The following is a 144,179-nucleotide window of genomic DNA, read 5'->3' as shown; positions in this document are numbered from 1 at the left end:
ATCTAACTTTTGTAAGTTACATGTGTTATATGCATTTATCACTATTGTTCGGTATATGGGGGCCCTTATAAACTTTTCGAATGGTGCCTACAAATACGCCCCTGCTCCAAACTGTCCCACTAGCCCTCAGGAAACTGCAGGTGAGACAGGGTCCAATTAGTGGGACTGTCCTGCTGCAATCGGGACAGTTGGAAGGTATGACCATACCTCTTGCTGCAGATTCCCTAACCTCAGAGCCTCATAGTCACTTGCTATGTCAATGATTTTCAACCTTTTTACCTTGCAGCATACTAAATAAGATTTTAAAATTGCCAAGGCACACCATGAGATCCCCACAGGGCAAAACACATTGGCCCCCACAGGAGAAAAAAAAAAACCTATTGGCCCCCATATAAAAAACGATCACACTGGTCCCCACAGGTAATAAAAATAAAATACATTGGCCCTTTACATGAAAAGAAGAGAGCAGTAAATAACTGTTGAACTGGGGGTGGCTGTAAAATGGGTTGGGCATCTCTAGATCTGGGGGCACACGTGAGAACAGCTCAAGGCACACTAGTGTGCCATGGCACAGTGGTTGAAAAATTCTGTCCTTGACTAGAAATGTATCTACTACACTTCTGCTCAATGATAACCAAGGCCAGATTGACCTTTTCATTGAGAAAAACTTTATCACCATCAAATAAACCTATGCTTTTAAGGTCTCCACTTCATTGAACAAAAGCACCTTATGTGTACACCGTGTCTGATGTAATCTAGACCTGTTCTATCTAATCTTTATGACTGTGTAATTATACAGGGGTACTTAAAGTGTTAACCATACTGTGCATTCTTCACATGTGCTGTGCAGTGTAGTTTTTTTAGCACATGTACTGTAGGATGTGCAGTGGCAACTTCAAAAGCAATTTGTTTATTAACTTTTTATCTGCAATCAGCTAACAGTATGAACTTTAGTCACGCACTTGTAGGAGGACACAAGTCTCATGCAGATAATTCATACAGGATGTTATGAGAGGAAACTGGTTCATTCATGGCCCTCTTCCATCCTGTTCTCACAGCACTCTTCTTGCATTTCAATTGCTGCTCTCTTAGGGGCCCATTTATCACATTTACAATGCGATCTGGGCGGAATATTACCGCCCAGGATCGCATTGTAAAATGCGATGCTAGAGTTGGGATGTATCATTCCCTTGCTCGCAGGGACTGGGCTCCGAAAAGAAATTAGCATCTGCCACTAAAAAAAAACGATATTATCCCTATGGATATCTCCCGATACCCTGAAGGGCCCCACACACAGCACAATATTCAGGCATTTTCTGAGCGATTTTAACAAATTGCTCAGAAAATACCTGAAAATGCATGTAAATCGCTGTGTATATAGCCCACACAGCGATTTACATGCGCGCCCCCGCCGTTCTGAATCTGCACAAGATTCAGAACGGACCTGTCTGTCAATTCAGAGCAGTCGCTGAGATGCTCCTGCATGTGTGGCGCGGGGATGAGCAGGCCCATCTGAGCGACCTTCACTGAAGACGCCGCCAACAAGAAGCCCCGCTGTCACTCACCGCCCCACTGAAGCCGCTAGTCCAAGCAAGTATTGGCTTCTCTCACTGCACTCACAGCTCCCTGCAACGCTCCCCCGGGTCTGACACCCAGCACACAGCAGTGCATAGGCGCCGATTCTGGACGGAGTGTATTCCGGCGTACGCATGCCGAGCCCACGCCGGGCGTTGCAGCTGCAAGCAGGGTTAGCCACCCGGTGCCTCCCCAGTCCCCATCCAGAACACAGGCTCACTCCTGCAGCGGGCAGCGCTGGCATCTGACATTAGATGCCGGCAGGCTCGGACTCACAGGCAGGGAATCCCAATAGCTATCAGGGGACAGGGGTCGCCGGGCTCTGCATACACATATAATTCCCCTCCCCTCTCATGTGACATCGCACATCGTGACTTCATATAAGCGCCACAAAATAGGCCCTTCATTCATTTCAACTCCAGGCCTCTGTGTACCTTTATCTGGCACTGCTTGCAGCCTGCGCTTTATGCGGGATTGGGGAGGACGTCACCGGAGGAGGAGTGGAGCTGCAGCCGCTTAGTGTCTCTCCCTGCACAGAAGCGGCGGGCTCCGTCAGGGACAGTCAGTAAAGCATCACTGATTTCACTTCAGTGTGCTGACGCCAGCAGGAGTCTAATGAGAGAGAGTAGCTGCGCACAGATCTGCACAGAGATGCTGGGCAACAGGCTCTGTCAGAGCACATCATTTATCAGTGTAGCTGGCCCACACAGGGAGGAAGGGGGTGGGAGGGGTGTGAGTACCTAGAATGTGGAACACATGTTTTTTTTAATGCTGACACCCAGGCCCCTTCCTCCCTCCATGGCACTTTACCAGAAATATGTACGAACGAGAGCAGCAGTACATGTATAAATGGGCATGTCAGTGTATGTATGAATGGGAGTGTCAGTGTATGTATGTATGTATGTATGAATGTGAGCAGCAGTGCATGTATGAATGGGAGCCTCCATATATGTATGAATGCGAGCAGCAGTGCATGTATGAATGAATGGGAGAGTCAGTGTATGTATGCATGTGAGCAGCATTCATACATACATGCATGAATGCTGTATGTACGAATGAGAGCGGCAGTACATGTATGTATTGTGCATAATATGTGTCCTTTGCGGATATGCTCCTCACATTGATGACCACACCTACCAGTGGTTGACCACACCCCTTCAGTGGGCCCCTGCAGCAACATTTCCCTGGTGGGCCCCAGTCCGACACTGGATGCCGGTGCCGCACAGCGCACTGTGCACTGACTGAGCAGCCCAGCAGCGGCTCACCCACCCCTGTCCCACCGCACTCCCCTCCCTTGACGCCGATGCCGGCAAAGGTACTGTGGGAATTTATGTACCTGGCACTTTGGGGGCATATATGTACCTGGCACTGTGGGGGCATAAATGTACCTGGCACTGTGGGGGCATAAATGTATCTGGCAGTGTGGGGGCATTTATGTACTTAGCACTGTGGGGGCATTTATGTATTTAGCACTACTGGGGTCTAGACACCTATGTTTAGGAATGGGGATGGGGACCCCTATACCACATTATATATATATATATATATATATATATATATATATATATATATATATATATATATATATACATATACACATACACAGTGCAGTTTGATGGCATGTGCGGCTGTGACAGTCGTGACAGATTTGAAATCTCCCGTGCTGAATCTCCCAATTGGAATCTCTGACACAAATCTCTCTGTATGTGGCTCATTGTCTGAAATGAGCCACAAGAGTGAAATCTCTTGTGCTGAATCTCCCGTTATGTATCTCTGGCACACATCTCTGTGTATGTAGGGCCCTTAACAGTCATCCACAGCTTTTCCAGGATGACCATTAGCAGCTGAAAATCGTGTCCAGCATACGACATTAGCATAGCCTTTGTTATATTGCATCTATAGAAGAACACAAATGTCAGCAAAGTATAATGTTATCATAACCTTCTTAGTTTGCATAGTTAATAACATGACATTAACAAAGAACATTAAGCTGTCAAGAGCATGTGTAGATAAGCAGGCAGACATGAAAGGTAGGGTCACAGAAAGCCTTGTAGAATAACTCAATTACAGTAATAAAACAGCCAACTGTCATATTTGCCAATCAGATATGGATTGTACTTTCTGTAATTCTAAATACACCAAAGGGTTGTGTGTGTGTGTGTGTGTGTGTGTGTCAGTGTGTGTGAAGCAGTCTTATCAAAGGAGGTTAGGATATTCTACATAAAAGAACCCAGCAAATGAGATTTACTGCACCCTGAACTAGATTTCTACAGTACCTTGCCCGAGAGAGGAAATCCAGAAAAGGGTCCGGTAAAGGTACGTACCTCTCCGTCCGTCACCCAACCAGAACGCAGCCTAACTCACCCACTGCAACCTAACCCTACTCCTCTACATTAGTGTTTAACCCTAATCTTCCTACAACACAGCCTAAACCTAACCCTTCTATCCCACACCCTAACCTTCCCTCGCCACAGCCTAACCCTAACCTCCCTCCATCACCCCCCTCCCCAGCTTAACCCCAAGTCCTACAGTATGATAATGCCTCAATCTAAAGGCCCCCTTACACTTGTCCAACTTATTGTCCAACAAGTTGGACCTGATTGACTCAAGATTTATCCTATGTGCAGGAGGATCAATCTCTTGCAATCTCTTGGTTATACCCAAATGGCACTGGATTGTGCATTGGGTCCTACACATCAGGCACATACGATTTTGTCAGATAAATTGACCCAATCCACCTGAATTGGGTCAAATCTGACAAAATCTTACAAGTGTAAGGGGCCCTTAACTGAAGTTACTTGTGCAGTCACCCCGATGGCTCATTTCAGGAGGCTCCATTACCAAGCCTGCGGTCAGTCCGGAGGTTGGGAAGGGGGCACATACAGCCTCTGCTGCTGTCTGCTGTACTATGAAGACCGCAGTGGAGCCAGGAGAAGGTGAATGGATTTCTGTGTGCGGCATCCATTCACCTCATGATCGGTGGCTGGGAGCATACATAGGCTGGGGTTAGCATGCCAATGACATTGTGGGGGTCCCAGCTTGCATATTTCCAGATGCTTGGAGATAATGTCCTCTCCAAGGACTGGCTCAGGACCCGCCTACACCGACATCAAGCGCCCGGCATTACGCAAAGTTGGTGCAAAGTTGGTCTAATTGTACTCCTCTAAGCATTGTTGCTATAGGCAACGTCTGAGCTGTCAAAACAAACAGAAATATTTGATTGCTTCCCTGTGTGATAGTAGGTAATGAGTCAGAGAACATTGTATAGCTGTTGAAGAACAAAAGCTCCCCATTCATAAAGTAACATGAAGGGTCCAATATGGTCTTAAGCTGGCCATACACTTGTCTGATTTGGCCACTTTTCACCCAATTCTGATGGTGTTTGACATCTGGTCCGATACAGTATGCAGTTCAGTGTGCATCGGATTGGAGTTGGAGATCGGACCTGCTTGTACGGCCGACCTCTGACTCGGACATCCTCCCGGCAGCGGAGAATGGGATTACATGCAATATATCACATGCAAAAGCTCCTGGGCGGCTCAAGGAGGATCAGCTGCAACTTCTTCAGGGGAGAAGTCTTGGTAGTGTATGTGGGGCTTTAGGACCTGATTCGGTATCGGTTGCAGAAGTGTTAAGATCGCAATCATTCTGCATGTCCAGAGTCAAACTGCGATCAGATCCCAGAAGGATCCCATCATTGTTTGAGTGATGGGGGCGGCGATGCAGTGTTTAAAGGGCGTGGTCCGGACAATGCATGTGTGTTTGGGCCGCTTTCGGGGTGGCTGCATGATGTAACACGCAGCCACTGCGATGCGAAAAATGGTGCTGCCCTTCCTTTCACAGCCAAGATTGTGAGGACATGGGTCTACCATAATGGCTGTAGCGATTTCTGCAATGCAATAACAATCTAAATACGAAGCGCAGGGCAGATCTTTTCATGCTGGGCGGCCCCCAGCATGTGAAAGAAAGCAGTGACTGAAGCTGAATTGGCCCCTTAATCCGATAACTGAACATGCAAAAATAAGGTGCTGAACATTAAACAATGGCTCCATGTAAAACTGCTGAAACATGTTATTACTGGCAATTCCTTAAAGATATTAGATTCTAACAAACACAGGGAGTTTCCAGAAAGGAAATGCGACTGATATGTGTTACTCTTTACAAAACAATAGTCAAATGAATATAGTTAACACATTTGACTGGGAATTACAGTATATATACATAGAATATATCAATACATATACAGGTAGAAATATAGCTTTATATGAAAGAGATATACAATCGCCGACGTTCACAGTTTATGTCTATAAGGTATACAACATGTAAAGAAATATGTAATGCTTATTCAAGGTTGCCTACTTTTAAGGCTTCCCTCTCTGGAAGATGGTAGCCAGTTCCTTCAGGCAGGGGTCAGGCTCGCTGAAGGGATAAGAAAGGGGCAGGATGTGGGCGGGGCTACAATGGTACATCATGTTTTGGGGGCATGACCCGCGTGATTGCGTCATTGTACAGTGGGGGGTGGAGCTACAGTGATGCAATATGGATCATTTGGTCGCACGGACCCCCGCCAACGGGGGAGGGGGCGCAGGAGAAGACCAGCATTCCGTGAGGCTTGCCTCCCTTTCCGGGGGGCCAGGAGGGAGATCCGATTACTTTACGGGTAAAGGTCAATGGCGGATCTATAATGGGTGCAGGCCCCTGTGTCCTAGGTGCTGCACACGGGACTCCTCCTCTCTTAAAATGCCCCCAGTAAGGGTTTTCATTTTGGAGTATGATGTCATAGCTATGCTAACATTTTTTTAAATGATCCCTGTCTTCTACAAAGCATCCCGTATAAGAGAGTATAAAGGGTCTGATTCAGACCTGTTCGATAGGCTGCGTGTAATCACAGTCTTGCGAACAGGTAAACTCTGCCCAGCAAAACGCCCACCTCCCTGGCACCCAAATTCCCTCACTAGCATGTAAGGGGATGTGCACGGGAACACATTCAACTGAGGAAGCCGCTGACATTATATACAGGCGGAGAAACGCGTATTGTGGCTGCACGAGCTGTTGACTAAGATACCGCACTGAGGAAAAACCGCAAGGACTGTTATTAAGGAGCGGTTCTACAAGTTAATCATCTGTGGCTGTGGACACCTCCCTCCTCCATAACTGCCGGAGAGTACCTCTGGTAATACAGAGGGAGGATTCTTGAATTTGGACCCTATACATAGTGGATCGATATCCCAGGGGAGCACAATCTCCCAATCTCTATTGCCACTAAAGACGACCCAATATGAAATGCGCGACTGGTAATTATGTTATATGCCTTGCTAAAATTAGATTCTTATGCCTATAAATCCAAGCCATATTTACAGGTCTTCTGAGGGAATTAGAATGAGAGAGTGCGATCAGAATCTGATTCTGTACACACAGACAGATTTGCAGTCACTTGCTAAGCAATTTGACTAGATTTTGACTGCATGCACTGACTTAGTTAGCAGGAGATATTTAATCTCTCGGGGCATACACATGGAGAGATCTGTGCTTACTTTCTAAGCAATCTAGTCAGATTACTTAGAAAATAGCAAAAATTTGCTCGGTGTGTATGCCCCTTAACTCTCTCTGCACATAGAAAACAGGGGGGTACACTGCGCTAAAAAATGGGGGGGGTAATAAACAAAGGTGTGCCAATGGAATATAAAATTGGTATATTTAATTAAAAAACATATAGAAGAACAAAGGGTTTGACTTATGGATATAGATACAACACTCGTTTTTATATCTATGTGTTATATTTACTGTCAGCCTCTCCTGCTCATGCCCCTCATATAGATATTAATATGTTTTGAATGTCTAGTTAATTGATTACATGCACATGTGCCAATAGGAACTGTGATAAGCCAGTGGGTATATAAACCCCTCAGTGACAACACCATGTACACCTTGATAAAGCCAATCCTTGGCGAAACACGTTGGTGAACTAAGAGGGTGCTCAAATCCAGTTTTGGACCTTTGCCATTTACAATGGCTTTGATCCGGACCAGTCTGCTTGTTTATTATCCCAAAACATCACGGATATCTATTAGGAACCTAACAAAGGACCCATCCAGGATTAAACCCGAACGGAGGACATCTATTCTAATAGGAGATTAACACTCCACATCTATTCCTACCGCGGGTGACTCTGGACACTTGGTTACCATATGACCCAGCTACTCACAAGGAGACATTATAGGAACGGACCTACCTATCAGTGGCTACACAAATACGGTACCGTATCTACTGGACAATTTTTAATACCCATCTATTAATTCTACCTGGGGGATTTTTTATCTATATCCATATGTCATACCCCTTGTTCTTCTATATGTTTTTTAATTAAATATACCACTTTTATATTCTATTGGCACACTTTTGTTTATTACCCCCCCATTTTTTGGCGCAGTGTACCCCCCTGTTTTCTCTGTATTCTATAGGAGGTTGACTACCCCCTACCCACACTGCAGCTTGGCGAAGCACCCCGTATCTCCTGCGCCCCCTACACGAGGCGGTAATTCTACCCCCTCTCCCTCCATCTCTCTGCACATATTACATCTGCCTCGCCTGCAGTGCACATGGCTTTGCCCATTTTGAGAACAAATTTGTCCTGCAATCAGGTCTGAATTAGGCCCATTATACATTAATGGATTAAAATGTTTAGATTGATCAAGTACAAAGAACATGTTTGCAGAACTATTGTAGAAACAAGATGGGAACGAAAGGAGCAGATTACCCTTTAGGGTGCTGTTATAATGGTAATCTGCGCTCTGTGCAAATGCCTGAGGTGGCTCTGGAGGGGGCAGAGGCAGCTTCCTGGCTCAGCGCTGCTGCCTGCGTGGAGTGCCAGATGGAGCCGGTGGTCAATGCAAAATAGACTTTGGTATGAATAACCCCCTACAGTATATCAAGTTCCAGAAAACAAAACTTGTACACAATACCTTATAGATGGCTTTGCTATAAATGATAGGATCTTTGAGAAAGCTGCCGACGCACTAAGGCGGGGAAACGCGTCAGTCACAAAAAACTGGATTGTGGCTACAAACTACTGCCGGCCGGCACCCCGCACTAACGGACCTGAGACCTAGCAGAGAACCAGAGAGGCGGGCATACAACAATACAGCGGAGACCGCAAGTATACCACTCTCTGCTATACAAATCGGAGACCGCTAATTACCACCCCCGGGATATATCTGGTTGCCTATTGTCTTCCGTCCGTGACAGCTATCTGTAGCTTCAGAGATAAGGCGATTAAGTCCACTGTGATTGGATGAATTTTATCTTAATAACTAGAAGATTGACTGCTTACTAATGTTTTAACCACAGAGGCTGACTATATGTGTGCAATAAGCAGATGGTCTGGAACCTACAGTATTATTAATATATTGGTTATAACCCATTAACCAGTTATTCTAGAACCACCGGCCGGTGTGTATGAATGTATTTTTTATTTTCTAAAGGAAATTAATTTTTTCTTTATTATTGTTTTATTTCTTTTCTTTTTGTTATTTATTAAATATAGCTTTTAATTATTGCAACTGGCTATTGTTTTATACTAAGTTGTACCTGGTTCCAAGCGCTGTCTTTTGTCTATCATTGCTATAGAAGCCTATGGGCTTTCTTTTTGCATAAATCCATAAGAGGGATGTGATCTGATCCCTTACAGCAGTGATTTTCAACCAGTGTGCCGCGGCCAGTTGACAGGTGTGCCGCGGGACAGTGGGTCACGGCGCCAAACCGGGACAGGAGAGAGAGGGATGCCTCTGTGAGAAAGGTGAGGCGGTGTGTGAGGAGAGGCGGTGCGGCCATGAGCAGGCTGCGAGGAGACGCTGAGACACAGAGAGGGGTCACGGCACGTCGCGGCACGTCGCGGCGTGTGTGGTGCCTGTGTGAGAGACAGAGGCAGCCGGCGAGTGAGCAGGAGCGAGGTGCAGCAGGGACAGCCGACGCTGGGACTGCACACCTGACAAAAAGCAAAGCTAAGTAAAGGATAGTGGCCCTTATTCTGGTTGGTGCGGTCGAGCCGCATATGCGGCTCCGACCGCACCAGACGAATCCCCGCCTACAAGACGGATCGGCACGGCCGTCCGTACACGGACGGCTGCCGATCCGCATGAAAATGGTGGAGGCGTACGCCTCCACCATGGTGGGAGCTGCCCCCTGCATTCGATGGTCGTCGACCATCGAAGGCAGGTCCGCACGCCGCGGCAGCTCCCGCAAGCTGAGACCACACGGACAATCGTCCGTGTGGTAGCTTGTATGGGGGCTGAAAGCTGACATCCGGCGACGTCAGCTTTCCGCCCCCATGAGTTGCGTCATGGCCTCATTACCATGCGTACGCCCCGCGTTTGCATGGGAACGCCCATGAAACGCGGGGCGTATACATAGGGAAATGAGGGCATGAAGCCCCTCACGCCCCTATACGCCCCCTTTGCGGCGTACAAACGTTATGTGCGGCGAATTCGCCTGCACATGCGCAGATTGACCTCTGCGCATGTGCAGACGGAAAACATCGGCGGTACGGCCGCACGCGGGCCGTACCGCACGAACCAGAATAAGGGCCAGTGTCGGGAGTGTAGGGAGTGAGGGCGCTGGGGTAAAATTGTGAGGGCAGGACAGGTTTTAAAAAAAAGGGGGCTATGGACTTTGTGGTGGTACATTGTGAATCTACTGTGTGTGTGTACTAGCTAATAAACAATAAACAGGGGCTAAGAGGTACATTGTGAATCTACTGTGTGTGTGTACTAGCTAATAAACAATAAACAGGGGCTAAGAGGTACATTGTGAATCTACTGTGTGTGTGTACTAGCTAATAAACAATAAACAGGGGCTAAGAGGGAGTGTGTGTGTGAATTGTAGGGGCTCTGTAGGGTCCAGACTGCTCCGAAAGGCAGTGGTACACTGAGCATTGTGGGCATATCAGCAAATTTTTAAAATAGTTTTTCTCTTGAGCACATTGGTGTGCCTTGGCAATTTTAAAGTCTTGTCCGGTGTGCCGCGACCTGAAAAAGGTTGAAAATCACTGCCTTACAGTGTCCTCCACAGATTGCGTGTCTGCTTGCTGATGGCCTTGCATCTACAATAGGACTCTCAGGCCATAAACCTAGAGGTCTCCACAAAACAAAGGATATCGGATATCGAAAGAACCGTTCTTTGCATAAATATTTGAAATTTTGCATGCATACGGCGTAAATAAATGCTGCTAAGCATGTGATAAGTGGCAGGATGGATCATATGAAATATAACACACCCTGCCTTATGTCTGTACAACATTACCATACAACAGCAGTTTTGGGTTGTTGATTTTTCTGCATAATAATCATCATTATTACTCTTGGCATTGATCTATAAAGGCAACACACAGTAAAAACAGACATACACAAAACAGCGACGAGCAAGGTAGGCAAAATAAGTGCAGACATGAAAAGAAAGAGGGTGAGATTTAATAGGATGAGAGATTCAGAAAGTGAGAGATTTGGTAAGAAATCTCCAGTTTTTTTAAACTTCAAAATCAAACTGGTGTGGAAGTAAAATGAACACTTTTCAACTTAAAGGGTGATTTTAGTGATGGAAACAACAATATTTCTGGTGCATCCATCATTAATTAATATGGCAAAAATTAACATAAACATTGCTTTTGCTCTTTAATTTAATTATTGCTATTTCATTCAAAAATAAGAAAGTCCTATTCTGATCCTCTTTATCTTTGATTGATATCCTCGAAGCATAAAAGAGACAAAGAAGCAAAACACACAGTATATAAACTGGCATAGAACACCTTAAAGTGATGATGGAAACCAGTTGTGAGGGTACAAATTCCCTTTAACCACTTAACGAACTAAGGTTTTTTTGTAAATAAAAAACAACTCAAAAATTTATTTTTTTATGATTACATTAGGTTAAAAATCTAATTATAAAAAAAAAATAGAAAACTTTTTTTACATTTTGAAAACATTGAAGGCTCAGACCCGTTTTAAATACCGTTTAAAAATACCGGTTTTTGAAACGTTTTGGCAGTGTGAAAGCGGTATTAGAGGTGTAGCTTCTGGAAGATTATCTACCAGCAGCCACACGGCCAGCATTTAGGATTGGTCACATCAAATGTGACGATGTCAGGGATAGCTAGGGATATGATTGTGAGCATCTGATGTGACCACTTCTAGGCAAGTGATAAACTACTGAATAAATTGTGCAGGGATTCACTTATTTGTTCCCAATAGAAGAAATACATTTACTAGAATTCCATTAATAAATGGTATATCAAATGTTAGTTTTCGTTAATAATTATTTCTACTTAGATGAAGTCCAGCACCCTGTCCAGCCAAACACTGCAGCAAACCCAACCTGCAAATTATCCACTGTTGTGGCCCTACTCCAAACTGGATGCTATTGTATTTACTGGGGCTTTGGCCTTGACATCAGGCCCTTCCTCCATGCTAATGGAGGAAGGGCCTGATGTTCTTATTATTCTTATCATGTTCTTATTATTATGCTACTACTCACAGCTCCTTTTCGGGCTACATACTGTCATAGACACATTTAAACCTCCGCACATTCTGGCTGTGTCACAACTGAAGGGCTGGATGAAGTTGTGTGGTGTGTAGCAACCGGAGACGGACCAGAGGAGGAAGGATTAAATCGTGCAGGTTTAATAATAGAATTCATAAATGGAACAATACACACTTGAATACTTTCTTTAAGTGGCAGTTAGTGGTAAATAATAATTGAGCCAGCACGGCAATTTGAAAGAAGAAAAGTTCATTTAAATAATGACAGTTCAAGGCACTGAGGACGGCAGGCTAGGGTCTTGAAGAATGAGAGGATCCGGAAAGAGAATGTACTTGATGGTATGAAGGATCCTTGAAGACTGAAAGAAGCTGGATGATGACTGAAGAATGAAGAATTTGCTTGGAAGCAGAAGACTTGAAGAGCGAGGCCAGGGAGCTCAGGGATGCAGGCAGGAATCAGACTGTGGAGAAAACTGGCAGCGATGGGGTTAAGCAGAACCTGGATCAAACACAGAGCACTGGAAGCAAGGCACCAAGTCAGGAGAGGTGAGTCAGAGAGCCGGAGTCAGCTGGGAGCTGTGAACGCCTCTGGAGACTCTTTGTACTGACACTGAACAGGCCTAGGCAGATCCCCTATATCCCTAGAGGGCGGCTGCTATTGGCTGTCAGGTCAGTATGGGCGGAAACCTCAGACATGAGCCAATCTGCTATTTGCCCTTAACCAAGATGGCGGCGCCGGCCTCCCGGCGCGCCTACAGCACACACCGCTACACTTGCCGGCGTCCCACGCTGCCTGCTGCCCACCAGACTGCCGCTGCCTGCTGCCGCTGACCTGGAGACCACTACACGCTAGCCGACGGCGGGCGCGGACGGGTGAGTAGTATGCCCGCCGCGCACCACCGCGGCTGCGTGTGACAGTACCCCCCCTTTCTGGGTGACCCCAGGGCACCTACGCACCTTGTGTGGATTCCTTTGAAAGTATTGTCTCACCAGACGGGGAGCATGGAGGTCTGCAGCATCAACCCAGGAATTCTCTTCAGGACCGAATCCAAGCCACTCTACCAGAAACTGAAGATGGGTATTGCGACAACGTGAGTCGATAATGCGCCTCACCTCGAACTCTGTCTCTCTCTCTGAGCCAATCTTGGGTGGCTTAGGCACCTTCTTCTGATATAAGTTCAATCTCAAAGGCTTCAGAAGAGACACATGGAAAGAATTCGATATCTTCAAGGAAGAAGGGAGCTGTAGTCTGTAGGCCACCGGATTAATCACTTGAGTGATTGGGTATGGCCCGATGAACCGGGGAGCCAGGTTCATGGAGGGTAACCGAAGACGTATATGGCGGGTAGACAGCCATACTCGATCTCCAACCTTCAATCTAGGAGCCGCTCTTCTTTTTCTGTCCGCCATCATTTTATATCGAGCGGATGCTTTGAGGAAAGCGGTATGAACGTCTGACCAGATTTTTGCAAACCGTTGTAGAGAAGAAGCAGCTGCAGGGACATCGGACAACGATAAATCTGAGAACTCTGGAGATCGGGGATGTTTGCCAAAGACAGTAAAAAAGGGAGTGGTGCCGGAGGATGAATGATAGGAATTGTTGTGCGCAAATTCCGCCCAAGGCAGAAGGTCTACCCAGTCGTCTTGAGAGGAAGAGACGAACAAACGAATGAAGGCTTCCAAGTCCTGGTTGACACGTTCTGTCTGTCCGTTGGTTTGTGGGTGGAAAGCAGTGGAGAACTTGAGCTTGACTTGTACAGCGGAACAGAGGGCCCTCCAAAACTTGGCGACGAACTGTACTCCACGGTCGGATATAATCTCTTTGGGCAACCCATGGAGTTTGAAGATGGTGGAAATGAAGAGCTGAGCCAAAACTGGAGCGGATGGAAGGCCTTTCAATGGGAAGAAGTTGACCAAAAACGGTCAACTACCACCCAGATTACCGTATGCCCTTTGGAGGGAGGAAGTTCGCAGATAAAGTCCATAGACAGGTGGGACCATGGTTCTGTTGGTATGGCTAGAGGTAGAAGAGGACCGGCAGGGGACGTTCTGGAGGACTTATGCTGAGCGCATTTTACACAGGAGGCAACAAAGCTGGTTACATCACGACGAATGGTAGGCCACCAGTATGAACGCAACAGGAACATTAAGGTCTTCTGTGCCCCCGTATGCCCTGCAAAACGGGAAGCGTGTGCCCAGGACAGCACTCTCTTGCGGAGATTGAGAGGAACGAAGGTCTTGCCTGGTGGGGGTGAAGGCTGGACTGTTACTTGAGCAAAGACCAGCGGATCGAGAAAGAGCGTGAAAGAGCATCGGCCTTGGCATTCATCGTCCCGGGTCTGAATCTGATTTGAAAATTGAAACGTTCGAAGAACATGGCCCAGCGGGCTTGACGAGCTGTAAGACATTGGGCGTGCTTGAGGAATGAGAGATTCTTATGGTCGGAATATACAGTGATTTTATGTCGTGCCCCCTCCAGGAGGTACCGCCACTCCTCCAATGCTGATTTGACTGCCAGTAACTCCTGCTCCCCAATGGGGTAATTCTTTTCCGCTGGAAGAAACTTCTTGGAGAAGAAGGCACATGGGTGAAGTTCCTGGTCCTCCCCTCTCTGCGACAAGATTGCCCCTACCCCTTCTGAGGATGCGTCCACCTCGAGAATGAAGGGTTTGTCTAGGTTTGGCTGGAGAAGGATTGGGGCGGAGATAAAAGCATTCTTTAGTTGCTGGAAGGCTTGAGAGGCCTCAGGTGACCACTGACTTGGATCTGACCCCTTACGGGTTAGAGCAGTAAGAGGTGCAGCAAGGGTGGAGAAGTTCCGGATGAAGCGACGATAATAATTTGAAAAGCCCAGGAACCTCTGGATGCCTTTGAGCGTGGTGGGGGCTGTCCAGTCTAAGATGGCTTTTACTTTTTCTGGATCCATCTCTATCCCAGTGCTGGAGAGGATGTGGCCGAGGAATGGAATGGAGGTGACCTCAAAGACGCACTTGTCTAGCTTGCAGTATAGTTTATTTTGGCGAAGACGCCGCAGGACTTCAGATACTGTTTGACGATGGAGATGGAGGTTAGACGAGAAGATGAGGATGTCATCGAGATACACCACAATGGAATGATACAGCAAATCTTGAAATATGTCGTTTACAAATTGTTGGAAGACGGCTGGAGCGTTGCAAAGACCAAATGGCATCACCAGGTATTCGTAGTGGCCGTCTCGGGTGTTGAAAGCCGTCTTCCACTCATCTCCAGAACGGATCCGGATCAAGTTGTACGCCCCTCTTAGATCCAGTTTAGTAAAAATAGAAGCCCCTCGGATCTTGTCAAAAAGTTCGGTGATAAGGGGTAAAGGATAGCGGTTCTTGATCGTAATATCGTTCAGACCCCTGTAGTCGATACACGGCCGGAGAGTTCCATCTTTTTTCTTTACGAAGAAAAACCCCGCTCCGGCTGGCGAAGTAGATGGGCGAATGAACCCTTTATTCAAGTTCTCACGAATGTAGTCAGACATAACCTTGGTCTCAGGTAGAGACAAGGGGTAGATGCGGCCCCGAGGTGGAAACTTCCCAGGCATCAACTCAATCAGACAGTCCCAGGGACGATGAGGTGGCAGGGTATTGGCACCTCCCTTGCTAAAGACGTCAGAAAAAGAAGAATATGGTGTGGGTATCGACAAGGGTGAAGCTGGTGAAGACGAAAGACTGGGACCTCCCTCTTCTTGAGGATTAGTTTGATGGAGTGGAATGACACGAGGCATGCAAGTAGTTAGGCAGTTCGTACCCCAGGCTTTGATCTCCATACTGGACCAATCAATATGAGGATTGTGTTTAGCAAGCCATGGTAGGCCCAGGACTACCTGGTGTGACGACTGAGGAAGGACCAAAAACTCTAGAGTCTCTTGATGTAAAGCACCCACGAGAACCATCACAGAATTGGTTTGAAGAGTGATTTGCCCACTGCTGATGCGACTCCCATCTACTGCAGTGAGGACCAAGGGATGGGCTAAAGGTTGCACCGCCAAGGAATGTTGAAAGACGAAAGAAGAAGAAAGGAAGTTTCCAGCCGCTCCGGAATCTAGTAAGGCCTGAATCTTGATTTTCCCCTGAGGGCACACGAGGGTAACCGGAATGGTGGAAACAGTTGAGGAGGGAGATGAAAGCAGGACTCCTAACCTGACCTCCCTCGGGGAGGTTAGGAGCGGTCGTTTCCCGGACGCAGTGGACAGGAAGACAGCAGATGAGCGGAAGAACCGCAGTACATGCAAAGATTCTCTCGACGTCTACGGGATTTTTCTTCTAAGGAGAGCCGGGAGCGGTTGATCTGCATGGGTTCATCTGGGGATGTAGTTGTGGAGGAACCTGGTCTAGGAACAGGAACAGCGTTGGTGGTGAAACGAGAGCGGAGACGATCGGAGCGATTTCTCTCTAGTTGACGCTCCTGCATCCGTAGATCTACTTTGTTGCACAAGGAGATGAGTTCAACCAAAGTAGCAGGAGAGTCACGGGTGGTTAATTCGTCCTTGATACGACCTGCCAGCCCATTCCAGAAGGCGGAGACGAGAGCCTCTTCGTTCCATTTTAATTCCGAAGCCAGAGTCTGGAACTGCACAACATATTGTCCCACTGATCGACTACCCTGGCGAATCCTCAGGATCTCAGTAGCGGCAGAAGACACTCTGCCAGGTTCGTCGAAGATGCGACGGAAAGAGGTAATGAAAGCTTCATAGTCATTGAGCAGGGGATCAGCGCGTTCCCAGAGAGGGGACACCCAGTCCAGAGCTGACCCTGCCAGGAGAGACACAATATATGCCACTTTTGCCTTGGAGGTAGGGAAGTGAGATGACTGTAAGGTGAAATGAACATCACATTGGTTCAGAAACCCACGGCATCCCTTCGGTGAACCATCATATTTGCTGGGGGTTGGTAATTGCATATGATGAGGAACTACGGGTCCAGGTATAGGAACAGGAACTGGAACCTCTGGTGCTGCAGTCACAGAAACTGAGGGAGCCGCCTGGGGCGGAGACAAGGCCTGAAGAAATTGAGCCACTTGGCATTGGGTAGCCTCTACTTGCTCCAGACGAGCCACGATGCTGTGAAATGCGTCCGCCATGGAAGCCTGTTCTTCACCCGACTCCATCGGGTCAGTACAAACTGTCACAACTGAAGGGCTGGATGAAGTCGTGTGGTGTGTAGCAACCGGAGACGGACCAGAGGAGGAAGGATTAAATCGTGCAGGTTTAATAATAGAATTCATAAATGGAACAATACACACTTGAATACTTTCTTTAAGTGGTAGTTAGTGGTAAATAATAATTGAGCCAGCACGGCAATTTGAAAGAAGAAAAGTTCATTTAAATAATGACAGTTCAAGGCACTGAGGACGGCAGGCTTGGGTCTTGAAGAATGAGAGGATCCGGAAAGAGAATGTACTTGATGGTATGAAGGATCCTTGAAGACTGAAAGAAGCTGGATGATGACTGAAGAATGAAGAATTTGCTTGGAAGCAGAAGACTTGAAGAGCGAGGCCAGGGAGCTCAGGGATGCAGGCAGGAATCAGACTGTGGAGAAAACTGGCAGCGATGGGGTTAAGCAGAACCTGGATCAACCACAGAGCACTGGAAGCAAGGCACCAAGTCAGGAGAGGTGAGTCAGAGAGCCGGAGTCAGCTGGGAGCTGTGAACGCCTCTGGAGACTCTTTGTACTAACACTGAACAGGCCTAGGCAGATCCCCTATATCCCTAGAGGGCGGCTGCCATTGGCTGTCAGGTCAGTATGGGCGGAAACCTCAGACATGAGCCAATCTGCTATTTGCCCTTAACCAAGATGGCGGCGCCGGCCTCCCGGTGCCCCTACAGCACACACCGCTACACTTGCCGGCGTCCCACGCTGCCTGCTGCCCACCAGACTGCCGCTGCCTGCTGCCGCTGACCTGGAGACCACTACACGCTAGCCGACGGCGGGCGCGGACGGGTGAGTAGTATGCCCGCCGCGCACCACCGCGGCTGCGTGTGACAGGCTGAAGCTTCTCTGCATCGTATTTCTCCTAATTTTCCAATTGTCTCATATTGTATTTCATTATCTTTTCCTTGGTATGTAAGCTTTTACATTATTACTGTATGTGATTAAATTGAAATGCATCCATTCATTTTATTCTGCATAACTGTTCATGCGTGTCCTGCTTATCTTGCACATCATTTGTTGAATTCTCCAGTCTTACATGCTCTCTGTGGAATCTGGTACCAACTCTCACCGCATGCGCTTTCTGGTCTCAACTGCCTCATGCCGTGAAGATTATAATAATCAAAATCCAATAATAAATAGAATCGACTCAACTCGTCTCCGACAATATCGGAAAGGCCCATACACACTGGGCAACTTTCACGTGAAAGCCGCTCAGTTTTCTCGTGTATATGGCCCGGCAATGAGCGGTGATGCGCACTCCCGCATCATCGCCGGGAAAGCCTCTTATCTGCTGGTATTACCAGCAGATGAGTGGCTTTGTGGACGGCTTTGCATAGCATTGCGCTATGCAAAGCCTTCAACCCCCACTGACAGCGCCGGGCAGGGCGGAAAGCCACCCAGTGTGTATGGCCCAGCGATGAGCGCTGCTACACACTCCTGCATCATCGTCAGGAAAGCCTCTCATCTGCTGGTATTATAGTGGCTTTGCATAGCATTGCGCTATGCAAAGCCATCCGGCCCCCGCTGAGAAGCGCTGGGCAGGGGGAAAAGCCACTCAGTGTGTATGAACTGAGCAGCTTACCCCCCCCCCCCAGCGATGACAGCAATCATCACTGTCCATACCCGCTGGGCAAAAACACCCAGTGTGTATGGACCTTTAGGTGCACTTTCCACTAAGACAGATTCCTTGGGCTCTAGCAGTTCTGTAATACACTAGCAAATTATTTATGTTAACTACCATTAAATGTTGAGGCAAGTGAAAGATTCATTGTGCATTTTGCTTCCTAATGGACCATAACTTTGACAGCACTGCTCAATGTCTATCAACAACAGCAAACTAGAGAAGGTGTCCACACATGGATTTTTGGTTGGTAAATTTGACTAAATGCTCATACACTACATTTACAGTATATGGAATTTGGATTAGGAGAAACCAGTATATAAATACAGTACATGAAAGGGAAGGCAATTAGGAGAGTGCAATATGAGAACACAAACATTTAAAAAATGTGTCTTTGGTATGGATGTTAATAATACACAAGAAAGATTCAAAAGCCGTATATAAAATATGATGAATGATGTAACTAATGACCCTATAGATCAGTGGTTCTCAAACTGTGTGTCCTGACCCCAAAGTGGGTCCCGACCTTCTCAGCATGGGGTCACGACTCCATGTTGCTGACCATCAGGCTGATGACTTTTCTAATCTCAGTCAGTGATTCAAGGGGTCTGGAAAGTCTGTTGAATTGTCTGTTATTTTAGACTCCGCCCATCATTTTGTGCCTCCACAATGCTGCCATGTTTGTGCTGTCTGCTGACTACATGTGTGATGTGATGACCTTCTGCAGTAACTTTCTGGGGTCCTGTAATCATTTCTATTATCTGATGGGGTCCCAGAGCAAAATAGTTTGAGGACCCCAGCTATAGATTATCATAAGTAGTAACAGTCATTTGCAGCATGAATAAGAGTATTTATTAACATGTGCTGTACAATTTAATTAATATACTATTATTATTTATTGCTTTACGGAATACATTCTAGAATGTCTAGAGTTTGCATAACATAATTACTATTCCATAATATTTCAGTATATAAAATTGGTGTTAAATCAAATTAAGCAATGATCACCAAAGGAAAAAGTAAAAGGAACTTAATGTTATTAAAAAAGCTTTACTAGAACATTGTCCTGTCTGTATCTAGTATCTAGTTTATTTTACTAGCAGTTAGGTCACAAAAAGATTTGTGCTATACTAACTCAAAAGTGGATAAAATACATGAAGGCGTACATGTCATATAAAACACTGATCTAATGTAGATCTAAAAATAAAAAACAGGAATTCACAGATGTGTGCTAAGTTCCAGAAGAGCAAATTGGTGGTGACCTGAGGTCTTTTTGGTTAATTTCTTACACATAAACAGCGTTTTCCATTATGCTTTAAACTGTCAACAGACATTGGTAGTAGATAACGTAATAAAATAAAAAATGTGCTAATAAAGAAATTTCACCTGAAATGTAAAATTCAATTCTAGAGGAATATCCCTGAAGGTCCCCTGTCTGCATTCAGCATTGTGGCTTTCCTGAATGCTGTCTTTGGTGGAATTATTTGCTGTTTACAATTGTTGTATTTTCAATATAAGTACATTTCCTAAACTTGTTACATTTTTAACTGTGACCAAACTGTTTTTGACGTTCTACTGTTAAATTTCAATGCAAATGTTAAATTTGGATAACAACTAAGAGGTTGCAGAATATAGTCAATGCTTTAATGTTATTGGAATATAGTTTGCATAGGACTGATAATACACTAAATGTGCAGCTATCACATATATACTGCTATATTAATTGGGTATGGGTCATAAGGTGGCGATAAATTTTTCTGATTTGGGCCAATTTAGCCCGATTCCAATGGATCGGGCCGAGAAATGTTTGTGGGATGTGTGTTTGACATCCCCTCCGACCTGATGCGCGGTACTGTGTGCATCGGAGTCGGGAGGTCGGACTGCACATAAAATCTATTGGATTGGACCCATCAATGGCACATTTTAGCACCAACTATGATCCGTAGGTGTGTGCCAGTGGTGAAGCACTGCTGGCGCACTCCTATGTACAGCGGTGGGGTCTGGGCATTGGTGACCGGCGGGGTCCAGGCACCGGTAATTGGTGGGGTACGGGCAGCGGCGTGGAGCATGTAGAGGGTAGCGGGCATGAAGCGGGAGGTCACTGATTGGATAAGAATTCTGTTAGCCAATAAACGGCCAGCCAGTCTTTTTAAAAATATTTTTGTTACCAGCAGCCGCTTCTCACCCCACATCTGCTGCTATGTGCTCCGCACCGCTGCCCGGTCCCCGCCGATCACCGTTGCCCAGAGTTTTTTTACATGCAATAAATCGCATGTAAAAATGGCACATCGAGTGCCAAAACATAAGTGAGCCTCCTCGGGAGCTTCCAAGGGAGCTCAAGGGGAAACTGGTCCGACCATAGGGTCAACTCAATTATGGTTGACAACTGAAGGTCAACAGGGCTTAGGTTGACACCTGAAATAGGTCAACTATGTTGGATAGTTGACACAAGCATTAGGTGGACAATGAGAAAGTCGACAGTCAAAAGGTTGACATGAGGTTTTCACTTTTTTTTATCCCAAATGCCGACATGGACACCATCTTTGTGTACCGCGTCCCCTCGCATGGCTCGCTGCGCTTGCCAATGCTTTAGGCATTTTATCAACACACCACACCGTAGTGGATGGGGTAGGGTATGAAATACACCCTGTCGGTTCAAAAACAAAAATAGGTACAAAACTCATGTTGACCTTACCATTGTTGACCTAATGCTTGCGTCGTCCTTCCAACCCCGTCGACCATAGTTATGTTGACCTATTTCGCCCTGTCGACCTTCAGTGGTCAATCCAATGCATGTCGACCTTAATTGAGTCGACGCAGTGACCATATCCCCATTGATCATACACATCATAGCTTAAGAACAAGTCCCCACTTCTGCAAATGAATAATCTGCTACATTTTCTCCTTTGGCAGCATTCTCCATCATTTTACCCCTCAAGTATGGTCCTTCTAACTTACTGTTCCATCACAAATGTTGTGTAATATAGGTACTACTCTGTTAGCAATACCCATATGCATGCTTATCAGCCTGTAAGTATTATCAGGTATACATATGGTATGGAATTCTCTCTCACAGCCAGCACTCCTACATTGATGGCTCATTCTGGAGCATTAGTATGTGAACCTTCACTGACCAATCACATGAGAATCCTCTTGAAGCTTTTAAGTCTTATTTGCCTATAGGGCCATGAACTCACTCTTTATGAGTAACCCACTTCATAAGGGGCATGTGTGAGTTCCACAGATTATGTGTAGGGCAGAATGAGAATAGGTGATGTGAGAACCTCATCTTAAAAGAACATCTCAAAATCATTTAATTGCATTGCTGAAAGCGAGCTGCGTGGATTTGAAGGGGTGTAAAACTTATGGAAGTGGTGACAGCTTCAGGAATGGCTGAGCTACACCAAGGCATTGCTAGTTGTGTAATTCCACTGTATTAAATAAAAGTGATATGTATTAAGGGGAAGATTTAGGGGGGTATTCGGTACTTATGTATTATCTGGGCTCCCATGTTAAATGCACCCCATTCTTTCATACCCCTACTATCCAACTACGCATGGAGTTGATTTTATATAGTGTGGCGAGCGCAGCGAGCCACCGTGCCCGAAGCGTGGCGAGCGCAGCGAGCCCCGCGAGGGGATGCGGTCTCATAAGAAAAACGGGAGCCCAGATATTACATAAGTACCGGGTATTCAATCTTCGGGTCACGGCAGACGAGCTTGCTCGCCTGCCGTGACCCAGTCCCGTTCTCGGTCAGCTCGACCGAGAACATGCAGGCGGGATTCAATGTCCCGCCTGCAGCGGGACGAGAAGGGGGCGTGGCCGCGAGTTGCGGCCGGGAAGTGACGAGATGCAGCCGGCAGCTCGTCACTTCCCGGCTGTTCTCGGCAGAACGAGCCCGACAGCTAGAGATGTCGGGCTCGTTCTGCCAGGAAACCCTGTTCAATGCTGTCGGGGAAGACAGCATTGAATAGGGCCCATCGGGCATCTCCCCCACGGGAGATGCTCGACGGCGATTGAATATCCCCCTTAGTTTTTATGCAGTGGCTGCTCCGGAGGTGGGGCCAGAACAGTTCAAAATTTAAATAGGGGAGCTGCAGCAACTGCCAGTGAGTCCATTTGGAATGGCAGTTGGATGCAATGGGTGTGGCTTCCTTATTTGAATTTTGAACATTTAGCTATATGATTCCACAACTTGCCAATTCCTAAGTGTGCATAATTAGGAACATTCTTGCACCGTATTATCAGAAGATGTATGGCAGTGGCTCTTAACCTCGGTCCTCAGGACCCCCCAACAGTTCACGTTTTCCAAGTCTCCACACAGAATCACAAGTGAAGTAATTAGCTACACCTGTGATCTTTTAAAAGGTATCAGTGAATAATGAGTGCACCTGCCATGTGAACTGGAAATGTAAACTGTTGGGGGTCCTGAGGACCGAGGTTGAGAGCCAATGATGTAGGGAATGGCACTTTCTGGCTGCTGGGCTATTATTATAATAACTTCAAATATACTTTACTGGTTTTAAAAGGAAGACAGTATGTACGATTTTCATGTACAGTATAACTTACATCGTACTTCAGATATAACCAAAGCTTATTTTTATCCTCCACACTTAAAGCAGCAGCATGGATAACGGATAGGCCTTTTTTTATGGGTATACCGATGCTCCCAACACATTTGCAATGTAACACTTTTCTTGTGACGTGCCTGGCTCAGACTGGCAATCCAGTGACTACAGCACTTGCCATAAAGGCTTGCGTTCTAAAGCATGCAGGCTGGCTATAATTTCCAAACTCTTGTTACAATGTTTCCCAACCCTGATTTTACTAGCCCCAGAGCACCGTCGCTATATACTTTTCACTCAGCACCCGCAATTGTACTTTCTATTTACTTTCGTGTCAATGTAGGGACAGAAGACGACATATTGCATGGCTTTAGGAATGTGCATCACTACGGTACACTCTCTTTTTCTTTACAAAGCTGCCCTGCCCCCATTCCCAATTTAACCCTTTGCGGGCCAAGGAAATTTGTCAAAATAGGTGTAAAAATTGCCAAGCAAACCTTTTTATTAAACCCTTCCAACATTTCTGTGAGAGATCCTTAAAATATCCGTTAAAAATGCCAGCGCTGTTCACAGCGACTGTTCTTCTTTGAGTGCAATATTGAAATAAAATTCAATAAATTTACTTGGCTGTAATTTTATTTCTGCTATAAGAACGGTCGCTGTGAGCGATGCTGGCATTTTTAGCGGATATTTTGAGGATCGCTCACAGAAATGATGCCACTCAAAGGGTTAAAAGAACATCTCTCCTTCGGGACCTCTGCTGTTCAGCAGAAACTATGTTTACCCGCTTTGATACCCTAATACAATACAGCAATACATGGGGAGAACATTTATTATGTCTCACAACAGAACTTGTCCAGAGAGCGGAAACCCACATTAATGCTGGTGGAAAGGGTCTTAAAAAAACAATTGATGGATTTCACCTTCAATGACTGTCGGTAAGTAAGGAAAACTTGCATTTTGTTATATATTCCCTCTTTAGCAACATTTAGGAGCTACAGATGGTGTAGGTCTCATCTTGGCAGGGAATGGCGCTGGCGTCGCCAGCCGCCATCCCCCGCCAGCGCCATGGCGATGTCGAGAAGGGGACGCGCGCGCACGCAAGGCGCGCGCGTCCCCTTCCGACGGTGCTACCATCGGTTCCCCCGGGTCCCCGCCGGCTTGCCAGCGGTAACCCGGGGTCCCCGCCGCCTGCCCGCACCCCCCCCCTAACCCTGTCTGTCTCCCTGAGGCGGAGACGGACAGGGTTTCCATCGCGCTGGCGACGGAGACTGAGACGCGCGTGCGCGTGAGACGCACGCGCGTCTCAGTACATTCGCCGGCGGGGCGCCAGGACGTCCCCTTTGGCGACCCGCCAGCAAGGATGGGGCCTACCCCATCTGTAATTACCATGCCATGCAAGAAAAACCATTAAATGTAATAGCTTTTCCACCATTCGGTAAATCAGGGGTTAATTCGCACTAACCCACTTATACCGTATATAGGCCCTTATTCTGGTCCACTCGCAAAGGCAAATTCCTTCTCTAATGGACAAAACCATGTGCACTGCAGGGGGGGGGGGCAGATGTAACATGTGCAGAGAAAATTAGATTTGGGTGGGGTTTGTACTTCAAAGTGAGATCGATATTGCAGTGTAAAAATAATGCAGTTAGTATTTTCCCTGCACAGAAACAAAATAACACACCCAAATCTGATTCTCTCTGCGCAAGTTACATCTGCCCCACCTGCAGTTCCCATGGTTTTGCCCAATTGAGAAGGAATTTGCCTTTGCGTATGAACCGGAATAAGGGCTTCAGTGTGGAAGTGGTTTCCCAGTGCATTAAACCCCTAATTACGCCTTTTCCTCGCAGCTCTGCGGGTTGTGAGGAGTAGCACAACTTCAGCAAATTAACTTGTGACACATAGGCATTCTAATATTAAGAACAATAATATTTTGTTATATAGACAGGTCTTTGTTTTCAGGGGAATTGTTATGGTTTGGATTACTCAGTTAAGGTGCCCATACACAGAGCGATGTACTCTATACTTTTTGTACTAGATAGCATTGCATCTAGTACAAACAGTGTGCAATGTGCTACAGCAGCGTACTTTTATACTAGATGCGATGCAATCTAGTAAAAAAAAAGCATGGGCTGCACTCTCTGTGCTGTGCGATGTGATGAACGCACCGTGTATGGGCACCTTTATTGTCATGGGTTGTTGTTTTTAATGTTTGGCCAGTTAATCTTCATGTGATTGTCAGAAGTCACCATTAATTTAAGGGTCAGAAATGATGACACTGGTGGCAATCAGCAGCAGTTTCATCAATTAACCCTTTGAGTGCCAAGTGATTTTGTCAAAATAGGTGTGAAAATTGGCAAGCAAACATTTTTAAGGAAATATAATCTTTTTTTATAAAACATTTTTTATTTGAATTTATATAACAAATGTGGGCAATGCTGGCATTTGTAGCAGATATTTTGCACATCTCTCACAGAGATGTTGGCACTCAAAGGGTTAAAATGACACCAATAGTGCACCATTTTGGTCCCGGTAATTAAAGTGTGTATAGAGAGCCATAAGTATTTCACGCCTCTGTTTCCATGCTGAGAACGGTATTGTCTAGCAAGTCCATATTTCCATCTCGAAGGTTCATACTAATAGTAAAAGGCTTTGGTTTGATACTCAAGCCATAGTCGCATTGCTGGTAGAGGTCCTCTGTTGGATTGGCGGCGAATGTGCACTGATGCGCCAAAAGAGATGCGAAAAGAAAGAGTTGCATCTTTGCTAGCTCTTCTCCAATGCATCTCCGTTTGCCCACTGAGAAGATCATCACATTGCTCGCTATGTCTTTGTTGATAATCCCATTTTCATCCAAGAATCGAGACGGGTCAAATTCTGATGGGTTTGACCATTTCACCAAATCATGGTTGACTGACCACTGATTGACAAATACCACTGTGTTTTTGGAAATATTGTAGCCCATCAGGGTGGTATCTCTTGTGGTTGAATGAGGGATGGTGACAGGAACAAAACTGCTGAACCGCATTAACTCATAAAGAAAGGCCATGATGTAGGGTAAGTTGGCCTGATCATCCACACATGGTAAGCGGTCTCTGCCAATGACATTGTCCACTTCATATTGCATCTTCTTCTGAACCTCAGGATATCTGTTTTGGGATGGAAAGCACACTGTATTTAGATTATTTACAGAATGGACGACAGTTACTTCTATATGGTTTACTACAAGGGTACTAATAAACTAGGGATGTTTGCAATAAAAATCTGTGCATTAGATGTCACAGATGGTGTTTTCATCAGAATTAATAGAAGATAATTGAAGATATATGATAAGTGACAATAAGCACTTCATGCCCAAGTTCAGTGGTTACCAAACTGTCTAGTCATCCTGGGATGCTGTGTGACACTTGCAGGGGTGCCTCAGGTTGGTGGTCCAGGGCCGCAAAAAAATTAATTATGCTCATAGTGATAGATATAACCAGTGCTGGTGGCTGCCAATCATAAAATATGTGGACAATTAGAACCACAACTATGTCCATTACCACATAACTGAACCCAAGGCTGACAGTTAAGCACACTTTACTTCATTTAATATATATTTACTTAATTTATCAATAAAAACATTGGCACCATGATTCAAGAAAGTTTGGGAACCACTGCTCTAGATTTACACTAGAAGCATTTCTCCCTTTATAGTTAAAAATAGTGTGGCAAAACAAAGTGTAGCTTAAATTGGATAAAGTAATAAAACAATACTTTCCTTAACACTCTTATATGAGTCTTTCATAGATCCTTTCACACAGATAAATGTCACATATTAAAAAAAAAAACATAAAAGAACATCATGTATAGTCATTTTAATGATTATACAATATTTACTTTTATCTTTTTTTTTATGTGTGAAAAAAATTATAATATAAGAGAATAAGGAAAGTACTTGTTTTATAAGATGGGATGCACCAATAAGAGCTGTCCTTTGCCATACAAGGACTTCCAGTTTTATGACCTTGGAGTCCTTCTGCACATCCGTCGGATGACATGAGTGCTGCAGGAAGGGATCAGAATGGCTACAATCATTATGCAAATCATCCTTTCGCAGCCGTGATAGCGGCCAGCAGCGTTTGGTCCACATGCAACTCTGCGAAATTTGCATGTGGACCAGAATAAGGTCCATAGATCACATTGAACCGTGTGTACGGGGCATTACTCTCAGGCTACTCAGAGTTGCTGGGGATTTTACACTGCAGAGGCCAATAAATCTGAATCAGAATATGTAAACACTGGCCCTGGCACACCCACAAAACTAGGCTGACTCACCTCCATGTTAGGAAATGCTTCACATCGCTGCCCCCAGAATGGAAACAGCCTGTCATTTAGGGGGATACGGTCATTTGGTCTACAGCATGTTGGTCGACAAGCATTGGGTTGACACCGTTAGGTCGACAAGGGGATAGGTGAACATGGTTCTAGGTCGACAGGTCATTAGGTTGACACAAGCATTAGGTCAACAGTCAAAAGGTCAACATGGGGTTTTTCACTGTGTTTTTTGACCCGACATGTGCCTACAGGCAGTATTTCATGCCCTACCATCCACTAGGGAGTGGTGGGAGAATTAAATAGTGTGCCGAACGCATCGAGGCACCATGCCCGAAGCATTGCGAGCGAAGTGGTGCACTGGAAACTGTGTCCATGTCATCTGTGTCGACATTCGGGTAAAAAAACTGTGAAAACCACATGTCGACCTTTTGACTGTCGACCTAATGACCTGTCAACCTAAACCCATGTTGACCTTGACCCATGTCAACCTAAAACCATGTCGACCTAACGGTGTTAACCTAATGCTTGTCGCAGAGGGTCCAGGTGCCAACAGCATTCTGGGATGGCAGTAGCCCATTGTAGCCTATGGGCTACAGACTGCACTGCCGGCACGGCAATGCGGTCATCCGGGGATAAGCGGTGATCGCTATGCGCAAATCCCCGGCAAAGCACAGCGCACTCCCTATGTCTGCCCATTTTGCCGCTGTGAGGGCATGGCGAGCGGCCCAGCAGCGCTGGGCAGGGCAAGCGGGGGGGTCTCCCAACTGCCCCCCCACCACGGAACACTGTCGGCCCCGGGCGGGACTCAGGACCGCCCCAAAATAACAGGCCAGTCCCGCAAAAATCGGGACGGTTGGGATGTACAGCTTACGGGGCACAGCATCTGTCTATACGGTAGTCTCCCTGCACTTACAGTAAACATTGGAGATGTACGTAAGCTATTGGTTTGCTTACATCTCTGAATTAGACCCATAGTCGATGAAAATCTTTTACCTGTTTTTTTTTTTTCCACTTGAAATTAAATGAATCAGTGGTGCTGCCTTGTATAATGTGTGCATTTAAAAAATGTCAGTGGTGTAGTTTATCTGTCTAACAAGAAAGTTTATAGCTGAGTTTCTTTGAACAGAAAGATACAAATAAAGACTTGCTCAGACAGACCATAAGTAATACAGCCCCTGGCAGTATAAATGCCACTTCCACTCTAAAGTCAACATAGAGTTGAGTACTACATGTGCTTGTGTGGAAGCACGCTTCCTGAGAGGGTGTGAAGTGTACACAAGCTGAACAGTAAGCCTGCCCCTTCTCAGCAAGTCATGCAATCTCTGACAGAAAACACTCTCAGTCTCGCAATGAATATTACCTCCAAAGTTGATATACTGTATATTTTTTTTATTGCCCGTTAAAAAGTGGATCCTTTCCATTACCACATAACTGACCCAAATGGTATGGTAATGGTGCATATAAACTGTCACGTTATTCAAGGGAACGTCACTTTCCCATTGAGAGGTATGATTTACTTGGTTTCCCTGTTTGTACAGTAACCATTATACTAGGCTTTACAGCGGAACCACAGATTCCAGGCAGCCTGCCCCAGCAGCCTGGAGAACAACAAGTGTCAGCATGCCCAGACAGTTTCATACGCAAAAAAGTAGTAAAATCGGGCGCCTTATAATTGTGTGTTGTATCAAACCGCTAAAGTCAAGGGGAAGGTCAGTTCCCCAAAGGAAATGCAAAACAATAGACTAGCGCTAACAGTAAGAATGGGTTATTGATTGACTGTAACTTACAAAATGTATTTATACATGATAAAAATAGATTGAAGTACCATAAAAATGTTATATCATAAAGACATAAGAATGGGACATGCATTCAAATCCTATGAAGTAGTCCCAATGAGCCTTCTGACGCATCTCGTTTGAATAAGTTGTCCCAACTTATGCTTCAGGTGACTCATTGGGAAATGCTTCAGGTGACTCATTGGGTTGTATCCTGTAACCTTGCTTGAACCATTCCACACCAAGAAACTTCCAACTTGGCCAACTTGCACATTGGACTCCACTCTATGGGCGAGATGTATCAAATGGAAAATGCGGTAAAACCCCGGTTTTACCGCATTTTCCTATGTATCAAAAATGATACCGCAGTGGGTGGTGCCAGTCATCTTTGGCGGATATTTCATAATTTGGTTGAATAATTTCAGCAAACTTGCGCAATAAAAATATTATGAACAGCTGATCACTTTTTGGATAAAAAGCGTGTAAATGGCATGAAAAGCTTTTTTATGGCTCAAATTAATATTATATATTTAACTCACTGGACCACTGACATGAGCCGGGCTGCCATCAGGGAAGTGCTGTGGGTACAGCTGTCCCAGGCCCACGCTCTCTGACAGAAAGGGAAGGGCCTGGGCCGCTCTCTGAACCCCATACCCGCCCGACTGTCTCTGCTGTGCTGCCTGAGCTGAACGAAGCCCACTGCTCCTGGAGCGCAGTCTTCTTCACCTCCGGACACTGGCGGCCAATTAAAATGTGGCACCGACTGGTGAGCCAATCAGAGCTCACGTACCGGCAGCCACTCTGATCAGCTGCCGGGCCGCGAGCACCGATTACAAGTCGGTGCCATATTTTAAATGTCTGCCATCTCCCGGAGGTGACGAAGCCTGCACTCCGAGAGTACTGGGCTTCGCTCAACAAATGCAGCACAGCGGAATGGGGGTGGAAGCAGGCGGTAAGTGATTGAAGGGAGGGAAGGGAATGTTTCTTGTGGCAGCCCTGGACATAAGCAGGGGGCGTAGGGAGGGCGGAGCCAGCTGAGAAAGAGCTCCGGGCGACAAAATAACACAGGGCACCAGAGACGTGTAACTCAAGCTCTGCCGCTGGCTCACCCTCCCTGCTCGCCCACTCCCCGCAGTCCGGGCTACAGTCTGCTGCTATTTTCAATTAAAGTCTCCCGCTGGACCGCTAGCCAATAGGCGCTTGCGGTCCAGCAGCCAATCAGAAGCAGCATTGGCTGCTGGACAGTGAGCACCTATTGGCTAGCGGTCCAGCGGGAGACTTGTGAATTCAAAATAGCAGCGACACTGGCTCAGCCGGGCACATCGGGGAGCGGCGAACAGAAGAGCTGGACAGATGAGAGAGCATGCTGCATTCCTCATTGGCAATGAGCAATTTATGCCACCATTGGCAACAAGCATTTTTAGTCCCCCTTGACAATGAGCAATTTCAATCCCCCTTGGCAGAGAGCAATTTCAGTCCCCCTTGACAATGAGCAATTTCAGTCCCCCTTGGCAACGAGCAATTTCAGTCCCCCTTGGCAATGAGCTATTTCAGTCCCCCTTGGCAATGAGCAATTTCAGTCCACCCTGGCAACAAGCAATTTCAGCCCCCCTTGGCATGGAGCATGAAGCCCCTTGGCATGGAGCATGAATCCCCTGGCAAGGAGCATGAAGTTCCTAGCAATGAGCATGTAGGTAAGTGGCACTTATGTGTCAAATGTGTAATGGGCATTACGGTTTGTTATATTGTATGTAATGGGCATTACTGTATGTTATATAGTATGAAATGGGCATCATGTGCGGCATTACAGCAAATCGGGGAGGAGGGGGGGGGGGTTTGCTAAACATGCCCTTGCACCGGGGCACCTCGCTACACCACTGGACATGAGAATGTGAAATGTTTGCAGAAGGACTTCTTCATGCAAAATAACTTTACATTTGTAATTAATTTGGCAGCAATATTTGTTTTATCTATTACCCAAATACCATAATATGCCTGTGTCACCATGTAGACTTTTACTATTGTGGAAAGTTTTCGAACCATGTTTAAATAGGTGTTGTCATGTCTTGTAGTGCTTGTTTCTTTTTTATTTTTTATTACTATTAATTACTGTTTAATCTTTTGACTTTTGCTTAAACATTTTTTTTTCATTGGCACAGATGTGGTTGTTTATTTTACCAATTATTCCCAGGGTTAAACTTTCAGAGTGTGCCCAGTTTGCGGTGAACTTTTTATCCTCGGATACAGCTCTTGGCATCTTTCCCAGAGCATGGCGTTACCTAATACTTAATTACTGTAAATGCAAGTTCTATCAGCATACCACAAAACATAACCAGTACCGCAGTCTGTGTGCGCACAGCAGACCCCTTTAACACAACTATGGGGGGTTACCAATTAGCCCTGATGAATTTTCATCTGATGAAGGATACCTAATAATGGATATTATAACCAATCCTCATAACCGTATTACCCTGCTATGGTCATTTTTATCGAACAACAAAAGACCTGTGATCCCACGAAACACATAGGATCAGGCATAGGTTCCTGCTTATTGGGGATTATGCTTTAAGTGCTGGTATGGAGGTGTAAGGATGCCGTCAATGGAACAGCCCACATTGTGTTAATCTGGCCACATGCATAGTTACCACGACTGAGGGTGATTAAATATTTTATTTTGGATGCTCAATGTAATGGGAGTCAATCTGAGGAATTCAGTCATGTATCTGATGGTGTCCATTACGTCTGACGCACCCTAAAGTACTAAGTTTAGGCGGGCTAGGCGGCTGAGCTCCAGCCAGCGATGTGGAAAAATTACATCCAAACAGGACACTTTCAGCACATTTCTGCTTACCACACCAGGTGGCGAGTCAAAATATTGGTGCAGAATTGCTGACTCTCTAGTGGCAGGTGCTCAAATAACACTCTCTACGTTACAAATGTCTAAACTATCTAAGGGTATAGGTCATAGGGTCGAGAAAAGCAGGGTCGGCATGCATTAGATCGACCACTGATGCATCAATGTTGACATGTCTAAAGGTCAACATGGGGTTTGGTCAACGTCAGCAATAGGTCGACATGGGCAAGGTCGACAATCAAAAGGTCGACATGGGGTTTTTCACTTTTTTCCTCCCGAATGTCAACACGGACACTAAAATAGTGCAAAGCTGCGCTTGCCATTCTTCGAGCACGGTGCCTCGCTACGTTCAGCACACCATTTTATTCTTCCACCACGCCCTAGTGGATGGTAGGGGGTGAAATACTGCCTGGCGGCACATGCCAGATAAAAAAAAGTGAAAAACCCCGGGTGACATTCTATGTGTAGCGGTAAAAACCGCATGATTTTTACCGCACCTAATCACACTTTTGAAAATCGCAAGATTGGGCCGTTTTTCGCATATTTAATGAGATGCGAAAAATGGCCCAAATAGTGCGACTAGGTGCGATTTGATGCAATTTCTTTAGTCCTGAAAATGTGCGATTTTCAGGTCTGGAAATCGCACATTTGCAGGAAATCGCAATTTAAAAAAACAAAAACAACTGCGCGGGGTCCCCCGCCAGAGCATAACCAGCCCCGGGCTCATTGAGCCGGTGCTGGTGACATAAAATCACGGTCCCAGACAAATAGGGGTCCCCTTGATTTAATGAAACCAGCACAGGCTCAAGGTCCGGCGCTGGTTTCCAAAATACGGGGGACAAAATGACTAGGGGTCCCCCGCATTTCAAGAACCAGCACCAGACCCAACCAACCAGCAGGGTAATGCCACAGCCGGGGGACACTTATTATAAAAGGTCCCGCGGCCAAAGCATTATCCCCCTGGCTGGTCAGCATGGGCAGGGGTCCTGGGGAAGTGGGGACCCCCCCAAAGAAGGGGTCCCCCCCTCCAGGACTTACCAGCCCATGCTGAAAGTCCGGGGCTGTCCCCGATGCCCCTGGGCGGTGGGCATCGGGCTGCTGAAAAGTGTAAAAAAAAAGAATAAAAACGATTGTCTTATACTGTAGAACTATGAGTCCCAGTAAGCCTAAACCACAAGTCCCAGCATGCGGGCATTAAAGGGCCCGCTGGCACTTGTAGTTCCACAGTACAAGAAATAGTTAAATAAAACACACACTGACACCCAGAAAAATGAACGTTTAATACATCCACAGCCCACACATACTGATACTTACCTACCTTGAGCCCCTGGGTCGGTCCCTGGATCCGGGGTCCTGGCTCCAGGGCTGAAGAGTCCGGTTCCGGAGCCTTGGTCCTGGTTCCAGGGCTGGTCTGGGGTCCGGGGTCCTGGATCCGTAGTAATCCAAAGGGGTACCTGAGGAAGGAAATCCTACTCACCTGGTCCCCGGCGACGACCCCGGCATCTTCAGCTCCAGACGCGCTGCTCCCGGCTAGTACCCGCTCATGGACTGGAGAGACGCAGAGATTTTCATCTTCGGCGCCTCTCCTCCGGATGATTCTATTGGCCGCCTAGCGGCCAATTAGGAGCCGAGAAAGTCGGCTCCTAAATTGCTATTTTATAAACACTTAGCAGTGAGGGGGGTGGTGTGGGATGGTGGCGATTGAATGCGCCCATGGAAACACCCTGCTTTTTTGGGGCGTTACCATGCAAATTGCACTGTGACGCGGGTGCCAGCAGCTGACATCACTGGATGTCAGCTGCCCGCCCTCTTCCCGTACAGGGAGCACGTAAAGCTAAGGCACCAGAGAGTGTCTTTGTTTTGTATGCGGCCTCCAAATCATCTGATGGCCCCTGCACCCAAGGCTACTTGCAGGGAACTTCAGGAGCGGGGAGGGGCGGCATACAGCCGCGTGGGCGGCGATACATCCACAGGCAATGATGCAAATTTCACAGCGTTGCGTGTGGACCAGAATAAGGTGCACAGTCTGTAAGAGGACAAGTAGGTGCTGATTTCCTCATACTTTATCTTTCTCCACTTTATCACTCCCTAAGGCCTACAGCAGCTCCCCATTATGAATCTTGATTGTGCAGCACACATATCCACTATTCCCCAAAAAAGTGACAGTAAAATCCATTGTGTACACTGGCTGTGTGGGTGTGGTACAGGGTTCCGACAGTCGGGATCCCGACAGTCATTAGCCAGACATCGGGATCCTGACTGGCCAGACTCAGACTCAGACTTGCGGGCTCGCTGCGCTCGCCATGCTGCGGGCACGGTGGCTTGCTACGCTCGCCACCTAATCTATTTTCCCTCTATGGGGGTCGTGGACCCCCACGAGGGAAAATAGCCGGTGGCCGTCGGGAACCCGTGCATCAGTATTTTAACAGTCGGGATCCCGACGTCGGGTAAATGACTGTCGAGATTCCGACTGTCGGGACCCCGTCTGGCACCTGGCTGTGTTCTACAACTACAATTAAGAACATCATTTACTGTAAATGAAAATTTGAATACGTTATAGTCATATTTTAAATGTATCAGATGCAAAACCAAGTATCACATGTGTGACTGGCATGCAAGGATAAAGCTTGGACAAACATGAAACGATAAAATCAGTGTAATCTTAGTCATCTCCCCTGGATTTTTTTTTCTTAGGGTTAATTTAATTAAATTAGGTCATTTATCAAAGTCTTTAAGCAGATACCAAAGCAATTATTTATGAACATAAAATGAGTTTTCATGTGGATTTACAGCCTATGGCTAAAGTTGGCTATGGGAGATTCCCGTTAACAGGGTGACTAAAATGATCACTAAAATAATGAAAGCTCCTTACTGGTCTGATGGAAATGAAAGGGAGTAGTACAATTGTTTGTTCTAAAAGAGATCTACTCCAGAGATAAAGTGATCGCTACCGGGATTTATATTTTTAATCTTTGGGGGTACAGTATTCAATGTTACCCCTTATTTCCAATTTTCGTAAATAAGTGGTTTTCACTATCCAATCCCGTCAGTTTTCGCCGGGGAAACGGCTGGGATTAGTGTCTGCAGATCGAGATTCGAGGAAACGGACGCCAAATTTTTTAATTGACGGCAGTTTCTGAGGAAAATGATGTGGATTTGTGAAAAAAAAAAAAAAAGAAATAAAAACATTGAACAGATCAAATGCGAATTTCATTTATTCTTTTGTGGAAACGGACGTTATTTCTGTGTTGTTCTGCAAAAAAACTGACAAAGAAAGGGTATGGGCCATTGGGTCGACCAGTATCAGGCATCGACATGCTTTGGGGTGACCACAGAATGTCGACATGGCTTAGGTCAACAAATGAAATATGTCGACATGGCTAATTTTGAAAGAGTTGGAGGGTCGACATGTGTAAGGTCAAAAGGTCGACATGAGTTTAAAAAAAAATCCGAATGTCAACATAGCTTCGGGCACGGTGCCTCGCTACACTCAGCAAACTATTCTATTCTCCCACCACGCCCTAGTCGATGGTAGGGCATGAAATACCGCCTGTCGGCCCATTTTGGAAAAAAAAAAGGTGACAAACTCACGTCGACCACTGACTGTCGACCTAGCAATTGTCGACCTGATGCTTCTGTCGACCTGACAACCCTGTCGACCTAAGACATGTCGACCTATTTCATGTTTCGACCTAAGCCATGTCGACTTTCCATGGTCGATGCAATGCATGTCGACCTAATACGGGTAGACTTAATGACCGTATATCCATAGAAAACGCCCCTATAGGTGTTTTCTATGGGTATACAGTATTTTTAGGTATTTTTAAATGCAAATCCTCCGCTAAACCAGTGGTTCTCAAACCAAACTCTCAGGTATCCCCAACATTTCATGTTTTCAGGAGTTCTGTCTGTGAAAACAATTGGGATAATCACTAACCTGTGGGATGACAAATGGGGTGATTCAGGTTGGTTTGCAAAAGCAAACTTTTTCTTTAATGGACAAAACCATTTGCACTGTAGGTGGGGCAGATGTGAATCGCTGCTGCCCTATGTTGATACATTGGGCAGCTTTGCATCCCCCATAGAAACCTATGGGGGATGCGGCCGGCGGCAGTACAGGAGGGATCGCAGCAGGGATCGGAGATTCCTGATAAGGTCCCTCCTGAGACATTTGGGTGATACTGAATATTTGTGGCTAACGCCCTAGAATGGGTGTTTTCTGGGATTTAGCTGCAAATATAGATTGATAAATGCGGCCCAAAGTGCTCCTGATTGTTAAGTTACAGGCTGGGTTTAAAAAGGAACAGTTAGGAGCTGATTGGCCGGTGATAAAGTACCAGGCACTCTATCACTTCTCCTCCCTTATCACTGATTCATACATCTACCCCATATTTCTTAAGTATCCACTTCTAAATAATATTTACAATTGGGAAGATATTGACGAAAGATATTGACGACAGACGAAAGACGAAAGATCTAGCTACAGTTTATAGGCACTTTCTGAAAGATATCCAAATTGAGCTGCATGCACAGTTGATGAACAATCTTGATGAACAACTGGCGGGTACGCTCATCATCATTCGTCGTTCGAAAGATATTTTGACCAATTTCGCTCAGAATGGCCGAAATGAACGAAATTGGTCAAAAAAGTTGGTCAAAAAAATTGTACAGTGTGTATGCACCTAACAGGATCCTACACCAGTGATGTGTTAACTGTGATGCCCAATGCAATTATTTCTACTTCTGGCTCTCTGGATGATCTACTGACCTATATTCCATTACATGCTGCCTTCAACTAGACCTCTCTGAGAATGGCAGAATCCAAAGATTTTTACAGCTAGCTAATTATTTTATCTAGCATAGCCAGGTAGACTTTGCAGATTTCCTGGCAGGTTAAACAACTATATGTATGTAAATCCTTCATCCTCACATGCACCTTACTCTTTTGTGTGCCTCAGGTTGCCAACGAACAAGAGAAGGAGTACCACAGGTAAGGCAGATATAGGGATGTAAAGTTCTATGCTTTGGAGACAGATAAAGTGGATGGTGCTAAAAGTACCAGCCAATCAGCTCCTAAATATGAAGTTACAGGCTGGGTTAAAAAAACAAGTTAGGAGCTGATTGGCTGATGCATTATCACTGGCTACTTTATCACTTCATCAGGGTTAAAAAACAAGCTGCCCATTTATCTCCATCCACTTTATCCAAAGCTAAAGGTGCCCATACACGTTGCGATTGTCAAATGCGTTTTGAACTTTTAAGTTCAAAACGCATCGCATGTGGTTAGAATCGCACCGTGTTTCTGCGGGGATGCGATGCGCGTCCCCGTGAGTGCGATATTGTATAGCACAAAATGTATGTGCAGGCAGTACTTTTTGTGCTACATCGCATCGCATCACTTTTGTAGTACAGTGCGATGCGATGTACCCAGTGACCATAAGGTCACTATATAATAATTAAAAAAAGCTAAAATCGTATCGCATTGCACAAGACAGTACAGTACATCGAATTGCATCCCATACAAGTGACAAAATCGCACAGCACCAATAAAGTTCAAAACGCACAGCACACTAAAATCAAAACGTGTATTGGCACCTTTAGTAAATAGACACCATTAGCCGGTGATTGCTGCACATTAGCCAGTGATTGCTGCACATTAGCCAGTGATTGCTGCACAGGTGAGAATTGATGAATTCCAGTGTCAAGCTGCCCATACACGCTGCGCTCCCGGCGTGCGTTCTGGGCTTAAATAGCATCCATCACATCGCATTGCATGCCTTGTGCATGCAATGCGATGCGATGTGATGAAAAGCAAGTACAAAAAGTATGTGCAGCACATACTTTTTGTACTGTGCGATGAGGTGCCGCGGGAGCGCGCACCTTAAAGCACACATCGCACCGCGGGGAATCGCAGCGTGTATGGGCGGCATTACTCATATTTATATTGCTCTGAGCAGCAGTGTGATACAAATGTAAGGTACCGCTGCAGGTGGATTAAACTGATAAATAGCTTGCAGTGTGTAAAATAAAATAAAATAGAAACACTGAGTTATTAAGCTGCTGAGACTGAGTGGGTGATTTATCCATGAGGGAACATGAACTAAAGACATAACTATTATCTAAGACTGAAATGATTAAGGGCGAGATTCTCTATTACAGAAATGCGGTAAAAACCCCGTTATCGGGGTTTTTACCGCATTTCTGTATTCTCTAACCCCCCTTCGCAGTGTCACCGCTGCGGAGGGAATCGCCAGCAAAAGCTGGCGGTTCCCTGCAGAAGCCTATGGGCTTCTTACCGCAGCGGTGTGTGAGGGATCCGTCACGGATCCCTCCCAGCATGCCCTGCGGCCGGCGCGTCAGTCTGCGCATGCGCAGATGGACTCCCGGGTCATAGACCCGGAAGTCCAGCAACGGCGCCGCATCGCAAGGGACAGCTCTTACCGCAAGAGCTGTCCCTTGCGTTAATGACCGCATATTTTAGAGAATATGCGGTCATTAGAAATGCGGTTGCCGGCGAAGAGGGCTGCGGATTTTAGAGAATCCCGCCCTAAATAAGGGAAAAGTTTTACCTCAGACGGAATAAGTTTTTTTACTTAAGATGTATAATTTACTCAATACTGAGATGATATAATTACAAAGCTGTGTTACCCATGAATGAGTGGGTGATTTATTATAGGTGTAACATCTTACCAGAGTGTGAGGACACTTTGCCACTTTGCTCAGATGGCGGTTTTATAAAACCAGGACTTTTTCTCCAGACTAGGAGGTATATTTAGTAGTGTCGGTTTATCGGAGATGTTACCCATAGCAACCTACCAGACTCTACGGGGTGGATTTACTATGATGGGAGTTCTATTTCAGATGGGATGTTGCTATAGACAACCAATCAGATCTATTATCTTCTGAAGGTGCTAAAAAAAATAAGTAGATTCTGATTGGTTGCCCAGAGCAACATCCCATGTGAAATAGAACTCCCATCTTAGTAAATTCCCCCCTAGGTATTATCTTCCAGAAGGTGCCACATAAATGACAAGTACCATCTGATTGGTTGCTATGGGCAGCATGTCTACTTCTATAAAGCTTTGCCAGAGGGTTACGTTTACTAAGATGGGAGTTCTATGGAAGATGGGATGTTGCCCATAGCAACCAATCAAATTCTATTTAGCACCTGAATCTAGAAGATAATATATAAACTCAGATTGGTTGCTATGGGCAACATCCCGCCTTAGTAAAGACCTTAAGCTTTGCCAGAGTGAGAAAGGTATGGAAGAGCTGGATTGATACATCTGCTTTAATAATAAAATAATTAATAATTAAATAATAAAAAATATAAAACAATTATTTAAATACTTTTTGGAGACTGGTTGTAGCAAACTGATCTGCAGAGGTGGGGTAACCCTCAGGCACTTGGCATGCTCCAATTTGTATATGCTTTTTTCTTATGGTTATTCTATTAATTGCACAGGAATTTTTGTGTTATAAAACGTACTTTCTACTGTATGCTGCTGCTTAATTGTGTAATATGATTACAGGATAGATGGGCACAGTTATAATGCCTCCGGGGATGGCAAGGCAAATAGGCGGTAGCACAGTATATGGCAGGATGCATGGGCAGCTATAATGCCTCTGGGGAAGACAATACATTCGGGAGGCAGCACAGGATATGGGGAATGCTTGGGTATATGGCAGGATGGATGGGCAGAGCTGTAATGCCAGTGGGGATGGCAGCATAGTATATGGCAGGATGGACGGGTATATGGTATGATGGATGGGTATATGGCAGGATGGATGGGTATATGGCAGGATGGATTGGGTATATGGTAGGATGGATTGGATATAGTGTATGGCAGGATGGATGGGTATATGGTGGGATGGATGGGTATATGGTAGGATAAATGGATATATGGCGGGATGGATTGGGTATATGGTAGGATGGATTGGATATATGGTGGGATGGATGGGTATATGGTAGGATAAATGGGTATATGGCGGGATGGATGGGTATATGGCAGGATGAATGGGTATATGGTGGAATGGATGGGTATATGGCAGGATGGATGGGTATTAGGCAGGATGGATGGGTATATGGTAGGATGGATGGGTATATGGCGGGATGGATGGGTATATGGCAGGATGGATGGGTATATGGCAGGATGGATGGGTATATGGCAGGATGGATGGGTATATGGCAGGATGGATGGGTATTTGGCAGGATGGATGGGTATATGGTAGGATGGATGGGTATATGGTAGGATGGATGGGTATATGGCAGGATGGATGGGTATATGGCAGGATGGATGGGTATATGGCAGGATGGATGGGTATTTGGCAGGATGGATGGGTATATGGTAGGATGGATGGGTATATGGTAGGATGGATGGGTATATGGTAGGATGCACCCTCACCTGATGAGGAAGAAGATCAGCCACTGCAGGGATGTGGAAAGAGTGTCCTGGCTGGCCCCGAATATATCACAGACTGTGGCCGGGACATGCTCAGCCTCCAGCAGGTGGTTCCCCGGGTTACCGTTCTTCCCCTCGTCCCCCCGTTCTGCACCAGCCCGGGCAGCGGCTGCTTTCCCGTTCGCCCCCGGAAGGATGTGAATGAAGGCGTCCATCATGTCCCGGGTTACGCTCCATACAGCCGTGTCCCGGTGCTGCAGGAACTTGCTATGGACAAAGTGGTAAAACTCGCGGTTGACCTGCTGGAAGTCCCGGAACGCGGTCCGGACGGGGTTGGGGAAGCGCTGCAGCCAGGGCATGACGTCCACCAGGCTGCCCGCCCCCACCGTGCGGCTGAACTTGTCGTTGTTGCTAAGCAGCGCCTGGAACTCCCGGTCCGTGTGGCTGTAGCGGCGGCCGAAGCACACTGCGCTCATCACGTTGGCCACCACCACCACCAGGTGCCTGCCCGGGGCAAAGTACGCGCCCTCCGGGCCCAGGGCACGGAACAGGCCGAGCAGCTCCCGGGTCTCCCGCAGCACGTGCTGGCCCAGGCTGCGCTTGGTGTGCGGGTTGTTGGTGGAGAAGGCTCTGACGGTGGACTGGGCGATTTTGCGGTGCACTCTCCACCTCTCGCTGTACGCCCCGAATGCCAAACTGCGCCCTCCAGATACGTAGCTGAAGGACGGGAATGCGGGGCGCCCCGCAAAGTCTCCCCCGGTGTGCAGCAGTGCTTCGCGGATGGTGCGGTCCCCGTTCAGCACCAGCACCTTCTGGCTGCCCAGCTTTATCTGGAAGATCTCCCCGTACGTCTTACCCATAGCCACGAAGGCCAGGTGAGGCAGGCTGCCCAGCTGCAGGGCATTGCCCACCAGGGGCCAGGGGAAGGGCCCGGGCGGGTGCTGCGCCCCCCACCATCTGGGCAAGATCCACAGCTGTATCCACCTGTAGGTGTAAATGGCGAGCAGGGTGCAGAGTGCGGGTAGCAGCAGGCTGCGCACATCCTCATACAGACACAGCATCTCCTGGGGGACCTGGGGGCAAACACAGCAAACAGGGGGGCAATTAGCAGCGAGCCTAATGCACATTAAATTACAGTATGTAAATATATATGTATTTATGTATATATATATATATATGACACTGGCACAACCCACGTTACACAATGCACTCAACCTGCGTAATAGCGGTGCGTGGGGCAATGTGGCCATGCTACAAGATGCCAGATATATATATATATATATATATATATATATATATATATATATACACACACACACACGTGTGTGTGTGTGTGTGTGTGTGTGTGTGTGTTTATATATATTTATTCGCTCCACACTGCCCGCATCTAGCTACCTGGGCAGGTGACTCCAGCACTGTCACCACAATGACACGGGAGTCCCCCCTGTCCCGCACCCATCCCGCATCTAGCTACCTGGGCAGGTGACTCCAGCACTGTCACCACAATGACCCTGGAGTCCCCCCTGTCCCGCACCCATCCCGCATCTAGCTACCTGGGCAGGTGACTCCAGCACTGTCACCACAATGACACGGGAGTCCCCCCCTGTCCCGCACCCATCCCGCATCTAGCTACCTGGGCAGGTGACTCCAGCACTGTCACCACACTGATGGCACCGGCTAGCGCATTCGGGAAGCCTCAGAGGCAGCAGTTTCACATGGTCCCAGGCACTATAGGATGAGGCTGAGGGGCTGTAAGTTATATAGAGGATGCTGCTCCTAGCAGTGCACAGTGGAAGGTACTGCAGGAGGCTGCTCAGCATTGCCCTTATATATATGAAGCCTCCTCTCGGACAGCTGTGTGACTGGGCTTCCTCCCCGAGAGGCACCGTCTGGTCACCGCCCAGCTCCTCACCATTGGACCCTGGCTGTTCAGCACCACGCACCGGGGATCTCAGGATCATACTCCTGAGCTTGGAGGGGAGAGCTGGCTCCATCACAAACTCTCCCTCACTTGTCATTGGCTGCACGCACAGGTCTCATTATCAGCCATTAACTCCTGCATTGCCCCAGGGGATGGGGGATCTCTCAGTTTATTCCAAGCCCTTTTCCAGCCACCTTGGTTATCCTGGATTTCATTCTCCTTTTCCCCAAATGCTGCAGGACCTGCAGAGACTGGGGAATGGTTACATGTCCCTATTGTACTGGAGCTGGCTTAATGCTGTAATGGCTGGGAGAAATCGGATCAGGTGTATGTTAGGGTGTGTGATGCCCAGATACTGTATACCATGGGTCTTCAACCTGTGGCCCTCCAGATGTTGTGAAACTACATGTTCCAACATGCATTGCCAAATTTTTTCCTATGAGAGCATGCCAAGATTGTCAGGGCATGCTGGGACATGTAGTTCTACAACATCTGGAGGGCCACAGGTTGAATACATGTGCTGTATACTGTATGTGAGTGATCGTGTGCAGGCAGCCTGTACATGAACAGACAGTTTTCCCTTGATGTAGTACTACAGACCCCAGCAGTCTATGCTGCCTGTAGGCAAGTGATATACTTATTGTATTAATTGTATGAATGTATTCCCCATCTATAGTATATATATATATATATATATATATATATATATATATATATATATATATCAATGCAATAACTTACATGGAATTAACATTGATAATCATACAAAGCACATGTTGTCATTTGTGTAGTACAGAGGTCAGTTGTGTGGGATCTCTACACTGGTGACACCTTCTGACTAACCACAAGTACTAAGAACTTCTTTCTGTATTTACAAATGTGTCACTACTTGTATATTGGATAACATTTTAACAAGACATTTATTTAAACATATGAATATCATTGAGAAAAATATAAATAAAATGGTTGCAGTGCAACATATATATATATCAGGAAGATAGAGGATTGCTGGGCGCCACTTGTGTGCAATGTTTAGTTAGTATGCTGTAAAACAATGATACTTGTTTTTTTTTAAAAATCAGTAAAAAAAAAAAAGTATATGTTTAAACGGTACTTGTGTAGTATCACGGCGCCCATCGCATCACAGACCATAAGGCATGCAATGGTATGCAATGGTATGCAATGCGATATCGCGCGATGTTCATACAATGTTAAAATTGTATGGCATTGTATATGGTATACAATGTGATGCAATGCGATTATAAATTTTATAAGCACCCTAATGGGTGCTTACAATGTTAAATGCACCCCCACGCCACCCCCACTATTAACGTGAACCTGAAGCGTGGTGAGCGCAGCGAGCCCGCTAGGGGCGGCGGTACGCGTCCTCCGACCTTTTCATACCCCCACTATCCACGTCGTCGGGGAGTTGATTTTATATAGTGTGGCGAGCCACTGAGCCCGAAGCGTGGCGAGCGGAAGCGCATTACTTCACACGTATATGCGTCCCCTCGCGGGGCGCGCTGCGCTCACCACGCTCGCCACGCTTCGGGCTCGGTGGCGAGCTGCGCTCACCACACTATATAAAATCAACTCCATGCCGACGTGGATAGTGGGGGTATGAAAAGGTCGGAGGACGCGTACCGCCGCCCCTTGCGGGCTCGCTGCGCTCGCCACGCTTCGGGTTCACGTTCATACTGGGGGTGGCGTGGGGGTGCATTTAACATTGTAACCACCCATAAGGGTGCTTATACAATTTAACATCGTATAGGGGGCTTACATCGCATCGCATTGCATCGCAGTGCATCGGGTGTATGGCATGCGATGCGATAAGAAATCGTACGACTAAATATCGGGGGCGCCGTGATAATACACAAGTACCGTTTAAACTGTCCTTAAAAGCGATAAACCGCAAAAATAGAGATGTCAGCTCACCCCCTAAGAAGGAGCCTTGGTAGAATGCTAGATAAATAAAATACAAATAGATAGGGTTCTGTGCTTAAGCGTGGATATCTACAAAACCTGCAATGTTGGTGTGCCTTGAGGACCGTGGTTGGGAATGCCTGCTCTAGAAGGTGCTAAATAAATAATAAGTAGATTCTGATTGGTTGCCCATAGCAACTTCCCATGTGAAGTAGAATTATCATCTAATGCCGTGTTCTCACTGCGCGTAAGAAATACACGGCTTTTCCCCGGCATTGAAATGCCGGGGACTGCCGCGCTGGACCCCCGTTCTCACTGCAAGGCAAATTCCCGGGTGAAGAAGTTCTACCCGGGAGTTTGCCTTTAAACACAGGTTTTTCTACAGTGTGAACGGGTCAACCCGTGTCTGCATATCCGTATCTCAGACACGGGTAAAAAGAAGGGTTTTACCCGTGTATGAGATCCGGGTATGTGACCCGTTCACACTGCCAAAAATCCCGTGTTAAAAGGCAAATTCCCGTGTCGACATGCTAGACCCGGGAATTTGCCTGCAGTGAGAACAAGGTATAATAACATGTTCTCGTTGCCGCCCCTGCAAAAACCCAGGTTTATGTTGCCGGGTTTTTGGCGGAGCACAGAGCATCTCAACTCTTTAGACCCCGTTCATACTGCAACTTAGACCCGGGAAATTCCCGTGTCTGACCTGTTCACACTGCTTCCCCTGCCAACAAGTGTGTGGAATATTATAGCAGCTTTGATTGACTGTTGGAACACTAGCTGTGATTGGCTGTTTAGAAAGCAGCTTTTATTGGCTGGCTGAAGATGATGTAATTTAAAGAGCCCTTTTTTTCCAAGCACACTGCATTGCTGGAATCATGGATGACGAGATACTGCTGAATAGTGGAGTCCCTGATGTTTTGCACTATTTTGCTGGTTCATGCACCAATCGACAGCTTGCTGCAGCAGCTAACATTGTGCTACCTTGCGCAGTGTACTTTGAAGAGGAGGAAAGCGCAATTTCTTGCTGAGAGAGAGAGTGCTCACCTTCATTATGCATTATGTGCACAGAGAGAGCTTTCTCTGCTCGCCTCTACGCAGCATTAAAAGGATGTCACATGTCACCTGATTTCATCCCCCAATGAGCTTGATTTTTTGCATCTTGTGTGAAAAACCCGGGTCTGTGCTGTTCAGACTGCCGTACACCCGTGTATTTCCCTGGAAAAACCCTGCAAAAAACCTGTGTGTAATTTCTGGGGCATAACACCTGGGAATTTCACAAAGACCCTTTCACACAGAGACGCGACACGGGAAATTACTGCTCGCCCTGGCAAATACCCGGGTTTTTGCGGCAGTGAGAACGGGGTATTATACCATGTTCTCATTGCCTCCCCTGCAAAAACCCGGGTTTTTGCCAGGGCACAGATCATCTCAGCTCACAGACCCCCTTCACACTTTACTTTGGACCCGGGAAATTCCCTGGTCTGCCCCGTTCATACTGGTTTCCGGGTCTGCCCTGCCAACAAGAGAAAGGAATCTAAGAGCAGCTTTTATTGGCTGTTGAAAGAGCAACTTTGATTGGCTGTTCAAAGAGCAGCTTTGATTGTCCATATGGGCACCGCCACTCTTCCTCTGCTTGAGATCATGCACCTTGAAGTACTTCTTACTAAGGGGCACATTTATCAAGATCGCATTTACAATGCGATCTGGGCGGAATATTACCACATATCACCTGAATGTATGTAGTTTGAGGGCGCAGGGACAGGGCCCCGAAAGGAGCCTGTCCCTGTGATACCCGGAGCCGGAAGCCGGGGGGTCTGCGCATGCGCGGTTACGCGCTGACCCCCCCCCTCCCCCGCGACCCCGCTGACCGCACTGAAGCTCGGGCAGTGCGATGTGTAGCCATAGGCTACAATGGGCTATCGCCATATCAGAATGGCGATAGCCCAGGGGTGCGAAGCCGGGCTGCCCGATGTTGATACATCGGGCAGCTTCGCATCCCCCATGGAAACCTATGGGGGATGCGGCCGGCGGCGCTGCAGGGGGTAATCGCAGCAGGGATCGGAGATTCCTGCTGCGGTCCCCTTTAATACATTTAGGTGATAATTAATATTTACGGTTAACCTTTCGGGGATTTAGCCGCAAATAGTACTTGATAAATGGGCCCCTTAGTGCCCCCGTGTTTGAGATCTGGATATGCAGACACGGGTTGACCCGTTCTCACTGCATAAAAACCCGTGTTAAAAGGCAAATTACCAGGTAGAACTTCTTCACCCGGGAATTTGCCTTGCAGTGAGAACGGGGGTCCGTCCCTGCAGTCCCCAGCATTTTAATGCTGGGTAAAATCTGTGTATTTCTCACTCGCAGTGAGAACACGGTATAGTAAATTTCCTCCTAAGTGCCAGTGTCTTTTAATCTAACATATTATACAATATTAACATACAATATTGGTGATACAGCAGGACATGCCTACTGACTACCAGAATGTAACCGTATCTAAAGGATGAATAGGTGCATCCACATGCCCTGTATATACTGTACTAGGCATAAATTGATGCCCACTTATCTGTCAAATCATTATCTTAATTAGTATTACTCATATCATTGTAAGGAACATTTATTTACAGTACATGCAGTCTAAAACTAGTACCGTAGTTTATTATTCAATAATAGTACATGAAAGTAAACACAGATAATGATTTATTGAATTAGATTTCCTTCCGAAGCGCATTCATTTAGTGGAACGTATAGCTTTTGATAGAAAAACAGAAGCACTAAACTGGAATCACAAGTATGAAAATAACTGTAAGAAGCCAATTTATTGGTTTGACGTTTCTGAGGCAATATCTACTGATGTATTGGTCTATTACCTAAATTAATGCATTACATGTGAAGATAATATTCATGCATTGAAATTCCAAGTATACATTTTGGACCTTTTTCAGGTCCATTCGCAACTGCCGTTTGTTCACATGGGGACCTATGTATTGTTAATGCGCATGAGCATTTCTGCGCATGTGCACACGCAGCGTGCATGCACCCACTGCAAATACATGGATCGTTGGGTGCACGCACCCAGGACAGCGGGTGGGGGGCGGAGAGGGGCGTGGAGCGTTCCCATTAGGATGAACATCCATTTGCAGGCAGTGTGAACGCGCCTTGCGAATAGTGGGCTGGCGTGCCACTATTCGCAATGCAGGGTTAGGTTGTATCGCAAGGATGCATATACACATCCAATCGAATCAACCAGAATAACCCCCTCTGTGACTCCTCTGTGATGGTATCCAGGGCTCATAATGTAGGTGTTAAAAAGGTTATGGTATAAATCATAGACTCATATGGTCAACAGTCACAAGGTGAACAGGGTCTAAAGGTCAACAGGTAAAATGTTGACATGGTTAAATGGTTGACATGAAAAAACTTCGACATGGTCAAATGGTCGACAGGTAAAAGGTCGACATGGTTAAAAGGTCAACATGAAAAACGTCGACATGGTCAAAAGGTCGACGTGGGAAATGTTGACATGCTGTTTTAATGTTTTTAGGGTGTCTATGTTGACATAGGTCGACATGGACACTGTCTGAGTGTACCGTGTCCCCTCGCATGGCTTGCTGCACTCGGCACTATTTTATTCTCCCTCCATGCGGTGGATGGTAGGGCATGAAATACCGCCTGTCGGCACATGTCGTCTGAAAATTTAGTAAAAAAATGCACGTCGACCTTTTTCAAGTCAACTTTTTGACCATGTCGACCGTTTCACCATGTCGGCCTATTGCCTGTCAACCTTTAAACCCTGTCAACCTTTTCCATGTTGACCTTTAGACCCTGTCAACCTATTATGTGTCAACATTTAAACCCTGCCGACCTTTTGACTGTCTACCATTAGTGGTCGACCATATGACTGTCTATGATGAGTCAGTCTATGACCAGTCTGGATACCGGTAAAAACTAGTAGTTTTGCTCTCAGGGTCCTATTAAGGGATGCATACGGATGACCAGCAGTGTGGATGCAGGCGTTAAGAATAACTATGCCGGCACCCTAATGGCGGGAATCCTGACAGGGGTGAGATAAACATACTTACCTTCCCCTTTCTCCTCCTAACCCTCGCTCCCTCCCAGCAGCCTATCCTTTACCCTCCCCACTAGTGCTTAACCCCCTCCTCTTAGTGCCTAATCCCCCCTCCCCATGGCATAACCATAACCTTCCCCCTCCATAGCCGAACCCTAAGTCCTCATGACTAAACCTCAACCCCCACCTTCCCCCCTGTAACCCATCCTGCATACATACGTTCGGCATCCCAGCAGTCTGTATTCCGGTATTGGCATTCTCATTGATGTCAGGATTCTGGTGTCATTATCCTGGCATCATCATGTCAGCATCAGTATTGTGAATACCGGCATCCCAACCGCCGCAACGCTTCAACTTGTCCCCTTATTATAGGGCCCATTTATCATTGATCACGTTTACAATGTGATCTAGGTGAGATTTAATTGCCCAGGATTGCATTGTATCATCTGGCACAGGCAGGGACAGGGGCTCAAAAATCCATCTCTGTGATTTGTTGAATACATGCCGAGGCTACTGCACTGTACCACTGACCGCACATGCACAGAGGCACTTTCTGGTGAGAGTTCCAGGGAAACCCTCTGCTGGCTACAAATAGAAACTGTAGCTCATAGCAGTGGTGGAACTATGGGCCTTATTCTAGTTCACTCTTAGATGTACAAAACCATGTGCACTGCAGGAAGGTAGATGTAAAATGTGCAGAGAGAATTAGATTTGGGTGAGTTATTTTGTTTCTGTGCAGGGTAAATACTGACTGCTTTATTTTTACACTGCAATATAGATCTCACTTTGAAGTAAAACCCCATCCAAATCTAACTCTCTCTGCACAAGTTACTGCCCCACCTGCAGTGCACATGGTTTTGTCCATCTAAGAAGGATTTTGTCAGAAAGAGTGAACTAGAATAACCTCCTGTAACTCTTCTCTCCTCTCCTCTTGCCCCTGTTGTTTGCCCTAGCACTTGAACCATTGGCTATAGCCCTCCGACAAGTTCCCATCTTTCAAGGCATTTGGATTGGATTGGTGGACTTGTTGTGGGTATCCCTATTCGCAGATGACATGCTCTTATTCCTCACTGCCCCTGAGCATTTATTACCAGCCGCCCTTCAAATTATCCAGCAATTCAGTTCCTTTTCGGGGTACAAAATTAATGTAAATAAATCGGAATTAATGATATTGAGGGGATCACATCCGCACTTCCCAGATGGAGACGAACTAAGATCTATAAAGATATAGACTTCCAGGGTTAAATATTTAGGAGTGCAAATTCCTACGAGCCTTTCCAAATTGTATTCTTACAACTATAACCCTATTATTGACTCCTTGTTTAAATCCATGGACACTTGGAAGGATTTACCGTTGTTCCTACTGGGAAGGGTGGAGGTCATTAAATCTATGTTATTACCCAAGCTACTTTATATCATGCAAATGCCTCCCATTAGACTTACCAATAAGGACATAAGTAGACTAAATTCCCGAATGACTATATTGTTATGGAACGGTAAGAAAGCCAAAATAGCTTTCCATAAACTGCACCTTCCTAAATCCTTGGGAGGATTAAATATCCCTGACTTGAAACAATACTCCAAGGCACTGTTATGCAGATTCACACTGAGTTGGTTAGGAGAGCTTAATTTATATTCTGATTTCTCCATCAACTGCGCCATGTTTGCCCCATACTCCCCGGTTGCCCTACTATAAACCCCCAAGTCTAATATTCCCCCCACATTTTACAAAATACACTATTCACTGCTATATACCTGGTGGTCTGTCTCAGCTGCTCTGGGTCGCGATCTGCAGGTCTCTCCGTGGCTGCCCATCTGGGGCAACACAATGTTTCTGCCAGGGGTGGAGAGCTTGAGTTTCCAGTGACTTCGTTTTAAAGGCCTTAAGCCATCTCACAAGTTTTTGATCCAGGAGGCAGGCTGATGACTATAGCTGATTTTAAAAATGCTCTTGGCCTTCCCACAAGCAGTTCCTTCTCGATGTTTCAGCTACGCCATTATATCCAGTCTCTCCCCAATCTATTTCCATACTCGCATGCGCTGCTGTCACTTAATAGTCTAATGACTAAATTCTCTACTGGTAAATTTAAAACTAGATACCTATATGAGCCCCTATCGTCACTCCCAGCAAAGCAAATACAAAATCAAATCATGCTCATATGGGCGGTAGACATTCCTTTATTGTCCAACCTTATTTTGTCCAACCTTATTTTGAACGTATTTATTGTATCTGCCAACACCACCTCTCCAGGAAGAGAGTTCCAAAGTTTGACTGCTCTGACGTAAAGAAATTTTTTCTTTTGAGGGAACAAAATTTTTTTTCCTCTAATCTAAATTCGTGCCCTCGTGTCCTAGATTCCTTTCTTGCAGTAAAAAGGGTGCTTGAGAGTTCCTTATATTTGCCCCTGATATATTTGTACATGTTGAGCATGTCCCCCCTTAAACGTCTCTTCTCTAGTGTAAATAGTCCTAGCTTGCTTAATCTCTCATCATAGCTTAAATTCTCCATTCCCCTAATAAACTTTGTTGCTCTTCTTTGGGTTTTTTTCCAATTCCATTATGTCCTTTTTATAGTGTGGGGCCCAAAACTGTACTCCATATTCAAGGTGTGGTCTAACCAATGCCTTGTACAGTGGCATAATTACTTTTGAGTCCCTAGATTCCATGCCCCTTTTAATACATGCTAGAATTCTGTTGGCCTTTTTTGTTGCAATGTGACATTGAACACTGCACCCCAGCTTATTATCTATATGGACTCCTAGATCCTTTTCAAGTGCTGAAGTACCTAATGCCTCCCCGCTTAGGGTGTAACTTGCACACTGGTTACGTCTCCCGAGATGCATAACCTTGCATTTATCCACATTGAACCTCATCTTCCACTTTTTAGCCCACTCATCTAGTTTGTTAAGATAATTTTGAAGTATGTTCATATCCTCTGTTGATTTAATAACTCTACTCAGTTTTGTGTCATCAGCAAAGATGGATACATCGCTGAGAATCCCCATCGCGATATCGTTAATATAAATGTTAAACAAGATGGGCCCCAGTACCGAACCCTGTGGCACTCCACTTAGTACTGGTACCATAGTTGATACTGCACTGTTCACAACCACTCTTTGTTCTCTGTTACACAGCCAGTTCCCTACCCATCTACAGATATTTGCACCTAGTCCCAGGTCCACCATTTTATTTATCAACCTCTTGTGTGGTACTGTATCAAAAGCTTTTGCAAAATCAAGGAAGACCACATCTACTGCGTTTCCATTATCAAGGTTTTTGCTGAGATCCTCATAGAAGCCCAGTAAATTTGTCTGGCAGGAACGATTTTTCACAAACCCATGTTGGTTAATACTAAGTAAACTATGAAGGTCTAAGTATTCAAGGATACCATCCCTTGAAATTCCTTCAAATATTTTACCCACTATTGATGTTAAACTCACAGGCCTGTAGTTTGCAGGGTCATCCCTTTTACCTTTTTTAAATATTGGCACTACCTCTGCTATTCTCCAGTCTTTTGGTACCGTACCTGTTGATAGTGAATTTTCAAAAATGCAATATAGAGGGGTCGCTAGTTCCTCCCTTAATTCCATTAGTACCCTAGGATGTATCCCATCTGGCCCTGGTGATTTGTTAGTTTTTATTTTGCTGAGCCTCAAAATTATATCATCGGTCGAGAGATCCATATTGGGATCCGGTTTGTTTGTCCCAGTTGTGGTATCTGTGCTTTCCACTATCTGCTCTCCCCTACTGATGAGAAGAACTTATTTAACAGTTCCGCTTTTTCATTATCTTCTGCAAAAATTTTACCGTTGATATCTGTTAGTGGGCCTATGTTCTCTTTAATTATTCGCTTACTGTTTATGTACTTGAAAAACTTCTTGGGGTTAGTTTTGCTTTCTGTGGCTATGCGCTCTTCATTTTCCCTTTTAGCTACTTTGATTACTTCTTTACAAGTTTTGTTTATTTCTTTATACTTGATGAACGTCTCCTCATTTACGTTATTTTTATAGAATTTAAACGCTTTTGTTTTATTGTTGATCGCTGTCCTTACTTTTTGTCCAACCATGGTGGCTTTTTTTTATTAAATTTACCCTTGTTGACTTTAGGAATGTATTTAGTAGTTAGTGATTCTAGCACATTTTTAAATGTATCCCACATTTCCTCTGCATTCTTACCTTCGAATAACTCTCCCCAATTAATTTATTTTAGAGCTTCCCAGAATAAAATGAAATGAGCTTTTCTGAAGTTTAGTACTTTACCCGGTCCTGTATTATATTGAGGTTTTCGGAAGTTGATTTCCAGTGAGACCATGTTGTGGTCACTGTTCCCTAGGTGTTCAATTACTCTGGTGTTTGAAACTAAATCTATGTTATTTGTTAATACTAAGTCCAATAGTGCCCCATTACGAGTTGGAGCATCTATCGTTTGAGTGATAAACTGATCCTTGAGCAAGCTTAGGAACCCACTGCTTTTAGATGATTTACATGTCTCATTTTTCCAGTCAATATCTGGTAAATTAAAATCCCCCATTATTAGTACCTGCCCCTGATCTGACGATTTTTTGATTTGGTTTAGGAGTAGAGACTCGTCCCTATCGTTACATTATTTGAAGCTCATATTGATGATTATGCATTCTAAGGATGTCTGCTAGGTTTGAAATGGTATCATTGAAATAATTGCACCCCCCCCCTCTCCTCCTCCCCTTCTCTTTCCTCAAACTACCCAAACCCTCTTTGCTAATTATATGGAAAATTAAGGTTCATGGTTTCTTATATGTGTTACTACAATACTGATAGCTAAGATTAGGCATCCCTTGGTGTGGATTCTATTTACTAATGTTTGATTGTAATTGTTGAGCCACGATCTGGCACCTTGTTACCTCCCTCAATGCACAATATTGTTTGGAATTTATTTTGTCTATTGGAATTGTGAAGAAAAAGTGACTGTGTGACAGAGTTCGCAAACATACACTTAAAAGCAGCTGGTGGCAATTAAAAGGTGTTATTCTAAACCACCTTAACAAATAGACATGTAGAAAAAAATATGATTGCTAATCAGCGCATACAGAAGGTCCTCCTTTTATAATCACCATACAATCAACTGGAGTCCAAATCAGACATTTTGAAGATGATGTGCTCCTCCAGACATGTAATAGAGAAAAGTGCAAAAATAGTGCATAACGTTTCATAAAACAGAAATTTATTACAGATTTGCACTTACAATAAAATTGAAGGTTAAAAGCATGAATCAATATCCCGGGGCATAACAGGAATAACAGCCGTCCAAGATGGATAGACAGTCCAGCTCCGGAAACTGGCGATGCCGTTAAGATGGGGGTGAAAGTTTCTGAGGTCCAAACCGGGTGATAAAGTCCCAAGTGGCAAGGCACGCCAAATTAGTTTCGGATCACCTGGATCCTTCTTCAGTAGCATGTCTTGCCTTACCACTGACTGGTTTAAATACCGTTTCCAGTCCATCCCTAATTACCTCACTTCCACTCATTTGCCGGGGGTAAACTGATTGTGCGTCTCATAAGCCCTGCCGGATTGCGTTCCAGCTCCCCTGGCATGTGGACTTAATCTCCGCCGGACACAAGATGGCTGTGCATTCCAAATCGCGGCCATCTTGTGTTCCAGCGGCGTATTTTGCTCGGATACAATCTAACATAGATAACAATTCCAAACATTAGTTCAAACTGATAAGAGCATAAAACATTAAATGATCATATAAAATCAATTTAAATCAGATGATCATCACGCACAATAATGGGACATAATAAAATGAATAGATTGATACAATATAAAAACAGTTAATACAATATAAGAACATGGAGAGACGATCATGATGAAATTCATATGCATAATTAAGATAAAAAATGTTTTAATCCAAAGTCCCCGTTTAAACCCTTGGGAACATGGGTGTTTAAGCGATGGATCTACCTCATCTCGTTCTGTGCCAGATGCTTATCAAGATCTCTCGTACGCCATTTTGGAGAAATTAATTGGATACCACAAAAATTAATTATGCAACATTCTTTTGAGTGGTGACAATTTTTAAAATGATTAGAAAAAGTGTGAGTAACAAGGCCTTTGCGTATATTATAAATATGCTCCGCGAGGTGTATTTTTAAAGGACAAATTGTTCTTCCAACATAAAACAATTGGCAGGAGCACTCCATTAAATAAATAACATATTTTGATTGGCAGGTTATAAATTCATTAATTTTAAAAACTCTCCCATTAACCTTAAAATCTGGGATTTTTTTGATGGTTCCCTTAACTGTTTTACACATGAGGCAATCACCGCATCTATGAACCCCCTTTGTACGTATACTTTGCCTAGGGGTCTCATCTAAAGTGCTTTTTACTAGGTGATTCCTCAATGATGCTGATTTTCGATATATAAAGACCGGTTTACTTGGTAGGAGATCCCCCAAGATCGGATCTTGCTTAATCAAGTGCCAATTGTTTTTAAAAACTCTTTCAATTTTAAAATGGAGATTATTAAATTGGGAAATGAAAGCCCATTGATATTTGTTTTCGTCACCTCTTTTCAGTGATTTTTCTTTCATGAGTTCTGATCTTTCTATCTTCCCTATTCTTGTTTTTGCAGAATCTAAAATCTCTTTATCATAGTCTTTTACTGATACTCTTTCTACAATATCATCTATTTGCTGGTCACAAATTACTGGGTTTGAACAGTTTCTCTTTGCCCTAGTAAATTGTCCAAAGGGTATCCCTTTTAGCCAATTCATATGGTGTTGGCTGTTCATATCTATGTATCCATTGGAATCTGTAGGTTTTCAAAATATTTTAGTATTTAATTTTCCATCCTGGATATAAATAGTGAGATCTAAAAACGATATTTCTTGATTACTTGTATTAAAAACCAATTTAATTGAAAGATTATTTTTGTTAAGATTTTCACAGAATTTTAAAAGATCATCATGTCCGTCTTTCCATATGAACAGAATGTCATCAATAAAACGTTTCCAAAGTACCAGACCCGCCCCCAGCCTACCGTCATGCCAGACCTGCATATGCTCCCAATACGACATAAACAAATCGGCATAACTGGGGCGAATCTGGTACCCATTGCTGTTCCCACACACTGCAGATAAAAACAACCATTGTGATAAAAATAATTATTGGACAAGATAAAATCAATACTTTTCATAATAAAATCTTTCTGTTTCTAACCCTGATTGATTAAGAAAAAAATAAACAGCTTGGAGACCCACTTCTTTTTGTATAATAGTATAAAGTGTGCTTACGTCAGCACTACATAAAATGTCTCCCTCTTGCCATTGATATTCATTTAAAATCCTCAAAACATCTCCAGTGTCTTTCAAATAGGCATTTGTTTTAGATACAAGAGGTTGCAAATAAAAGTCAACAAATGCTGATAAATTGCTTGTCAGGCTATTACAACCCGAGACTATTGGTCTACCAGGAGAATTTTTTTTCGTCCTTATGGACTTTTGGTAAAATGTATAAAGAAGGGACTGATGGTTCCTTGATGTTAAGGAATTCAAACTCTTTTTTTGAAATGACCCCTTTAGATAGAACCTCAGAAGTTAGTTCCATTAAGGCTTTAATTATACGTAAAGTGGGATCACTAGCCAGTAGTCCTTCTCCCATATGGTGCTTTTCTGACAGGTTTGATGTAAGTGATCCGATTCATAAGGACAAAGATAACCCACCAGGGAGGCCCATCATTTCAGGCATCGGATCACTTATATCAAACCTGTCAGAATACATCGACACAGTACTACAACCACACGTTCAAAAACAACCATCCTACCTTAGAGACACAACTCACATTCTCAACAAACTACAATGCACCATAGGGGAGAAGGACTACTGGCTAGTCACCTCAGACGTGACCTCACTGTACACAGTAATCGATCATGAACAAGGCATATCAAGCATACAATACCATCTGGAAAAGGACACCGATAACACCACCCCCGAACACTGCAAATTCATCCTAGAAAGCATAAGATTCATCCTACAACATAATTATGTCTGGTTTGAGAACCAGTTCTACCAACAGACCACCGGGACAGTGATGGATATGAAATTCGCACCAAGTTGCGCAAATCTATTTATGAGCTGGTGGGAGGATAACTACATTTGGATAAACAGCAACTTCATGGACAATCTAATACTATGGACAAGATATATAGATGAGGTCCTGTTCATCTGGAAGGGCACAAAAACCAAACTACAAGAATTCCTGCAATACTGTATATAAACAACAACAAGAAAGACCTCAAATTCACATCGGACTACAGCAAACTACAGGTGAATTTCCTAGACCTACAAATCTTCATTGACAATCAAGAAATTCACACAAAAACATATAGAAAAACAGTAGACGTCAACAGTTTCATCACAACATCCAGCGGACACCACCCACAATGGCTCAAAGCCATACCAAAAAGCCAATATCTGAGAATACGCCGCAACTGCTCACGCAAAACAGACTTCCAAAAACAAAGCAAACAACTCACCACACAATTCAAAGAGAAGAAATACACGGACGAACAATTAAGAACAGCATACGAAGAAATAGAAGCACAGAAAGGAAAAACCTCTTACAATCCAAGAACAGAGGAAACAAACAACCACCAACAGAAGCCCTATTCATAACAAACTTCTCCAAACAAGCCACCAACCTACAGAAAATACTACAAAGACACTGGCCACTACTACAACAGGACAAACAGCTGATTGAACACATCCTAAAAAAACCATGAATCATATTCAGGAAGGCGCCCAACTTGAAAGACAAGCTAGTTCATAACCACATCCCACGAAACAAACCTGCCAAAAACAATCACATATACGACCCCGAACAGTGGATTCTACTACTGCAGAAAATGCACAGGATACACCGAACAAAACAATCGCAGCACAAGACCCATCAAGAACTTCACCTCAGCAACCACAGGAACCACATACCCAATAAAATCCCAAATTACATGTGAAAGCAAAGGATTAATATACATCTTACAATGTCCTTGCAACAAACAATATGTCGGCCGCACAACAAGACCACTGAAGACACGAACAAACGAGCATATCAGAAACATCAAAAAAGGCCTGGAAGATCACAACCTCTCCAAGCAATACAACGACCACCACAACAGCGACCAAAGATCACTACACTTCATAGATATCGAAAATGTGAACCCAAATTGGAGAGGCGGCGACTACACACACCTGATAAACACCTCAGAACGTTGGATGTATGAACTAAAAACTTTCAACCCAAGGGGTTTGAACTTGGACAATGAAGTCAAATCAATAATAGGAAAATGCAAATAAAATCCAAAACCACAATGGCTCAGAAATTACACAAAAACTGACAACCACCAAAACTCAACACAGAGCACCCTGCCCCAATCACCAACACCTCATACCCTCACATCTCCCACATTTCCTTCATGTCCCAATGCACAGCGCAATAACACAGCCTAATAACATATATTGCTACTACCACATGCTGGAATGTATAATTGTATATATATATTTATATGCACAATGCAAATGACTTTGCCCAACAACATAGCTATCTACACCGACCTCCAACAAAGAACTGAATCAGTGATTGAGAAGTGACATTAACGAATGATAGACTACCCACGCCCCAACAGCCGCCATCCACCAATCAGATGACAGCACTGAGCCCCAGAACACCCGCCTCCAACAGACTTAAACCCATCCCGGCACAACAGCTGTAAACTCCCAAGAAGAAGGCCAGAAGGCCGAAACGCGTTGGAGCACACACAGCGAACCGACAAAAAAGCACCCACAGATTGGCAGCAACCAGAAGGGAAATCCCCAGCATCCCCGGCATCCACGCAACTGCACTGTGTAAAAACACCAGCGCAGCAGAAGAACAACGCCGCGAGGAACGCGGGATAAACAGCACCCAGACAAGCCAGAAGCAGAGACACCTTCGGACCAGTCCACAGCAAGCCCCACACGCCGAAGCCCAGGAAGGATTGAGGGTAGGTGAGTACTGACAGGTCCGTTGGTAGAAAAGTACGGGCGGCTGATTGCGATCAAAAGCATCACCCGCCCGCGACCCCCGCCAGACACGCCACGTTAGCGGTACCCACGGTGGGCAACACCGGAGGAGCCAGGACACCATCCAGCCTCCGACGAGGTACAACCCACCCGCGGGGAGGCATCACATGGCGAGCCCAGACCAGCCATACACACCACCCTGTCCGACTACAGCAAGCCAGTGCAAGCTTTGACTGAAGGACACCCCAGACGGCCGCTCACAACTAGAGCATCTAAGAGGAACAGCACCATCACCTGCTCCTTCCCTGACTGCACTCCTGCCTGCGAAAGCACACCCGTGCACTGCAAGGCAAACCAAGAACTTTTGCCACTACCCACCACCGAACCAGGGATATCAAGGACACCTAGGGCACAGGCCAGCTGGACGCCGGTACCTGACCCACCCACGGGTGAGCCTGACCAACATTGGTCGCCGCCACGCTCCCCAAAGGATCTCTGGACATAACCACTGCCCACCCACATTATCGTACATCATTCTGCATATGTTTTAATATCTGCACGTTATGTAAAAATTACAATTTATGCACTTTGTATAACCTTTTTGCACCTTGCTTAAATAAAAACATAATTTCTAACCACCCAGCAAATACCATTCATTATTACACACACCACCCTAAGGAGCAAAGCGCAGCACTCCCGACAGAAAAAACAGTATAAATTCTATATTTGTCACTATTTTGGGTTTTTTTTTCTGCTAGAAAGTCATATTCTTTTTGTTGATTATGCCCAACTGAGGTCCTTCATCTTGTTATCAACAAAAAAGAATATGACTTTCTAGCAGAAAACAAAAACAAAATAGCGACCAAATAGCGACCCAAAAGATTATTCATGTTATCTATCTACATATAGATAGATAACAAGAATAATCTTTTAAGATATGACTCTGTATATTATACATCAGTCAGATCCGTGCAGGCTGCAAGGTGTAAAAAAAAATAGAAAAATAAATAAATAACCGGCGTGGGGTCCCCCCTACAGCCGTAACCAGCACAAGGCTGAAAGAGCCGGGCTGGTAATAAAAAATCAGGAAACCCGACAAATAGGGGTTCCCCGATTTTTTTAAACCAGCCCCAGGCTCCAGGTCCGGGGCTGGTTCCCAAAATACGGGGAGAAACCAGCCAGCAGGGTAATGTCACAGCCGGGGGACACTTATTAGATAAGGTCCCGCGGCCAAAACATCACCCTACTGACCAGTCAGCCTGGCCAGGGGCCCTGGGGGAGTGGGGACCCCCCAATAAAGGGGTCCCCCCCTCCAGGACTTACCTGACCAGGCTGAAGCCTGGTGCTGTCCCAGGTGACCCTGTGCGGTGGTCACTAAAAAAATAGCATAAAAACTATTGTTTACTTTTACTGTAGAACTATGAGTCCCAGCAAGCCTACCCCGCAAGCTGGGACTTGGAGAACCACAAGTCCCAGCCTGCGGGGCATTAAAGGGCCCACTGGCACTTGTAGTTCCACAGTTAATAAAACAGTCAAATAAACACACACTGACACACAATAAAAATAAAACTTTAATACATCCAAAACCCATACATACTGATACTTACCTATCTTGAGCCCGTAGGTAGGTCCCTGGGTCTTGGTCCACTGTCCTGTCCTGTTCCGGATCCATGTCGACATTCGGTTCCATGTCGATGTCCAGGTCCATGTCGGCGACGTCTGTCGGTGTCCGGTCGGGGTCCGAAGAAATCCATGGGGGACCTGTGGAAGGAAATCCAACTCACCCAGGTCCTGTGAAGATCTGTTGTCTTTATCTGCCATAGTCCTGGTTTTCTGGCACCTGCCGGCGATTCCTGCAGTTCCCCGCATCGGACTGATGAGAGGCGCAGAGATCTTTCAACTTCCGCGCCTCTCAACTGAATGATTCTATTGGCCGCTAGGCGGCCAATCAGGAGCCAAGAAAGTCGGCTCCTGATCGTATGAAAATACGATTTTTTTTTCATGTTTTTTTTTTTAAGTAAATTTCCCCCAAAGAGTCTGCTGTTCCGAAAATGTGGTCTTTTCCCCGTCGGTCCAAAATATCTTCCCCTCCCTCTTTCCTATATACTTTTTAATAATTCTTGTAGAAACATCTCTTCTTCACGTCTTGTTCGTTAGACCGAATTAAGGATGATAAAAGAGAGAACTATTAAGTGAATATTGCTTCATGTATATATAATGGCGACATTTATTTTTAGATATAAGTTATTTACGTAGGTGTAGTGTGTGTGTATCTATCGATTTAGTGTTTTCAAAGTACACTATAGCTTCTTGCAAAAGGAAAAGCTCTGTCTATTAAAATGTATCCAGAATGAGCCAATATAAACCTGTCACAAAGAACAGACAGATTGTGCATATGAATGGAGGCACATGTGATATAGATCCACCAATGAGAGCCTTTTGAAATTGAGAGCGAGACTTGAAATAAGGCAGAACGCACTCTATGCGTTCCAAATACAAAACGAGGCTTGACCATGACAAATTGCACAAGCGCACATTGGGCTAGAGACGCCATTTAAACCAAGCACTGGAGGCACACTACATCTATGTCCTTCTGATAAAGCGGCCGATTTGAAAGGCTGAGAAATGTGTAAAGGAGTCCACACAGGTGCTGACCCCACCGCTATTGTGCCCCCCTGCACGACCCTATTGCCATCAAGACCTCCTAACACCTCGTGGAAGTAACCCCAGAGTCTGCTTTGCATCAAGCAAGGAATCAGCAGCCGGGACGCCACCACCACAGAGAGAGTGACTGAGTCGGGAGGCTGGCAGGTTATAGCTCAATTGAGCACTATTAATCCTTGTCTGCTTTGCAAATGATTATATTTCACCTTACTTCTAAAAGCATGCATGCTATTTAATAACTAACAAAAACGGAGCTGTGAGAGAGATTGTTTTTATTGTACTGCTAACATCTGCATACTAACAAAGAAGTACTAATTAATGCAATGAGTTGGAATACAAAGCAACGGCTATAGTGTGAACTGCAGTAGTTTTTAATATTTTATTCTGAATTACCGGTCGGTTATTTGTGTGTAAATTGTTTAATTGAAATATTAAAATAATTTTTTTTATTGAATACCTGGATCAGCGCTGCCTCTAAATTTCTTTTTCTTTTTGTTCCTACAAGACTTGGTACACAAACAGAAAAGTTATCTACAGGACACCACCAATATCATACAGTTATTAGACAATATAGAATGGCAAGATGACTACATCCTGTGCACTGCCGATGTCAAATCACTATACACTTCAATCCAACACAAATTACAGAACAATCAGCACTAAAAAATAAGCAAATCAATTTCATCATGAAAAATATAGAATTTATACTCACACAACTATTTTTAGTACAATGAAAATTTCTACCTATAGATATGCGGTACAGCCATGGGGACACCCCTGGCCCCCAGTTACGCCAATCTATTTGTCGCTAAGTGGGAGGATGACCAAATATGGAAGAAAAACATATATGAAGAAAACATAATACTCTGGTGCCGCTACATAGACAACGTGTTCCTCATATGGAAAGGCGAAGAAGAAGATCTGAAGAAATTAATTGAATATATAAACTCCAATACATTAAATCTGGAATTTACTACCTCAATTAGCAAGACAGAAGTCAATTATCTGGACCTGGAGATATTTATTCAAGACAAGACTATAAACACAAGAACACATGTAACCCCTTTAATCTTTTACTATGTAAAGGGTACAATTAAGTAACTAAGTGCCTCCACCCAAACTTTATTTAGTTAGTGTCGTCCGGGAAACACTCATCTAATTAAGTATCTGCCTATCCTATAATGTTACTCCCTAATGAACTTGGCTAACCCGTCAATAGAATAAGTAAGTTTAATACAATTTATATTTATCAATACATAAGCATACAGGAACATATCAATAATAACATACAATACATTTTCATGCTCTTAATACAATACAATACAGTACCCTCTAATCCTCCCAAATCCTATACAGAAATACTTGCATGCATTACAAAAAAAAACACCTTAGCTGGCCAGCATTAAAGGAATAATATATGCGCATGTTGGGGCCCAAATGTAAGCATACAGTTCGGTCTTGCTTTGAACTAATGAAAGTGTATTTATCTGAATGTAGTAGTTGAAAAGTATTAGTATTGGATACTAATGGATGTATCCAATCTAATCAAACCCTTTCTCTGTCTCTGAGAGTTCTTTCATATACAATGTTTCCAGTTACTTAAATCTGGCTGTCTGTCCAGACTTTGAGTGAAATGTGAGAGTAAGACAAGCTGTCTTTATTGTGAAGTGTGAATTAGTCTTATCTCACCCTATGTCTGCTGGCTCCTTAACTCTTTCTCTGCTGCACTTGAGTGGGATATGATGATGTTTTATATTTGCGGCTCAGCGGCTCCTCCTTTGCTGGCTAGGCGGTGCTGCTGCTGTGATGATGTGAGTACCTCCTGCATTAGTGGCTCAGCAGAGGCTTGGTGACCTGATACTCCCTCCAGGCTTTGGCAGAGCAATACTGTCAGTCACCGCTCCGCCTCCTCTGTCTTCCCCAACTCGTAGCACTAGGCCGCAGTCCTCCTGCCTGCACCGGATGATAGATGGTGCAGCTTGCGTTTTAGTTGGATGGGGAGCGGGGTGCTCTGCTAAGTAGTAACTCCTTCCTGGCTCACTTCCCCAGCCACATAGTATAGCGCCTAAATATCTACAGCTCTCAATGTTTACAGCTATGCAGCATCAGAGAAGGTAAGCGCTGGATAAGGGAGACTGTCAGTCTAAAAACCAGCAGCGTTTCTGCAGCCCTTCACAGAGTCAGCTGACTGGTCAACTGCCTGATCAACTGACTGGCTCAAGGACAGTCCTTGTTCTCACTGATTGACAGCCTATGGAGTCTCATGGGGCTCTGGAAATTTCCAGTGCTGTGCTCATTGCTCTACAAGTCTTTAAGCCAGCATGGCAGTATACCATACATATAATACATGTACACCATTAAATATATTCTATATACATACATACATATACATCACTTCAATGAATATATTAACACTACAATTTCATTTCTATACATGTATAACCTAAAGTAGGGTTACATTCTCTTCCCCTGGCGGTCTAACTAATTCATCAGCTTAGATCGCCATATCCTCCTATCTACATACATATAGCAGATTGAAAATATGGCCAAGTACACATGGCAGGATAAATTATTTGGGGTACTATACTAGGTTCTCCCATTCTATCATAAGTGAGAATAGAAGGGGGCCCACATGTCCTTTTTGGCCTTCCAGCATACTGTACATCACCTTCCTCATTACACACTTCACTACCCTCTTGAGAGCTATTAGTGCTATTTATGTTGGAATCGTCATACATCTCAATTTCTGCCCTATTTAGAGGTTCATAACTCCCTTCATCTTCCCTCTGTTTATCCTGGTTACTTCTACCACACTCAAGTTTAGGAGTATTCTTATCTGCATCTTTATAATATCCCCCTAGGCTCTCAATGTCGTCTCCTTCTTTTTTTTTTAATTGCGTTTTTATTTAATTTTTCCGGACATACAAAAAATACAAAACAATCACAAAGAAACATCACAGCAAGAAATTAATATCACAAGACTTTTTACACGATCCACTCTATTAGGATTAGCTTCCCCATACTGGCCGACTCGCCCTATACCGACCCATAATGTTGACACCAACCCCGCTCCCTGTCCCTCGTCCTTTCCCGAAAGGGATCCTCACAGCACCCTCTCCTCTTGTTACGCCCGGCCCTTTCCTCCTCCCATTCCCCTTTCTAGACTTGCAGCCACCTATTCCCGAACTCCACCGCTCTCCTCGACCCCCGCGTGACCCGGTTCCATAGTTCCCCAGGTCGTCCCTGCCACCAATTTCAGACTTTATACCCTGTAGTCGCCCATCTTCAAAGTTCCCCGCATGTTGGAAGTCAGACTTCCATAACTCCATGGTCAGAGCACGCGCATGGGGGAAAGGAAGAAGAGGAGAGGGAAAAAAAAAAAAAAAAACCCCACCAAAACAACCCCGCCTATACTACTAGTGTTGATCACACACCGCCACAAAAATTATATTAACCTATTTTGTATTCCCATGTGACCGTGAGACCTTTATCTCGCTCAGAACGCATTCTATTAAGACCTTCTGAGCTCACTATGTGAAAAGTGACTCATATACGACCATACTTGTTTCCACTCCCTCTGGTATGGAATAACGTGCAACTCTAATCTCGGTGCCTTCCTCCCCCCCCCCCCCCCCCCCCGTCAATAAGGCTCCAAAATAGGAGCACCCCCACCCAAGCACTCATACTTATCATCCTTAATTCCCTACTGCCTCTACGTATATCCCTGCCATCTTATCTATGGCTCTAAGCAGTGCCAACATAAGTGTCCTTAACCCTTATTTACCCCCTACTCCTACAAACTATCTTACCCTACAGTGTTCTTTATTCTATCTAGCGTGTCGCTTGTAGTCCCATATCCTACTATCCCTTAAAAAAAAAAAAAAAACCCTCCCTAATTTTCCCCCTGCTTATCGATTTGCCCCCTCACAGTTAGAGACCCTAAAGTAGCCTGAGTTATTCCAGGGGCCCCATATTCCCTGATACTTTACATAGGATCCTCTGGATGCAAATACATATTTTTCATGTTCGCTAGTCTGGTTAACCATGTTAACCCATTCTCCATGATTCGGAGCCATAGGGGACATCCACCTTCGAGCTATTAACACCTTGGCTATGGCCGCGATGCTTCTTGCCAACTGCCTCAACTCCCCATTTATTGCTGCTTCCTTCCAAATACCTAAAAGCAAATTTATTTTAGTTAAAGCAGCTCTCGGTACCCCAATCTGAGCTAGGGTTTCCCTTACCTCCCCCCAGAACCTACTTATATCCCTACAGCTCCAGAGTAAATGATCAAATGTAGCCGGCCCTTCCCCACATCTAGGGCATCCATCGGATGCTGACCCTGAGAATTTTTTCACTTTGACCGGAGTGATATAGATCCTATGGAGGATATTAAATTGAACCTGTTGTGTTCGCATTAAATTAGTCGATTGACGAGGACTTGCCAGAGCCGATCTCCACCCATTTTCGTCCAGCTGAGGGATATCCTCGTGCCATTTGGCCCTCAAGGCCCCCAGCTCCTCGGTTTGAGAGAAAGAGTGAAGATACTGATACATTTTAGACATACGCTTCCCTTTTTCAAGTTGTTTTATAAAGATTTTACATGGGGCCTCCTCCACCTCCCAAATTTCTACCTTGTCCCCTAGGGTCAAGGCACTTCTCACTTGCAGGTATCTAAAAAATACTTCTTTAGGCAAACTAAATTCTACTTGCAGCTGGGAGAAGGATTTCACCCTCCCGTCTTGGCACCATTGTCCCAGATTCGTGATACCGTACCCCTGCCACACTTTCCCAGCCTGTTGTTTTTTAAGTTCCCTCATTCCCGGCAGGGACAGGATAGGGGTGTCTGGGTCCAGGCCCTCAGCTTTCGTTAGTTTGCATGACCATCTCCAAACCCTAACCGCTTGACTGATCAGCGGAGGGAGATTTCGACGAAGCCCCCTCACAAACAATCTTTGGAGAGGAGAGAAGTCTGGATCCACACACTCTACCAGACTTTGTAGTTCAGAGGGTACCTCCTCTGGCTTGACCCACCCGCAATTTTGCACCATCTGTGCGGCCATATAATATAATTTAAAGTCAGGAAGGGCCAAGCCCCCTTTTTCCCTGTCCCGGCAAACAATATCCATTCTCACTCTAGGCAGTTTATCCCTCCAAACGAATGAGGAAACTATACTCTTTATCTTCCTGAAGTATTTATCCTTTATGAAAACAGGAGAGTGTTGGACAATATACAGGAATTTGGGCAGAATTGCCATCTTAACCAGGTTAACCCGGCCAAGTTGTGAGATCTGGAGTCTTGACCAGCTCCTACACTTTAACTTAAGATCATTAATAAACGGGATAAGATTATCGGAGATAAAATCGACTGAGTTCCTGGCCACCACTATTCCCAAATACCGAAATTTTCCCACCAATTTTAACTGGGCATCTATCGCAGGGCTTATCCCCCCGTTCTTTCCTAGCTGGATATAGTTGGATTTATTCCAATTCATTGTAAGCCCGGAGTATCCCCCATAATCCTGGATGTATTTTATCACCCTTACTAGATCTCCAGGTACTGCCAGTCCAACCAGCAGGTCATCTGCATACAATGAAACTAAGTTTCTACTGGGCCCTCCTCCCCCATTCCCTCCCCCCAGGGCCGCCCTCAGGACACACGCGAGCGGCTCCACCACCACCGCAAACAGCAGCGGGGATAGAGGACATCCCTGGCGCGTACCCCTGGAGAGAGAGAAGGAGGGAGACGTGAACCCATTTATGGTCACTCTGGCCTTAGGGTTTTGATACAACAATGATATCCGTTTAATATACCTTTCCCCAAACCCAAATGCCCGTAACACCCTCCATAGGAATGGCCATTCGACTGAGTCGAACGCCTTGTTCGCATCAAAAGATGCGAGCAAAGCGTCCGCCCCCCCCCAGTTCAACTCCCTGAAGATAGGTATATGCCCTTCTAAGATTAATCATAGTGGACTTCCCAACCATGAATCCAGTTTGGTCAGGATGAACCACTTGGTGTATAACTGACTGAAGCCTAGTTGCCAATATTTTAGCATATATCTTAGCGTCAGCCGTTATGAGTGATATAGGCCGATACGAATCGACACGAGTCGGATTTTTCCCACTTTTGGGGATCATTATTATTGCGGCCTCAGTCATTGACTGAGGAATACACTCCTCGGCCTCCATGTGCTGAAATAACTTCAGCAGACGCGTGCCTAGTTTATTAATATATTTCTGATACACCTCACCGGGAAGACCATCCAGCCCCGGGGCTTTACCCCCTGGGAGGGAATTAACTGCCTCTTTCACTTCCTCAACTGACAGAGGGGCCTCTAATATTTCTCTAGAATAGGGCAACAAATTTGGGAGATCAAGCTTTGCCAAGTACTCGTCAATTTCTTGGTCACTACTCTCTAATTTGGATTTATACACTTCTACCAGGTGTGTAGAGAAGAGCTCTGTAATTTCAGGGGTCTTAATCACCACTTCGCCTGTTTCTAGTTGAATCATGGGGATAATATTAGATGGGCTATCCTGCTTCATTAGGTGGGCCAAAAACTTCCCTGTTCGATCGGAATTCGCGTACCACTTGTGTGACCCGACCCCCAGCCTCCGACAGGTCACCTCCTGCAGATGCTCCACCCATTCCTTTTGGGCAGAACACCACAGAGCCCTGGCTTGATCGGATTTACTTAATAGAAAGGCATTCTCCAACTCCACCGCTCTTGCTTCCAGTTCCTTAGCCCTTTTTCGATTCGAGCCTTTTAAATATGCTATCCTTTTAATAAAAACCCCACGCAAATAGGCCTTGAACGCGTCCCAGACAAACATGTTGGGGGAGGACCCCTCATTTCCCTCAAAAAACTCCTCTATCATTGTCTCGGTCCCCTCCTGTTCTCCCATTTGCGCAAGCCAATACGCCTGTAGTTTCCAGTATCTGAACCCTATCGGGGTCTCAAGATCCACCTCCATTAGAACCGGGGAGTGGTCAGAAATCCCTCGAGCTTTATAGTCTACATATTTAATTATGGTAAGAGTTTTATCTGAGACAAGAATCAAGTAGATCCTGGAGAATGCTTTGTGGGAGGAGGAATAGCAGGAAAACTGCTGTGCCTCGGGATTTCTCATTCTCCAAGGGTCCTTCCATCCTATCTCATCTATTAGCTCAGAGAACTTATTACCCTCGCTACGGATTTCCTTCTCAGTCCTATTCCATCTATCAAGGCGCGGCTGGAGAACCTTATTAAAATCCCCCAAACATATTACCATATTATCCGGAAAGGAAGCTGCAAATTCCACAGCCATTCTTACTACGTCATAGGAGAATGGGGGTGGAATATACACTGTGAGAATACAAAACCGCAGATGTTCAATAGCGCATTCTAAAAATATATATCTTCCCCCTTGATCAATCTTTACAGTTCCCACTTCGAACATCACAGACTTTTTAATAAGAATCGCCACCCCACGGGACGAAGAGGAGAAGGGTGCATGGAAACTATGTCCAATCCAAGGTCGTTTTAACGAGCCCATACGATCCTTAGTTAGGTGTGTCTCTTGTAAACAAATAATATCAGAATCCAAACTCCTGCATTGCTTCATGACAAGAGCTCTTTTTACTTTGCAGTTCAAACCTCTAACGTTCCAGGTCAAAAATGTAACCATTTATACTGTAAAGTGAAGCGGGGAGGAAAAAAAATTTTTTTTTACATTTATCCCAACCATTCCGATTGGAACATCCTAGCCTTCTTGGACTAAGCGAGTTATCCAGGCCCTTTGGGGACAAACTCATACTGGATCTTATCTTAATGCTGCTGTGAAATACTAAAAACAAACACAAAAACACATACACCCACATAGACGTACGCCCCTTCCCCCCACCCCCACCCTGTGTACCCACACCCCATGGTATACCTATACCCCTTCCACCCATCCACATACAGATCCCTTACACTAACACATTCACCCCTGAGGCAATTTACTAATGACCACCAAAGAAGCCTACCCCCATCCCCCTCCCCCCTGCACACCACCTCACCCTACTCAGGTTCTATCTTGGTGGAGAAAAGAGAGCCAAAACAGCAAGGAAATAGAAAAAAAATAAAAAAATACACACAGAAATTAATAGCTCGGTTTCCCCCAACAATTCCCCTTAACTGGACCCCAGGTGCCCTCCCCACGTCAGATATCCGGAACAAAATATCACACACTATAAACAGCCCATATTCGGGGCCTAATACATTTCATCCGAATACCCAGGTCAAACCCTGCCACCATAGCCGTAAGGCTTTTATCGGTACCAAAACACATTTTTAATTTGCCAGAACCTGTTTCCTTCCGGGGTAATTGGCATCCAACCACCTAGCTGCCTCCCCGGGAGTGAAAAAATTTTTCGTAGCCCCATCCACCACCACTCTCAGTTTTGATGGATAGAGCATGGAATATTTCAATTCCAACTCCCTGAGACGGCTCTTTATTTCCCGAAATTTTGCACGGTCCTTCTGGACTTCTAAAGGGAAATCCGGAAAGGCAGAAATCCTGCTGCCATTATAGGCAAATTCTGCCTTATCCCTAGCCAACCTTAACACAGTGTCCCGATCTTTAAAGTTTAGGAACTTCGCGATCATAGTCCGGGGTGGTCCTCCCGGAGGGGGGGCCCGACCAGGAATACGATGAGCTCTCTCGATCACAAACTGAGCTGAGAACGCCTTGTCACCAAATATCAGAATCAGCCAGTCTTGCAAAAATTTCTCCGGGGTATTCCCCTCACACCTTTCTTCGAAGCCAATAAAACGGATATTATTCCGCCTGAGGCGACCTTCCATATCTGACAATTTATAACGAATTTCAGACATTTGGCCACTCATGGTTTTAACCTGGGACTGTAGTGGGCCAACCAGATCTTCCACAGCTGAGATTCTAGTCTCAGCCTCCGTGACTCTCTCGCGTAGCAATTGAGCATCATTTCTAAGCAGAGAGATATCGGACTGAACTTTATTAATCTGCTCAAGAAGACGGGTCTCACATGTATTAATCGCCTCAAGCAATTGTTGTAACGTTACTTCGGATGCCGGTGGATTTTTAGTTTCTTTAGTGGGGGTAGACAATGGGGTACTAGTCTGTGTGCTGTTGCCTGCCTGCGACCTGGCGTATTTCTCCAGCCTGGCCGCGGCCGCTGTCTGGCCGGTTTTCCCCATGATCAAAGCAGCAGAAACAGGAGAGAAACAAACTGACACCTGATTCTGTCTGTCCCTGGCCGTTTACCAGTAGACCAGCCCCACTACCTCTCCCAGCAAGGTTATACAACACAGTCTTTATACAGTTCTCTACTGCCAGAAATGTTCAAAAAAAAAAAAAAAAAAAAAGGTAAAAAAAAAGTCCCGGGCCACGGAGTAAGTATGTCCCCGGATTCCTCTTGAAAGTGGGCAGAGGTTTCAACTGTGAGCCCTACCTTACTCTGTTTAATGTTGTTTTTAGAGGTTTATACACACGTGGTGCCCCAAAGCCAATCTTCAATAGCTGTCCCGCTATATGAACCACGCACGGGCCCCAACAGTCACTTCCCCCCAGAGGGTTCCAGTTGGGTCCTTTTCCCGGCAACCTGCCTCACACCCAGGGCCGGGGAGGGGGCCACTTGATTCCAATTGAAAGTGGGCTGGAATTAAAACTGTGAGCCCTGCCTTGCTGTTATTTAGTGGATTATACACCCGAGGTGCCCCAACGCCAAATAACTTTTACTGTCCCGCTGTAAGAACCAAGCAGGGGCCCCAGCAATCACTTCCCCCCAGGGGGTTCCAGTCGGGTCCTTTTCCCGGCAACCTGCCTCTCACCCAGGGCCGGGGAGGGGACCGCTTGTATTATTGAGAGTTCACACTGGTCCCTCTACACAGCAGGTTACCTCAATGCGCTCCTTGTGGACCCTCCTGTAGCTCCGTATGATGCCGGGCAGATCTGTCGCTTCTTACAGGTGAATCCCTCTGCACCGCTGGGCTCTCAAGCCGGCTGTAACAGCGCCTCCGTCCGAGTGGCTGTTGCCGGGGGGAGGCAATCCCGGATCACTGCGCCTCACACCCGCAGTTTCCGGGAGAGCGGCGCCCGCTGGATACAGTAGTCAGCCGTCCTCAGCAGCTGATGCGTCTGCCACCGCAATCCCCCGCCGAGCACACCGGCGTTGTATCTGTCCACCGTGGACCGGCACCGCCTCGGGCACTCTCCCAGGCCCCCACTCCTCGCGTCACACCACCAGGCGTCCTCACTCGCTTCCGCCTGCGATACTCGGCGCCAGGGACTCCTAAAGACGGCAGCTACACATCGGCTGTTTCAACCAGGTACACAGCGCTCGCTGGGGCTTTCCTCAAAGCGTGGGGACAGGCACCATTAGCGTGGTGTGCAGGAGAGAGGGCAGGCGCAAACTCTCACTCACGTCCTGCCGTGGTCACGCCCCCCATTCAATGTCGTCTCCTTCTAATTCATTTAAATCGGGCAGCTTATTAACTTCAGTGACCCTGTCTTTATTTCCCTCCACTATACCAGTGCTAGGACTTTCAGTAAGGTTTTCCAATCGTATTTCTTGACCTATTGGTAACAAATGCTGCCTATGGTATGTTAACACAACTCCCTCCCCTGACTCTGGCTTGATCTTATACACAGGCAGATCACGAAACTTTTCAATTATTACAAAAGGATCCTCCCTCCACCTGTTAGAGATTTTAACCCGTTTAGGTATCCCAAATTTCCTCAACAGCACTCGGTCACCAGGGGCAAGTTCTTGTTCCCGAACTTTCCTATCGTATATTCTCTTGTTTTTCTGCCCTAGCTTTTCTGCTGCTTTAGTCGCAATGTCGTAGGCTCCCTGTAGTTCTTCTCTTAATCTTTCTACATATTTGCTGTGGGATACCGAGGAGATATGACTATTTGGCACCCCCATACAAATGTCTATTGGGAGCCTAGCCTCTCTCCCGAACATTAAGAAATAGGGAGAATATCCAGTGGATTCGTTTAGGGTACAATTATAAGCATGGACCAATCTGTCAAGGTGTCTTTTCCAGCTCCGCTTATCCAAAGGACTCAAGGTTCCTAACATATTTAGCAATGTCCGGTTAAATCGTTCAGGCTGAGGGTCCCCTTGAGGGTGGTAGGGAGTGGTTTTAGATTTTACTATTCCACATTGGGAACAGAGCTCCTTAATTAAACGACTTTCGAACTCTCTGCCTTGATCAGAGTGTAATCTATTAGGTAACCCATAATGAATGAAAAATTTACTCCACAAAGTGTTTGCCACCGTCAGTGCCTTTTGATTGGGAGTCACATATGCTTGCGCATATCTGGTAAAGTGATCTGTTACTACCAATATGTGACACTTTTTTCCATCTCCTACATCCAGCGTTAAAAAATCCATACAAACTACATCCATAGGACCATGACTTTTGAAGGATACTAAAGGTGCGTATTGAGTGGCTACCGTCTTCCTCACTACACAATTCCCACAAGTTTGGCAATAGTTTTCTACCTCTCGTCTCATTCTGGGCCAGTAAAACCTATGAGCTATTAAACCTAATGTTTTCTCAAACCCCAAATGTCCATGATCATCATGTAAAGCTTTTAATGTTGTTTTTCTATGGATTTCAGGCAAGACAATTTGGTATATAGGCTTTCCATCCTTCTGTTTTGTAATTCGGTACAATATTCCATTCCTAATTTGTAACAGCTTCCTTTGCTTTTTTAAGATCCTTGCTTTTTCAGTACCCAATGGCACCTGCGGATTCCACTTCCCTCGTTGCACCAGGTAGTATACATCTTTAATGTCTTTATCAGATAATTGGTCTTTCTTCATTTGTGTATATTTAATTTTAGGCAGTCCTTCTAGCTCTATACTGCCCAACCAGCAATAAGAGAGGGGTAATGCATCAGAAGTAACTCCCAAAGCACTTATGCGTTCCCCTGTTAAAGATTCTTTTATTTGCATTTGATGACACATCCCTTTCACATCTCCCATAGGAACTTCAATCCACTCTTCTTCTTTCTCATTCTCCTGAGCCTTTTGACCAGGTATCCTAGATAATGCGTCGGCATCTATGTTGCTTACCCCTGGGCGGTACTTCAAAGAGAAATTGTATAAAGCTAATGCAGCTAGCCATCGATGTCCTGTCGCATCCAGTTTAGCAGTAGTGAGAATATAGGTTAAAGGGTTGTTATCCGTGTGTATTTCAAAATTCACCCCATATAAGTAGTCGTGAAATTTCTCTACAACGCACCACTTCAAAGCCAGAAATTCTAATTTGTGAGTAGGGTAATTTCTCTCACTACCAGTCAGACCTCTACTCGAAAAGGATACCGGTTTTAATTCTTTGGTAGCTGAGTGACGCTGATATAGCACTCCCCCTATCCCTTCTTGAGAGGCATCTATATGAAGTATATATGGGATAGTTGGGTCAGCATAGGCTAACACTGGAGCGTTAGTCAAATTTTCTTTTAACATTAGGAAGGCTGTCTCACATTTATGATCCCACCTTTCACCAAATAACACATCTGGCTTGTACCATTTTTTATAAGCAACAATGGTCCGAGTCTTAGCTTTCTTCTGGTTTGGGGGAGGGTACCCCTTTGTTAGGTCTGTCAAGGGTTTTGAAACCTGAGAATAGTTGGAGACAAATCTTCTATAATACCCACAAAACCCTAAAAAAGATCTTAGCTCTTTGAGTTTTGTGGGCCTAGGCCAGGTTTTGACAGCCTCTACTTTGGCCGGATCAGTAGCTATCCCTTCTCTGCTTACAATGTGTCCAAGATATTTCACTGAGGATCTGCAAAGGATACATTTGTCTAAGGATAATTTCAAACCTCCTTCAATGAGCCTGTCTATGACTTTCAGGAGACGGCTATTATGCTCAGAAAGTGTGGTGCCAAAGACAATTATGTCGTCGAGGTATACTAATACTTCCCTATAATTCATATCCCCAATGGTTTTTTCCATGGTCCGCTGGAATGTGGCTGGGGCTCCCTTGATTCCCTGTGGCATCTTCAAAAACTCGAAGAACCCCAGGGGACAAATGAAAGCGGTCTTTTCTTGATCTTCACGTCTCATGGGGATCTGATAGAAGCCATTGCGTAGATCAAGGACTGAAAACCAATTACTCCCCTGTAAACAATCCAGAGCTTCATCTATTCGGGGCACAGTGTATTGGTCGGGTATTGTTCGGGCATTCAGGGTTCTGTAGTCGACGCACATTCTAATTTTACCGGTTTTCTTTCTAGCAATCACTATAGGTGACGCATACTGACTTCGGGATTCTATGATCATCTGATTTTCTAATAACCCCTTTAAATGTAATCTGACATCTTCGAAATCTGCAGGTGCAATTCTGCGAGAACGCTCTCGAAAAGGACTATTATCCGTAAGATTTATCTGATGTTCCACTCCTTTTGCAACTCCTAAGTCCCATTCTCCCGTGGAAAATGCCGGCCCCTTAGATTCTAAAGCCTCTATCAATGTTTCTTTTTCCTCATTTGAAATATCACTTCCTCGAAAACACAATTCAAATTTGTTCTCTGACTCGACTGCTCCTTTTCCCGCCGCCTCTACATTAAAAGAATAGCTTAGATTTGAAATTTTCTCTTTTTCTTCCAGACACCATTCAGATAAACTCTGGTATAATTGGGTGTTAGTCCCTACGATTATAGGCAATTCATTCTTTTCCCCTTTTATCTCAGGACAGATCAATGCAACAAAGGGGATCTGCAATGAGTCTCTATCGCCCTTATTGAACTCTAAGACCACCTCCACATAGCCCAAATAAGGGTACTTATCCACACAATCCCCATATAACCAATCCACTAATAGGCTGTATGGGTATGTCAGGTATATTTTTATGGTACCAGGGTTCAAAAATAATGGATACCTGTGAGCCACTGTCCAACAATACATTACACTCTCGCCCATTTATGTTAGCCGATACAAGGGGAACTGGTCCCATGAGTCCCTCTGGGATCATCCTACCATTCCACCATGATCTCCCCATTGCTGTATTTTCCACTTCTAGGGGGACTGAGAGGGGCTCACAGTCCTCCCTTACTCGTTTCCCTGTCCTTGTACAGGGTTGCTGTCCCCATTGGGATCGGTACTAGTATTATTACTCCTGTTCACAGGTCGATTGCTAGTGCACTCAATAGCCCTGTGTCCCAATTTACCACATTTAAAGCATCCTCTATTGGCATTATTGAATCCTCTTCCCATGCCTCTAACGGTCATGTTGGAATTTAACCTATGTGTGCTGTTAACAGGTCGCACAGTACTATTTTGAGCAGCTATGACTTGTTCTATTTTTTTATTTTGCTCCTCCATCATTTTTAATATTTTATCTTCAAATGCATTTGTCTCAACTGTTGGCAGTATCACTTTTACCTTCTTCACTGTTTTTTCTCTCATCTCTATTAGTACTTCCTCTTGCTTAATTTCTTTTAATAGCTCATTGAAAGTAGGGGAGGGTTCTTTTAACCCAGAGCACCTTAACTTCTGTGCTACATAATCAGTCGTCAAAGCTCCTCGCAATAATTGCTTTATCCTGCTCTTATCCACATCTCCTTTCGGGATACCTCCTTTCTCAACTATTTTGTACAATAGTTTGTCTAGCCTTATTATGTAGGTGCTCAGCTTTTCACCTGTTTCTTGAAAAGTGTGATGGAGTCGGGATAATAACTCCCCTATGTCTTCTAATGTGCCGTAAGCATAATCTAATGCTTCAAGATATGTCTCTAGGGTAGCTTGAGGATTACTCCTCCTAGCAGCCTGAATGACCCCCATTGCTGGCCCTCGTAGGCTTTCTACCACTCTCTGCCTTTTAATTCTATCTGGACACTGCCACTCTTCTGCTTGTTGCACAGCTGCTTCCCTCCAGGCCTCATACGTTTCCTCTCCTACTGGCACAGGAGTTATCCCTGAAAAAATCCTCAATCTCCTATAACTTCCTTCGTAGTGCCATCGTTCCAGTTGTGACACTACTCTATCTATTATGGTCTCAAATTGACTTCCCCCTATATTAGTACTTCGAGCAGTGTCTCCTCTCTCATCATCCCCAGTATCTTCTAATGCTGGCATAGAAGCACTGGCAGCTTCCTCATCAGGGGCTATTGGCCACATGATGTGCCATCGTCTCGCAGTCTCTTTATCAGCAACAATCATTACAGGAATCAAATTACTGTCCAAATCTTCCTCAGTTTCTAATAAATAAGCGACAATCCTTCCCAAGTCTCCTCTCCATCTATCTATTATCTTTGGTCTAAGTATCCCATACAACTTGTTTACCTGCTCTACTATATCTTTATCTATAAATTCTGCAAAATTTCCTCCTATGGCCAAACATCTAGGTATTTCTCCCTTTCTTTAAACACCACTCATAGATATCTTTCCCAGATAAGGCTTCTTCCATGTGTCCTTCCATCTCAGCAGTGCCTCCACTTTGTAACCCCTTTAATCTTTTACTATGTAAAGGGTACAATTAAGTAACTAAGTGCCTCCACCCAAACTTTATTTAGTTAGTGTCGTCTGGGAAACACTCATCTAATTAAGTATCTGCCTATCCTATAATGTTACTCCCTAATGAACTTGGCTAACCCGTCAATAGAATAAGTAAGTTTAATACAATTTATATTTATCAATACATAAGCATACAGGAACATATCAATAATAACATACAATACATTTTCATGCTCTTAATACAATACAATACAGTACCCTCTAATCCTCCCAAATCCTATACAGAAATACTTGCATGCATTACAAAAAAAACACCTTAGCTGGCCAGCATTAAAGGAATAATATATGCGCATGTTGGGGCCCAAATGTAAGCATACAGTTCAGTCTTGCTTTGAACTAATGAAAGTGTATTTATCTGAATGTAGTAGTTGAAAAGTATTAGTATTGGATACTAATGGATGTATCCAATCTAATCAAACCTTTTCTCTGTCTCTGAGAGTTCTTTCATATACAATATTTCCAGTTACTTAAATCTGGCTGTCTGTCCAGACTTTGAGTGAAATGTGAGAGTAAGACAAGCTGTCTTTATTGTGAAGTGTGAATTAGTCTTATCTCACCCTATGTCTGCTGGCTCCTTAACTCTTTCTCTGCTGCACTTGAGTGGGATATGATGATGTTTTATATTTGCGGCTCAGCGGCTCCTCCTTTGCTGGCTAGGCGGTGCTGCTGCTGTGATGATGTGAGTACCTCCTGCATTAGTGGCTCAGCAGAGGCTTGGTGACCTGATACTCCCTCCAGGCTTTGGCAGAGCAATACTGTCAGTCACCGCTCCACCTCCTCTGTCTTCCCCAACTCGTAGCACTAGGCCGCAGTCCTCCTGCCTGCACCGGATGATAGATGGTGCAGCTTGCGTTTTAGTTGGATGGGGAGCGGGGTGCTCTGCTAAGTAGTAACTCCTTCCTGGCTCACTTCCCCAGCCACATAGTATAGCGCCTAAATATCTACAGCTCTCAATGTTTACAGCTATGCAGCATCAGAGAAGGTAAGCGCTGGATAAGGGAGACTGTCAGTCTAAAAACCAGCAGCGTTTCTGCAGCCCTTCACAGAGTCAGCTGACTGGTCAACTGCCTGATCAACTGACTGGCTCAAGGACAGTCCTTGTTCTCACTGATTGACAGCCTATGGAGTCTCATGGGGCTCTGGAAATTTCCAGTGCTGTGCTCATTGCTCTACAAGTCTTTAAGCCAGCATGGCAGTATACCATACATATAATACATGTACACCATTAAATATATTCTATATACATACATACATATACATCACTTCAATGAATATATTAACACTACAATTTCATTTCTATACATGTATAACCTAAAGTAGGGTTACACACACATAAAAGAAGTTTCAGGAAATAATACCTTACATGCATCAAGCAATCATCACACAAAATGAAGCAATAACATTCCCAGCGGACAGTTTAGAAGAATAAAACGAAACTGCACAGAACAAAACACCTTCCTGGCACAAAGCGAGAACATGATGGAAAACTTCAAATAAAAAGGATACAACGAGCAAAAATTAAAACAGCAGTTAGAAGATGTGAAGAAGATTGACAGAAAAGAGTTAATACAATACAAATGTGCACAACCTCATTGTTGGTGCTGCATCTCCCGCTGTTTATAGGTGCTTCTTGTCAAGAGCAGACATGTACCCAAACAGTTGGCATGCCACTTAGTGTAGGGTGTATAGCCCAGTGGCCATATGTACCCTGCAATAAGTGGCACAGCAAGTGTAGGTATGAACATGGGGGTGTACCAAGGAAACAGGTCTGTCTTTCACAATTTGTTGTTACAAAAAAATATATAGTTTTGTATTGCTCTTTGCACTTATAATGTTATGCTGTTTTAGGCATACGCCTATTGTTGACCAAAAATATAAAGCACTTTGAAAGTGTGGGTAAACGTTTATATATATATATATATATATATATATATATATATATATATATATATATATATATATATATATAGGATCCCCAAAGCACAGCACTCCACTTAGATGCAAATATTCTTTATTTTAGCAACGTTTCAAAGCCACTGCTTTGTCCTCAGGCGATACAAAAAATGATACAAACACTCACATTTAAATGTCTCACCCGTGCTGGCGTCCCGCCCGGAGTCCCGCTCACTTCCGGGTTGGCGCAAGGGCGATGACGTCACCGCGCTGCTCAGACGACTTCGTCGGCAGTGGGGGCGTCATCCGTGAACCGTCACCAAGGTTACCTTGACACGGGTGAGACATTTAAATGTGAGTGTTTGTATCATTTTTTGTATCGCCTGAGGACAAAGCAGTGGCTTTGAAACGTTGCGAAAATAAAGAATATTTGCATCTAAGTAGAGTGCTGTGCTTTGGGGATCCTGTATTGAATATTTGGCACGGGCACCCACGCAAGGAACCTTACAAAGTGGCTGTGCTGGACATCACGCTTTATATATATATATATATATATATATATATATATATATATATATATATATATATATATATATATATATATGTATATAAAAAAGGTGACCCATGTGAGGTAACATGTACCTACCAGTATATAAAAACAATAAAACAAAACTTATAAATAAAATGTTGAAACGTCCCAAGGCGCTATCAGTCCTTGCAGCCACAAATCCAAATGGAGGACCACTTTTTAATCCTCTCTTGCAGATACTCCGGAACAAATGTGGAAATTACGGTGCTCAACTTGTATGTCCCACAAAACAATTTCTTGTGATATGAAGAAATGTGAAAAAAATAAAAAAAAGTGTGTAACTGACACAATAATGAAGTAAAAATAGTGCTAGGAAAACAATCCCAAGAAAGACTCGTACCAAAACTCACAATAAAGTGGTGTTATACAAATGTATAAAGGTTTCTTTATAGGTTCACCCGTGTAAACAACATATGATAATATACCGATAGGTAAGAGCAATCTCCAGGTGCATACCGTACTCACTGTAATAACAGGAGCTTTAAAGCATATCAAGGTTTCTTTAATGGGGTATAGTAACTTATCCAGGAACCATCACATGCAACCACATCAATCCAATTCCCAGAATAGCTGTGTACCGTACTCACTGAGGCTATTGATGTAATAAGCACATAGCAGTCTCTTTAGAGAGCAGGTATATATGGAGGTGTACTGTATATGCAGAAAAAAAGGGGATGAACTGTCTCAGTAAAAAACATTTAATAAAAGTACAACTGAAAAGCACTCACTTCTCTGCCAACATGTTTTGGGCGGTCACAGCCACATTTTTCAAGGATAGAGAGTGAGTGAACTGGCAGTAGTTCATATAGCAGCATGAAGGAAGCACTTCCGGGTCATATTAATTAAGTGAACGGGACTTAACGGTGTAACTTAGCACTCCAATAATATTAATTTCATAAGGCTAAAGTAGCGAATAATGGCCCTTATTCAGGTTCATTCGTTCGCACGCACGCACGCAGTGTTACACTTTATAACAGCACATACACATCTTGCAGAGTCACGCCTATAGGGCTTGCGAACTCATGCGTTCGCACCCATACTAAAAAGGGTGTGGCCTTTCATTGCGTGCAATTAAAACTGCTTGCACGCGCCAACACATTTTCACACGCACACGCACCACAGTGTGCGTGCGAACATGCTCTTGTCCGTAATATATATGTTGCATATGTGAGTTGACACATGTCGACTAATGTTGACAGTGCAAACATGCTACACATGGCAGAGTGAAAATGTACATAAAGGTATGTTATATAAGGGCAATTAATAAATGTGTTAAGTGCATTTGCATTTGTGGCCTACAATTCACCATACCATAATAATTTAAATGTGTCTGCTAACACTTGTTTGGTTTTGTGATACAAACTAAAGTGGAGCAGAGTTAAATGATTGTCACAATCAACCAATAATTGGTCACAATGGTGTTCAGGTGCTATTGTTTTCCCCATTTCGCTACTGTGTTTTAAGCGTACGAATGAGCAGTTCACAAGAAGTATGGTGTGCGAAACTGAAAACCTGCTTTGAGCTTGCGAAAGTTTGGGAGTTTGTGTGGGAACAATCCCTGTTGCAGTCATGCGAAAGCAAACCCACCACTCGAAGTGAACGCCCACGTGTACGCCCATGTGTACGCCCGGTTTTGCTCATTATACTGAACGCGCCTAAACAAACGCCCACATCACGCCTACTGGCTAAACCTTCGCTTGGAAGACAGAAACCGCTTGGAAGATTGCTTGCAAATAGGAATTTAGCAGTTTGCACATGCGCATTGCGTACACTGCACATGCGCAATGGGAGCAGTTGGGTGATTCATGCGAATTCGCATGCGAACGTGTCAATGTGAATAAGGGCCAATAAGGGGTATAATAATATACAAGTCAAATGACTACAAAAGTACCAACAGCGGACTTCGCAGCTACTGTATGAGCCGCATCCACGGGTTCCTGCTTCCGGGATATGGAACGCACACCCGGAAGTCAGGTGACCGCTATCGGCTATGTGGTATTTTAAAAGGCGTATAATATAACGAATAGTCATAATATAAAAGTCCAGTGACTATAACCAAACGGATTTAGCCGTTATGCGCCACATATACAAATTCCCGTTTGAGCGCCGTTAAAGCATATCAAGGTTTCTCTAATGGGGTATATTAACTTATCCAGGAAACATCACATGCAACCACATCAATCCAATTCCCAGAATAGCTGCGTACCGTACTAACTGAGGCTATTGATGTAATAAGCACATACCAGTTTCTTTAGAGAGCAGGTATATATGGAGGTGTACTGTATATGCAGAAAAAAAGGGGAGGAACTGTCTCAGTAAATAAACATTTAATAAAAGTACAACTGAAAAACACTCACTTCTCTGCCAACATGTTTTGGCCGGTAACAACCACCTTTTTCAAGGATAGAGAGTGAGTGAACTGGCAGTAGTTCATATAGCAGCATGTAGGAAGCACTTCCGGTTCATATTAATTAAGTGAACGGGACTTAACGGTGGGTGCTTGTGACTTATCTTGGCGCCCGATGTTGAAATTGTATGCCAGTACCCTAAGCATGCAATTTGATGCGATTTCCCTTGAAATTCATTGTATGCTATTGTATTGCATGCGATTTGATGCGATTTTAATATGTACAGGCACCCAGATGCCTGTTTCATATGTGAAATGGCCCCCCAGACCCCATTTTTAATTGTATACCCACCCTGATGGCTAAATGACCCCCATTGTTAAAGCCACCCCACTATCAACGCCAACCCGAAGCGTGGTGAGCGCAGCAAGCCCGCGAGGGGCGGCGGTACGCGCCCTCCGACCTTTTCATACCCCCACTATCCACGTCGTCGTGGAGTTGATTTTATATAGTGTGGCGAGCGCAGCGAGCCACCGAGCCCAAAGCGCGGCGAGCGCAGCGAGCCCCGCGAGGGGACGTGGATACCTTCACAGCTATACGCGTCCCCTCGCGGGCTTCACAGGTATCCGCGTCCGCTCGCCACGCTTCGGGCTCGGTGGCTCGCTGCGCTCGCCACACTATATAAAATCAACTCCACGCCGACGTGGATAGTGGGGGTATGAAAAGGTCGGAGGACGCGTACTGCCGCCCCTCGCGGGCTCGCTGCGCTCGCCACGCTTCGGGTTGGCGTTGATAGTGGGGTGGCGTTAACAATGGGGGGCATTTAGCCATCAGGGTGGGTATACAATTAAAAATTACTTTTGAGTCCCTAGTTTCCATGCCCCTTTTAATACATGCGAGAATTTTGTTGGCCTTTTTTGTTGCTATATTACATTGAGCACTACACCCCAGTTTGTTGTCTATTTGGACTCCTAGATCCTTTTCGAGTACTGATTTACCCAATTCATCCCCACTAAGGTTATAACTAGCACACTGGTTATGTCTTCCAAGGTGCATGACCTTGCATTTGTTCAAATTGAACCTCATCTTCCACTTTTTTGCCCACTCATCTAGATTGTCAAGATCATTTTGAAGCATGGTGACATCTTCTGATGATTTAATAACTCTGCTCAGTTTTGTATCGTCCGCAAAGATGGATACATTGCTGAGTAACCCCATCCCAATATCGTTAATAAAAATGTTAAATAAAATGGGCCCAAGAACCGAACCCTGTGGCACTCCACTTAGTACTGGTATCATATTAGATACGGCACTGTTCATGACCACTCTTTGTTCTCTATTACACAGCCAGTTCCCTACCCATCTACAGATATTTTCCTCTAATCCCATGTCCTCCATTTTATTTATCAACCTCTTGTGTGGAACTGTGTCGAAGGCTTTAGCAAAATCTAAGAAAATCACATCTACAGCGTTTCCATTATCATGGTTTTTGCTAACCTCTTCATAGAAACCGCGTAGATTAGTTTGGCATGAACGATTTTTCACGAACCCATGCTGGTTATTACTGAGTAAACTATGAAGGTCTAAATATTCCTGGATACCATCTCTTAAAACTCCTTCAAATAGTTTACCCACTATTGATGTTAAACTAACAGGTCTGTAATTAGCGGGATCCTCCTTTTTTCCTTTTTTGAATAATGGCACTACCTCTGCTATTCTCCAGTCTTTTGGTACCTTTCCTGATGAATTATCAAAGATATAATGTAGAGGGGAAGCTAATTCCTCCCTTAATTCCATTAGTACCCTAGGATGAATCCCATCTGGCCCAGGTGATTTATTTGTTTTGATTTTGCTGAGCCTCAATATTATTTCGTTAGTAAAGAATTCAATATTGAGGTCCGGCTTGTTCATCCCATTTGTGGTATGTGTGCGTTCCACAGTCTGCTCTCCCTTAGTAAACACTGATGAGAAGAACTCATTCAACAGTTCTGCTTTTCCCTTGTCCTCCGTAAAACTTTTTCCATTGATATCGGTTAGTGGGCCTATGTTGTCCTTAATTATACGTTTACTATTTATGTATTTGAAAAACTTCTTGGGGTTAGTTTTACTTTCAGTGGCTATGCGCTCTTCATAATCCCTTTTGACTACTTTGATTGCCTCTTTGCAAATTTTGTTTGATTCTTTGTATTTGGTGAATGCCTCCTCATTTAAGTTATTTAAGTGTCACCCCTGCCGTGTTCTATATCTGTAGTTTTACTTTTAACCTATCTGGCTGGTGCAAACACCAAGTGGTGCCGCTGACTGGCTGCCTGGGTGCTGTACAGCTCAGTAAATATATGTTCCCCATGTCCGTGCCCCTCATCATAGTGACAAAGGCCCTTATTCTGATCGGTGCGGCCGGATCCGAATATGCGGCCAGGACCGTGCGTCCTAAACCCCGCCTTCCATACGGATCGCCAACTCCGTCCGTACGCGGTAAGAAGCTGTCCGAACGGACCGCACGTGTATTTCTCATGAATACACCTCCTCCATCTCAGGGAACCTCCCCCATCATTCGATGGTCGCAGAATATCGAATGCAGGGCCGAGTGGTCCACCAGCTCCCGCAACCTCAGACCACACGGGCATTTCTCCGTGCAAAAGCAGGGATCTGGGCGGGCAGCTGACATCCGGCAATGTCATATGTCCGCCCCCTACACGTGCGTCACGGCCGCATTACCATACGTACGCCCAGCGTTTTCATGGGAACGCCCATGAAACGCGGGGTGTAAACATATGGTAATGAGCCCAAACAGCCCTTCACACCCCTCTCCACCCCCTGTTCGTAGTGTACACATTTCATGCGGAATGTGGCCGTGCGGTTGGCTCGCACATGCGCAGAGACACCTCTGCACATGCGCAGACACAAAACATCGGCGGCACGAACGCACGCGGATATTACCGCACCAACCAGAATAAGGGCCAAAGTGAGAAAATATAGGCCTAACATTTAATTAAATTATAAAAAAACCTGCTATTAATAATGCTATTATCTAATGAGAAAATATTGTACTAGATTTGTGGTCGTGAGGTCTACCATTTGTCTAAAAGTTTATTCTTGTCATTTTGGGGCCCATTTATCAATTGACTGTATTTTCGATCTGATTATTAGAGTTACCTATCAAGGCTAATTTTGGTAATAAGAAATTTTGTACCATCTGTATGTATAAAAAATCACATCTGAGGACATGGGGCTCTGGGAGAAGCCTCTTGTTGTGTAAATTGATCGTATAGAGCGACCACTTTATGCTGCGAGACCTTGGGCGGATTACTGTACATGCACATTTACAAAATAAAGTGTGAGTAAAACTAAAAGTTATTCCTAACTAACACAATATTGTCATAGTGTGTGCATAGGTCCTAATTTAGAGTTGGACACTATGGCGATTTATTCATAGATGGCTGATATTTTGTTCTAGCGCATATGTGAATACAGTATCCTGGGAAAATTATGTGTGAACTGCATTTGCAAAACTCACACACAGTTGCACACTAAGGGCCTTATTCTAGTTCACTGTTAGAGGCAAATTCCTTCTCATATGGACAAAACCATGTGCACTGCAGGGGGCAGATGTAACAGGTGCAGATAGAATTAGATTTGGGTGAGTTATTTTGTTTCTGTGCAGGGAAAATAATGACTGCTTTATTTTTACACTGCAATATAGATCTCACTTTGAAGAAAAACCCCACCCAAATCTAATTCTCTCTGCACATGTTACATCTGCCCCACCTGCAGTGCACATGGTTTTGTCCAGCTTAGAAGGAATTTGCCTCTAAAGGTGCTTACACACGGGGCAATATGTTCGCTGGCAATATATTGCTCAGTGTCCCGTTTTCATCTGCGACCAGACATGGTCGCAGGTGAAAATGTTACGCTGCCGAGAGAAGAGGCAGTGGAAGTCGCTGGTCGGAGGAGCATGCTCCTCTGACCAGCGACCATTCAGGGGCTGAAAACGGGAGCGCGCACCCGGCGATTTATAGCTGGTGCACACTCTAATCACTGCCAATATGGTTGCTCAGCGACCATACTGTATTTCCAGCGATATTTGCTATATTCGCCACCATGTGTGCGCACCTTAAGAGTGAACTAGAATAAGGCCCTAAATCTCAGTGATATGAGACGATCACTGCAAAGCATTTGCAAATCTGTGTGTAAACTGGGAGGTAACCAAAATGTAATGCAAATAGGACTTTCTAGACTAGAGCAATCAATTTTGGACTGATGGAGTAGGCCTATAAGCACATTGCTTAGAAACTTTAATGAAAGTGGGCATTTCATGTTTTGCACAGCCCAGCTCACATGACTACATGCGGAAATGCCTAAACTAGTATTTGCATATTTACACGACAGTGGTAGCATTAGCGTACGCCCTGAATCAGGCACTTAACTGATTCTTTGTCAGTAACTGTATATCCTGTTCACATATGCTGGGAATATTTATAAGGATATAAATCACACGAACCTAGCGTGTAACTGCATCCGTAGAACAACTTGCCAAAGTGCTTTTTAATCCTGACTTGTACTAACAAGGAGTTTGCACAGAGTGCAGACTGCCAATTTTGTCAATTTGTTTATAGGTCTTGTAACATTTATGTAATCTGTTTTTCAGCGCTTTGTTCCTGTGGAAAGCGAGAACAGCGTTTGACAATACGAAAAGCTGATTGTGAGATGGATTCAACTAGCCATTTATTTAGTAAGATTTTGTGTTACTATTTAAAGACAATATAATAGTATCCAGTTAATTTATAATGCATTTTAACAATGATATTACATATGAGGGGTGCCAAATAGCATACACCAGTGGTTCCCAAACTGTGTGCCGCGGCTCCCTGGGGTGCCTCGGGACACATGCATTGGTGCCGCGGGTTGGTGGTCCAGGACCAACTCAAATTATTAATGGTTAATTATTTATGAGCAAAACCAGTGCTGGCGGCTGCCAATCATAGAATGTGTACAATCCTGCCCTTTACCACATAACTGCCGCTAAGAATCGCACATAAACCCAATCTACTTAATTTTTTTGGGACCTAGGGGTGCCGTGAAAAGAATTCTGATTCTCTAGGGTGCCGTGAATCAAAAAAGATTGGGAACCCCTGGCATACACAATACATTGTACTTTTGAGATTGTTAGAAGCTTGAAATGCTTCCCTGTGTAATGAAATACAGTGGGGCCTCTTTTTAAATACCCTTTACTTAGAATGGCTAGTTAGGTTTAATTTATGTATTAGAGCTATTTACGAAGACCCTAATGCAGGAGATATCAGAGATGTTGTGAGCCAATCTCCTTTTACCCACGATTGCTGATCAGCTGGTGCTATTGAATTATCCCCAAAACTAGTGATGCAATCGGGTCACTTAAAAAAAAAAACATTGGACAAAAAATTGAGGTAAAATAGTGAAAAGGGACGTTTTCTGTTCCTAAAATTTTACCTGGGGTCATTGGATACCACCCTCAAAGCAGGAGATGGTCTTTGGAATCCTCTCCGGGATCATGGCTGTTTTCAAAATATTACATAATGAGTCCATGATCTTGTCACCAGCCATGGGTAGTGCCAGAAATGACAGACAAGATCTTCACTGGACAGCCACTTAGCAGAGTCGCTGTGCTGTCTCGGTAATCTTGCTTTCAGATTGCTATGCCTGGTTGGTCCCCATACCGGGTCTGACCGAGCTCTGATCCGGGTCCGACACTATCACACTAAACCTGGGTCGCCCATTCTACACAGCAAATTTTTACCTTTTAACCTGGGTTAAATTGCCAGGTTGGTTGAATTGGGTTATTAGGTTTGGTTCTTTCACATCGCACCTCAACCCGGGTTAACGCAGCTACAACCTGCCAATTTTCAATGCAATGTGAAAGGGGTATAAGAGATCTTTGACAAATAAGTCAAGTCAGGTGTGTGCTGCTGGTGATTATTAGATGAGTTCTGTCAACTAAAGGTGTGTAATCTGGATGGATTGAACTAAAGGCCCCCATACATTATACTATTTATCTGCAATTTGTCTTATTTTCGCCCATTGTTTACATTTGAGTGAGTGCCGGGATATCGCAGCATATATATAGATATATACAGTATATATACAGTATATATATATATATTTATATATATAGCTGGTAAATGACGGTACTCTTTACCTAGAAGGGCGCCCACGATTTTGATCTTGGGTATCGCAAGGTAAAAAATTGCGTCGGTCGCATCGCATGCGACCAAAAAATCGCATGCGATGCGACCAACGCGATTACCGCGATTTCCCATAGGGAACAATGTTAAATGTCCCAATTGACCCGATTTTCCATAGGGAACAATGTGAAATGGCCCACAGAGGCCAAATAGGCACCCTGAACTGTGAAATGGCCCCCCAATTGTTAACGCCACCCCACGATCAACGTGAACCCAAAGCGTGGCGAGCGCAGCGCAGCGAGCCCACGAGGGGCGGCGGTACGCGTCCTACGACCTTTTCATACCCCCACTATCCACGTGGACCAGACAGGGTCAAGAAGGCCAAAATACTTTGGCCCATAGTAAAAACAGACCGTGAACTCAACCTCCAGGAAACCGCCCTCATGCCAGCCTACAGGCGGGGGCGCAATTTAAAAGACCACTTGGTACGCACAGATATTACCAATCTGGATAAAAAAAAAACAACAACCTTTTTGGGGCAGAGCAAGAAGGGATGCTTCCGATGTCCCAATTGCACAACCTGCGGGTTTCTGCAAGTGGGTACATCATTCCCTCACCCCCACACGGGGAAAAGATTTCCCATCAAACATCACTTGTCATGTACATCTTAGTTCGTGGTGTACACCATCACTTGCCCATGTTCCTTAGTATATGTGGGCAAGACTGAAAGACCCTTTAAGGAGTGGATGGCCAACCATCGCTCGGCGATCCGGGCAGCCATCAAAAAAGGCACCAGCGATCAGCCACTTGCCCGTCACTATGCCCTTGCCAAACATTCCATCGCCACGGTCAAGTACATGATCATTGACCATGTACCCCCCCTTGCTAGAGGTGGAGACCGGGGGAAAAAATGACTGCAAATAGAGGCCAGATGGATCTTCAGATTAGAGACCCTGGCCCCCAAAGGCTTAAATAAAATACTAAGTTTACACAGCTTTCTATGACAGTTCATCGCATTGTGAAACACGATCTCATAATTATCAGGTTTAACTTAGATCCTTGGAATTTTTGACCAACGGATCAATAATAATCCATACCTAGCTCATGAGCAAGGTTTTATTACTTTATTGGATAACAGATGAATTGTACCATGTTAAGTTACCAGCTGCTTTTCAGTATATTAGATGCTCCGCTTTTTAATGATTATTACATGTTATGTTCACAGTAATTTTGAAAGAAAGTAATCCGCTATCACCCTGTATTATTGCACTGTTTTGATGTTTTTGTTGTTATATTTGAAGAATGAATCACTGGTTTTGCGTTGATAGCGGCCATATAACTAATCAGAGGCGTCTCTGCCTCAACAAATTTACCAGCACTTATCAGCGTATACGCTGCACTTTCTTTAAACAAATCTCTAAGGGTTTTTTTTTCCACTACCCTCAACCAACTTTATTGTACACACAGGATACATACACTGTTGATCCAATGCCATGGCAACAGTCTCCCGTACAGTGACGTCATCCGGAACTGCCCAACTGTGGGCGGAAGAAGATGGCCACTGTACACGCACAAACGGGTGATTCTGCTCTTCTTATAGGGGTGAGTACACATTATTTGTTATGTTAGCTGTTTTGATAAAAGCCGCAAGGCTGAAAAGTCAACTTCAATAAGTTTGGCTACGGTTGTCTTCTTTCTACATCGTCCTGAGTGCCGCGCTATTCCCTACTCTCTCTCTCTCTCTCTCTCTATATATATATATATATATATATATATGTATATGTTGGTTGGAACCGGCACTAAATCCCTTCTTACTTGTGGTTGCCCTGGTTCCTTCCTCAATTACTCCAAACCAGGAGGAGGGTAGATAGCGATGTAAAGAGGAGGCACTCTTAGGTCTTTGAAGAAATATTTCAGGCGAGGAACACCATAACTTATATCAATATATGGGGGCTAGGAGGATAGGGGTAATCGGAAGAAGAAGAGCAGATTTATTGGATGAAGGTATAAATAAAATTAAAAATAATAACAAATAAATAGAAATAAAAAATAAAAATAAAAATCTAAAAATAAAATAAAAATAAAAATTAAATAAAATAAATAAAACGTGCATAAATTGTTTACACTCTTTTGCAGAGTTGGAGGGAGCAACAGATTTGCACGTCTACTTTATTGTTAAACGTTCTGCTGCTAAAATGGCACACACCTCTTCACATATTACACACACAAATAAAAGAGATATGATAGAAGATATTTTCTCTATAAATACCACAAAAAATATACCACCAATCGCAGAGGAAGAAGGTTTCTGCGAACAATTCTTAAAACTAGAAAAACTGTATATCACAGAAATAAAGCAATGGTGGGAAATAACAACCCTGTCCAAGTACTTAGAACAAAACCTCATTCCCAAAGGTTTACAAATAAGAAAAAATTGCACCTTTGAATCAGAAGATGGGAACTTCAAAACAAAATGGAACAATGCTCTAACATAATGCTCAAGAGAACTTATAGCAATAATCATAGAAGACCGACAAGTATCACTACAAAGAATAAACGAATCAATAAAAGAAAAAGAGAAAAAATTTGAACCTCTGAATTCAATGGAAGACTTAAAAAACCTTATGCAGATGACAAATTCAAAAATGGAAAAAATTGAAGACAACATTATCCTAATAAAACAAAGAAAATTCCAACGTGACCGGGAAGAAAAAGAAAACATGTCCACACAGCTAATAAGAAGAACGACACAGAAAAAAAAAACAAGAAATCAATCACATGGACCTGCAAAAAGAAAAGATACACAACAAAGAAGACCATCCACATATGTGCCATATTATCAGAAACCATTGAAAGAAACACACAATAGAAACAACCCTGAACAACATCAAAAAAATCCCTACAAACTGATAAAAAAATCTTATCAAGAGGGAGTACAACAAGCAAAAGAGGAAGAATCATCTAGCTTCATGAATCTCCTAAAGAAAATCGAAAACAATAAACAAGAAAAAAACTCACGTAAAAGAAACTATACGGAGAATATAGAAAGCGATGAAGACTATGAAGATGATAATGAAGAAGAAGACGAGGCTTTTTTAGAGGCAGTCTGGCAGAACGAGAAACCACCCGACTATATACAATCAGCACAGAAGAGGAGAAAAAACAATGCATAGAAAAACCGACAAGAGGCAAACGGGGAGGAGTTAAAAAAAGAAAAAAGAAGAAAAAAACATTCCCAGAAGATAATACAGAAATAGTCTTCAACCTAAGCAAAAAATAATTAACCCCCGATAGAACTACAAGTTCTGAAGAAAGGATTGAAATTTGGGCCTCATTCGAAAATCGACGAATTTGAACTTTATATCGACACACAAAAGTTCATAAGAAAATTGTGTATCAAGAAATTCTTCACAGATAAAGAAACACAACCAACAACAAGTCAGAATACAGAATTCATACATACAAATTTTAAGCCGACCTCAATCTTTTATCCAAGTCACATAAAAGGACCACACATCGCAACATTTCAAAAATTAATGGAAAATGACATCAGCAACATCAACAAGAAAGAGAAAATTAACTATAATTTCACAAAAGAAGAACAAAAAACACTAAAAAACCTTCAAGAAGATACATCGATAGTAATAAAATCAGCGGACAAGGTAGGAGGAGTGGTATCCAAGACAAAACAAACTATGAAAAAGAGTCAGAAAAACTCCTGTATGATGTGAATACCTACAGAAAATTAGACAGTGATCCAACAGCCAGTTACCAACAACTCCTTCAACAACAACTCCAAGAGGGCCTTGAGATGGGCATTATTAACCAAAAAGAATACGACTACATCTATACTAAATTTCAGAAAACCCACTCGGAAGACCAATCATGTCAGGCATTGGATCATTAACATCAAACCTTTCAAAATATATTGACTATTGACTATTGTCTGCAAACTCTAGTAAAAGAACAAAAAAGCTTTCTAAAAGATACTACAAGCATCCTCCAAACTTTAGAAGCAACTGAATGGAAAGATACATATACACTTTGTACTAGTGACATCAAGTCATTATACACTGTCATTAACCACGAAGCAGGCTGTGAAGCAACAAGACACTACCTGACAGAACAATCGAACATTTCCAATCAACAAATCAATTTTCTCATGGACAGTATAGATTTCATTTTAGATTTCATTTTAAGACACAATTACTTTTGGTACAATGGCGAGTTTTTCAATCAAGAACAAGGGACCGCCATGGGAACATCTTTTGCACCAAGTTATGCAAATTTATTCGTTTTATGGTGGGAGGACACAAAAATCTGGTCCAACAATCAATATTTAACGAAAATAAAATGCTGGAAACGTTATATTGACGATCTATTCTTCATATGGGATGGAACACAAGACGAACTAACAGAATTCAAAGAATACATGAACAGCAACAATCTGAATCTAGATTTTACAACAACCAGCAGCAAGGAATGGTAGTTTTCCTTGACCTAGAGATATACATCAAAGAAAATGAAAAAAAAGATACAAACACGTACACACATAAAAAAGGTGAATGGAAATACCATGCTGGAATACAGCAGCAACCACCACCACCTATGGAAGAAGAACATTCCAGGCGGCCAGTTTCGTCGAATGCGCAGGAACTGTACAGAAGACCAGACCTTTGAGATGCAAAGCAAAGACTTAGAGTTAAAATTCTTACAGAAAGGATACAACGAAAACTTCCTCAAAGAACAAATTGACAAAACAAAATTGCTAAAAAGAGAGGAACTGATCAAATATAAAACAAAACCCCAGAAAGAAATGCCGGTAACCTTCATTGCAAAATACAGCAGCAACCACAAAGACCTGGAGAACATATTGAACCAACATTGGCACATCCTGATGCTTGACAACCAACTGTGTCAAATTTTGCCCGAAAAAACAAAAATCGTTTATCGAAAGGCAAAAAACTTAAAACAAGCTCTTACCAACAGCTACCTCCCAATAGAAGAAAAAGAGAAGAAAAAAACAACAAAAGGGTTCTTCCACTGCATGCAATGCAAGGGGTGCAAAAATCAGCACCAAACCAGCACTAAACCAATAAAAAACTTCTTTTCAAACCAAAACAAAAAGAATTTTCAAATAAATGGCCACTTTTCATGTGAAACTGAAGGCGCAATATACCTTCTGGAATGTCCGTGCGGCCTTCAGTACGTCGGACAGACAAAAATAAAAATAAAAACCAGAATTACAGAACACCTATATAATATAAGAAGAGGATTAAAAACACACAGTGTCTCAGCACACTTCTTAGAAAAACACGACAAAGACCCCAAAGGCTTAACCTTCATGGGAATACAAAATATTAAATCCCATTGGAGAGGAGAAGATCTGGTTACTTCCCTAAAGAAAACAGAAACCAAATGGATATTCTTGCTGGACACTCTAGAACCAAAAGGACTCAATATAGATATCGAGTTGAAAGCCTTCCTGTAAACCAAAATATCGAGCGATTCCCACCGCCCCCCTTTTCCCGCCCCTCCATGCCTAATCATCTATTTTTATTTTTATTCCTTATTTTTATTTTATTTTATTATTTCTATTTTTATTTAATTTTATATTTTATTTTTATATTTCTCTCACTTCTATCTATTCTTATTATTATTGTCTTATTTTTATTTTTATTTATTTTATTTTCCGTGCAAAATTACCAAAGGGAATTAAACCCCTATTTTAATGAGATAGATAACCATGAGGTTGCCGCTCAAACGGAAGTCACCAGAATGTGACCACTTCCGTTTTTATCAATAAAGTTGCTATAAATAAAAAAATCAGTTTTAAAACAAACATCCTTGAAAAAGCATCCTGGTGGATGTGAAACGCGTTGGACCAAAGAGAGGGACATCACGAGAGCAAGGGGACACACTGCCACCCGCTCCAGCTACTGCCGCAAGTCACGTACAGAAGCCGGAGAATCAGGTGACGTCACCCCAAGCCGCCCGCAGCACACGGAAGACGCTGAACAGCAGAACGCTGCCGTCTACTCCTGTATAACAGGTTAGCAAGCTAGGGCAAGCTAGAGTCACAAAACACTGGACTGTTGCTCCCTCCAACTCTGCAAAAGAGTGTAAACAATTTATGCACGTTTTATTTATTTTATTTTTATTTTTATTTTCTTTTTTAGATTTTTCTTTTTATTTTTTATTTCTATTTATTTGTTATTATTTTTAATTTTATTTATACCTTCATCCTATAAATCTGCTCTTCTTCTTCCGATTACCCCTATCCTCCTAACCCCCATCCCCCATCCCTCCTGACAAGCGCCTAATAATCCCTTTTGCTTCTAGCAAAAAACACCCCACACTGTATAGATAATTCCTTTTGGGCTGCTCCACCACAAAAGCGCAACTTCGTTTGGGGAACCCCCGAAATTCGCACGTTATATCAATATATATAATACATATACTGACCTGCAGCAGCCGCTTTGTAATCTATTATATCAAATGTCCCTGTGGCCTCTTATATGTGGGTAAAACCACTGTCACCTTCAAAGAGAGGATGGCTTTGCACAGGACGTCCATAAGACATGCCTTGGAAGGTAAACCACAAGGCCAGCCGGTTGCAAGACACTTTAAAACCGCTAGACACGGATTAGCAACATTACGCCACAAGATCATAGACCATGTCCCATCTGATCTAAAAGGGTGGAAATCGGGGAAAGAAACTATTGCAACTAGAGGCCAAATGTATACATAGACTTAACACCCTATCCCCCAATGGTCTGAATGAGAACCTTTTGTTACACTGCTTTCTTTGATCCATCTAGCAACGTGTATTTCTAAAACTTGTGCACAGACTTTATGGACTTATGTTAGGCAAGTTGACTGCTAACCATTACCATATGATGAGAATGTCCAGCACACATCCTGGGCAGCTGACATACTTTGTATCTTTACATGAACTGTTCCTCGCACAAAACAACCTGATGACCGCATCCCTTATGCCACATATCTTGTTGATGCCGGTTTAGACCACTTAATTGTTTTATATGGTTTATATGATAACAACTTGAATGTCTGCCATAAGTTTTAGCCAGATCATTTTGTAACTGTTGCAACCGCTAGATTTCACTTATGCAACTGTAATTATACACATTGTGTCACCCTGTTTTCCCCTGTGACTAATTATTAAGAACAGTATCCCGTAAAATACACATACACTGGCATAGTGCCTGTACATGTAGTAATTTGGATATCGTTCCCGCACAAACTAATTAAGTGGCCGTTTCCCGGCACCTACACTAGGACAGACAGCACAACTCCGCTGCTTAATTTTTGTTTATTTTTATTACCAACCACATCCCGGTGCACACATTAACTTGCATAATGAACAAGGTAGCTTTGCGCATATTGATTGTATTTTTTCAATGGGTCACAGCTGACACTGCTCTGCTCAGTCTGGCTGATTACCGGTATGTTAATGTACACTGTTAATGTATTCACTGTCACATTGCTGTCGCGGTGCCGGTGATGATGTCATCACTATCCACGGGGGTTGGGCTTGCACGAGGTGACTCACTTTTGCTTGGTATATAAGTCTGTACAGCACATTGTATTCTTTGTATCCTGATGAAAGTTTATAATAAAACTGAAATGTTGATATAAGTTATGGTGTTCCTTGCCTGAAATATTTATTCAAAGACAGAAAAGTGCCGCCTCTTCACATCGCTATATATATATATGCAGCCCCCTTTTTAATATTTCAGGAAATTTCTCAGTTAGGTAGAAATTTATTTAATCCATTTATTTATTTCCTCACTAGAAGTCCATCACATCACAATTTTCGCCACACATATTTCACTATGAATGTTTGCACATACCATCTATGCACATAATGTTTAAGATGTATGAGTTTGAACGCTGTATTACAATTGTATAAATTTATGCACATTTTCCCGTTTAGAGCCCCCCTGCGGCCGCCGGAGACTCACTGACATTGAACAGTCACCATAGCAACGTTAAACGGCTTGCGCTCCAAGCAAGCGAGACTCTCACATCCGCCTGTGACACGGCGCTTCAGACCACTTCCGGAGGTGAGTTCCACGGTGGTGCAGGGCGGCACGATACAGTATGTTTTGTCCTTCAACCCTATTTAAGGTTTGACATGTTGTTTTGCACACTGTTTTTCACTTGTACCTTGACAAAGGGGCTAGTCCCCGAAACGTTGGTCTTTAATACACGTTTTTGAGTGCCGCTGTTTGTCTGCTAGTTAAGCAGAGTTCCTCTATCAATTGCATCCAGAAGGCACCAGGGTAATTGCCGACAGGAGTGGAGTCAGTTCTTCTCTCTCTCTCTCTCTCTCTCTCTATATATATATATATATATATATATATATATATATATATATCATGCTCTTGAGAAACGTGGTGTGGCCACCGAAACAGGCTGTCGGGCTTATGTGCTATGTGGCTGGCTGCAGGCTTTACCTTTCATCATGTTGGGGTGACTGCTTATGATAAGTAACCTGTACCATTTTTTACCAATATGCTGCCATGTGCTATATTATTATTTTTGCCTCCCAGAGAGAGTACATAAATGTACCTGAGTACTGCAAACAATTCTGAAGATTATGTAGCCAGGGCTTGTGGTTCTACAAGTGGCCCCCATATCTGAAATGGCCATACCTGTAGTTCACCATAGCATAGTTGGCTACCCTCTGGCATCCTATGGGAGGCACACAGCTCACTATGGAGTCTCCTAGTTCCCTGCTACACTCCTCAAATCCCCAGAATTTTCCATGCCAGTAAACTGAAGTGTGCATGCGTAGTGGGGAGTGTTCTGAGCCACAACGTTTGAGAGATGTCAGCCAGCACAGATGCAGTCCCACACTAATCACTATTCTATTTCCAATTGTAGAAAAAATACCGACAGAATTTTCAAGCGCTCCTTCTATTCCTATATTTTCATGTCACTCCGTCCTCAGTAGTTTTGATGATGACTCGTATGACATGAAAAGAAAGAAAACCATATAGTGTAGCACCCTTGGGTATAACCACTGATACGTATATAGTCTGATGTCAAAAACCGTACCCTATATGGTGGTCCACTAAATGAAAGGTGGACAAATCACGCTCAATTATGAGGGGGTGATCAACCTCCAATGGATCCTCCAGACTCCTCCAATTGATTTAACATAGAAAAGCCAAAGATAGGTGCCAAAATGGTGAAGTAACGTTTAATATTTAAAAACATATACAGTAAAAATTCATTGGGTGTAAACAATGGACTCTCACCCGATTGATGTGTCTACTAGATGGAAGCAGACATACAGAGCATAAGATAGAATAGCCACAGGCGTCCCTGGATGCTGTCTGTAAAAGTTTCAATCCTGGTGTAGATGTCCAAAGTCCACAAGTCCCTTCTGCCAACGCGTTTCAGACCTCTTGTCCTTACTGTCTCTTTACACTGGACACGTGACTTACACAGGTTTCAGGCTGAAACCTGTGTAAGTCACGTGTCCAGTGTAAAGAGACAGTAAGGACAAGAGGTCTGAAACGCGTTGGAAGAAGGGACTTGTGGACTTTGGACATCTACACCAGGATTGAAACTTTTACAGACAGCATCCAGGGACGCCTGTGGCTATTCTATCTTATGCTCTGTATGTCTGCTTCCATCTAGTAGACACATCAATCGGGTGAGAGTCCATTGTTTACACCCAATGAATTTTTACTGTATATGTTTTTAAATATTAAACGTTACTTCACCATTTTGGCACCTATCTTTGGCTTTTCTATGTTAAATCAATTGGAGGAGTCTGGAGGATCCATTGGAGGTTGATCACCCCCTCATAATTGAGCGTGATTTGTCCACCTTTCATTTAGTGGACCACCATATAGGGTACGGTTTTTGACATCAGACTATATACGTATCAGTGGTTATACCCAAGGGTGCTACACTATATGGTTTTCTTTCTTTTCATGTCATACGAGTCATCATCAAAACTACTGAGGACGGAGTGACATGAAAATATAGGAATAGAAGGAGCGCTTGAAAATTCTGTCGGTATTTTTTCTACAATTTGTCATTTCAGTGTGTTTGGTGACACATTCACTGTATAGATTCAAGCTTGCACCTTAGCGCAGAATTATATCCTAGAACCCCCATTTCTTGTATACTATTCTATTTCCAGCCTCAACCTAGACAGGAGTTGTGTTTACTTTCATTTCCTGTAGGGATGGCTGTCGTTGTTATCCACATTGATGGTTACCATTGATGGATACTGTCATCAATGATGCATACTATGAAATGAATAACCATTGATGGTTTTAAATATCAATGGCCATCCACTATCTTTTAGTGAATCGCCCCTGAGCTGAGGGGAGCCTGCTGAGTGGGCATCATTCTACAGTGCATTAAAAATGACTTATCTGATTTTAACTGTTGTTTAGTTTAGATGTTTCCAATGTTCTAAATGGATGACTGCACTTCGAAAAATGCCCTAGTCTGCAGGGATAATAGTAGATGGTGCCAGGAGGTTGGAATGCAGAGCGACCACTATCCCAATCACTCCTGCCCATCATAATGCTGTTTGACAGTGTCAGCACTATTGCAGTTAATTGGCTTGATCTCTTAATCATTGTTATGTGTGCCTATTTGCAAACTGCATGCCAACCCACTGCTTAGATAATCTACCCATTAAAGTGGAAAGAAGATACTAATGATCACATAGATTCTCCAATACATTGTGCTGCTTTTGTTTGTTATAAAAAAGGTAGTAAAAAAAGCACCAAAAACTGATAAGTGCACAAAAACATGACAAATGGATTTAAAATATAAAAAAAAAATCTTAAATTTTTTTTTTCAGTTTTTACACAAACAACAGAAAGAGAAAAGGCAGGTATATTAAAAAGTAGTGAAATAAAACCTTTAGTATGAAAATGAGACAAATCACAGATTGCATATTAAAAAAAAAACCATGCAAAATAAAAATTTCAGAAAGAGAGCGAGGGAGGGGGCACCGGACACTCCAAATATAAATATAGATAACTATATAAGACAGACAAGGAAAATACTATAATGGGAACTACCAGCATCTCAATGACCTAAAGAAAGTATGGGCAATCAGGCTGTACAGATCAAGATATATTTTTTGTCTATCAAGCTGGACCAGGTCATAGTAAATTTTTCATGTTTATCAGCAGTGGAAAAAGTAATGCCATCCATGGACATGGAAAAGGCTATTTGTTGACACCATTCAACAACAGTCAGACTGGAATGGCTGATCTTGCCGCATTATTAATATGTTTAAGCAGAGATTTTATAAGTGGAGTAGGAGAAAGCCAAAACCCTGGCCAATTGGGTATCAAGCATTCAACCAGTTCCCTAGCTACGGTAGGGCACAAATCTTGTTCCAGAAGAAGCCAATTAAAGACACTCCGACCAAATTTGTACAGTATCACTTTCTTGGTGGCACCTACAGCACAGATGGTTTGAGTAAAAAAAAAAGAGAGCCCTATAAATACAGAGGCCTCAACAACCAGCACCATCCTTGACAAAGAGGCCTCAGAGCCTCGAAACGTGTTGGAGAGAGGGGGAAAAGATTTGCGAGAAGATCAAGCCGCCCGAGGCAGAGAAGAAACGGAGAGTGACCAAGAACATCAAGGCAATGGCAAGAGAATAGGTAAGAGTAGGGTCAGTCAGCCAGTCTCCCCTGCAGCAAGCTATCCTGCCGGGACACCTCTTCAAGCTCCGGCGGACACACCACATCCATCGATTTGACCATATGGTCAAAACTGAATGCTATTTAACAATAGTACAGTATTTTATCCAATTTTTTCTATTTTTATTTTCAATTCTATGTTTATTTTCATTTATTTTTATTTTATTGAGACACATTAACGGCACACACTTGGTCTATATAATACATATAATCTGTATACATATATGTAGATTTCTGGGACACATTCACATTTCTAGTATTGTGGTAAGAGGGGGGACCCTCTCTGACTATGTATGGTGGTAATAGAGGGGGACCAAAAATCCCAGTCTTTTGGCAATTCCTGCACCCACCTACTGTTTCTGTTTGGTTTCAGAGGATAGATATGTATATGTACATGGAAGATCTAGCTCTCTTTAGCCAAGATTGATATCCGGACTTTGTTACTACCTGGTTTGCTTCGTTAGACTATAAAGTCTCACCTGCATATCGGCTTCAGCTGGTGAAGTAGTGGTTCAAAGGGCAGTCATGATCTCCCCATTTTCATTCTACCCTGTAGTCACCAGGACTTAGCCTAGAGTCAGGGCCGCCAAGAGAAATTCTGGGCCCCGGTACAACAACTTCCCTCGGCCCCCACGGGTGGAGATCCCCGCACACTCTGCGGACCTTGTGTTACGCCACTGTTTCCAAGGTGGATACACGTACAAAAATTTACACTGTAATGTCTATTACACATGTCACACATCCATTACATATTATACCACATGCCATAATGCTCATTACACGTTATGACACACACCGTAATGCTCATTGCATATTAAGAAGTTAACATGCTCTACCAGGGGTTAGCATGTTCTGCCAGGGGTTAACATTCTGTGCCAGGGATTAACCTGTCTGCCCTGATTTACATGCTCTGCCAGGGGTTAACATGCTCTGCCAGGGGTTACATGCTCTTTGCAAAGGATTTACACATACCCTCCAACATGGCCCATTTCATTAGGTACAAAATGCTCTGTTCCTGGACTTCCCTGCCAGTGGCAATTACAGATGTGAGCCTGCAGCACAGTCCAATATTCAAAAGGGGGGGTTACATATACTGCCACCCCAAGCATCACTGTCCTGGACTCACTGGCAGTTGATGTGACTGCCCCTCTTTGAATTTTGGACTGTGCTGGAGTCCAACCTCTGTAATTACCACTGGCAGGGAAGTCCAGGAACAGAGCATTTTGTACCTAATGGAATGGGTCATGTTAGGGGTACTTGCCACCAAATAAAAAAAAAAAAACCTGTGTGTCCAGACCAGGGCCCCCCTGACAGGCCCGGGTAAATTGTACCTGCTCCCCCCCTCTCTCGGCACCCCTGCCTAGAGTAGAGATGGCTTATTCACATCCAATCTACTACCTACCTCAACAGTCCCATGTTCCACTTCTTCTCTCAGTCTTTATTTGTCTTCCTCTTTTCTTTTACTCTTCTTTCCATTTCCCTTTCAGAAATGTTCTTTTCCCCATTTATTGTTATGAAATATATTCAAATTGCAATGTCTTTATGGATGATATTTTTCACTGCTCCTCTATATTTTGAATGCTAATAAACATTGATTATATATATAAAAAGGGTTTGCAGACCTTCTCGGAGATAACCTGGGTTGCCAAAATAGAAACAAGTCCAGTGAGTACTTGCATCATGACAATGTTTAACCTGTGTGGAATATCTCAGTATCTACAAAGAATAGATCCTAGCGCTCATTATAATGTACTGCAGGATTTATTTAATTAGACAGTATGCAAATATATGGTCTATTACACAAAGTTTACACCAATCAGCAATGGCGAAAGCTCTCCAGTTAATAGGAAATGACAGACTAAGAAAAAGTTAACACAACACAGGGACAAAAACCAAAAATAGATTAATAGAATGTCCTTATATTTAACAAATCTTCATATAAAGCATCTATACTTTGCTGTTTCAGTACAGATATACCCCTTTTACATCGCAACTAATTACCGGGTGCAAGCCGTTCTGACCCAGCAATTAGTGTGATGTCCCTAAAATGGGTAGCAACATGGCAATTTGAACCAGTAAGAAAGCGGCATTCTTACCGGTTCATTGCCGTGTTGCTTTGCGGTGTGAACAGGTTAAACGGGACGAGCGATCCATTTCCCATTCGCTCTATGGAGGAGGCAGCGCTTGGAGCAGCGCCAGCTCTAAGCGCCGCCTCCTCCTCCCCACCCCAATGATGTTCCAACTCCCCGTCGCGCCGCCGATGATGTCAGCGAACCAGCATTATTGCCTGTTTGCTTTGGGGATGTGAACATCCCAAAATTAAGGTTTGCACCTGGATTTTGAAGTCCCGGAGCGAACATTTTGTGATGTGAAAGCAGCATAAGTGATCATCCTCTGCTATTCCATGCCGTTTCCTTCAGTAGGCTAACTGAAATTAGCGTGATAGCCATAGAAAATCATCTCTTATGGTTAGTGTCAATACCTCCTTACAAGCTCCTGAGACGTTTACATTTATGGCTGTACATTTTTTAAGAGCTCAGTATAAAACACTTTACTTTTATCAGTCTGTTTATAACTTTATATGTCCTTTAAGAATGAATTTTCTTTATATGTCATGAAATCCATGTTTCCAAACCAAAAACATCTGCTTATAGATGAAAGAAATATAGATATAAGCAACACTCAGTAAATACAATGCAGTAATTTATACTTAACACACTGCAATCCATCTGTTTCATATAACCATCAAAAAAAATGTACTTACAAAGGGAAAAAAACAGCTTAGGTTAGTGGTTGTTGAGTGGCTGTGGGTGGAAGAAAAATGACCGTCTCAAGAATTCTCTGATTCAAGTACAAATTGGATATTACATATGAATAGTGATCTAAGAAGTAGAATTATTCAACAGTGCCTGCCCAGTTCTTGCTGAAATAAGTATACATATATTGTTTTTATAGTATATTGAATTCAGACCTGCTCACTAAGCAATGTTCTTAGGGAAAACCGAAAGTAAACCGGAAGGAGATACAGATCCAAAAGCAAAACCAACAATGAAGTCTGGCGCACATCCCTACTACTAATGTAGGTACAATTTTAAGAACAACTGTATCTCAAGTACAACTACAAAAGTGTGTACCTGTACTGAATCGCCGCGACTCGTCTTCCATGGAAACCCTGGTTTTGCTACTAGAAGGTGGTGCGTCAGTGGTGCAAAGCTGGAGGCGCACCCACATATCATTGTATGCCTGGCATCGCTGCGGGCCTACCACCAAAGCGCAGCGGGCATATTACCATCAAAGCAGTTAATACTTATTATTTGTATAATAATGTAGATCATATAGTGCAGGGGTGTCATTGGGGGCCGCATCAGCAGTTTGGTCACCCTCAAAGGGCCGGTTGTATCTGTAAGACTATGTGTCCACTCTTTATTATCATAAATTATTGTCACTGCATTCAATTATTGTATACTCAGCAGTAGCATTTCCCTCCTGCTATTGCTGTGAACTGCAGTGCATTAGGGCACACGCTGCCTGCACAGGGGGGCAGCACTCATTCTTAGGGCATATGTCCTGCTTATTATCATGGGACACAGCAATTAATGATGGGCTGCAATGTGCCAGTGCACACACACACACATAGGCAGAGAGTTTGACACTTACCACCTCTGATGCGTCCACTCCAGTCTGAGCTGCTCCACCACCAAGGACACAGCTGCGCTCTCACACAGGCGCATTTCCCGCTCCCTCCTGTGAGTAGCGCTCCTCGCACTATCTATCCAGGAGTGGGGGGCAGCGTGCTCCCGGTCACTGTGCAGTGCACACTCAGCAGTAAGTTACCTGGAGCGCACAGCAGCAGCAGCACCATTCACCACGACGGACCTGCTCTTTCCTCTCTCTGGCTCCTATACAGCAGGTGGGAGCGGAGGAGGGGTTGACGACCGGCGGCACTGCGCTAGAGGGCAGACGTTCTCTGGCTTGTAGGCTGCCGCGCATGCGCTGAAGAGGCGGCTTTCTTGTTTAAAAAAAAAAATCAAGAATAAAAGGTGAAGGCTGGCGGCGGCTGCGCGGGCCTCATGAAGAGGTCTGGCGGGCCGGATATGGCCCGCGGGCCTTGTGTTTGACACCCCTGATATAGTGTATTTCCCTAGGTCAAATAGTAAATGAAGCTCAAGAATACATAAGACATTGATTTAATCTTCCACGTAAATACAATTCCAAGGGAATAAGCAAACATTTATTTCTATCACTAATATCTGTGAGATACAAATTTCATTGTTTTCTTTAGTTTTATGGACAGTGTTATGTAAAACAATGAGTACACTGAAAGGTATACCTTGGACCATGGGTGTGCTATTGTTGCTGTTATTATTAACAAGAACAATAATAATAATACTTTTCAAATTGTAAGGTGCCTTCATTTAAGATGGCCGAGGGTTACCATAAAGCCAATACACTTAGATTTTGGAACTTATTCTAGAGGAGTAAACACATTACATGAATGACACATGGGAAGATGAATGGGGTGAGATCAGAACTAGCATTTCGGATGTTTTCCTCACCTCTCCCTTCCAGGCTGGCTTAGATCATTGTTACTTTAGTGTGCGTGCAGCAGAGTACAAAGAGAAAACTTGAAATACCAGTTATTTCCCAATGACCTGAGCATTTAGTTTATGTAAAGCCTTGGGTTATAGTAAGATTTGCACGCAATTCCTTAGTGTGCATGCTGCTGGTAAATATCCAGAAGACGGTGACATGGAATTAACCACATTTTGTGTGTTTCCAAATTTGCTGCTTTGGGTCACATGTAACTGAAATCGCCTGTGCATGGAAGATTGACTTGAAGGCTTCGTCAGTGTTGGAGCCCTGTTATAACAGTGATGGCCAGTGGAGGTCACTATTTGGTAAAGTTGTAAATCAGTTAGACATTCATCTTAATGGTCTTTTCATTTACTCCTGTTCTGTCAGTATGAAGTTAGATTTTGCTTACAGTAATGAATACCTACATCATGTTAACATGGGGAGACTTCACTTAAGCTTTATTTATTTATAATATCACCAACATTTTCTGCAGATTAACAACTGGGAATCAAACGCATCTAGGTATAGATATAACAGCCACGGGGAGATGTATCAAACTTTAGAGAGAGGTAAAGTAAAGAGAAGTAGAGAGAGATAAATGATCAGCCAATCAGCTTCTAAAACGGACATTTTGCATAGATTGCATTTGAAAAAAAAATGTAGAGGATTGGTGGGTACATTGGGGCTAATTCAGGTTGGATCGCTATATCGAGAAATGCAGTGGATTGAGAGTCACCACCAAGACAGAAATAATAAAGCATATATTTTCTGTCATTTGGTCCATTAGCAGATGGGAACGCCCAGCGTTTCAGGGGTGATCCCATGAGAATGCTGAGCGTTCTCATGCTAATGGGCTGATGATGCGGGAGCGGGGGGCGGGAAACTGACATCACCGGATGTCAGCTGCCCGCCCACTTCCCTCAGAATATGCATGCAGATCTAAGGCTGCTCTGAGCAACCTTAGATGATCATCTGCATGCACGTTCCACATCATTTGATGGTTGGCGACCATCGAATGATGTGGGTGTTATCGCGCAGGCTGCCAATGGATGTTTATGTAAAACATCCATGCACAGCCAGTGCGTGCGAAGGCATGCTGCGAATGGGTGGCGGCCAAGCCACCATTCACAAGGTGGGATTTGGTGGACTCGCAAGGCTGCAAATTCAATCAACCAGAATACCCCCCATTTATATCTTCACAGTGGCGTAACTACAGAGGGTGCAGGGGATGCAACTGCTATGGGGCCCGGCTGTTTGGGGGGCCTGAGATCCCAGCAGACTATGCCCTGCACCCTCTTTAATTATTTTTTTATTTTAATTAACGTTGCATTGCAATCATGGCTGTGCTGCCGTCCTGTAGCCGCCCCGCTTCAGTGACTGCCAGCAGCACGTAAGAGAGCACGCAGCAGAAGCAGGACACACAGGAGCCAATGCAGAGTCTCCAGCACAACCCACCGACGCCAGGGCACAGCCAGGAGACCCTCCACTGATGGAGCCGGTGCACAAGACTACCCGACAATGCCGTGGCACAGGAAACACTCCACTGGTGGAGTGGCACAGGAAACTCTCCATAAGTCTGTTGTGTCCCTCCTCACAACAAACTTGTGATCTCCCTCCTCTCCTCTATACCCCCTCACACACCCCCTCTCTCCCCTTGTATCTTTATCACTACTCCCTTGGCTCCCATCGCCCCCCTCCCCATCTATCTCCCTGCCTTTGATTCTTTTTTTTTCACTCCCACCCCTTTTGCCTCACCTCTCTCCCCACACTCGCTCTCACACCACCCATACCCCCTTTATCCCCCTGCCACTCTTTCTCACTCTCTACCCACAACATCCCCTCTATCCCCCTGTCTCTCTCTCTCTCTCTCCTCCCAGTCCCCTATATCCACCTGCCTCTATCTCCAACCCCTTTCCCCACACTCCCTCTCACCCCCACAACCCCTCCCACCTCCTGCCTATCTCTTACTCGCTATAGCTCTCCTGTGGCTGCGCCACACATGTGGGAGATGTGCAGGATTTTCTGAGCAATTGCTGGGAAATTATCCGACGGGACTGTTCTTAATTGTGTCCAGATACAGACCCACAGGGCCGCGCTTTTTAAATGCTGTGTGGTCTACACACACACAGCGACATACAGTACAACCATTTTCTGAGGGATTTATTAAAATTATGTGAAATCGCTCAGAAAGTGTCAAATATCACTGTGTGTGTGTAGAGCCCTTTAGTACATCTGCCCCCAAAAGAGATAAAGGCAAGGGCAATAATGAGTGATAAATGTCCAGCCAATCAGATTCTAACTGTCTTTTTATAGGCTGTGTTTGCAAAACAAGGCAGTTAGGGCTGATTGGCTAGACATTTATCACTCGTTATCTTATCGGCCTCATGTTTATCTTTTTCATGCTTAATACATCTGCCCCAGAATATCTTTGGTCTCATTATCCACTTTATCTCTGTCTAAGGTTTTATACATCTTCTTCCACATGAGAAGATGCATCTATCTTCTAATGAGCAGTCCTTCAATAGGGCTGCACATTATCAGTTGATGTATCAAGCAGTGACTTGAGTGTAGAAGTGGATAATTTTTATACTGAACTCATTTCAAAGGAGAAAAAACAATTTATTAGCACATAATATCCATGTCTAGATAGCATTTTCGTGGTTTCAACTTGAAACCTTTTTCATGAATTGTGAGTTATATGCATACTTACCTACTTTCGAAAACTAGTTTCAGGGAGATTATAGTTGTAAATAGAATGCTCCACCCAAAGGGCATGTCTATTTCCATATATGAAGAGATTGCAAAAAGAGATTGTGAATGTGGCACCTAGAAGCGTGGGTGTGTACTGCTACATCTGAGAGGAATCTTGTGAAATGACTTAGATCCAAATGTAGATGAGCCCCAGAGCAGTTAGTAAGAGCTACTATACATGGTGAAGTGCTGGGAAATGGTGCTGATGATTCAATGTAAATGTATCTATTTCTCATTCCTTTTCCCCCCAAAATGTAACAGTGTAATGTGGGCTAGGTGACATGAGGGAGATTGCTAGACTAATGAGGGAGATTGCTGTTATTTCAGGGAGTCTACTGCAGAATGCAGGAGGGTAGACAACCATGGTTATATGTGGAGCTGTGTACAATCAGATTGTATTACTGTGACAAAGGACACACAACATGCAGCACAAAGCTGATTCCATTTTTCTTTTCTCAAGACTTGATTGGTCTTAATAACATAAGCTAGATGTATGAACTTTTCACATAGTTGTAGTTTCACATAGCGACGTGCAGAAATCCACAATCTTCCAGCATCAGGTTCACTGGAGCTTTACATCAATGAGAAAAGAGAATTGTTACTTTTTCAATATAGATCATATCCGTTTAGCACGATGCATAGCTTTGGTAAGTAGCAATACATGCATACATACATTCATGCTATCCCATCTTCCAGGGACAGATTGGGATGCAAAACCAGCCCAGGAAATTTCTGGGAGCAGCCCTAATGGAGGCGGAGTCTGAGGGGTGGGGTTTGTCAAGAGGGGTGGGATACTGAGTTAGACATAGTTGCAGCCTTCCTTGATTCTTTTGCTACAGTTGCAAACATGACTTTATACTACTGCCTATACAGTGTCCGAGTATACAATAACCGAGGCGCCCACTGTCACACATATTGTCCCGACACTGGAGAAAATATAAAACAAACCCATTCGACCCTACAGGGGGAAAAAAACATATTGGACTCAATAAGGATAAATAAAACACACTGGCCACCAGTTGGAATAAATATAACACATGGGACAGATGTATCAAGCTTCAAAAGTGATAAAATGGAGAGTGATAAAAGCCAGCCAATCAGCTCCTACCTGTTATTTTTCAAACCCAGCCTGTGACATGGCAGGTAGGAGCTGATTGGCTGGCTGTTTATCACTATCAATTTTATCACTTTTGAAGCTTGATACATCTGGTCCAATGCACCCGACAGGAATAACAAACGAAAACATGTGACCTACAGGTAAGATACAGCACTTTGGACCCGACAGTTTTTTTTTTAAATAACCAGTGGTTATAGCTATGTTCTGGAGTATAGGGGGTGGGTATGCCTTCAACTGGAACCACTTTTTCCTATCACCAGGATAACAAGGATTCAGTATGAAATCCCGGCTGTCGGGATCCCGGCGTTCAAAATCCTGACGCCGGAATCCCGACCGCCGAAATCCCGACAAGGCGGGGACGTGGATCGCCCCCCCCTTGTGGGCTCGCTGCGCTCGCCACTTAGCGGGCCCGGTGCCTCGCTACGCTCAGCACGCTAATTTATTTTCCCTCCAGGGGTGTCGTGGTACAGGTTATTCTTCTGGGAATGTGGGAGTAGTCTCCTAACTTTGTAAAGTCTTACAGGTTTCCTGGGAGTGTAAACAAGTATCGGTCCCTGGGAGAGGCTCTGACCTTCAATTTATCCGGCTTATGTTGGATGATTGCGTGACAAGCTGTTTTGTTGAAGTTAATGATTTCCAGCCACATATCTTTATTTACAAGCTGCTCAAACTTTCACAGCTTTTTAAAAAATTGGTTTATGTAAATACAGTAAATATATATGCATATGTTCATGTATATTCTATTGTAAAGCACAATAGAATTTGCTGCGCAATATAAGAAACTGTAAATAAATAAAGTAGTAAATATTGTGCCATAATGACAACTGGTGTTATAGATTGTAAAAATACAGGGCTGATTCTGCTATTCTCCTTTCACTGAGCCCATGACCCCGGGCCCCCTGGGTCCTGACTAGGATCCTGATTCAGTCATAATTGGCAAAGTTTAATTATTTTTCCAGTCTGTGCCAATGTGAGTGACTCTGACCCTTCCAAAATTCTGCAACAGAAATTGACGGATCAAGGCCAGAATTGATGTCACTCACCCTACCTTTAAACACCTGGGCAGGCCTGCATTTTTATAAAATGCCCGGTACTTGTTTCCTAGCACGGCGCCCATCTCGTTGATTGTATACCTTAAGTTTAAGGCACTTAAGGCATACAATCAACGCGATGGACCCGATTTTGTGTCAATCACCAGCTAATTTGCCGGTGAAAGACAAAATCGGGTTGATCGCTTTCATCGCGGCCCCTAATAAGGGGCCGCGATGCGACCGACGCAATCAACCCGATTTTCCCATAGGGAACAATGTTAATTTTTTTTTTAACTGAAAATCGGGTTGATCGCGTCGGTCACGGCCCATTATAATGGGCCACGATCAACACGATCAACCCGATTTTACATAGGTGACAATGTGAAATGGGCCAATATGGCCCATTTGACATTGAATATGGTTAAAAATTATGTTTAATGCCCCCCCCCCCATTGTTAATGCCACCCCACTATTGACGCCAACCCGAAAGGTGGCGAAAGCAGTGAGCCCGCGAGGGGCGGTGGTACACGTCCTCCGACCTTTTCATACCCCTACTATCTACGTCGGCGTGGAGTTGATTTTATATAGTGTGGCGAGCGCAGCGAGCCACTGAGCCCAAAGCGTGGCGAGCGGACGCGGATACCTGTAAAGCCTGTGAGGGGACGCGGATACCTGTGAAGGGCTCTGTGGCTCGCTGAGCTCCCCCGCCACCAGCCGCCAATCACCATACCGTAGTGACATAGGCGGCAGGCTCGGGTATGTTCGTGGTGGCTCGGGGGGGACTCGGGAGAGTTCAGGCACCCGAGGCCTCCCGAGCCGCCTCAAAACATCCCCGAGCCTGCCACCTGTATGGTGACTGAAAGGCGGCTGGGGCAGCGGCGGCAGGGGAGCTCCAGTGTACTAATGCTGGAGCAAAGGTGAGAGGGGGGGCGGTGGTTTCCTATGATCTGTGGTGGGTTTTGCTGGGGCAGGACAAACCTGCCCTGGTAGGTTTGTTCTGCCCCAGCAAAATCCACCACTCAAGGGGTTAATCATAGGTGTCTCGGATTACAGTGGCGTGCAGTGGGGTGAGGCAGGTGAGGCACAGCCTCTCCTGTCATACTAACGTATATGCTGGAGTTTTGAGTTTATAAAGAATGTCATAAATACAGAATATATGAATATAAAGAATATATGAAAAACATCGTATTTTTATTATTCTAATAATTTTTATAGTCAAAACTCTGCCTACCTGGCCCTCTCCTTTAGGGAGAAAATGCTCTGTTCCTGGACTTCCCTGGTAATGTATGATTGCCATCACCTGTGGTGAAACACATGGTACTAAAAGTAGAAGAGGTTCTGCAGCTGCATTAGGTTCCTCACACACAGCAAGGTATTGCAGAGATTACGCGGCAGCTGGTATTAAGTGGAATGCAGCTAGGTATATAGACAGTGACACTATAGAGGTGGTAGCCTGCGCACAAGGGAGTCAAAGGGTACACTCGTACCTGTCCTCAACCTTGTAAGAGGCCCCAGACCACCTACCTGCACACCTGGATTCCAGGAAGGAAACCCAATCTAGTTACCTCCCTCGGTCTGGTCACCTGTCCGGCTACCCATACTTAGGAGTTTAACACTCGATTCGCACAACACAAAATGCTGCACCCTCCCCTATTACATTGCATACTGAATATTACTAATAAAAAAAAATACACTAAATATGCCACGTAATTAAAATCAGTGTGTGTGGTTGGGGGGCCCAGAGATATCAGTGTACCGGGCCCCATGATTTCTGTTGCCAGCCCTCCATCTGTGCAGTCTGATAATTTCTGGAATAAGCTCTGCTCCGTTCCTGCTCGGGCAGCGTCACACACTGTCACTCTCAGACAGTGGAGGAAGGAACCGAGTCATCAGGTTCCTTCCTGTATTGACCTAACACTAGGGGATTCACTAAAGCATGTGCGGTGGACACAGGAGACCAGATGAAGCACACTTTAGTCTTCAACAAATGGCACCAATGGCTCTTATTTATAAAATATATAATGCTTTATGTCATGTGTTTCATTAATGTGTAAAAAGCACATAAAAAAACACATATAGGAGGTCATTTAGGTTACATAGTTACATAGTAGGTGAGGCTGAATAAAGACTTGCGTCCATCTAGTTCAACCTATGTTTATAGTAGCTAATCCCTTGTTGTATAGTATGTTCTGATATTTTAAAGGCAGATTGTTACTTATTCATACCCGTGGATGTTTATTACCAATAAATGTTTATCCAACCTTATTTTAAACGTATTTATAGTGTCTGCCGACACCACTTCTTCAGGAAGAGAGTTCCAAAGTTTGACTGTTCTGTCTGTAAAGAAATTTTTTCTTCTAGATGAACAAAATCTTTTTTCTTCTAATCTAAACTCATGCCCTCTCGTCCTAGATTCCTGTCTAGCAGAAAAAAGGGCGCTTGACAGCTCCTTATATTGGCCCCTGATGTATTTGTACATGTTGAGCATGTCCCCCCTTAAACGTCTCTTCTTTAGTGTAAATAGTCCCAGCTTGCTTAATCTCTCCTCGTAGCTTAAAGTCTCCATTCCCCTAATAAGCTTTGTTGCACTTCTTTGGATTTTTTCTAATTCTATCATGTCCTTTTTATAGTGTGGGGCCCAAAACTGTACTCCGTATCCGAGGTGCGGTCTAACCAATGATTTGTACAGAGGCATAATTACTTTTGAATCCCTAGTTTCCATGCCCCTTTTAATACATGCTAGAGTTTTATTGGCCTTTTTAGTTGCTATATTACATTGAGCACTACACCCTAGTTTGTTGTCTATTTGGACTCCTAGATCCTTTTCGAGTACTGAATTACCCAATTCATCCCCGCTTAGGTTATAACTAGCACACTGGTTATGTCTCCCAAGGTGCATGACCTTGCATTTGTCCACATTGAACCTCATCTTCCACTTTTTTGCCCACTTGTCTAGAATTGCAAGATCATTTTGAAGCATGGTGACATCTTCTGATGATTTAATAACTCTGCTCAGTTTTGTGTCGTCCACAAAGATGGATACATTGCTGAGTAACCCCATCCCAATATCGTTAATAAAAATGTTAAACAAAATGGGCCCTAGAACCGAACCCTGGGGCACTCCACTTAGTACTGGTATCATATTTGAAACTGCACTGTTCACGACCACTCTTTGTTCTCTATTACACAGCCAGTTCCCTACCCATCTGCAGATATATAACTTGCATTTCGCAGCCAACTAAACGCCGCCTGTGTGAAGGTCCGTCCGCCACCTGCACGCAGATTGCACACGCACGCATGCGAATGGAAGTTTTGCATAAACATCCATTTGCAGCTTGCGTGGGGGTGTAAAATAATTTGATGGCCATCAAATTATTTGTACAGCGCTCACATATCTAAGACACTCTCTGGTGTTTTAGATCTGCGGGCTCCCTGTATGGAAAGCAGGCGGGAAGCTGATATCCGCTGATTTCAGCTGCCCGGCACCCATGTCATGTCCTGAAACACTGGGCGTTCCCATGTCCCCTCACACTGCTAGGTGTAAACAAGCTGGCAAATAACCAATTTGCCATGCCGCTCGCACCAAGAGGCTGCACATGCGCAGTCTCAAAACATTGCTAATGGTTGCGAATTCACAAAGGTGAGTAAGAACCAGAATGACCTCCATAAGCAATTAACAAACCCTGAGAGTTGGACGGATATAAAATCTACTGATTAATGGAAAACAAAACATTGATTAACAACTTAATATTTGGCAAAGGTTACAAAGCTCCAGTAAAATCTGATTGTTAAAATGATACATTTTGATTTTCTTTTGTTCATTGCCAGTAAGCAAAAAACAATAAATATAAGGTTCTGGGCTGGGCAATTTTTTTCTTTTAATATAATGCATAAATTATTTCAGTGACCTTTGTAAAGGTTTCCGACGTGTTGGAGCCGGCAAACATTTCATAAGGAATGGTTTTCCCACAAACAAAATGTTTATTTTAAGTCTTTGATGTGATTAAATAAAACTGTGGCTGTATAACTGCCGGCTGATGCTTTGACTTCAAGTCATTCATGATGAAACTAATAGCAATTAAAGCTGAAGATCAAGCCATCTTTATATCCTAATATTATTCCAACCTTTCTATTAAGGATGAAAGTAATGATGGGTTCTAAACTAGTACAATGCCTGGGAAGTAAACAAGTGATAGACGTCATTGGAATCAGGACAGCCAAGAGGGGGGAGGGGGGGTACTAATTACCCCGGCCCAGGCTTGCTGGAGTGGCCCGGCAGGGGCCCTGGTCCGACACCTCCCTTCCCCCTCCGTCCCTTTCGGCCGCAGCAGCAGGACACACTTCTACAGCATTTGCTGCGCTGACAAGCTTCTCACTGACAGCATGAAAGCTCATGCTGAGCCTGCTGTCTGCACCCCCAAATGCTGTGCCCACCCAATGCCACTAGCAATACCTTTTACTAAAGACTTTTGCTTTTTAGAACTTTACTCCATTAAAAGAAGCACCCATAAATTAATTGTGTGTTTTGCATTGTTAATTGCACTAGACATTGTCATATCACAACATACCTGCATCATCCATATAAAATGTTTACGTTATTTGCATGTACTGTTACACAGAGTAAGAGAGATTTTTTTATATTTTAGTGAGTGCCAATATATGTGGTAGACACGCCTGATTGGCAGTGTTAGACACACCCAATGGGCGGTGTTAGACATGCCCAATAGGTGGTGCCAGGCACACCCCTTTGACGGTGCACCCCTAACAAAATGTGCTGTGCACGCCTGTGGCTGCTGATGATGTGTTTAGAGTTTTTAGAGTTTTCTTTCAGCCCCCTCTAAACATTTTGGGGGCATGGCCTAAGTGCGGGAGGTGGCCACACCTGCCACACTTAGGCCACGCCCCAAATTTTACCAGGGCCCAGCATTCCTCTCGGCTGCCCTGATTGGAATAACTGCATATAGCTCTTCTGAAGTACTGGACATAACCATGCAATGTTTATAACTTTAAAAAAAATAATAAATGTTTTTTTTTTTTTATCTTTGTTTTAGTTATTATTTTTTATATTAAAAATGCAGCATCTGAAGTATATAGTTGCAGAGAGAACATTTGGTCACAACCAATATATAGTTAGGGCCTGAATCAGCAAGACTCACTAAGCAGAGGTCGTTCTCTGCTAAGTGAGCCCTGGAACGCCGTCCGTCGGCCGAATGTCCGCCCGCCACCGACGCTGTCAAATCTCTTCGGTACCATGCGAGGGGATGTATGTAAACATATCCCCTCGCATGTGGTGGAAGGGGAGAAAAATCATTTGATGATCGCCGACCATTGAATGATTTTTCTCCCCTTCTAAACTGACTTTTATTTCTGTCGGAGTCTGTTAAAGAGAGGGCGGGCTCTGAAGTCATGTGACGTCAGCCGCTGCCTTGGGAGTCATTGTCCAGCTCACGTTCCAAGGGGAATGGCCAGCGTTTTCATGGGGATGCCCATATAATACTGGGAATTCCGCTGATGCCACCCCCTGCACGCCCCCTCCCATACCCATGCATGCGCAAATGTAATACTCGGTGAAGGCATTCTCAGAGTGGGGCTGCACATGTGCATAATCATGCATGCGCAGTCCCCAAAACATGGAATGAGTGATCCAGAATCGCCTCCTTATTCAAATACAGTAAATACCATGGGGTCATTGTTGCCAAGTACGGATTTGTACAAACAAGTCTTGCGGTATATCATATCAAACTAGCAATGATAAACAGTCTGATACTGTTCAGTGGGCAGTGACTGGCTACATTTGGAAAAGTGGAGTCGTGTTGCTGCAGTTATGGGGGTGGGAAGAGGCCATGGCGGAGATTTCCTGGCCTCTGCGGTGAGATGATTGTGCAGCCTGTTGGTGGGTGTTTGCATTACAATACAAGGAAGCAGCAGCCATAGCAACTCAAACCACACCGGAAAGACTCCCCAAATATAGTGTATATATTACAGTCTTTGAAATAGCAAAATAAGAAACCATTATTGCAGACCATCTCCTTTTTTATTCCTGTACAAATGAACATCCTCACAATATTGAATCACTGTCAGCAGAGAGGGAAAAAGTGCTGAAAAATGGAGGAAATGCCAAAAATGTCCACAGGCTTCTATACCTAGTCTAAAACTCATCCTCCTCCTATATTTCCTGGAAATCAGTTATTCACTATGCTGAATTAAATGTCTGAGATAAATAAATCTGCGGTGATTACAGTAATTGGCTTATTTACAGACCTTTTCTCAGTATGCATCTATGTTGCCCATACATTAACCCCATCTGTACCTAAATATCAGGGCATGATTATGGGTTCCAGCTACCCCAGGCTAATACAGAAATGGCCTACCCCCCCCCCCCCTTCCCCACCTCCAATTTGTTCAGTCATATTCAGCTAAAAATTTGTAACAGGCTCGGGCCTCAGCTCCATTCATATAGCCACTTACCATCCTAGCAGTGCTGACAATGGCGGAAGTATCATCAACCACGGTCTCGGAGGAGGAGCTAGTCACAACTCTAACAGGATTTCCTCTTCCTGTCGTCCCTGCCTCGTTGACACTGGCAATCCCAGCGGGCACCACTGCTCACACAGTTCCCTTGCTTGGCCCCAACTTCAGTGGCACCTGGAAGCTCTCCCATCCCAGCACAATCTATTGTGCTGTTGCTGCGCCCCCTAAGACCCAGGGTTCCAGGCTACAGCCTAATAAGCCTATTGTTTAACCAGGGCCTGCTAAACATACATCCACACATACACTATATTATTTGCTGTGTGGTACAATAGTGGAGGTTGCAGGTCTTCTGTGTATAGGTTATGGTTGGTATTTTGTTACTATAAAAATGACAGGCATTATTTGCAGCTGCTGGTATCACAAGCAGGGCTAATGGAGAACCAAAGGTCATGCCTGTAGTTAGCCATTTCAGGACCCTCATTTATTTTAATGGCTTTACCAAAATATATTCAAATTGGCTTGAACATTTCCAAGTCAGTTACACATGTGGGAATTAGCTTGGCTATGGCCAAATAGACTCTAAAGTTTAAAATTTTAAAACCAATTTGAAAAACAATATGTATCTGATTCAAGCATCACTAAGGAATTCCTTACATTTTCTTCATGACTAAAACAGTTAATAATTTATACAGACAATAATTAAATAGCAGACAGCCGATAATAAAGAGTTTACGTGTAGAAAAAAGAGCCTTATTTAATCTATATTAAACTAATGAATATGAAGGGGTACAAACTGACCAAATTTCAGATCACATACATTTTACAACCTTTAATTCTAAAAAATCAGTGTCGGAGGCCAGAAATTAATAATCTAGTACCCCTATCACACCGCACAAATAACTCGGGTCACTGTGAAAGGGCCATTTGAAAAAACCTGGGTCCAGCAACCCGACATTCCGACCCAGGTTAAAAGGAGGGTTAATTTTGTGGTCAGTGTAAATGGGTTCACATATTATATATATTATATATATGGCTGCACATACTACATCAGCCCCACCTGCAGTGCAAATGGTTTTGTCCATTAGAGAGAAATTGTGCCTTTCCAAGTGAATCAGAATAACCCACTATAGGGAGGAGTGCCAAGTGCGGCCTTCTCCCCTGCCCTACAATCCCCCCCCCCCCCCCTCCGATGTCACGCTGCCGCACCTCCCACTTTCTGGCATCTTAGACCCAGCTGCTCAATGCCGGATTGCTGTGGAGGCTAATCATCGCAAATGCTGGGTCGCTCCCAGGACGGACCCGTGTCCAAATCCCAGTTGCGACCTGGCATTTGTGACATTTAGGTTGCATTTACCAGTAGGTGGCGGCGTGGCGCAGTAGCTATCATCATTTCGATGAAGTGTTCAACTGCTCTGTTTATTCTTTGAAAAATAGCTTTATTTTAGCCTCAATCTTCAAAACAATATTTACAACATGATTAAAATAAGAGATGTAAATCCAGCACTCAGGATAATGGGATATCGAGGAAAGCTGTTTGGTTTTTCACATTAGAATGTTTTTCTCTTTATTTTTAGTTAGATTGTGGTCTATGCCAACAATTATCCGGCATTTATCTGGCACGATGTTGGTCAGGTGCAGCCTATATTTTATATTTTATTTATATTTTATGCCTGAACTTTCTATTCTTCCTGCAGGGCTCCAACTATAAGTGAATGCTGTGCAGGAAAAGATTCTGAGGAGGAGACAAATGCCATCCAACAGACAGAGCATGTGTGAGTATTGGGAGAGGCAACCCATAGGTGGAGGATGACCATGAAGCTGCCTGGACCTGAGGAAGCTGGAGTTCAACATTGACAATAATGCCACTTGCATTATATATTGAAATTGGGTTGTGGGGTGGGCTTTTCTGTTGGAATAACTATGCAGGGCCATGGAGGAGATGGAAATATCACTGTCACACGCCGCAGCGGCATCGCATGGCGGGTACAGTACTCACCCATCCAGCGGCTGGCGTGTGTCTGCTGGGGTCCTGGTCGGGCAGGCGGTGGTGGCGTTGTGCAGCTGTGAGCAGCAGCATGGATTCAAACAGAGGCATGGCAGTCTGGCTGTCACCGGAGTAGGGTCTCGCTATCTTGCTTGAGGGCAAAAGCAGTGGACCTGTTTTTACTATTTTTATTACTGTGGAACTACAAGTGCCAGCGGGCCCTTTAATGCCCCGCAGGCTGGGACTTGTGGTTCTCCAAGTCCCAGCTTGCGGGGGAGGCTTGCTGGGACTGCTTTTGCCCTCAAGCAAATGATTCTATTGACCGCCTAGCGGCCAATCAGGGGCCGACTTTCTTGGCTCCTGATTGGCCTCTAGGCGGCCAATAGAATCATTCTGAGAAGAGGCGCCGAGTATGATATATCTCAGCATCTCTCAGTGCAATGCGGAGAGTGCGGGGAGCGCCGGCAGCATGAAGATTACCTGGACTACCGCGGACCAAGAGAAGACATCTTCAGCACAGGACCAGGTGAGTAGGATTTCCTTCCACAGCTCCACCATGGATTACTTCGGACCCGGACACCGTCATGGACCTGGAGGACGACACGGACCGCCGACATGGACATGGAGGACGACACAGGACACCAGACACCAGGACAGAGGGCTACCTAAGGGATCAAGATAGGTAAGTATCAGTATGTGTGTAATGTATGTATTAAAGTTTTATTTTCATTGTGTCAGTGTGTTTTTTTTTTTTACTATTTTTATTACTGTGGAACTACAAGTGCCAGCGGGCCCTTTAATGCCCCGCAGGCTGGGACTTGTGGTTCTCCAAGTCCCAGCTTGCGGGGGAGGCTTGCTGGGACTCATAGTTCCACAGTTTTAAACAATAGTTTTTCTTCTATTCTTTTACACTGAAATCAGCCCGGTGACCACAACCCAGGGTCACCGGGGACAGCACCAGGCTTCAGCCTGGTCAGGTAAGTCCTGGAGGGGGGGTACCCCTTTATTGGGGGGGTCCTAACTCCCCCAGGGCCCCTGGCTAGGCTGACTGGTCAGGGGGTTAATGGTTTGGCCGAGGGGCCTTATATAATAAGTGTTCCCCGGCTGTGACATTACCCTGCTGGTTGGTTGTGCCTGGGGCTGGTTCTTAAAATACGGGGGACCCCTAGTCATTTTGTCCCCCGTATTTTGGGAACCAGCCCCGGACCTGGAGCCTGGGGCTGGTTGTTAAAAATCGGGGAACCCCTATTTGTCGGGTTCCCTGATTTTTAATTACCGGCCCGGCTCTTTCAGCCTGGTGCTGGTTACAGCTGTGGGGGGGACCCCACGCTGGTTTTTAAAAAATATTTATTTTTCTATTTTTTTTACACTGAAGCCTGCACGGATCTGACTGATCCGTGCAGGCTTAAAGCAAATACCACAGGACAATCAAGGTGTATTTTCCTGTCGTATTTTCTTGCCTGTTTTACACCAATTAGCAGCCGTATTATCAGTACGGCTGCTTAGTAAATCAGGAACCACCATTCTTTTGAATGGTGATTCCTGTCGTATCCTATCGATGGTGTAGACATTCGTATTTGTAAATACAAATACGAATGTCCCATCTTTAGGAATACGAATTGCTGTATTTTTGGGATAGTAAATCCTGAAAATACAAATGTGTAAAAAATAGGTGTATTTCTGCCTACGAATACACCTATTTTTTACGAATTCATATTAGTAAATTTCCCCCTTACTATCCCGAAAAATACGGCAATTCGTATTCGTATTGATAGCACATTAATACAAATACGAATTGCCGTATTTTCGGGATAGCACATGTCAACAATAAGTGTATTTCTGGATACAAATACACCTATTTTTTTACAAATTTCCTTTAGTAAATTTCCCCCTAACTGGTCACAAGATGCAAATAGAGGTACTATTCTATCATGTTTGGGGAGTGCCCCCTGTTTTCAAATTCTACATTGGAAACATTATTGTTTTATTAGAAAGACACTCAGTTATAACCTTGATTGATAATGTTGACTGATGACGTTAGTGTACTGCTGAAACGACAGATTTTTTCACTAAACCGAATGTAAATGTCCACCCCACATCCATAACCTAATTTTAATAAGTAATGGATCTGGATTCTGTTAGGGACTTGCAAGAATCATTAAAAGTAGTATATGGGATTTATTTAAATGACTCATAAGGTATAGACATGGTGTCATCCCTTATGAATATTTGATCTCCTTTAGATGGGATTTTGTTTATGTATGCCGATGTTACTCTTTTTACATTCAATAAAGTTTATGTTTTCTAATAAATCAGCACATAAAGCATTTCAGAGCTAGAATCCGTGCTATATGGAAAGTTTGATTATCACCATTTGCCTAGTCAGCTATGACTCAGAGTAAAGCCTTAGGACACAGTGATGTCATCCCATCTTGATAACAGCTTGTTACATCTTGATCTTGATTGATGGTACACGAAGTGGTTAGAACATAAAGACATAAGTCATATGCAATTACAATGAGAAAAGGATGTACTTTCTGGGATCTTATTATAATCTGCAAAGTCTTATTTTTTCAAGGATATGACATCATAGCTCACAAAAAATAGTACATGTAATAATGTGTCTGTGCCTTAATCATTAACTCACACAAAACTTTTTTTTTTCCTTTATGTTTATAAACACATCATATTATACATTTTACTTGGATATGAAGTTATTAAATTAGCAAGCCAGAAATAAATGTCACTTTTTATAGCACACCATATTGTATAGAGATAAAGGTACTTGTTTCCTAGCACGGCCACCCCGATTTCCATCGTGGTGGTCGTGTCGGAAAAATCGCGTCGGTCGCATGCTATGCGACCGACAAGACCGACCCGATTTTTTTAATTGAATCAAATGTGAATAGGGTCCCTGGGACCCGATTTTACATTGGATTCAATGTACAATATTCCCTAGACCCCCAATTTTACACCGTAAACCCCACCCCGCGATTGACGCCAACCCGAAGCGTGGCGAGCGCAGCGAACCCGCGAGGGGCGGCGGTGCGCGTCCTCCGACCTTTTCATTCCCCTACTATCCACGTCAGCGTGGAGTTGAGAATATAAAGTGCGCGAGCCACCGAGCCCGAAGCGTGGCGAGCGGACGCGTATAACTTCACAGGTATACGCGTCCCCTCGCCACGCTTCGGGCTCGGTGGCTCTCTGCGCTCGCCATACTTTATGTTCTCAACTCCACGCCGACGTGGATAGTAGGTGAATGAAAAGGTCGGAGGACGCGCACCGCCGCCCCTCGCGGGCTCGCTGCGCTCGCCACGCTTCGGGTTCACGTCAATTGTGGGGTGACGACGGGGACATATATAATGTGAAATGGGTCATATTGGCCCATTTCACATTTTTTACTATGTGAGATGGACTTAATCAAGTCCATCTCATCTTGTGCCATTATAATGGCACAAGACCGACGCGATGCTCCCGATTTCAATGTTAAAAAATATTTTAACATTGAAGCCTATGGCAAAATCGCAGGCATCGCGTCAGTCGCGTCGGGGCCAATGTTAACGGTCGCGACCGACGCGATGCCCACGATTTTCCCTTTGCCGGCAAAATGGACCTGATTTCAAAGGAAATCGGGTCCATCGCGGGCATCGTGTACCTTAACTTAAAGGTACACAATGCCCGTGATTGTGGCCGTGCTAGGAAACAAGTACCGAGATAAATTTAAAACTGAAAGTGTAAAAGTAAACTGTTAAGTGGTTGAACAGATTTTTATCTCATTTGATCAGAAATACTGTACAAAAGGAAATATCAACGCGGTAGATTTTGCCTTCATTTTAATGTTCTGCTTGACATCTATGATAGAGGGATATGGATCATTAGATAGACATGAACTAGGTCAACAAGCATTAGGTCAACGCCACTAGGTCGACATGACTGAAGGTCGACATGCAGAAAGGTCGAGATGGATTAGGTCGACAGAGTCATTAGGTCGATACAATCATTAGGTTGACATGGGAAGGTCTACAGTCAAAAGGTCAACATAGGGTTTTTCCCATTTTTGTCCCGAATGTCGACAGTCGACATGAACACTGAAATGTAGCACCGCGTCCCCTCGCATGGCTCGCTCCGCTTGCCATGCTTTGGGCATGGTGCCTTGCTACACTTGACACACACTATTTTATTCTCCCACCACGCCTTAGCGGATGGTAGGGTATGAATGTCAGTTAAAAAAAAAAAGTGAAAACCCCCATGTCGACCTCTGAGTCTTGACTGTTGACCTTCACCATGTCAACCTTTCTGCATGTTGACCTTCAGTCATGTTGACCTTCATGCATGTCGACCTAGTGGTGTCGACCTAATTTTTGTCAACCTAATGCTTGTAGAACTAGTGACTGTATCCCTCCTGATGAAGGGTAACTGTGTTTTGGGCAGGATGTGTAGAATATGTTCAATTCTCACTACCTTTATAACATTACAAATAACTCAATCATTCTGTGTACTGATCCTGTGATTGTCATCCATCAAATGATGGTGAAGGTGTATATATAAGGGTGGTCCAGACCACCCTTACATATGCATGTAGAATTGCAGGGAATTGGGGGCGGGCAGCTGACATCCAGTTATGTCATTGGTCCGCCCACGCACGTGTAATGCTGGGCATTCACATATGCTAATGGGCCAACCCGGCACCACACGCCCCTCTCCACCCCCCACTCACATGGCTTTGTGCGTGCACCCGGCGAACAGACTTTTGGCCAAGTTAGCATGCACCCAGTGTATACACTTCCGCAGACATCGGTCCCCATGCGAATCACGACCACTGCGAATGAACTAGAATAAGGGCCAGTGTGTAAAATCCTATATTACCAAGAATACATGTAACCTAATGACCACACGCACCTGCACCACTTCTATTTGCATTTTGTATTGTGATGGCTTTTTTATATTTATAAGCTTTTTCTTTTATTTTGATGCCTATAGATCCACTAACTGACAATTATTCAATGTGTATAGTATATAAATGTAGATACAGTATGTATCCTCTGACAAATCCAGTGTGCTGGCTGCAGAGAAGTGTTAAAGTGATATATATATGGGCAGTAGGGCTGGTGTAATGGTTAGTATTACCGCCTCACAGCGCTGAGGTCATGGGTTAGATTCCCACCATGGCTCTAACTGTGCAGAGTTTGTATATTCTCCCCGTACTTGCGTGGGTTTCCTCCGGGTAAATAAATAAACATAGGTAAATGTCACTCAGTAGCAGAGATCCAGTATAGTTAGGAGACTGATTACTAGTTCATTCTGGCATTGCTCAGTTGCTTCTATACTGATCTTGCATTCTTTAGATGCATAGTCCTATTTGCTGATCAGAGAGTAGACAGCAAATAATGTACTAATGCAGCTGCTGGACCAGACAATATGTTGCCCACACAGCCACAGCATTACAGAAGAACAGAAATGGCAGGGGAACCCCAATCTTGGTGCCTAGCAGTTAGATGCTGGTTCTGCAGTCAGAAGTGGAGAGAGCACAGCATATATTGGCAAGATCTGCTGCATTTTTAATTATTTGACAAACAGACCCCATTGAGATTCAAAAGTGGTGATGGTCTACAGCAGCAGTTCCCAACCAGTGGTACGTATAACCCTTGGGGTATACGTTGGCCCGCTCGGGGGTGCGTGGCAGCCCATCCTGTAATGATGATGGAAGTCGTGTGGGTTGCTGGGGAGACGGCATTAGGAGGCTCCTCCGTGTCCTCAGCAGCAGGATCTGGTCTACAAACATGGATGGTGGCGTGGGTGGCGGCAGTGTTGCATTCGGCGTAAATCAATTAAGTGGACAAGAAGCCTACAAGCCCAGGTCACTGCTACATTTGCTTTAAAAAAATAAATAAGTGAAACTGAAGGGGTAATATATTTACTGGAATGACCTTGTGGCATCCATTATATTGGACAAACAAAGAGAAAGGCGAAAATCAAACTTGCCGAACATTTATACAATATAAAAAGAAGTTTAAAAACACACAGTGTGTCAAACCTCTTTTCAGAGAAACATGAAAAAAATCCAAGTGGTCTAAAATACATTGCTATACAAAAAGTGAAAAAAGATTAGAGAGGAGACCTGGTCCACTAATTGAAGAAACAAGAAACCAAATGGATATTCAAATATAGATATAGAATTAATTGTAATTTTTATCAATAACCTTCAACATACATTAGTATGATATTGAGTGATACCCATTTTGAAAGTTATCCTTTCATTAATCTTATCATTCTTGAGCTTATTTTATTTTTAATTTTTTATTTTATTTTTTATTTCATTTTTTATTTTTATTTTGTTTTTATTTATTTTATTTTATTTGTATTTACTATTTTTTATTCTTTACCTCATGGATATATTTTTATATTCCTAAAGTTTCCATTATATTATTTTATCAATTGGAAGAATAAATCCCATATTAAATTCCATAAGCACCCCCAAACATGTGTTTACCTCTCTTTCCCAACCAAAACAGTAAATGAGCAAAATGACAGACTTCTGTTTTTATACTACAGGTTGGGTATCCCGTATCCGGGCATCCCGTATCCGAATTATTCCAAAAACTGTGGTTTTTCGGAATAATTTGAATTTTTTTATTTTAAATTTTTTAACCCCCTAACCCTTTTTTTATACTTACCAAGTCCCCCAGCATCCACGGCAGGCCTTCAGCATCCTCTCCAGCGGTCCCAGGAGTGCATTGCGCGTGCATGCGCGCGCGCCAGTGACATCACCGGCGCACCTGGGAACTCGCGTAATGCACTCCTGGGACCGCTGGAGATGCCGGAGACAGTGCTGGAGGCCTGCCGTGAACGCCGGAGGAAAAAGTGGACGCCGAGGGACCATCGGGACAGGTAAGTATGTTTAAAAATAAATATTCCAAAATCCGGAAAAATCCCTTATCCAAAATGCTTGTGGTCCCGAGCATTTCAGATAAGGGATACTCAACCTGTATAAATAAAGTTCATTTTAAAACTTCGCTGGAAGGGCCCCCTGGCATCAGACACTGGGCTGGCTCAGGCACAGAGTTCAATATTTGCAAGAATGGGAGGAGCAAGGTTTTCTTCTTGTAATCCACTTATTGCAGCGCACTGAATTTGAGGTAAAAGTGAGAGGTGCTCAGGTGCTCAATAATGAGGCATTTCCCACTTTGTTAGTGCTGGATTAAAGCTTGTTGATCCTCCTCAGTGGCATCTAAATTTTGTGAGACCCCTCTAATACCATTGATCAATTGATGCAAAACACCTCCTACCTGTGCATGAAGTTGTTACTACTATGGCCCAACATAATAGTACTAATCATAGAGGTTCCCGACGGCCACCCACTATTTTCCCTCGTGGGGGTCCACGACCCCCATAGAGGCAGAATAGAATATGTGGCTCGCGTAGCAAGCCACCGTGCCCGCAAGGGGCTTAGTTGTGCTCACCATGCTGTCTGGGTCCGGCCAGTCGGGATCCCGACTGTCGGACCCCTATAACACACCCTCTTAAAGATACAGCACCTTGAGGCAGTAAATCAGCAGAAACACACACCTGTCTGGACCCATATTCCTTCAGCCAGAGATGGAGCAGCATGGTGGGCTAGTAGAACAGGGTTCCCAGGAAACTTTGCTGAATCTCCTTCACCAGCGCAGCAGGGAGGGCTGGCTCTGGAAGTTTTTCATGGAATGTAACTAAGTTAAAGAAGCCCCAATATAGTCAGAAGTTACTGATAAAGCTAAACAGTGTGATACTATACTCAACACTTTATTTAATATAAAAATTATATATGATAAAAAACAATTTAATAGGTACAAAAAACATAAACAACCATACACAGATATACAATTAAAAACAGTTTTACACTAAGATATCCAGCATTATTGATGGGATGGCAGTGTAATAATATAAAGTCCCATGTGAGTAATTGTAGCTCTTTGTTAATGTCTAAATTTAGACTTCAATGTCCAAGCTCATTTGGATACAATAGCCTTTTGAACAATGTAATTGATTTCAAACGGATATAATTACCAGTCCCGCTGAGCTCCGTAAATTGAGGAGATGGAATGGGGGAGACTAGAAGGATCCACCGATTCCTGCTGACAACCGGCGGGGCTAAGTTGTGGTGATAGCCACCGTCGGGAGCAGGTTTCCAAGGTCAGAGTGGCTTGCGGGAGGATTCCTCTGACATCCGCTTCTACCGGCGGGGCTCAGATGTTGTGTAAGCCACCGTCGGGAGCAGATAGTCCGTCTCCCTCTACCTGAATTCTCCAGATGTCGATTGAAGGAGAAAGGGGAGCTCACACACCGGCCTGATGTTATATCGCTGTAGAGTTCGCCGCAGGTCACTCGCAGCGGGCGGCCGGGTAGCGGTGGTCACTGGAAAGCCGTAGGAATTTGTAGAATAGGCTGGAGCTGGATTTGAGGTGGTATTAACAGAGCTTTGCTGGATGTATGACTAGCTTGACGCGTTTCTCCGTCCTTCAAGCACGACGGTTTCCTCAGAAGCTCAGGTGTCATACTGATCTCACGGTTTAAAAAGGCAGGTTAACCAATCACCTTTCCAAATTAATTACAATGCACCTGTTTCCAATTGGCATGTTCAGTTCAAGGTGTGTTAGAACGGCATATGGTTTGAGTAGGCAAATTTTATAACATCAATGCTGTGGATATCAATATATAATATAGCGCTTTTTGCTAATAATTACATAAAAAGATATATATAAAATAGATTGTATAAACAAAATCAAATCAAATCAATAGCATCATTGAACGTTGTTATAAATACATGTAACTAGTGCTTATGCACTCATATACCCTTATAAGGCACGAATGGCTCAGTGACAAGAGAACGGGCCAACATTCAGACAAGTAGCAACCAATGTTCCCTATAATTTTACGAAGGCTGTGTGCGGCAAAAGATTTTGGCTGTGCAACTTTGGAAGGAAATTTTAAATTTTGTGCGTCACTTATATATAACTGGAAAATGACGTTCAGCATTTGTGTTAACTTTACTTCAAAATGATATTAAACATTTAAACATTCAAAACACAGCACACAATGTAGTTAACGGGTGAAACACACATTAATTGAGTCCACAACTGCAAAAAAGGATCTCTGCTGCTTTGTGCGCTCTGTTGTAATGTCTGTGCGCACGCTCGTCGAGTTGTGTGCGCGCGCACGTGCGCACAGCTTAGAGGGAACACTGGTAGCAACCCCATAGGTTCAAGACCCGGCAATGACAGTTTCCATATTTTAATCTAATTCTTATCAGAATTAATAGAGGAATCAGAAGAGGACGACAGATGTTTTTAACATCATAAAAAGCAAATGGTTCAAAGGTAAGAGCGTGGGCTATCACACAGAGACGCGCTCGCTTCACAGGTTCAACTCCTTATCTACACATATATCCACTCTATATTCTCTATATTTATACATTTATTTATTTATATATATACTACAACCTTTGCTAATATTTATGACAATAATTAAATAAACTAAACCAAGTATAGAGGATATGTGTCCATATTTTTTTAGCGACTCAACATGCAATTCTAAAGTGCATTATACAATATAAATGGAAAACAAATAAACAGAACACTAGAATACATTTGTGTATATCAGGCTCCTATGTACACACATTAACCTAACATATTCCTTATGTATATTTATTGTTATTAAATGAATCCAGCTGTATGGACTGTATGGTGACTATTATCCAAACAGCTAGATTCATATTTAGAAGGATTTCTTTCATATCTAAAGTAGGTAAAAGGTGGTATATGGTCGGCAGAAAATGAGAGAAAGGGGGGGAAAAAAAGGGGGGGAGAAGAAGCTCCCAAAAAATGAGCAATAAAAAAAATGGAAATGAAAAATAGGAATGAGAACATATCCTCATCACCTCAGAATTTTTATACATTATTTAATTCAATATTGTCATTTAGACCAGCAGGAAAGAGGGTACCAAGGGAAAATATCCAAAATGCTTCTCGAGCACATAATCTGTCATATCGGTCGCCGCCTCTCAATGTATATTCTATATGTTCAATCCCCTGCAAATTCAAGACTCGCAGGTCTCCATTATGTTTCTGTTTAACATGTTTTGATAATGAATGATTGAGCACCCCTTTCAAGATATTTCTTCGGTGCTCCAAAAATCTTCTATTCAATGTGCGAATGGTGCGGCCCACATATTGGGACCCACACACACATGTAATTAGGTATATTACATATGAGGTTTGGCAACTGATATGACTTTTTATATTGAATGATGTTCCTGAGCATGATGAGATGAAACAATTATTAGGTTCTTTAATATATTGACATGTCATACATTTACTCTTTTTACATTTGAAACACCCCTTTATTTTTTCTGCTCTTGCATTATCATTATTTTCACGTTTAAAGTGACTGGGTGATAAGATATCTTTTAGTGTTCTATTCTTTTTAAATATTATTTTTGGAGCTTCTTCTAAATAAGGGGCCAGTATATTATCACATTTAAGTATCCTATAATTTTTATTTATAATTTCTCTTAATTGATCAGAGTATGTGTTAAATTTAGAGATAAATAATGGATTATCTAGTGTTAGTTGTTTATTTTTGGTTTTTGAATCTAAGAGAGAAGCTCTCTCTATTTTTTCACTTTCCAGTATGGCTTGATCTAATAACCAATCTGGATATCCTTGATCAGAAAAGGTCTCTCTCATTTCCTCCATCTGCTGTTTGTATATATAATCTTCAGAACAATTCCTTTTTATCCTACAAAATTGTTTTTTTGGGATATTATTGACCCATGGTTTGTAGTGACAGCTTTGGTAATTTAGGTATTTGCTATTATCCACCTCCTTCCTATATGTTGCAGTTGTAATGCAGTTGTTTTTGATGGTAATGGCTATATCCAAGAAATTTATCTGTTTACTGTCATTCCTCTATTAATTCTGATAAGAATTAGATTAAAATATGGAAACTGTCATTGCCGGGTCTTGAACCTATGGGGTTGCTACTTGTCTGAATGTTGGCCCGTTCTCTTGTCACTGAGCCATTCGTGCCTTATAAGGGTATATGAGTGCATAAGCACTAGTTACATGTATTTATAACAACGTTCATTGATTTGATTTGATTTTGTTTATACAATCTATTTTATATATATCTTTTTATGTAATTATTAGCAAAAAGCGCTATATTATATATTGATATCCACAGCATTGATGTTATGAAATTTGCCTACTCAAACCATATGCCGTTCTAACACACCTTGAACTGAACATGCCAATTGGAAACAGGTGCATTGTAATTAATTTGGAAAGGTGATTGGTTAACCTGCCTTTTTAAACCGTGAGATCAGTATGACACCTGAGCTTCTGAGGAAACCGTCGTGCTTGAAGGACGGAGAAACGCGTCAAGCTAGTCATACATCCAACAAAGCTCTGTTAATACCACCTCAAATCCAGCTCCAGCCTATTCTACAAATTCCTACGGCTTTCCAGTGACCACCGCTACCCGGCCGCCCGCTGCGAGTGACCTGCGGCGAACTCTACAGCGATATAACATCAGGCCGGTGTGTGAGCTCCCCTTTCTCCTTCAATCGACATCTGGAGAATTCAGGTAGAGGGAGACGGACTATCTGCTCCCGACGGTGGCTTACACAACATCTGAGCCCCGCCGGTAGAAGCGGATGTCAGAGGAATCCTCCCGCAAGCCACTCTGACCTTGGAAACCTGCTCCCGACGGTGGCTATCACCACAACTTAGCCCCGCCGGTTGTCAGCAGGAATCGGTGGATCCTTCTAGTCTCCCCCATTCCATCTCCTCAATTCACGGAGCTCAGCGGGACTGGTAATTATATCCGTTTGAAATCAATTACATTGTTCAAAAGGCTATTGTATCCAAATGAGCTTGGACATTGAAGTCTAAATTTAGACATTAACAAAGAGCTACAATTACTCACATGGGACTTTATATTATTACACTGCCATCCCATCAATAATGCTGGATATCTTAGTGTAAAACTGTTTTTAATTGTATATCTGTGTATGGTTGTTTATGTTTTTTGTACCTATTAAATTGTTTTTTATCATATATAATTTTTATATTAAATAAAGTGTTGAATCAACACAGTGCGCTCTCTATATCCCTATTTATTTTGTTCCATTGAATTTATTTTCATGTGGGAGCAGCATAATTATATATAGCTGTGGCCTTAAAGAGACCATCACTAATTGCGCCCGATATACTTTTTTCTATAGAAGTATTTCTGTTCTTGATACTATACTCACTCTTCCCCTGGAATATGTAATTGATATTTAGTTAAAACACTGAATACAATGTTGTTAATATATCCTGGAGATGTTTCATGTTTACAAATACCTTTTCTTAAATCTTCCCCAAGTTATGCATTTATCCCATTTCATTTTTCTATGCAATTAGATGCCTAATAATGCTGGGTTGGCAATTGCCTGTGATCTTTGCTCTTGTTTATTTTTTGTGGGCTTTACAATCGACCAAGTTGCTATGTATATTTTTCATATTGCAGACTCCAGTGATTTTTTTTCATGGGTGCATCTGTATCAGCTTCTGTTAAGACATCCATGAGATGGTTACAGTATGTCTGAACTTCTAAAAGTTCGTAGGGAGCCTTGTACTGAGGTTGTGGCCAAAATGTGGGACTGAGCTCCCATGAAGGTGCAGGGATTGTCCAAGAACTGAAGCCCTCAGTGACTAGTCTGGGCCCTTACCCCAATATAGCACACTGATGGGGCTCTGATGTATTTTAGTCCCAGGATCATAACTAGGGGTCTACAAGCAGTGCCATTAAATAGGGTGCAGGGCCTGGTGAGCAGTTCCTTTACTGTCAATGGCACCCTGTAACCTACACAATGTCCTTAGGATGCTCCAGATGCACTCCCGGAGCTGGGATATTCCTGATCTTCCTTGTCCCCAACCGGGAACACATGATTTTATTACATCAAATCGAGGGCTCAGCAAAGGGCATATCATAGCCCTGCTAGAGCAATACTTGGTCCTTCAGGCTGTTAAATTAATTGCTCTCAAATTAAAATATAAAAACATATTGTGCTAAAGCATATTCTATGTACAGTACATGATTTGCTTTGAAGAATATATTGCAACATACAATAAAAGCAAATACTTAAGCAGCCAAGCTGGTGGTACTGTAAAGATGCATATTAATTGTTAGTTGCTTAACTTGCCCCCAAATATTCACACATTATGAAAACATAATTATAAGGACCTCTTTTACCCACTCAGTCACCCATGCAGCCACTCAAAACTCTATATCCAGAGGACCCAATGCTTTTAGAACCTGCTTTGTATAAATTAGGGATGTACACCGGCCACTTTTTGGGTTTTGGGTTCTGATTACCTTGAGGTTTTGGGTTCTAATGGGTTTTGCCAAAACACCTCCTAAATGTTTTGTGTTTGTTTTTTGGGGTTTTGGGTTCTGTTTTTTGTTAAAAAAGCATAAAAACTTCTAAAATCACAAATTTTTTTTTTTTTTGCTCCTACATAGCGTATGCATATGCACTCATTTCCAGTCTATTCTGAACACCTCACAATATTGTTTTTAGGGAAAAAGGTTGCACCGAGGTAGCTGGATAACTATGCTAAGCCACTCAAGTGTGCAGCACAAACATGTGGCTCATGTAAGAGTGGCACTGCAGTGGTAGATACGGGAGTACTAGGCACCAGACAGGTAGATACGACAATACTAGGCACCAGACAGGTAGATAAGGCAGTACTAGGCACAAGACAGGTAGATAAGTCCGCAATACTAGTATATGTGCAACAGCAGAATTTATAATAATTACTTTTATTATTAGGTACTAGTGGCACTCAGTGGCACATGTCAGTGCACCAGCAGGATGGAATTATTTTTTACAGTCACACGCAGCACAAGTATTATTTTTTAATTAAATTATATATAGCGGCCTAGTATGTAGTGGTACCACTAGGTAGGTACACTTAGGCAGTAACACTGCCAGTGGCAACAGTGGAGTGAGTAAATAATACTGGCAACCTCTATTCACCAAATTCAGTGCAGGCTACACCAGTGGACTATACATAATTAAATTAATTAAGTATTAATAATAATATAGCAGCCTAGTAGGTAGAGAAACTAAACTACTAGGTAGGTAGGCAGTAGCACTGCCAGTGGTCACCACAAAAGGCAGTTACACATCACCAGTAGCACACTCTTATGCAGTGCACCAGCAGAATTTATAATAATTAATTTTATTATTAGGTACTGCTTGGCAGTGGCACTCAGTGGCACACGTCAGTGCACCAGCAGCATGGAATTATTTTTTAAAGTCACACGAAGCACAGGTATTATTTTTAATTAAATTATATATAGCAGCCTAGTATGTACTAGGTAGGTACACTTAGGCAGTAGCACTGCCAGTGGCAACAGTGGACTGAGTAAATAATACTGGCAGATTCAGTGCAGGCAGCACCAGTGGACTATATATATATATATATATAATTAATTATTAATATAATATATAATATATATATTACAGCACAGCACCAGAGGTAGGCCCCAGCACAGAGGCTGTAGTACTACAAGTACACAGTTGGACTGTCCTCCTTGCTAGGGAGATCCCACCCTAAGCAGAGAGGAGAACAGAGTACACAGCAGCACTGAGGGAGACAGCCCCAGCGAATAAAATAATTACAGCACAGCACACCAGAGGTAGACCGCACAGAGGAGACAGTAGTACTACAAGTACACAGTTAGACTGTCCTCCTTGCTAGGGTGATCCCACCCTAAGCAGAGAGGAGAACAGAGTACACAGCAGCACTGAGAGACAGCCCCAGCGAATAAAACATATTGCGTTCAAGGTCAAGCTCAAGCTCAAGTTTAAGCCCCAGCAGCAACACCAACACACCCTCCCCCAACCCACTACTAGACTGGAGTGAAGATGGCGGGAGCGGCAGCTGCTATTAAAAGCCTTGCGAAATCCGGCGCCGGGCGATGACGTTCTGCTCACGCGGACGGACCCGAGTCAGGCGGGAATTTCCGAGCGCTGCTCGGAACCGGGCTCGGAATGATGACGTCCGTGGGGGCTCGAATCTCTGGAATCCGAGTCTGCACATCTCTAGTATAAATAATGTAAAATTGCCATGAGAGATTGTTAGTGTCATCCAAATGCCGATACCTGAAAAAAAATGTGCAAATATAAATTTGTCAATAGGTTATAAATTATTCTACAAATGATTTTACTTTAACGCAATAAATTAAGTCACACTGAAAAAAGCTAGTTATTTATAATGTATTAGAAGATACGAAAGAAGAAATTAATATAAATAAGTGTTACTTAATTTATTAACTCATAAGTAAAAAGATAAAATACAGTAATAAAAACAACCACAATTATGTTTCCTTTAAAGAAAATCCTAGTGAACACAGCACTATTAGTGGAATAGTTCAAAAGTGCAAGGTACTGTAGCAATAGAGTCACTGCTAATATGTCTTCACTCAGGTGTACAGCGCTATGCTCAACCTCCATTACAATATCTCACCACAATTAGGTGTGCAGTCCTCCAATGTGGGGCTGGAACCCCTAAATAGGCTGATGCCGACAATGGTAGATAACTTTTAACTTTTTAAACTTTTTTATCTTATCTTTTGAGCTGCTCTCACAGGGGTAATTTACTAAGATGGGAGTTCTATTTAAGATGGGATGTTGATAGCAACCAATCAGATTTTACTTTTTATTTACCCCAAAGTCTCAATTAGCCTATGGTAGCCTGTTTCCTTTTTGATTCATAACAGTTGCAATTTTCTTGTCTGTACCAATGAAAATCATCCAGAGAAAAGAGCTACAGATTTAAAATTAATTTCCACTTCAATACACCTGTGTACAAATGATGTACAAACAAAGCCCATAAAATAGTAATATAGGCAAATGTCTTTAAATTAAATTTCAATTTCAAATTTTAAAACCCAGAGAATTAAAACTTTACAGACTTAGAGAACGGAGCCTGAATGCTGTTTAAATATACATTCAACATTAAAGTCCCTTTACTGCAATCCCTATTTCCAGTATCCTACAAAAACAGTAGTGTTTATTGATTTCATCATTGACTGTCCTCACCTTTCGCTGAGTCCCACAGACTTATCTACCTTAACAAAATCTGCACATGGTCACAAATGTGAGCTGGCTTGGTGCAGAAATTGCTCCTCTTTTAATCAGCAAGAAGACTCTTTACCTGATAATAACTAGACATACATTATATGTTCTAAACATTACATAATAAGACTGGGGAGCTGACTTCTGTTTAATGTGACTCAGTCAGAGTCAGATGCATGCACAAAGGTTCTCTGGACACATAGGCGGAATGTGTAGAGGTCTGAGGAGCATATGAATAGACCTGATGGCTAAGTCAGAAGGTTTGAGGGACATGTAACTAATCTGAGTGATATGTTGGGGTATCTGACAGACCTGTGTCGAAGGTATGTATGAGGAATATGGAAGAGTTCTGATGACCAAGTAGGGGAGGCATTTTGGGAAGGTCTAATGGAAATATGAGGAAGTCTAAGGGGTATGTGGTGATGTTTGAGGAGTGTGAAGATATGACTGTATGGGCATGTTGGTAGGCTACAACGTCTTGGAGGCACATGGTAGATCTGATTGGCACGCAGGGCTATTTTAGAGCAAGGGAGGAGCTTTTTGAAATGAGCGATGTTGCCATGCTGAGACAGTTACAAGGGATGTTTTTTAATTCCGAAAATTAACAGTAATGTGCAACCTTTTTGAATATTGTGAACTGCATATTCTGCCCCTGAAAGATACATATTTACATTTAAAAAAAATATTAAATAAAGTAATTGCTCAATACCCAAATCTAAACTCAATCAACAACTTAGGAAAGGCAAAACATTACTGTAATCATTATTTCATAAAAGGAACTGTTACCATGTGCAGCTAACCAGGAACCTATAGGATTTAAGAGAAACCCTTTCCTACATATTGCATTCACTACTGTGAGACATATTCCATTACTTTTGATGTTTATTTTCCACACATAGAACATAAAATATGAATATCTATACACAGTATCACATTCATTATTTTTTATCAAATGATGTTTAAATCAATATTTACAATCTTGTACCTATTGATTTCCCAATAAAAACTTCATTATAAAGTCATTTTACACTTATCATATCATTCAGTGTGCTAAAATATGATGTACACCTCATAAAATACAGTAATAACAAAACAGAATTACACAAAGCTTACATTATTACCTTTACTATAAAACTAATAAGTGTAACTTTTGCTTAATGTAATTTTTAGCTGTTTTATATTTCAAAAAATAATTTGAAGATTGAGTCTAACAGACTTAAAAAAAAAACTTTTCATATAGATGTTGAAAGGTTGTAAACTATTTAATATCCACACCTTAATTTAGTTTAATGGGCAGTATTGACTAGTAAAGTGTTTGAGCAATTGCATACTTAATTTTTTTACAAAACAGGAAGGAAAGAAGAAGAAAAATTCTGGTTTTTGAGACAAAGTACATTTATTCTGTGTCTGGGGAATGACAGTGTTCTGAATAACAGTAACCAACAGCTTGGAGACCCTAATTAGAAATAATGAGATATGCTTTGTAGAAATCACAGAATTAGATGGATAAAAGAAGTTTCACATCATGAGAGGTTAACACAAGCATATACTGGATAGAGGAGCAAAGCACACATACATTGCAGACTCATTATTCCAGACTGACCCAAAGGCAGAGACTGTTATTGGTTCAGGGAATTTTCTCAGAGTGTTTCAGTGCAAAGTTACAAAAGATAAGGACATGCCTGTGAAAACTGCCAAATTAATGAGGTTGGAAACTTGTTTGAAATATCCCAATGACCTCGCAGATGTGATGCTTATTAAGATATCAGCATTGGGGTTTCTTGTCTTTTTTTCATGTCTGTTGGACTGTTGTAAAGTTTTGCAGAGGCGTAGTCAACAGTCCGTGAAGGTGTCTCCATCCTCTTTGACATACCAGAGCATTTTTCACATGAATTCGTAAAATCAAAACCAACATGCATATCCAGTTTTGTTTGCGGGCATGTTTGCAAAACATTGTAGGCGAGGCAGTCAAATTTGATTAAGTCATCTAGGTAGAGATTGCCGCCTCCTACGTGACAAATCACGAAGAAGCGCTGGTAGTGTGCCAGCAGCGACTCAAGTTCTAGAACATTGGAGAAAGTTCTTAGCGGAGAATGCTAGCTAAATTCTTTAGAAATGCCAGTCAAAGGCTATTTCTGGAACTGTCTATGTGCTGAAAAGCAACGGCATCACCGTGGGCAACTTTCAATGTAAAATTCAATGAACTTATTAGTTTATTACTAACATCCATGTAATATCTGACTCTTTTATTGTCAACTCTCATTGTTAATGCAACAAGGCACTGTAAATTTGAGAGACACATAGTGATGGCATTAAAACTATCTTTTACATTATCCTGACCACAAATACAGAAATACTTTTTTATGATACTCAGGCATTGTTTGTATTCAGTATATAATTCTATGATTCATAAACATATTTTGTATAATACATACAAACATTTTTCGGGCATATGTAGAACAGTTTTAGCAAATTCATAACAAAAATTATGATTATCCTTTACAACGCAGTTACTATAAATGTATTATTAAGGAACATTAATACTTATTTAAGCTACTGTAATAACTATTCCTTGTGGTCATCTATAGCAATTCTATATCTGCAACCATTACGATTTTTTTAAATCCTTCAAATAGCACAAGTACGTCTAATAAATTGATAAGTATCTAGAACACAATGTTGTCTGTAGATCTAAAGTTCATAGAAACAAACTAGAAAAAAAGATGCACGACATATTAAAATGGGTTAAATATTAAATATAGCAAGAAAATAAATTTCCATTTCTTCAATACATGTTGTTACATAGAATTTTTAATCAGCCTAGATTAGATTTATTTTAACTATAATACACTGATGCTAAAAGAAAATCCAAATTTTATAACAAGGTAAATAAATAAAAATATAACATCTCTGAATGGATTAAAAAAATGACCCACATACATGATGGATACCTAAGGTTTCAAGGTCAAATTTGGTCGGTGAATTTATTTATATTTTTTACTGCATTATTTCGTTTTTGCTGACCTATTTAATTAAAATATTATATAAAAACTGTTGGATGCCAATTTGATATAAAGTGATATTTCTTTCTTCAGAAAAAAAATATTGTGTGTGTGGGCTTATATTACTAAACATTTAGCAGGTTGCTGTTCCCTTTGTTATTTTATAAAATGTATGCATTATTTCTATCAGCTAAAATAGTACATGGACATGAAATACAAATATTAAACAGGGTTATGAAATAAAAATGTAAACTTTAAAATTTGAATGTTTTTTTTAAATTATATTCATTGTCCATACATATCTAATTTATTTGAATAATCTTTTAATTGTAAAATTTTTGACACATTTGTCAAATATAATTTGTAGTGTGTACATATATTTAAATACCTTTCTCAGCTTTGTAGTATAAAATGATGTACTAAACAATAAAAAAAATCTTCAACAGTTATAAATATAAGTAATCACAGTAGAATATGTATCATGGGAAGCAAAAAAAACTGAGTTTATAGTAGAATAGATACAGTAACATACGATTGAGCAAAAATGTCATACACTGTATTACAAAATATTTTTACACTCTTATAAATCTTATGATTTTTTATATAGTAAATTATCATTTGCTTTAAAGTAAATGTTAATGCAAATAATATGCACTTTTACCCTCTAAAATAACATCTCAAAGCTTACAATAATTCATAGCTATGGCGAGTTATAATTACATATACTATTATAACACAAGCACACAAAACTTGTTTACTAAAGTTCTGTTAAAGTTACCAGAGCTTGGGAACATTCCTTTTTTAGCAGAAAATGTTGCTAGCTAGAATTAAATAACATCTTATACTGTTAAAGATCTTGTGCGTATTATTCTGTATGTATATATATATATATATATATATATATATATATATATATATATATATACAGTATATAGATCTATATATATATATATATATATATATATATACATATATATATATATTATGATGATTGATTCTATATGCTTCATGTATTATTGGTTTTGTAGACTTTTTATCCCTTACATCCAATTTTTACTACTATAATTTATACTAGTTTTTTATTAATGTATTTGCACATTAATTAAGCCTTCTGATATAGATAATTTAAAGTCAATAATGTGGCATATTTAAAATCCACATTCTCTTAAGGTAAAATTTGTTTGCAAAATATAGACTACAGTACAGTATGTCTATTAAAAGTTATATTGTAAAACAAAAGTTTTAGTTTCCTATCTTAATGATATAAACAGGTGTAAATATCAGAATTTAGACTTTTCTGTAACTTGAGAAGCTATAATAAAAATTGCAATAAAATCTGATTTGTTCGTACAATATATGTTTACCACCTGTGCATTAACTGACAATTCTTACTATATGAAATATGAATAAATTATAATACATATAGTGTCTACAAATCTCATCAATAAATTAAAAATAATACGTGATTTAATTTACATTTCTGATTTCAGGCAGTAAAATGCTTAGGCAGAGTCATCTACAGATCACCAAAAGACTAGAAGTTACAGTGGCACAAAATTGTTAAAAATATGAAGAATTTCAAATATGTTTTTCCCATACTTCGGAAAAAAAATGTTTAAACGTGATAAATGTGATAAAAACATATTTTTTTCTTCCATTTCCTGGAATTAATGTGAATTTGTGTATGTGATCATATCTCAATCTCTTCATCAAAAAGTAAATTTGTAAAATAAAATTCAAATCCTTTTCTCATTATTGAATTTAGATGACCAGTTGCAATTATCTTTTTGTGTCTTATACATATAATCAAACTGGAACATTGGATCATGTTGTGTGAATAAAAAAGTGAAAAAAGGTAAATATTGGTAACAATATAATACAATTATTATTACCAATACACATTCATCATACAAGAAATCATGCAGGAAACATACCAAGCACTTGAAAAGGTCATACATTGATTACCCATTTCCTTACATCAGGGCCAGATTAAGATGTGTAGGGGCTCTTAACAATAAAATAGACTGGTGATGTTTATAAAAAGTATAATATATACATATTCCCAGCACCATGCACCAGATCACATTATGCCACACAGAAACCACAAATCAAATATGCCTCACTGCCCAGCTATGTGTGGGGAGCCCCTGGGTAACCAACCCAGCTGCCCTTCTGTTAATCCCACTTTAAACATTGCAAATAAAAAAAATCTTACAATAAGTCAAAATCATATTTAAAATGATCACTCTGTTATATAAAATTATTTTACTCAATATATAATCCAAAGATGGCAGAAATGTAACTGTAAAGTCACTCTTATCAGGCTACAAATTCCATCTAAATAGACCAAGCTGGGGATCAGAATGATTAACAACCAAAGAGGCAGCCACTAACAGTAAGGATGATGGTTCCCCATTCAAATCTAATCCCAGCAGGAGAACAAAGCTGTTTTCTTAACCCTAACAAGATCTGTCATTAAAAGTTACTGGAGCTTGACTTTTTTCTTTTACTGGGAATAACCCTTGGCCGGTGCTTTGGGTCAAATTTTCTTTGGATGCAGATGAGTGGTTGTCCCGCTGCTTATTCGTCCTTTGTTGCTTTCAGCAGGATAATGATGAGAGGTCTGTTGTACTGGTTCATCAGAAGGCTGGCTGCTGGACAGAAAACACAGGACTTGGTCATCCATGGCAATTACCATTGTACGATGCAGGCACCAATCTTGGATTAACCTCTTTTACTTATCACAGACTGTTGAACAAAATATTAACCCCCAAATATGAAACTAATATAATCAAATAATTCTAAAACTTTACTTAGTTTGTGACTTGCTCATAAATGAATATATATATATATATTTATATATATATATATATATATATATAAACAGAGATATATCCGGCACTCAAAACAGCATACTGTAACTTGAACGGGTGCCCCCTATAATCACTGTCGCCTTAGCCCAGCAATCACACATACCATATTCTTGTAGTATATATATATTTACTATGTTTGAAAATTCAGATTATTTTATATACTGTATTATAAATGATGACTTCACAGCAGTTATGGTTTTGATTTGTACCATATGTGTGGACTTTGTATGTTTTTTTGTGTGTTTTCATGAGTTTTCTTCACGTACCGTATATACTCGAGTATAAATCGACCCGAATATAAGCCGAGGCACCTAATTTTACAACAAAAAAACTGGGAAAACTTATTGACTCAATTGGGACCCTCACTCGAGTATAAGCGAGGGGGGCTTTTTCAGCATAAAAAAATATTCTGAAAAAGTAGGCTTATACTCGAGTATATATGGTACTCAAGTTGCTATACATGCTCCAAAAAATAAATGATAGGTTAACTTGCATGTGATGAAAGCTACCCTTTGTGTGTCCACAGAGCCAACGATAAAAGGAATGGCCCCTCATACATTTTGGTCCTAGGCTCCCCTCTGCTTGATAGGTGGTCTTTCAAGAATATAGTCATCAAGCAATGTACAGTAAGTGCATAACAAAACATGCTGTATACAATAACAACATGAATAATCTGTCTAAAACAGACGAAAAATCTATATATGAAAGAAAAAAATATATAAATTTCCTATTAGAGGTATATGAACTAATGGAGGTGTAAAATCTAAGCAGAACATAATTGGATCACTGCAGGTTCATTGATAAAGAAACCCAGAACAAAAGAGCCTCAAGATCAAAAATGACAACTATCCCTCATACAGGGGGTTATTTTGATTTACTTGGAACGGCACAATCATTCACTAATGGACAAAACCATATGCACTGCAGGTGGGGCTGATGTGCAGAGAGAGTTAGATTTGGGTGTTTTTTTGTTCTATTGTTTTATTGTTTCTGTGCAGGATAAATACTGGCTGTTTTATTTTTACACTGCAATATAGATATCAGTTTGAAGTACACCCCCCCCCCCCATTTAACTCTCTCTGCACATGTTACATCAGCCCCACCTGCAGTGCATATGGTTTTGTCCATTAGAGAGTGATTGTGCCTTTCCAAGTGAATCAGAATAGCCCCCTTAGTCCATTAGTCTCATATTGCCTTCTCCACAGTTCTCAATACTGCCTCAGTCTCAATGCACCCATTAATGCTTACCTTTAATTGTGGCAGCCTGGATTCTCTACCACTCTGCTCCACTCTGGACTCACTATGCTGCACAGATAGGAAGTGATCATAGAACTTGCTCCCAATGTCTCCACAGATTTCTTAGACAGGGATTTGAGGAATCACATCATAAGCCATTAACTATTTCCCTTCAGTGTCCCCAATAAATCTCTCTTGTCACATTCCACTCTGCATAGTTAGGGCCATGATGGTAATCAAACCTATGACCTCAGTGCTGTCAGGCAGTAATTCTAGCACGGACGGTATAATGTTTAGCATTACTGCCTCACAGCGATGTGCAGAGTTTGTATATTTTCCTAGTAATTGCGTGGGTTTCCTCCGGGCACTCCAGTTTCTTCCCACAATCCAAATATATACTGGTAGGTTAATTGGCTGCCAACAAATTTAACCCTAGTATGAATGTGTGTGCATGTACATGTGGTAGGGAATATAGATTGTAAGCTCCACTGGCGCAGGGCTTCATGTGAATGTTCAAATATTCTCTGTAAAACGCTGTGGAATATGTATGCGCTATATAAGAAACTGTTAATAAATAGGCTGATATATACTGAGCCTTGAAATATGATAAAATGTAGAGTGCAAAAAAGAAAGGTGGGGAAGCAGCACTGATATCTGTTACATAACAATTTTGAATAAAAATCAAATAAAACAGATTGCACTGTGTGACTGGATGCCTGCCCTTACGCTCTGGCTACGCCCTTTGGGTCCACAGATGGTGGTTCCTGGTCTCACGGGACCTGGCCAATAGGGGATTCCCCGTTACCATCAGTAAATGCCTGTTACTGACTCCGCCCGCTATGCAGTGGGCGGGGATATAGCTGCCACCACCAAACTCCTACTACGTGGTGGCTGGGACCAGCCCAGCTGCAGGGGCTCCTTAACACTGGACTGGCTGCGCTGGGAAGCCGGCTTCCAACCTGCGGTGCACAGACTCTTGGCTGTGGCAGTTCCCAGCACACCGCCTTGTAGCAGCGGCTTCTGTACCGCTGCAGCCTGGGACAGCATCCTGGCTGCAGCGTCTCCCAGCACACCGCTCGGCCATGCCACATTCCCTCTCCACTGGAGGATGGGAGTTACAGCTGGACAGCGTCGGGGTTGCCGGAGGGAAACTGGGGCCACGGCGCCCATACAAAATGTGAATAAAATATATTTTTTAATTTGGCGCCAAGCGTTCCTTGTCCAAGATGGTGTTGCAGCACAGAGGATTAACTCCTTCAGTGCTGTGGCCGCCATTTTCCACGTGTGCCAGGGTCTCCAGCCACAGACAATAAAATAAAATCTACTTAATATAGTACATTATGTGACCAAATATTAAAAGAAAACATTCTTGGTATATAACTATAATGCATATGCAGAATAAAGCCTCAAACTAAAAGAATATTAGGCTGTCCGTTCCTATAATGCCTCAGATGAGGGACCAAAACACAGTCAGAAAAATATGTAATTACCTTCCACCTTGGCTGGAAGTCAATGTGTCCTTGTCTCCCAAAGGCTTGAAACTTGGACATATGAAGCTGGAATATTGTCCAAATTGAGGGAGTGGTGTACCACACTTGTAGTCAATTGAGGTGGTAGAGATGTCCTTATTCCGGGTGCAGTGGAGAGTTATGTCACCTGAGGCTGGTCGGGTCAGTTCAAAGCATGTAGGTGTGGGCAAATGGCGAATGCGTTTCACCATCTCAGCGGCTTCCTACAAGGTGATGGTATTTTCGCCATTCAAGGATTTGCATATGGATCTGCAAGTGGATAGTGATCTGCGTCAAATTCGCAAATTTGCACGGGGTGTTTTCTCTTTCTGTCTGGGCGGTGGCTTTCTACTCTCAGTCAACTGTAACTTCTTAGATTAGCGACGTATGCTGAATAAGCCCCTATATGTGGTTGCTTAGGTAAGTACAATTTTTGATGTCTCAATGTGCAATTTAAAAGCTGGGTCATTCTTCTAAAACAAAGCTGCAATTTTTAGAACAAGAACCCTTAATTCATTAGCCTCTCATCCTATCCAGAGACACTTTCCACCTTTGGCTAAAATATGAATAATACCTAGCTCTTTTCTATGAATTTCGTAAATCAATTTTGCAACCTTTGCCTTTATCAGTGCTACTTTTAAGTACCTTAATAATGTATACACTTTATTTTCACATAATAATGTATCTACAAACTACAGTGAAATAAATGTAATTTCCCCTTCCATCTCCATGTCGCTGTTGCTGTCTCTCCATTTCCTTCTCTCCTGTGGCGCTCCATCCATGGGCGGATCCAGGAGAAAATTAAAGGGGGGCTCTATGATAGGAGAGGGTTTGGGAGGGGGAAGGTGTTAGTGGTGCCAGTGTACATGCTAAGGGAGCGGCGAGAGAGAGGAGAGCAGAGAGAGGGCGGGAATGGGATTTAAAAATAGGCCCTGGCGTTTAACGTACACAGGCCCACCTTGGCGACAAAAGTGAAGTATGTAGTTCTCCGCACGTCAAAAAAGGGGGGGTGGCCACTCAAAAGGGGGCGTGTCCCTGAGTGTAGTGTACCACACATATACAACTTCTACACATTATGCAACAAAATACTAGACCCCATTATACAGATGGAGCGCCCCTGGTTCTTGGCCGGGGATCGCCAGCATGCTTGCGCTTGCGATCACCGGTGCAGAGGCGCCTGCCCATCTCCACTTCAGGGAGACGGGCAGAGATAGGGGGGACGGCGGGCAGCGAGGGGCACCGGGGCACCGGGGGAGGTGGCAGGGGAGGCGGCAGGCGGTGGTGCGCGTGGGCCCCTGGCGAGAGTCAGCCGCTGGGGGGGGCTGGCGATAGAATCGCCAGGCCCTGCAAGAAAGAGGCCTGGCTCCATTTGTACTTGCCCCTTACACATGCCAAATGGAATGAGCCAAAATTTACATAATGTCTCACGGATTGAGCCAAAATTCACATAATGCCAAATGGATTGAGTCAAAATTCACATAATGCCACATGGATTGAGCCAAAGTTCACATAATGCCACATGGATTGAGCCAAAATTCACATAATGTTACATGGATTGTGCCAAAATTTACATAATGCCACACGGATAGAGCCAAAATTCACATAATGCCACAGAGATTAAATCAAAATTCACAATATGCTTCACAAACAGGGACATTGCGCGCCAAATTACACCATAATGCCCATTACTTGTTAAGCCATGTCCATTATGTATTATGCCAAACACCATAATGCCTATTAAAAATGATGCTACATAAGTGCTGCTTACCTACATGCTCATTGCCATGTGGGATAACATGCT

At 43.2% G+C, this 144,179-nt stretch overlaps 1 protein-coding gene and 1 long non-coding RNA gene across 3 annotated transcripts; one reads left to right on the top strand and one right to left on the bottom strand.

The window, feature by feature from the left end:
- Nucleotides 1-24,286: 24,286 nt before the first annotated feature.
- On the bottom strand, nucleotides 24,287-42,744 carry LOC146063557 (cytochrome P450 1B1-like). 2 transcript variants are annotated; one of them, XM_083176031.1, is made up of 3 exons: nucleotides 42,452-42,744; nucleotides 40,822-41,891; nucleotides 24,287-26,619 (listed from the first exon to the last, which is right to left on the bottom strand). In XM_083176031.1, the coding sequence occupies exons 2-3, from the start codon at nucleotides 41,877-41,879 to the stop codon at nucleotides 26,037-26,039; spliced, it is 1,641 nt and encodes a 546-aa protein (XP_083032157.1). In that variant the 5' UTR covers nucleotides 41,880-41,891; nucleotides 42,452-42,744; the 3' UTR covers nucleotides 24,287-26,036. The 2 variants fall into 2 exon arrangements, with proteins under 2 accessions (XP_083032157.1, XP_083032158.1); XM_083176032.1 differs by lacking the exon at nucleotides 42,452-42,744 and adding an exon at nucleotides 42,214-42,237.
- On the top strand, nucleotides 40,761-138,451 carry LOC146063558 (uncharacterized). The gene is made up of 5 exons (XR_014471614.1): nucleotides 40,761-41,693; nucleotides 86,440-86,523; nucleotides 95,910-96,039; nucleotides 117,305-117,382; nucleotides 138,252-138,451. It is a non-coding gene; the product is annotated as an uncharacterized LOC146063558 (long non-coding RNA).
- Nucleotides 138,452-144,179: the final 5,728 nt, after the last annotated feature.

This window comes from Crinia signifera, chromosome 3 (assembly GCF_055691185.1).
Source record: "Crinia signifera chromosome 3, ASM5569118v1, whole genome shotgun sequence".
Lineage (NCBI taxonomy): Eukaryota > Metazoa > Chordata > Amphibia > Anura > Myobatrachidae > Crinia > Crinia signifera.
The sequence above is the reverse complement of the archived record's forward strand: the minus strand, read 5'-3'. Positions and strand labels throughout refer to the sequence as shown.

Coding starts and splice junctions, on each gene's coding strand:
- LOC146063557 (XM_083176031.1), bottom strand. CDS start 41,879: ATGCTGTGTCTGTATGAGGATGTGCGCAGCCTGCTGCTACCCGCACTC. Junction 26,620..40,821: donor CTGATCTTCTTCCTCATCAG/GTGAGGGTGCAT, acceptor ATCCCAAAACAG/ATATCCTGAGGTTCAGAAGA.